This window comes from Carcharodon carcharias, chromosome 14 (genome assembly GCF_017639515.1).
Source record: "Carcharodon carcharias isolate sCarCar2 chromosome 14, sCarCar2.pri, whole genome shotgun sequence".
NCBI classification, from domain to species: Eukaryota; Metazoa; Chordata; class Chondrichthyes; order Lamniformes; family Lamnidae; genus Carcharodon; species Carcharodon carcharias.
This window is the reverse complement of record NC_054480.1, coordinates 44,446,034-44,590,212: the sequence shown is the minus strand read 5'-3', so window position 1 is coordinate 44,590,212 and position 144,179 is coordinate 44,446,034. Positions and strand designations below refer to the sequence as shown.

The 144,179-nt window shown below is 43.2% G+C and overlaps 2 protein-coding genes across 11 annotated transcripts in view; one reads left to right on the top strand and one right to left on the bottom strand.

Moving 5' to 3' along the window:
• Positions 1 to 41,394: 41,394 nt before the first annotated feature.
• On the bottom strand, positions 41,395 to 105,549 carry LOC121287653 (stathmin-3-like). 3 transcript variants are annotated; one of them, XM_041205609.1, is made up of 5 exons: positions 105,429 to 105,549; positions 58,558 to 58,653; positions 49,234 to 49,403; positions 46,674 to 46,865; positions 41,395 to 43,165 (listed from the first exon to the last, which is right to left on the bottom strand). In XM_041205609.1, the coding sequence occupies exons 1-5, from the start codon at positions 105,445 to 105,447 to the stop codon at positions 43,106 to 43,108; spliced, it is 537 nt and encodes a 178-aa protein (XP_041061543.1). In that variant the 5' UTR covers positions 105,448 to 105,549; the 3' UTR covers positions 41,395 to 43,105. The 3 variants fall into 3 exon arrangements, with proteins under 3 accessions (XP_041061543.1, XP_041061545.1, XP_041061544.1); XM_041205611.1 differs by lacking the exon at positions 105,429 to 105,549 and adding an exon at positions 101,477 to 101,541; XM_041205610.1 differs by lacking the exon at positions 105,429 to 105,549 and adding an exon at positions 81,097 to 81,176.
• A 10,237-nt stretch (positions 105,550 to 115,786) lies between these two features.
• Positions 115,787 to 144,179, top strand: part of rtel1 (regulator of telomere elongation helicase 1) — a 149,453-nt gene continuing 121,060 nt past the window's right edge. For 4 of the 8 annotated variants that reach the window (XM_041204952.1, XM_041204953.1, XM_041204950.1 and 1 more), the window contains exons 1-6: positions 116,199 to 116,381; positions 129,913 to 130,022; positions 133,497 to 133,692; positions 137,097 to 137,190; positions 138,340 to 138,421; positions 140,356 to 140,416. In XM_041204952.1, the coding sequence (XP_041060886.1) occupies positions 129,921 to 130,022; positions 133,497 to 133,692; positions 137,097 to 137,190; positions 138,340 to 138,421; positions 140,356 to 140,416 (535 nt within the window). In that variant the 5' untranslated portion in view covers positions 116,199 to 116,381; positions 129,913 to 129,920. Of the gene's footprint in view, positions 115,811 to 116,198; positions 116,382 to 129,912; positions 130,023 to 133,496; positions 133,693 to 137,096; positions 137,191 to 138,339; positions 138,422 to 140,355; positions 140,417 to 144,179 lie in introns of those variants that run through there. The other 4 variants (XM_041204951.1, XM_041204954.1, XM_041204955.1 and 1 more) reach the window with 4 other exon arrangements.

Genomic DNA, 144,179 nt, shown 5'->3' with positions numbered 1-144,179 from the left:
GAAGACCTATGGCTCTCTCTATCACTGCCCTTGTGGAGGCATTGCTCCTATTCTATTGCTGCTCGGCCTCTATTCTTGGATGGCAGAGAGGCGACATGAGCCACCTTTTGAGGGGATAGCCCTCGTCACCCAGCAGCCATCCATCCAGTCGGGCTGGAGCACTGAAGAGCCTTGGCACCAGAGAATGTCTCAGGATGTAAGTGTCATAGGAGCTGCCTGGGTACTTTGCACAGACTCACAGAATCTGCATCCTATGGTCAGATAGGATGCACATTCATGGAGTGGAATCCCTTCCTGTTGACGAAGGCACCCAGCTGAACTGCTGGTGCCTTGATGGCCACATGTGTGCAGTTGATGGCACCCTGGATGCGGGGGAACCCAGCAACCACTGCAAAGCCTCTAGCTCACTCAGCCTGGCCGGCCTCATCAGTATGGAAAAGGAAGTCAAGACCCACCTTCTGTCACAAGCTTGATGGAACTATGGACAGCTGATTGGGAGACTCCAGGCTTGTTAGTCAGTGGGTGTAGATCATGTCGGGTAGAGGGAAAGGTGGTAAGGGGCTGGGCAAAAGCAGAGCCAAGCAGCACCGTAAAGTCCTTCGCGATAATATCCAGGGTATCATGAAGCCGGCCATCCGGCGCCTGGCCTGCCATGGGGGGGGTCAAGCACATCTCCGGTCTCATACACGAAGAGGTTCGCAGAGTCCTGAAGGTTTTCTTGCAAAATATTATCAGGGACTCGGTCACCTACACTGAACACGCCAAGCGCAAGACGGTGATGGCCATGGATGTGGTGTATGCACTAAAGCGCCAGGGGCGGACCCCGTATGGCTTCACTGGTTGAAGATAGTTTCAGAAAAATATAGTGATTGGGAGACTCCACTCAGATCCCCCACCAAGCCCTGGAAAGAACTGGAGGCATTAGAAGTTTAAGGCTGCTTTGACCTTCAGAGCCACTGGTCTGGGATGTCTACCCACACAGTCGGAGCTGATCTCAGGCCCAATCATCTGACAGATGGAGGTCAATGTCACCCTTGAGGCATAGCACCTCAGAAATATGGAGGTAGCTGCAGCACTGCCTGTAAACTCTGGCAGCCGGATAGTAGTGTCTTCTGCAGCCCCTTCTGCCTTGGACTACCTGCTGGCTCTGCATCCCCCATGCCTAAGCCTCTCCTTCCCAGAGGAGGTGACTCCAGCAGAGTCCACAGTCTCCATTACCAGGGCAACAGAAGGCTGCCTGATACCTGAAAGGGTTCACACGGTCATAATTCTCTGGTGTCCTTGGAGACACCATGGAAGTCCTGAAATGATGCCTGGAAATGCTAAGAATGAAGCCCCGAAGAGATGAAGCTGCCAAATAAGTCACCAGCAGCAAACTTATCTACCAAACTCCTCACTACTCATATGCTGCTGACCAGCCTGTAGATGAGATATTTGAAATGGTCAGCTGGCCGCCTGCCCGTTTTGCCTGTGTGATGAGCGTGAAATCACATGGGTAACAGAAATTGGCATCAATTGACTTTTTAATGGCTTTAACTGGCCTCTTAATGGCAGACATGGCTCCAGCACCCATGGCTCTGGCACCCATGTATGCTGACATCAGGATGCTCACCCGACATTATTGTGCTCTATTTTATGCTCGAGTGTGTTGGACACCCACTCGCCAAAAACACTGCCCTAGGAATCCTGCAGTTAGTAACTCACCTCCTGATTCCCCAAAGTCTATCCACCATCTACATGGCAGAAGACAGGAGTGTGATGGAACACTCTCCACTTGCCTGGATGAGTACAGCTTGACACCATCCAGGAGAAAGCTGCCCATTTAATTGGCACCTCATCCACAAAATTTCCTCCCTCCACCACCAATGCATAGTACATAACATAACTAAGAGCAGGAGTAGACAATTCAGCCCCTCAAGCCTGCCCTACCATTCAATACAATCATAGCTGATTTCATTTCGGCCTCAATTCCAATTTCCCACCCTCTCCCCATAACCTTTCAACCCATTATTAATTTAAAATCCTTCTATCTCCTCCTCAAATTTATTCAGTGCCCCAGTATCCACTGCACTCCACAGATTCACAACCCTTTGAGAAAGGTGATTCCTCCTCATCTCCGCTTTAAATCTACCACCCGTTAGCCTAAAACTATGGCCTCTCAGAATCACAGAGTGCAGAAGAGGCCCTTCGGCCCATCAAGTCTGCACTGACATGAGAGAAATACCTGACCTACCTACCTAATCCCATTTACCAGCACTTGGTCCATAGCCTTGAATGTCATGCCAAGTGCTCATCCAGGTACTTTTTAAAGGATGTGAGGCAACCCGCCTCCACCACCCTCCCAGGCAGTGCATTCCAGACCATCACCATCCTCTGGGTAAAAAAGTTTTTCCTCACATCCCCCCTAAACCTCCTCCCCCTCACCTTGAACTTATGTCCGCTCGTGACTTCAACTAAGGGGAACAGCTGCTCCCTATCCACCCCTTCCATGCCCCTCATAATCTTGTACACCTCGATCAGGTCGCCCCGTAGTCTTCTCTGCTCCAACAAAAACAACCCAAATCTATCCAAACTCTCTTCATAACTTAAATGTTTCATCCCAGGCAACATCCTAGTGAATCACCTCTGCACCCCCTCCAGTGCAATCACATCCTTCCTATAATGTGGCAACCAGAACTGCACACTGTACGCCAGCTGTGGCCTCACCAAGGTTCTATACAACTCCAACATGACCTCCCTACTTTTGTAATCTATGCCTCGATTGATAAAGGCAAATGTCCTATTTGCTTTTTCACCACCCCACTAACTTGCCCCTCCGCCTTCAGAGATCTATGGACAGACACGCCAAGGTCCCTTTGCTCCTCAGAACTTCCTAGTGTCATGCCGTTCATTGAATACTTCCTTGTCAAATTACTCCTTCCAAAGTGTATCACCTCACACTTTTCGGGGTTAAATTCCATCTGCTACTTATCTGCCCATTTGACCATCCCGTCTATATCTTCCTGTGGCCCACGAGACTCAACCTCACTGTTAACCACCCGGCCAATCTTTGTGTCATCCACAAACTTACTAATCCTACCCCCAACATAGTTATCTATGTCATTCATTTAAATGACAAATAATAGGGGACCCAGCACAGATCCCTGTGGTACGCCACTGGACACTGGCTTCCAGTCACTAAAGCATCCTTCTGTCATCACCTTCTGCCTCCTACAACTAAGCCAATTTTGACTCCACCTTATCAAATTACCCTGTATCCCATGTGCATCTGCCTTCTTTATAAGTCTCCCATGTGGGACCTTGTCAAAGGCTTTGCTGAAATCCATATAAACTACATCAACTGCACTACCCTCATCTACACACCTGGTCACCACCTCAAAAAATTCAATCAAATTTGTTAGGCATGACCTCCCTCTGACAAAGCCATGCTGACTATTCCTGATCAAGCTTTGCCTCTCCAAGTGGTGATAGGTTCTCTCCTTCAGAATTTTCTCCAATAGTATCCCTACCACTGACATGAGACTCACTGGCCTGTAGCTCCCTGGCTTATCTCTACAACCCTTCTTAAGTAGCAGAACCACATTAGCTGTTTTCTAGTCCTCTGGCACCTCCCCCATGGCCAGAAAGGAATTAAAAATTTGGGCCAGAGCCCCTGCGATCTCCTCCCGTGCCTCCCTCAGCAGTCTGGGACACAAATCATCCAGACCTGGAGATTTGTCCGCTTAAGCCTGCCAACACCTCCAATACCTTGTCACCCCCTAGATCAATTTGCTCAAGAACCTCAGTCTCTCTCCCAGAGTTCGTTACCTTTATTCTCATTCTCTTGGGTGAAGACAGATGTGAAGTATTCGTTCACTACTCTACCAATGTTGTCTGGCTCTTGGTCCCTACTTTTTCCCTGATTATCCTCTTCCCATTGATATACCAATAGAATATCTTGGGATTTTCCCTACTTTTACCAGCCAGAACTTTATCATATCCCCTCTTTGCTATCCTAATTGCATTCTTAAGCTCCACCCTGCACTTTCTGTACTCCACTAATGCGCTTCCCTTATACCTGCTAAAAGCCTCTTTTCCTTCTCATCGTAACCTGAATATCTCAGGTCATCCATGGTTTTCTGGGCTTGTTACTCCTTTCTATCACCTTAGAGGGATCATATTGAGCCTGTCCCCTCCCCATTTCCTTTTTGAACACCCCCCACTGTTCCTCTGTAGATTTTCCCACAAGTAACTGTTCCCAGTCTACCTTGGCCACATCCTGCCTTATTTTACTAAAATCTGCTCTCCCCAGATCCAAAACATTTTTTTGCAACTTGTCTATTTCTTTGTCCATAACAAGCTTAAATTGTACCATGTTGTGGTCGCTATCACTAAAATGCTCCCCCACCACCACTTCAGCCTGGCTTCATTCACCAGAATTAGGTCCAGCAATGTGCCGTTCCTTGTTGGACCCTCTACATATTGACCTAAAAAGTTCTCCTGTACACATTTCAAGAAATCCACTCCATCCAAGCCCTTAACACTGTCTATCCCAATTAATTGGGAAAGTTGAAATCACCTAATATAACTACCCTATTGTTACTGTTTTACACATCTCCACAAATTGTGTGCATATTTGCTCCTCAATTTCCTGCTATCGGGGGGTCTATAATAAACACCTAACAATGTGGCTGCCCCTTTTTTATTCCTAAGCTCTACCCACAAAGCTTCATTTGATGCCCCCTCCAAGATATCATCTCTCCTTACTGCAGTAACTGACTCCTTAACTAATAATGCAATGCCTCCTCCTCTTTTACCCCCTCCCCTGTCTCGCCTGAAGATTCTATATCCCAGAATGTTCAGCTGCCATTCCTGCCCCTCCCTCAACCATGTCTCAGTGATGGCTACTATATCACAATTCCACGTGTCAATCCTCACCCTTGACTCATCTGTTTTACCTGTAATACTCCTGGCATTAAAGTAAAGGCCATCCAGCCTGGTCTTACTCCCTTGAAACTTAATGCAGCTGTACTCCCTGATTTGAATGTTTTACTGGATTATGATGTGTCCTTATTCTGCTTACATTGTGTCCTCTCCCCCTGCCTCTCATTCTAGAATGTCCCACAAGGGGAAACATCCGCTCCACATCTACTTTGTCTATCCCCTTTAGCATTTTATATACCTCGATTAGATCTCCTCTCATCCTTCTAAACTGTAGTGAGTATAGGCCCAGTAGCAGCAGTGTGTACTACCTACAAGATGCACTGCAGGAACTCACCAAAGCTCCTTAGACAGTACCTTCCAAACCCACAACCACTACCACCTAGAAAGACAAGGCCAGCAGATGCATAGGAATACCGCCACCTGGAAGTTCCCCTCCAAGTCACTCACCATCCTGACTTGGAAATACATTGACCCTACACTGAAGGAATGGCAAAATCCTGGAACTCCCTCCCTAACAGCACTGTGGGTGCAGCTACACCACATGGACTGCAACAGTTCAAGACAGCAGCTCACCACAACCTTCAAGGGCAATTAAGGATAGGAAATAAATGCTGGCCTAGCCAGTGACACCCACATCCCATGAATGAATTTTAAAAATCATCCTCTGCCATTTCCCCTATCCTTAGTGCAATGCCATTACCAAAATGCATCTTTCCCTCCCATCAAGAGGGCAGAATCCAGGACTATAGCTCTAACAAACGAGAATGATGAGGAAGATGAGAATCAAAGGAGAAGTCCCCTCTCCAGGCGCATGAATCTGACATGGGGAGAGGGGGGTGGTGGGGGAAAAGGAGGAAGGGCAGCAATGAGACCAGCTGAGAAGCAGGCCCATGTATCTATGTCTGATTCGCCTGCTCCTGTAAACATTATCAGAAGTCTGCGAATCCAGAGGTGGTTCTCCTGGGCACTTGAAAGGTCACAATTATATTAGTCAGTCTCTGCTGAGCAGCTTCCACATAATAAATCTTTAACAAGGAAGCCATAAATCCTCAGTAAAATGTCCATCTCCAACAAGAGGTAAAAAACAGCACATACTGAAAGTCAGTGCCATTAACATGGCTGAAACCATGACCATCATAACCCTTGGCCTCAGTGCACAAATGCACTTCGAGTCCTTCAGATCCTGGACCCTGCACAGACATATTAGAGGCTGTCAATGAGCCAGTGAAATTGTGCTCCCTATGCTGAGAGTTCCAGTAGGAAGAAGGACGTTCCACCACGTATGGTATGATTAAGGTATGATTGTATGTGCTAACCATATTGTAGCTAATGCATATTGTGTAGGATGATGCCACAATTGTGTTACAACAGCTCATTCAATTACCTTCCAAATTGTTCAAACACCACCAGCCTTCAGTATCAGGAGTGTTCAATATCTGCAATATGCAATGCTGCCAGAAACCATAGCCTCTAATACCTGGAAGGCAAAGCTTCCAACATGGTGGGGATACCACAAAAGCCTGTTTCCCTGGAGTATACACGGCATGTTGACATGCAGAAAATCGACTTAAGTAACACTTCAGTACAGATGACTGCCTTTGACAAAGCACTCATGCTTGAAGTGTACCTGAAACTGAATTTTGATCATCAAAGGAGGATCAATGATCATACTCAAGCAAGTGTTGGACAAGAAATGCTGCAAGGAGCATCTCAATCTGCAACTCTTGCTGTACTGCTACTTTATCTGAAGGTCTGGAGAAGGAAACAACCTTCCACTGCTGGACATGCAATTGCACACCCTTGCTCCTGATGGCTTCAACAAGAGATGGACTTCAGCATGCAGTCTTCAGTCCTCCTGGTAAGAATTGCTTTCATTCTGTTAACATTCTCATTGAGGGTATTAGAGTACAAAAGTTGACAAACATTTTTGGCTATAGTAATATTTAAAAAGTGCTTAATTGAGGTATGTACAGTGATATGAACTACAAAGTGACATAAATATTGAGGTGACACAGCGCCCTGCACTCACAAATACTAAGTGTCTCTATGTTGCCTCAGGAGGTGGAAGCAGATTGCTCAATTCATGTAATGTATGGTATTAAGGAGCGTAGTGGTCGGTTTCATCATGCAGGGACCCATTGGGAACCTACTTCAGACTGGCTTTAGCAATTCAATGGATAAATTTAATCATGCTTTTGTAAAAGTATATTTTTTGGATTTTTTTAAATTTTGCTTAAATTCTTATTTCGGGAAATTTAAATTTCAGTTCTGAGGAAATAGCGCATGTTAACATTTTACAGAAGCATTTCCAGCAATTTCACAGAATCTTAACAACACAGAAGGAGGCCATTCAGCCCACCATGTCTGCATTGGCTCTCCAAATGAGCATGATGACCTAGTGACATTGCCCTGCCTTTTCCCCATACTCCTGCACCTTTTTTGTATTCAAATAATCATCTAATGCCCTCTAGAATGCTTCGATTGAAGCAGCCTCTGCCACACTTTCAGGCAGTGCATTCCAGACCCGAACCACTCGTTGTGAGAAAGTTTTTTCTCACGTCATATTTGCTTATTTTGCAAATCACTAAATCTGTGCCCTCTCATTCTTGATCCTTTTACAAGTGGGAACAGCTTGTCCCCATCTACTCTGTCCAGCCCCCTCATGATTTTGAAAACTTATATCAAATCTCCTCTTAGCCTTCTCCTCTCCAAGGAAAATAGTCCCTACTTCTCCAATCTACCCTCATAACTGAAGTTTCTCATCCCTGGGACCATTCTTGTAAACCTCTTCTGCACTCTCTCTAATGTGTTCACATCCTTCCTATAATGTGGCACCCAGAACTGTACTCAATATTCCAGCTGAGGTCTAACAAGGGTCTTATATAAAAATTCAGCACAACCTCCCTGCTTTTATACTCTATGCCCCTTTTAATAAAGCCCAGGATGCTATATGCTTTATTAACGGTGCTCTCCACCTGTCCTGCCACCTTCATGATCTATGTGCATATACACTCAAGTCTTTCTGCTCCTGCACCCCCTTCAAAATTCCATTCCTTATTTTATATTGTCTGTCCATGTTCTTCCTATCAAAATGAATAAACCTCTCTTCTCTGTATTGAAGTTCATCTGCCACCTATCTGCCCACCCCACCAACTTGTCTATGTCCTCTTGAAGTTCCACACCATCCTCCTCAGTTCACAACATTCCCAAACTTTGTATCATCCGTAAACTTTGAAATTGTCCCCTGCACACCAAGATCTAGATCATTAATATATATCAGCAAAAGCAAGGGTCAAATTCCACAACAAACCTTCCTCCAGCCCGAAAAACATCCATTGACAATTACTCTCTGCTTCCTATTTTTCAGCCAATTTTGTATCCATATTGCTAAATTAGTGAAGTGACTCTTGTCAAAGTCGCTAGACATCATCTGTGACTGTTACCATCATAAACGATCACTCCTCATCCTTCTCAACCTATTTGCAGCCTTCAACATAATTGACTACACCATCCTTTCCAATGCTTCCCTTCGTCTAAGTGGGTGGAACTGCCCTTGCTTGGTTCCATCAAATTGGAGTCATTTGCTTCTCCCCCTACTCCAATACTGTTACCTCTTGGGACCCCAAGGATCTATCCTTGGTTCCCTTCCTTTTCTCATCTGCATGCTATCCCTTGAAGATATCATCTGAAAATGCACCCTCAGGTTCCACTTGTAGGCCAACCACACTCAGCTCCATCTCATTGCCACCTCTTTGGATACCTCCACTGGCTCTGATTTATCAAGCCGTTTGCGCAACAGCCAATATTAGATGAGCAGCAACTTGCTCCAACTAACTTTTGGGAAGACTGAAACCTTTGCCTTTGGTCCCCTCCACAACCTCAATTTCCTGAACAAGTTTTCAATCCCTGGCAACTGTCTTTAACAGAACTCACAACCTTGGCATTATGTTTGACTCCAAGATGAGTTTCTGACCACATATCTGCATCATCACCAAGACTTCCTACTTGCACCTGTGTATCATCGCTCGATCCTGACTCTACCACAGCTCATCTGGAGCTGAAACCCTCATCCATGCCTTTGTTATCTCCAGATTTGACTATTCCAACATGCTGCTGGCCAACCCATCTTCCATCCTGCACAAACTTGTGCTTATGCAAAACTCTGCTGCTTGTATCTTAACTCTCAGCAAATTTTAACCCATCGCTCCTGTGCATACTGGGCAGAATCTTCCATTGCGGCGGGGGACAGCGGGTGCAGGCACAGGTGGGCACGGACGTGATTGCTGCCCGTGATCGGTCCTGCGCCGCCATTTTACACAGGCGGGACAACTAAGGCCCGTCAAGCGCATTTGCCAACTCCCATAGGTAGCGGGAGTGTGTGGGCGGTGGCAGGCATGCACAGACCGCCGGGTCCAATGGCGACCTGGCAGTCTGTTTAAAAGAAGGCCTGGCAGCCTTTTGTAGGCTGCTGACAATGGCCAGTTCGAGGGCGCATCACAGGGGGTCGGGTGAGCAGGCCAGGCTGCAGGGTCTGCCACAGGAGCAGGGCAAGCTGCAGGGTAGGCCAGCGGGGGGGCCAATGTGCCCCTCGCTTTTCAGATGACTGCCTTGCTGCTCTCCTCGAGGAGGTGGCAGCATGGCAGGAGGTGTTGGAGCCCAGGATGGGAGGAGGAGGCCCCCCCACATGACCGAACTTGCCTGGGAGGAGGTGGTGGAGGTGGTGAGCTCCTGTGACGTGGTGCAGTGCACCTGGATCCAGTGCCGTAAATGCTTCAACGATCTGCTGCGCTCTGGCAGGGTGAGTACCCTGTTGGCATTGGGCATTTAACCTAGCAGGTAGCCTTAGACTTTGAGGACCCACCCGCCAGGTCTTACTGCCATGACTGCAATGATTTATGTAGGTCATTTTTCCTACACAGGGGAAATGTACACTGGGTTGGCAAGCATATAGTGCCCATGCTTAGATCAGCCTGAGTGGTTAATGAAGAGATGAGTTCTCCCCTGCACCATGTGTTGCTCTTAGTCACACATGACTGGTCTGGGGGCAACCTGCAGGAGATGCAGCCAGGCGCATACTCAGAACTCCAGCACGTGTCCTATTCAGGGTAATGAGATGGTGGAAAGGGAGCCTCAAGGTGTCATGGCCGAGAACCATCTGCTGCCCTCTACGCTGCACATAGTTGCGCATCCTTGCTATGGGAGCAAAGACTGTATAGTTCCTAAAGTTATGTATGCAGCATTTGTCCAGGGAACCGTGTCGGGAGCAGGCGTATTATCTTTGTGTGACTGACCAGCAGTAGTGGGAAGAGGAGGCACTGGAAGCCTGATATGGCCCACTGTGGTTGGGGTGTGTACTGCGTGTGCAGAGTCCATGTGCAATTTGTCGTAATGAATGGTGTTCTCTCTTTCTCAGGAGAAGAATGCTCATATTGTGTCGGAGCGTGCGAGTACTGGAGGCGGCCAGGCACACCTCCTCATCTTAAGCAGATTTGAGCAGGAGGCCCTTGAGCTGGAGAGGCGGCATGCAACCAGGTCAACTGGTGTCGGTGAAGCTGGGGTGGCATGGCCAGGTATTTGAGACCAACAGTGAGATTCGCAATGTCCTCCCAATCATCCATAGATGATTGTTAAATTAGTTATTGTTGCAACATTGCTCAGTCACAGAGTGATGGAGTCAGAGGTGTGGACCATAGAAAAAGGTCCTTCGGCCCATTGAGGGTGTGCAGGTCAAACACATACCTAACTATTCTAATCCCATTTTCCAGCACTAGGCCCATAAACTTGTATGCCATGTGCAAGTGCACATCCAAATATTTATTACATGTTAGGAGGGTTTTCGCGTCCACTACCCTTTCTGGCAGTGAGTTCCAGATTTCCACCACCTTCTGTGTGCAAAAGTTGCTCATCACATCCCCTGTCAACCTTATGCCCCTTACCTTAAATCTATGTCCCATGGTTATTGATCCCTCCGCCAAGGGGAAATGTTCCTTTCTGCCTACCCTATCTATGCCCCCTCATAAGTTTATACACCTCAATCATGTCCCCCCTCAATCTCCTCTGCTGCAGGGGAAATAACCCCAGTCTATCCAATCTCTCCTCATAACTGAAACTCTGCAGCCCAGGCAACATCCTGGTAAACGTCCTCTGCACTCTCTCCACTGAAATCACATCCCTCCCATAATGTGCATTTCAGAACTGCATGCAGTACTGTAGCTGTGGCCTAAACAGCATTTTCTGCAGTTCAAACATTACCTCCCTGCTCCTATATTCTATGCCTCAGCTAATAAAGGCAAGTATGCTATATGTCTTCTTAAACATCTTATGTACCTGCCCAGCTACCTTAAGGGACCAGTCAACAAGCACACCAAGGTCCCCCTGATCCTTGTTACTTCCTGGGGTCCTACCATTCATCGTGTATTGCTGTGCCTTGTTTGTCCTGCCCAGGTGCATGACCTCACACTTATCCACATTGAATTCCATTTGGCACTCATTAGCCCATCTGGCCAGCCCGTCTATATCCGCCTGCAATGTAAGGCTATCCTCCTCACTACTTACCACCCCACCAATGTTCATGTCAATTGGTTCTGGAAGTTTGAGCAGATAATGAGCCAGGGGGACAGGGATGAAGTTTGCCAGTGTGTGCACGTTAACTGATCCACTGTCGATGTTCCTTTCAGCATCATCAGAGCACAACCAGCAAGAGGAGGTGAAGATGTCCCCTCTCACACCTGAGGGCCCTCAAGTCTCATCAGCATCACAACATTTCTGTGAGGCAGGCACCAGCGCAGATACTAGCACCTCGGTGGGCATTGGAACATTGGCTAGCATCCTGGGGCACAGTGGAGAGGGCACTTCACACTCACTGGAGGAGCTGGCAGAGACAGAGAGTGCCCATGGCGCCAGCAGTCAGAGGGCTGCAGGGAACCAGGCACATGCTCAGTCGGTGCCTGATGATGTGCCCCTGGAGTCGTCCTTAATGTAGCAGGTGCAGGAAATGTGGCCTGGTGTGTGGGGGCATCTAGGGGTGATACATGAGGCTATGCTTCGCTTGGTATCTATGGTGGAGGAGTCTACATGGACGGTCGCCAAAGCTATGAGCCACATGTCCAAGTGCCATGCATCCTCCATGGAGAGAGTGGCGACTCTCGTGGAGAGCCTCCTTCAGGAGAACCACCAGGGCTTCCTGGGGATGCGCTCAAACTAGCAAGCCCTCACATCAGCATTGATCTCAGCTGCTCACTGCCAGTGTGGGAGATGGTGTGGGCATCAAGCTTCCCAGCTCGTTGCCATCCGTTGACGGTGAACAGGGAGGTCCGAGGCGACCTCACATCGGTGCAGCAGCTGCCTGTTGTATCTGCGGGCTCCTCTCACAGTGCTCCGGATGAGGCCACCAGCACCTCCGCCCCTCTCCCAGTGACCGTATCAGCCGGTGAGGCTGTGATGACTGGGAACATGGCAGCTGTAGAACTGGCAGCTCCCTCCCAGGCAGGCTCAGCACAAGCTCCATGGGCCAGAGGATGACCGCCAAGGTCATCGAGGCCATCAGGGCAGCGGAGTCATCAGGCTGTCTCAGCCGCCACTCCAAGTGCTGGGGCGGCACCAAGACGTAGCACCCGGAAATGGAAACATAAGGCATATTAGGCACACCATGAGTTTCTCACTCGGGTTTTTATGTTGGCCCGAGATTAGGTCCTTAGGATATATTTTTGCTTGATTACGGTATTGTTTAATAATTGGGAGAACATCTGATTTGAAAATTAAAATTCAAACATGTGACCATGGCTGAGGGTGGCTCATTTATTCTGCAAGTGTATGTTTAAGAAAACTATCATGAGTGTTTGTTTGGACATTCAAATTTATGTACAAGGCCCTTAGTTCCTGTTGATGCCCTGGCAGATTTTGCACTTAGATGTCAAGTATAGATGCACCAGGCAAGGCTGGTCCTGCTGATCCATTTGTGTTGTGCTTGCTGAAGGTTCATTGGATTAAAGCCTCCCGGGTGACCCTGCCTCCTTGGAGTAGTCCTGGGTCAGCGTCTACCCTCTCAGCATTTCCCTGTGCGTGGTCATCCTTGGAATCAGTGCTGAACTCATTGTGTGCAGCCGCAGCCACTGCGTCAGCGTCTTCATCATCCACTGTGTCCCCTCTTTCCAGCACAAGATTGTGGAGAGTGCAGCATGCTACCACTATCACCAAGACACGATTTGGGGTGTACTAGAGTGCGCCGCCTTAGCTGTCCAGGCATCAGAAGCACATCTTGAGAAGACTGATGGTTCTCTCCACCACAGCCCTATTGGATGTGTGGCTCCTATTGTACCACTGCTCAGCTTCTGTTCTTGGGTGGCAGAGAGGCGTCATGAGCCACCTTCTGAGGGGATAGCCCTTGTCACCCAGCAACCATCCATCCAGCCAAGCCAGAGCACTGAAGAGCCCCGGCACCTGGGAGTGTCTGAGGATCTAGGTGTCATGGGAGCTGCCTGGGTACCTTGCACAGACTTGTAGAATCCGCATCCTGTGATCACACAATATCTGCACGTTCATGGAGCGGAAATCCTTCCTGTTGACGAAGGCACCGGGCTCACCTGCTGGTGCCTTGATGGCCACATGTGTGCAGCCTATTGCACCCTGGACACAGGGAAAGCCAGCAATGGCTGCGAAGCCTCTGGGTCACTGTGTCTGGCTTGCCTGGTCCCAGCGGAAGTGGATGAAGATTAATGCACTGAACAGAGCATCTATGACCTGCTTGACACAAGTGTGCACAGCTGATTGGGAGACACAGCAAAGATCACCCACTGATCCCTGGAAGGAGCCAGAGGCATAGAAGTTGAGGGCAGCTTTGACCTTCAGAGCCACTGGCATGGGGTGTCCACCCACACAGTTAGTGGAGATCTCAGGGCCAATCATCAGACAGATGTAGTTGACTGTCTCCCTTGACAGTTGGCGCCTCCTTCGGCACTGCACCTCAGACATATTGAAGGAGCTGCTTCGCCGCCTGTATATCCTAGCAACAAGATAGTGGCATCTTCTTCAGCCTCTTCCACCTTGGTGTACCTCTTGGCCCAGCGCCCATTGTACCTGCACTTGTACTCCCAAACGTGGCTTATCTGGAGGCTGAATGTGCACTCCTGGCCTCCTCCCTCTTCTAGCCCTCCCTTTCTTCTCAGAGGAGCTGCCTCCAGTGGACATGTCAGATCCCATATCCAGGCTGAGGGGAGGCCGCCGGAAAGCTGCAGACCTGATAAAGATTCCTGGCTGCAGAGTGCTGACCTGAAGGTTAAAAGTACACAGAAAGCTGCTGGAATTTGTTCTGAACTGCTACAGATCACACAGGCAAGCTTAAAGTACTTTGTCCAATAAATACTCCACAAAGCAGATTGACAACCCCCACTGAGCCCTCTTATCCCACCAGTGGGATGAGGTTCATAGAAAAGTCTCTTACCCGCCTGCCTGTTGCACCTGTGTGCGGACCCAAAGATCGCACAGGCGCCAAAAAATCAGCATCAGTTGAAGACTAAAGGGCCTTAACCAACCCATTAATTAATGGTGGGCACGGGTCTGACTTTGTTCTGTTGAAGGGTCATGAGGACTCGAAACCGTCAACTTTGTTCTTCTCCGCCGATGCTGCCAGACCTGCTGAGTTTTTCCAGGTAATTCTGTTTTCGTTCATAGCGCACCCGCCCAGCGAAATATCGCGATGGCGCGCAGTGACATCAGGACGCTCACCTGACATCACCGCGCTTCATTTTATGCGCGGACGTGTGGGGCCCGCACCCCCCACATCAAGCTGAAAATTCTGCCCACTGACTTTCACTGGATCCTGGTGTGACAACATCTCAATTTTAAAAATCTCATTCTTGTTTCAGACCCTCTTGGTATTAGCCCTCTCTCTCCCTGCAGCTTCCTCCAATCCTATAGACCTTCAAGATCCCTGAGCTTAATTCTGGCCTCTTGCGCATCCCTGATTTCAATTTCCCCTTCATTGGCTGTGCTTTCAACTGCCTTGATCTTAAGCTGTGGATATCTCGCCCTAAAACCCTCCACCTCCCTACGTCCATCAAGATTTTGGTCATCTGTCCTGATATCTCCTTGTGTGACTCAGTGTTTTTTTATTGGCAACGATCTTGTTAAGAGCCTTGGGGCATTTTACTACATTAAATGTGCTACAGTTGTTTTTGAATGTGAGCTCTGATACTGATATATTGCTGCACTGGTTGAGCACCATTTCCATTGTTTTAGCAGAGGCTGTTTTAAATGGATCTGATTCTCCATTCAAAACAGAAAGGCTTTCTTAGGTGAACCCATTAAACATTTAAACACAATTAAAAAGCAGTGTAATTTCAAGACATTTGTTTTTTTTTACATTTGTTGCGATGCATGTACAGAATATACACACATTATTTTATGCTCTATAAACAAATCAAGGTTAGTATGGTACTTTCTCCTCCACACTTCACTGTGTGCAATATTGTCCCATTAATTGAATGTGATCTGCTCCATTTGGTGCAAAAATAACATTTTCAGGTTTCATTTCAAAAGGAATAATAAATTATCTCTATCGAGTAATAATGTGTGTATAACATGCACCCAATGACCCTTTGACAATCACAATTTTGCTGCATATTAAGCCTCTGATGCAGCAATTCACCTAGAGCCATTCCCTCACCTTTTCCCTGTAGACCTGCACATTTTTTCTTTCCAGATAATGATCCAATTCCCTTTTGAATGCCTCGATTGAACCTGCCTCCAGCACCTAACTTTAGAGGTAGGAAAACAGCTACTATACTCACCAACCAATTAGCGCAGTTTGATTTTCTTTTCTCACTTTTTCAATCTTGAGCAAAGCCAGGTCCGCTCCTGCTCCTGACTCTCGCTCCAGGTAAGTATAGGCACTGAGCCTGGGCTTTATCCTCTCCCTGCTGCTCCACTCAGGTCCACTCCTGCTCCTGACTCTCACTCCAGGTAAGTGATAGCCCCTGAGCCTGGGCTTCAACTTATCCTCTCCCTGCTACTCTCGCTTCCACTCAGGTCTGCTCCAGCTCCAACTCTCGCTCCAGGTATTGGCCAGACTCAGATAGGATTTTCATGATCTTTTTAAGCATTCTATGCTTAACTAGATCTTAACTATGATTAACTGCGCTAATTGGTTGGTGAGTATAGTAGCTGTTTTCCTACCTCTAAAGTTAGGTGCTGGAGGCAGGTTCAATCGAGGCATTCAAAAGGGAATTGGATCATTATCTGGAAAGAAAAAATGTGCAGGTCTACAGGGAAAAGGTGAGGGAATGGCTCTAGGTGAATTGCTGCATCAGAGGCTTAATATGCAGCAAAATTGTGATTGTCAAAGGGTCATTGGGTGCATGTTATACACACATTACTACTTGATTCTGTCGAAGGGTCATGAGGACTCGAAACGTCAACTCTTTTCTTCTCCGCCGATGCTGCCAGACCTGCTGAGTTTTTCCAGGTAATTCTGTTTTTGTTTTGGATTTCCAGCATCCGCAGTTTTTTTGTTTTTATTACTTGATAAAGATAATTTATTATTCCTGTTTATCTTTACATCAGCCTTTTGCCAATCTGTTCTAACATATTAACAACTTTATGTATGAAGACTGTGTAATCCTATTCAGAATTAAGGACCTGTACTGACTTTAATCTTCAAAAATTAATTTTAAAAGTTGATTGGCAAATACCCTGTTCCTATTACAACACCGTCTATGTACTCCAGAGGCACACAGTAACAGATGCAGCATCTGTACCCTGGGATATAATTAAGTTGGAAAAATAATAGATATTGATATTGAGTTGTTATTATTTTCCACAACCACCCTCTCTGATAACTCCATTCCTGTGTGTCTACTTCCAATTTCCTTTTGTCTTATATTTACCTTAAATGTTCAACCTTAAAATTTCTACCCATATATTTTTATACATGCTTTGAATACTCCTCTTGGCAACACCCTGAGGTGTGAAAGGTGCTATATAAATGCAAGAAATTATTTTCTCTTGAATTTCCCTATGCCACTTTGTTGCCCCCTGTCCCAGTTGCCTATAGTGCTTTTCAGTCTTCTTTGCAAACCTGTGATGCATCCATATCATAAAGCTGTTTTCTTTTGCTTTGACTTCTGTTCAACGGGGTTATGATAGTATAATGGTGATGATTCCCTCTGTTCGCTACTGGTGGTAAAGTTGTAAATGCTTTGATAAAAAATACATTTATGAAACTCCAAACAGAGGAACTTTGTTGGAAACTTACATTATATGGCATGGCACACACTATGCTGTTCAGACAAAATCATCTCTCAACTGTGTTTAGTTGGAGGTAGCAGCCTGAACAGCACTTGGGGACCTCTCAATTGCCTCAGTGCCTTTGCAGTAAACCACAGCATAAAAGGTTTTGTTGCCACCTAGAGACTCTACCTCTGAAGTGCATTTGTACATCTGTCATGTTAGAATAAGACAAGGCTTGGCTGTGATATCTTCCATGGTTGGAAAATCCTGCCAATATTCTATTGTTTAGGTTCACAAATGAAGAATGGCAACTTTGGAAAGGAGGGCAGAAAAGTAGGGAAATATATCCAGTGCCTTTCACAACCTCAAGATGTTGTCAGGAGAAGCTTTAGATACATGAGAAAAGTTACGTGGGGCAGAAAAATTAAGTTTGGGAATTGGAGGTGAATGGGAGACAAAATGAAATTGGAAGCAAATGCAAAGAAAGAGAATCATTGGAAGGATAAAGAGGGTTGCTGTGGAAGACAATAATAGCTCAATAGCAACACCTACTATTTTTCCAAGAAGCAGAGAAAATGTTAAAAAAAGACTGTTTACTTCCTGTCTACTGATGGGAACTTTGTCTTATTTTGTGAGTTTTGGATGAGTGGCGGGGAGGACAACTGGAATAGTCACCTAATAAAGGCATTCTAATTTCTAATCTCACAGTTTGGGAGGCTAACAAAAGGAGTCAGTGTTTGGTGTCAACTGAGTTCATCTCCGAGTGTGTACCTAACCCTAAATATCAGGTGCTTGGGTTGCTACGTGATGCATATAATAAGGATGGTTTTCTGAAATTGAGGGGTCTGTCCATGACTAGACTCCAGGCATATGGCAGCCAAGTGGTTACACTAGCAACCTAGAGACTGTAACTGCAAACAAAATTGGTACCTGTGATTGTTACAGGGGACACTGTGACACATTTAAGTCACATATCATATAGTCCACAAATAAATCACATAGAAATCTAGATGGACTTTGTAAGCCTGAACACTCCACATAAAAAGACTTTCATTTATTGTTCAATAATTATTTATATTTTTACTTTTTATTTTCATTGATTGTGTATTTTGTAAATTATGTTGTCTATGTTTTAGTATTTTCCATTTAAAGTGAGGAACAAATTAGCTTCTTTTAGAGTGATGAAAATGCAGTTACTGTATTTTTTCAAGAATTTTCTTTTTCCAAGCATTTGTCTTTTGTGAGAAACACATCTTGGAAACTCTCTTTAAAAATTGTGCAAGATGCCATGTTTGAATTTCATCAAACATGAAAAATGTGTTAAAATATTGATGTAACTAGCCCTGCAGGGACTGTTGTTCATCACTTTTTCCCTATCTTTTTTTTTTCTCATTTCATTTCTGCCCACTCTTGACATTCTCTAGGGTAACTGTTACCATAGCAGGAGCCAGGCAGTCCCAGTTCCTGAATTCTCTAGAAGCTCCTTTGCTGATGCAATTACCTGTGATAATTATTCGGTATTGCAAGAGAAAATTATACCATGCAGAAATTACAGCATCATCTCCCTGCGCATTTTCAGGCGTCAAATGAAATGCTCCCAACAGCTACAAAATGTGGCTAAACAAAACCTTTCCTTCTTTGAGGAAATAGGAAGTGGCTGATAGTACATTATCCTGTTCCTGAAGACAAAAATATATTCATTTTTGAAAAATAGAACGACCATAAAACCAGGCTTGGGAAATACATGTGTCACTTCATTGTATCTCTGATATTCTGATAGTCCTTGAAGAATAATTGTACACTTTAGGAGTGAGTTTCTCCTTTTATGAAACTAAAGGCAGGATTTTCGGGGTGGTGAGTGGGCCCTGGAGCGGCCAGGAAATGGCCCGCCGCCTGCGATTGGCCCCTGACCGCAATTAACGCCATCCAGCGTGAAAGGCTCAGCGCTGCTGGGGTGGGGGCAGGAGGAGGGCAAGCGCTGATGTCAGCATTGGTGCTGGGGAACACATAATGAAGGGTCCCTGAAGTCAGAGAGCTGCCTCAGGGAGCTGAAGAATTTTAAATCCAAAAATAAAGATTATGAAATTCTGAAAAATTGTCCCCACATAGGACTCACTCACCTGAACATAAAGATAATTAAAAACTCCACCCAAACATTTTTATTTTTTAAAAATTAATATCAGAAAGCTCATCCCGCCCTTGGATGAGGTTTCCTCAAAAATGCAATGGCCGCCTGGCCACCAACCATGACATTGGATGGGCAGCGGAAAACCCATGTTAATTGAAACTTTAATGGCCTTAATAGCCCTCTTAATTGTTGGCGGGCACACTGCTGACTCTTGTGCGTGCCTGCTGACCGAAATATGGCGCGAGTGAGAGATGATGTCGGGATGCTCGCCTGACATCATCGCGCACCATTTTATGCCCAATCAAGTCACGCGTATCCCCACCTGCGGGATGTAAAATTCTGCCCTAAGATTTCCTCCAAGTCTTCCATAGGTGAAATTGTAATGTAAATGAAACTAAGATTATAGGGTATATTTCTGGGGTTATTATAGCTGAACAATCAGAAGTTTAGGAAAGTTGAAATACTGGCTCAGATATAAATAGACAAATCTACAGTATCATGCAGCTAGGTTATGTTACAGTCATCCTGTGTGTGAAGCCCTTGAAAATGTGTAAAGGTGCCAGTTGTAAGTTTTAAAGAAGGAAGAAAGAAGGAGGTCCAAATTAAATGCATTGGGCAGAATTTTACGTTCGTCGGTCGGACTCGGCGGCGGGCGGGCGGGCGATTGCCGCTGGTGAAACGGGCCGTGCCGCCATTTTCCGCGGGCGGGCCAATTAAGGCCCAGTCTGCGGCTTTGTGACTCCCATGGAGAATAGGAAAATAGTCGCAGGGGCGGGCGGCCTCAGACTGCCGGTTCCAATGGGGACCCAGCAGCCTGTTTAAAGAGTGGCCAGGCAGCCTGCTTAAAGCAGTGCACCATGGCCAGTCAGAGAGGTAGAAATGCTCCAAGGAGGGCAGAGGAGGAGGTGCAGGAGGAGGGGGGCAGGCTGCAGGAGAGGCCAGCAGGGTTGGGGGGGGCACTGTGCACCCAGATTCTCGGACGCATGATTTGCTGTCCTCCTGGAAGAGGTGGGCCAGCGATGTGATGTTCTGTATCCTGAGGATGGGAGGAGGAGGGCCCCCCATGTTACCAGCCAGGCGTGGGAGGAGGTGGGTGAGGCAGTAAGTGCCCATGATGACGTCAGACGCACTGGCATACAGTGCTGAAAAAGCTTCAATGATTTGCTGCGCTCTGGACGTGTGAGTACCATGTCTGTCTGGGTTATTTGAGGCAGAAGACAGCCTTAGCCTTTGCCCCCCCCCCGCGCCCACCCCACCATGAATGGCTGCCATTACTGCATGGGGCATCTGTCACTCGCTGGGTGGGCAAATGGGTACTGACAATACTTACATCAGCCTTAGTGGTTGAGGAGAAGAAGGACTTTCTGTGCAGCATATGTTGGTTTCTGTGGCATTTGAGTAGTTTGGGGGCAAGCAGCAGGGGAGGCCGCACGACACATAGTCAGAACTCCAACACATGTCATATTGATGGTAATGAGATGGTCCAAGGGGTGCCTCAAGGTCTTTTGGGCAAGTCCCATCTGCTGGTATCGGCTCCGCACCTATTTGCTCCTCCTTGCCATGGGCGCTCGGACCCATGTGCTATTCAAAGTGATGGACGCCAAATGTGTCCAAGGGGACGATTGGGGGAGGGGTTTGGGACCAGCCGTATTATCTTCTGGGGACACATCACCAGTAGTGTGGACGGGAGTCGCTGGAGGCCTCAGATGGCCCACTGTAGTTGGGGTGCGGCATGTGAGTGCAGGGTATGTGAGCGACCTGCCCCAATAAATCCTCTTACGTGTTTTGCAGGCAAAAAGTAACCACAATGCCTGGGAGCGCCTGAGGACTGGTGATGGGCGCGCCCTCCCCCAGCACCTCACCCCATTCTAGGAACAGGCCATGGAGCTGGGCAGGAGGCAGGAGGCCAGGGCAGCTGGGGTAGCGAGCCTGGGGTCCAGCGGGCAGGTATTTGGGGTCCACAGTCCCATCCACTCTGTCTGCCCACCACCCAAACCACTGATGACTGCTGCAATCGTTAATGCTGCAACAATGCTCATTCACAGACTGAGACATTCTGACGTCTGGGTCATACAGGAGGGATCCTCGCCCCCTTGAGGAATAGCGTCTCCACCACCTTCCAAAGTCACCTTATCCCATTTGTGACCACTATCACCATGGTCTAACATGCCATTGGATCGCTCCTGCACAGCGAAAGACATTACGTTTTCGGGGGTTTGGGACCTCCTGCACCCTTTCAGCCAGTGCGCTCCACATTACTTTGTCCAAAAGGTCCTCAGCACCTCGCTGTGAACCTCATGGCACTCAACTTAGATAAATGCCACCACGTTTCTCATCCCTGCACCAAGGAGAAATGTTGCCTTCTGGCCACCCGGTCTATGCCCCTTCTTACAGAATGAAGGGCAATAATATGATCCCTCAATCTCCTGAGTTCAGCGGAAAATGACACAACTGTTTGAGATATTTCCTCAGCCGCGCAATGATCCAGGCAACAATGCATCCACATCAGATACCCCTGCACTCTCCCCTCTCCTCTGGTTCTTTACAAGCCATGTGGCTTTCATGAGGCCATCTGACCAGCCTGTTTGTATGTGCGTTTAATGCTTGGGGCCCTCTTCACTCATTTGGACCTCACCAATGTTCTTCTTCTAAGGGTCTTTAAGACTTATGAGGCTGAGGGGGAAAGGGATGAAAGGTTGAAGTGAATGAACGCTAACTGATGCACTGTCCTTCTTGTTAATTTCAGCATCACCACCAGAGCAACCCACACCTCGACACCACAGCACCTCCTCAACACCTGAGGGCTAATAAGTGCAACTTGCAGCACATCATTTTAGCCAGCTAGGCACCAGCGCAGGCAGACACACACCTCAGTGGGGACTTTACCATCAGCTAGTGTCCCGGGTCACGGTGGAGAGGGCACATCACGATCGCTGGAGGAGATGGTAGGGGCAGAGAGTGCCGATGGCTCCAGCAGCCAGAGGGCTGCAGGGGATGAGGCACATGCTGAGACCGGCACTGATGATGTGCCTCTGGAGTTGTCCCCAATGCAGCAGCTGCAGGAAAGGCAGCAGAAAGTGCGTTTGCATCTGGCAGGGTTGCATGAGGGAATGGTTCAGTTGCTCTCTGCGATGGAGGACTCTAGGCAGAGCGCACGTGAAGATTCCGCCATCAGGGCAGAGCTTCAGGATTCCTTCAATGAGAGATTGGCGACTCTCATAGAGAGGAGCTTCCACCAAATAGATCAAAATATGATTGGGATACGCTCTGACCTGCAAGCCCTCACAGCGGTACTGGCCACAGGTGGTCTTTCCCATTGTGGGAGATGTTGTGGACACCAAGCGCCGGCACTTGGTGCCCATGCGTCTGCGGTGAGCAGGGAGGTAGATTTGGACCTCACGTCAGCGCAGCAGCTGCCTGCCGTCGCTGTGAGCTCCTCTCGGCGCTCTGGATGAGGGAAGCAGCCCCTCTGCCAGTCAACATTTCTTCCATTGAGGCTGCAACAACTGGGGAGGTGCCAGTTCAGGAGCTGGCCACTCCCTCCCAGGCGGAGCCATCACAGGCTCCACGGACCAGAGGACGCCCGCCAAGGTCATCAAGACCAACAGGACAGCAGAGTCAGCACACTGTCTCACGAGCGATGGGGCGGCAATTAGACGTAGCACCTGAAAACGTAAGCATAAGGCACCTTCGGCACTGCACGGGTATGTCACTGTGTTGGCCTTAGAATAGGGACCCCTTTTTGTATTAAGTCCACATTTGTTCCCATGGCTGAGCTTCTTTTCATTGTGATGCTTTTTTCATTTTCACATAATTATAATGAGTATTTGAGTGGACATTGATGTTTCTGTACTAAGGCCTTATGTGCAGCTGAACAGGTGGAAGATGTGGCACCTAAGTGCCACATGTGGAAGCGCCAAGCAATGTTGTTCCTGTTGATCCATGTGTGGGGAGTTAGGTGAAGGTTCTTTGGAATAAATTGTCCCAGGTGTCCCTGCCTCTGTGGTGTAATAGTGGGTGGGTTTGCTGCCCCTCATCATCGCCCTGTGCTTCCTCATCCTCAGAGGCACTGCTGGATTCATCATATGCAGCTTCATCCAGGGCATCAAGGTCTTCGTCATCAACTGCATCCCCCCTTTCCAGCGCAAGATTATGCAGGGCGCAACAGACTACCACAATCAGAGAGACGCGATCTGGGGGGTACTGGAGTGCGCCCCTTCTGCGGTCCAGACAACGGAAGCGCCCTTTGAGAAGACTGATGGCTCTCTCCACCACAGCCCTTGTGGAACCCTGGCTCCTATTGTACCAATGCTCAGATTCTGTTCTTGGATGGCGGAGAGGCGTCATGAGCCACCTTCTGAGGGGATAGCCCTTGTCACCCAGCAGCCATCCATCCAGCCGAGCCGGAGCACCTGGGAGTGTCTGAGGATGTAGGTGTCGTGGGAGCTGCCTTGCACAGACTTGGAGAATCAGCATCCTGTGATCACACACTATCTGCACGTTCATGGAGTGGAAGCCCTTCCTGTTGACAAAGGCACCGGGCTCACCTGCCGGCGCCTTGATGGCCACAAGTTTGCAGCCTATAGCACCCTGGACGTGGGGGAAGCCAGCAATGGCTGCAAGGCCTCTGGTTTGCTGTGCCTGACTTGCCTGGTCGCAGCGGAAATGGATAAAGGTGGATACCCATCTGAACAGAGCGTCTGTAACCTGCTTGACACAAGTGTGGACAGCTGATTGAGAGACACCACAAAGATCACCCACCGAGCCCTGGAAGGAGCCAGAGGCATAGAAGTGAAAGGCATCTGTGAGCTTCAGAGCCACTGGCATGGGGTGTCCTCCCACATAGTTAGGGGAGATCTCAGGGCCAATCATCTGACAGATATAGTTGACTGTCTCCCTTGAGAGTCGGTGCCTCCTTTGGCACTGCACCTCAGTCATATTGAGGTAGCTGTTTCGCCGCCTGTATACCCTGGCAGCAGGATACTGGCGTCGTCTCCGGCCCCTTGCACCTTGGACGACCTCTTGGACCTGCACCCCTTGTGCCTGTGCCCGGACACCCAAAGGTGCCTCTCTTGGAGACCGATTGTACAGTCCTGGCCTCCTGCTGATTCTATCACTCCCTTCCTCCTCAGGGGTGCTGCCTCCACTGGAGAGGTCAGGACCCACAGCCCCAGGCTAAATGGAGTCCTCCAGAAAGCTGCAAGGCTGAAAAAGAATGCTGTCTGCAGAATGCTTGCACTTTACACAAAAATCTCTTGGACATCGATGAGAACTACTAACAATCACACAGGTATGCTTTAAATACTTTCATCAATTATAACTTTGTGTAAAACATGAACAACCCCTCTGAGTCCACATATCCCGACATTGCAAAAGATTTCTTAAATAATGTCCTACCCGCCTTCCCGTTAGGCCCATGCGCCAACCTGAAGTTCACACGGGCCCCTCAAAATCGGACACAATTGGCATGGTAAGGGCCTTAACCAACCCTTCAGTTAATGACGGGTGTACTGATCGCATCCGCCCACCGAAATATTGCGATGCCGCACACTGACGTCAGCACGCATCATTTTACACACTGATGTGCGGGCTCCACCATCCACACGTCAGCTGGAAAATTCTGGCCTTAGTTTCTCAATTGTAACAGCCGACACTGGTGGTTTCACCTCATATACACACAACCATTTTAAATGGACATCGATGATGAGCAGAAACATTGTTCCCAGGAAAGTTGCAATGTAGTCAATGTGTAACATTATCCAGGTCAGTTGGGCCACTCCCATGAGTGTAATGGAGCTGTCACTAGCAACTTTTGAAGTTGCTGACATCGCACACAGTGCTTTAATAAACTCTCTATTTTGCCATCCCAGGCCACCATAGATAGCTGCGAGCTATGGTCTTCATTTGGGAAATTCCTGGATGGGCACTATGTAGTTCAATTAAAAGTGGTTCCCTTCCCTTTGCAGGAACTATCACTCATGCTCCCCACAATAAGATAACATCCTGGCTGGTTATTTTATGTCTTCTGTTGAAGTACGGTTTCATTTAATCAGATACAGGCTCTGTGGCCAACGTTGTAGCACTTGTTCTCATACTTGAGATAGGACTGGATCCGGGCTTGTCTAGTCTCTGACTTGCCCAGCACATACCAGTGAGGAATCTAAGAAATTTAACTATAAAACAAGTTTCTGTGGAACTGGGACATTCTTAGCAATTTCTTGTAAAGGCAAACGATTAAGGGCATCAGCATTTGTGATTCGATTGCCAGGCCTATGTACAAAAGTGTATTCATTCACTGTCAGAATTAAAACCCTATTAGTATTTCTGTATCCTCTTTCTACATCCCTTCTTCTTTCTAGCGCAGACTTTAATCTCGGCCTTCTTTTTGACTCCACTATTGATCAGACTTCTCTCAGATGCAATCTCAACTTGTCTGAGCTCAGTGGCTGAGTCTGCCAAAATTTCAATATCTGTCTGCTTCTTAGAAAATTTTGTGACTTTTGCTTCCAAAGCCTCTTTGGCTTCATTTCTCTTATGTTTCAGCTCTTCCATCTCTTTTTTGTATTTGTTTGCTACCTCCTGGTAAATTGAACATTGTTGTGACTTCTCTGCCAACTCATTCTTTAGTTTGTTCAGAGAAGTGCTGAATTCTTTCCGTTTCTCTTCATATGCTTCCAGAGGTACAAACTCTGACTTCAGGACATCTCATAGTATGTGAAGGTCTTTCAACAGGTTTTCTTTTTCCCTGTGAAGGTTGCTCACCTCATCTTGAACTCTGTCATCAAGCAGGGTCTCTTTGAGTTTCTTCTGCTGTTCTTCCCTCATTTGGCTTAAGACAGCCTGTATTTTTTCAGGTTGTTGAGTCCTTACACATTCCTTTTTCAAAACAGGAACACTTCCAGCTTCTTTTTGGAATCTCAGTGGCCAATCAAGGTTGATTTCCCTTGGCCAATTTCACCTTAGAAGGCTTGGTGCTCTGCTTCTCAATACCAGCACTGGTAGCTTCGCCAATTGGCTTCCATAATGAACAATTACTCTGCTTATGCCTTTTACTTGAATGTCTTCACCCGTATATGTTTCTGGCTTGGCAGCTGTTTCTCCTAAACTTTATTGATGTTCAGATATTGAAGGTATTTTCCCCAATTACTGTAGTGGAAGATCCCACGTCCACTTCCATTCTAACAGGTTTGCTATTTACCTTCACTGTGAAAAATATTGGTTCAATCTTTCCAACTTTCAAATTACACAATGAGTAAATGTCTGAGTTTGTTGTTTTAGTCTCTTCTACATTGTAGGTTTCATTGGGCTTCTTCTTTTGTTTACAAGCCTGTTTGAATCTTTCCGTGCATTGTCTCATTCTGTGTCGATTTCTGTGACAATAGTAGCATTCGAATTTTTTAAACTGCCAATTGCTAACAGACTGCTTGTTTCCACCTCTATTAAAATTCTTCTTCGATTTCGCTGCTAAGTTATTTTTCTTTATTCTTCAGATAGCGGGGGCTGTTTCCCATTTCTCGGCAGAGTCTTGCATATTCGGACTCTTTTTGGCTGATGTGGAGGACAGTGTCATTTTGGGCATCCTGTATTGCTTTTGAACCTCTTACTGCACTTTCCATAGCCAGTGCTATCTCTAGCACCTTCCTGAAATCCAGATTCACTTTGCACAATAATCTTTTCTGAATAGAGTCCTCTTTCACACCACACACTATACGATCTCTAAGCATGTTGTTTAGAGTAATAGTGAACTCCGTTAGCTGATTTAAATTTGCCATGTATCCTGCAATTGTCTCACCCAAGGCTCTATTTTGCAAATTAAACCTAAACAGCTGCATTGTGACTGAGAGCTTTGGTTGAAAATGACCCTTCACAAGGTCCACCAATTCATCCAAATTCTTTGAATCTGGGGCACTGGGTGTCATCAAACGTCGAATCAGACTGTCGGTTTTGCTCCCACAAGTATGCTTGCCTCTTCTCTTCCCCAGAATCTCATTTGCTTGAAAAAAGAACGTGAGGCATTCTATGCAATGAGACCAATCATCTGTGGCTGGTTCAAAAGGATCAATTCTCCAAAATTGCAGCATTTTGAAAGGAGATAACTTTTTCACTTCTAACAGAGCTTGCTACTTACAATCACTGGGTGAGATACAGTGCTGATTTCTTTTTAACTTGATTTCTACTGTTCAATCCTGTTTTATCCTCATCGCTAGTTTGTTGTAAGGGTGGCCGTGTTGCTACTGTTAATGACAGAGTTAATCTGCAGACACTCCTTGGGTGGAAACAATTAAGTTTCTTTACAATATACTCAGTAGCAACTACACATATGCTTTCAACTCCAATTCTATCTCTACACTAACTGTTGAGGTAGCCCCAGCTATTCTCCTATTGGTTACTACAGACCATGGGCAGAATCTATTGCTCGGTGAGCGGAGGTGGGGCCTGCTTGTTGACGCGTAAAAAGACGCGGGGGGCTTCGGGCATGCGTCCTGACGTCACCCCACATCATTTAGATTTTCAGGTCAGTGGGCACGCAGCTATCATCATGACATCCCTCCCTTATTAGACCAAAACATGTCCATGATTTTTCTGTTTGGTGTATGTAGCTTGGATTCCATCCCTTACTAAACATATTGCAATAAATTTTGCAAACAAACATAACTCACTGAATAAATAAATTTCTTCAATTATGAATGTTTGGTAAGTTCAGTGCATCACTGTCCAACATAGTTTCAGTCTATTGTTAAGTTATTCACTTTCTGGAACTTTTATTTCTCTTTCACTATTTAACTATGTCATCCCTTGTGATAATCATTGGTATGTAATTTGATGCGCCTCAATGCTCCACTCCAAATGTTTTCTCGTGAACTTGCAAACCTCACAAACAGAAACCTCTAGATCACAAGAGCAGTGTTTGGTGTACACCCTCTTTGTATTGAACATAATCACAACATAGGGCAGAATCTTCTGTTTGGTGAGTGGAGGCGGGGCCCGTGCGCCAATGCGTAAAATGATGCAGGGTGATGTGACCCGACTTCACCCCGCGTCATTCAGGTTTTCAGGTCGGCGGGCACAGCTGACTCTCTGCACTCCCGCTGACCTGTCAACGGCCTATCAAGGCCTTTAAAATACTAATTGAAACCATTAATAGACCAGCCCGTTCAACCTTAAGGCTGGCGGGCACACAGGGAGCCCTGGCGGGCTTTTGAAAAGCATGAAACCTCATCCACGGGCAGGATGAGGTCTCATAAGTGATTATAAAATCTCAGAATATTTCAAAATAAAAGTTATGGACAAGCCCCAACTCATGTGACAGTGTCACATGAGGGGACATGGCAGCAAAAGTTTTTTCTCATGTTTATTTGAAATTTCCAACCTGAGCCAATCTCCCTGAGGCAGCACTTCGCCACAGGGAGATGAGGGCGCTCTTTCGCATGCATGCACGAAAGAACACACTCCTGGGTCAGGGAATCACCCCTTCGCCCGCACAGGGAGGTGAATAGCATTGACGCACACAAGAGGGAACTAGATAAGTATATGAGAGAGAAAAAATTAGAAGAATATGCTGATGGAATTAGGTGCAATAAAGAATGGGATGCAGCATTAATACTGGCATTGATCTCTTGGGCTGAATGACATTAGCCGTGCTGTTAAATTCTGTGTAATTCTTTGTGAACACGTTGTTCTTTGATTTTGCCACTTTGTGCCCATATTAGATTTTTTCCCCGATGTTGACATTTTAAAGAAGCACTTATAATGTTAATTTACTTGTTTGCTAGCTCTAGTAATTATGGTTTTATTTAGTGTGCAATGTATTTTTAAGAATGATACTTGTTAAGGAAGAGCACATGGGGCAACATTTCCATCTGTTGGGGGGATGTGCGGGAGCGGGCGCGATTGGGCAGGTTCCCCATCAGCGCCCCCCAGTTGGGGGCACGCCGCCATTTTACGTGGGCGGGCATTTATAGCCCACCCGGTGTGACATCCACCAGGAAGCGCCATGCGCTCCCTGTGCAGGCGAAGGAGTGATTCCCTGAGCCAGGAGTGCGTTCTTCCGTGCATGCGTGCGAAAGAGCACCCTCATCTCCCTGTGGTGAAGTGCTGCCTCAGGAAGATTGGCTCATGAGTTGGGGCTTGTCCATAACTTTTATTTTGAAATATTCTGAGATTTTTTTAATCACTTATGAAACCTCATCCCGCCCGTGGATGAGGTTTCATGCTTTTTCAGAAGCACGCCAGGGCTCCCTGTGTGCCTGCCAACCTTAAGGTTGAACGGGCTGGTCAATTAATGGTTTCAATTAGTTTTTTAAGGGCCTTGATAAGCCATTGACAGGTCAGCGGGAGTGCAGAGAGTCAGCTGTGCCCACCAACCTGAAAACCTAAATGACGCCGGGTGATGTCGGGTCACACTTTACGCATTGGTGCACGGGCCCCGCCTCCACTCACCAAACTGAAGATTCTGCCCTATGTTGTGATTATGTTCAATACAAAGAGGGTGTACACCAAATGCTGCTCTTGTGATTTAGAGGTTTCTGTTTGTGAGGTTTGCAAGTTCACGAGAAAACGATTGGAGTGGAGCATTGAGGCGCATCAAATTACATACCAATGATTATCACAAGGGATGACATAGTTAAATAGTGAAAGAGAAATGAAAGTGAAATACTGAACAAAAGACTGAAACTATGTTGGACAGTGATGCACTGAACTTACCGAACATTCGTAATTGAAAAAATTCATTTAGTCAGTGAGTTAAGTTTATTTGCAAAATTTATTGCAATATGTTTATTAAGGGATGGAATCTAAGCTACATACACCAAGCAGAAAAATCATGGACATGTTTTGGTCTAATAAGGGAGGGATGTCATGATGATAGCTGCGTGCCCACTGACCTGAAAATCTAAATGACGTGGGGTGACGTCAGGACGCATGCCCGATGTCCCCCCGCGTCTTTTTACACATCAACAAGCAGGCCCCGCCCCCGCTTACCGAGCAATAGATTCTGCCCATGGTCTGTAGTAACCAATAGGAGAATAGCTGGGGCCACCTCAACAGTTAGTGTAGAGATAGAATTGGAGTTGAAAGCACATGTGTAGTTGCTACTGAGTATATTGTAAAGAAACTTAATTGTTTCCACCCAAGGACTGTCTGCAGATTAACTCTGTCGTTAACAGTAGCAACTCGGCCACCCTTACAACAAACTAGCGATGAGGATAAAACAGGATTGAACAGTAGAAATCAAGTTAAAAAGAAATCAGCACTGTATCTCACCCAGTGATTGTAAGTAGCAAGCTCTGTTAGAAGTGAAAAATTTATCTCCTCTCAAAATGCTGCAATTTTGGAGAATTGATCCTTTTGAACCAGCCACAGTTGATTGGTCTCATTGCATAGAATGCCTCACGTTCTTTTTTCAAGCAAATGAGATTCTGGGGAAGAGAAGAGGCAAGCATACTTGTGGGAGCAAAACCGACAGTCTGATTCGACGTTTGATGACACCCAGCGCCCCAGATTCAAAGAATTTGGATGAATTGGTGAACCTTGTAAAGGGTCATTTTCAACCAAAGCTCTCAGTCACAATGCAGCTGTTTAGGTTTAATTTGCAAAATAGAGCCTTGGGTGAGACAATTGCAGGATACATGGCAAATTTAAATCAGCTAACGGAGTTCATTATTACTCTAAACAACATGCTCAGAGATCACATAGTGTGTGGTGTGAAAGAGAACTCTATTCAGAAAAGATTATTGTGCAAAGTGAATCTGGATTTCAGGAAGGTGCTAGAGATAGCACTGGCTATGGAAAGTGCAGTAAGAGGTTCAAAAGCAATACAGGATGCCCAAAAGGACACTGTCCTCCACATCAGCCAAAAAGAGTGCGAATATGCAAGACTCTGCCGAGAAGTGGGAAACGGCCCCCGCTATCCAAAGAATAAAGAAAAATAACTTAGCAGCGAAATCGAAGAAGAATTTTAATAGAGGTGGAAACAAGCAGTCTGTTACCAATTGGCAGTTTAAAAAAAATGAATGCTACTATTGTCACAGAAATGAACATATAATGAGACAATGCACGGAAAGATTCAAACAGGCTTGTAAACAAAAGAAGAAGCCCAATGAAACCTACAATGTAGAAGAGACTAAAACAACAAATTCAGACATTTACTCATTGTGTAATTTGAAAGTTGGAAAGATTGAACCAATATTTGTCACAATGAAAGTAAATAGCAAACCTGTTAGAATGGAAGTAGACGTGGGATCTTCCACTACAGTAATTGGGGAAAATACCTTCAATATCTGAACATCAATAAAGTTTAGGAGAAACAGCTGCCAAGCCAGAAACATATACGGGTGAAGACATTCAAGTAAAAGGCATAAGCAGAGTAATTGTTCATTATGGAAGCCAATTGGCAAAGCTATCAGTGCTGGTATTGAGAAGCAGAGCACCAAGCCTTCTAAGGTGAAATTGGCCAAGGGAAATCAACCTTGATTGGCCACTGAGATTCCAAAAAGAAGCTGGAAGTGTTCCTGTTTTGAAAAAGGAATGAAGAAATACAGGCTGTCTTAAGCCAAATGATGGAAGAACAGCAGAAGAAACTCAAAGAGACCCTGCTTGATAACAGAGTTCGAGATGAGGTGAGCAACCTTCACAGGGAAAAAGAAAACCTGTTGAAAGACCTTCACGTACTATGAGATGTCCTCAAGTCAGAGTTTGTACCTCTGGAAGCATATGAAGAGAAACGGAAAGAATTCAGCACTTCTCTGAACAAACTAAAGAATGAGTTGGCAGAGAAGTCACAACAATGTTCAATTTACCAGGAGGTAGCAAACAAATACAAAAAAGAGATGGAAGAGCTGAAACATAAGAGAAATGAAGCCAAAGAGGCTTTGGAAGCAAAAGTCACAAAATTTTCTAAGAAGCAGACAGATATTGAAATTTTGGCAGACTCAGCCACTGAGCTCAGACAAGTTGAGATTGCATCTGAGAGAAGTCTGATCAATAGTGGAGTCAGAAAGAAGGCCGAGATTAAAGTCTGCGCTAGAAAGAAGAAGGGATGTAGAAAGAGGATACAGAAATACTAATAGGGTTTTAATTCTGACAGTGAATGAATACACTTTTGCACATAGGCCTGGCAATCGAATCACAAATGCTGATGCCCTTAATCGTTTGCCTTTACAAGAAATTGCTAAGAATGTCCCAGTTCCACAGAAACTTGTTTTATAGTTAAATTTCTTAGATTCCTCACTGGTATGTGCTGGGCAAGTCAGAGACTAGACAAGCCCGGATCCAGTCCTATCTCAAGTATGAGAACAAGTGCTACAACGTTGGCCACAGAGCCTGTATCTGATTAAATGAAACCGTACTTCAACAGAAGACATAAAATAACCAGCCAGGATGTTATCTTATTGTGGGGAGCATGAGTGATAGTTCCTGCAAAGGGAAGGGAACCACTTTTAATTGAACTACATAGTGCCCATCCAGGAATTTCCCAAATGAAGACCATAGCTCACAGCTATCTATGGTGGCCTGGGATGGCAAAATAGAGAGTTTATTAAAGCACTGTGTGCGATGTCAGCAACTTCAAAAGTTGCCAGTGACAGCTCCATTACACTCATGGGAGTGGCCAGACTGACCTGGATGATATTACACATTGACTACATTGCAACTTTCCTGGGAACAATGTTTCTGCTCATCATCGATGTCCATTTAAAATGGTTGGATGTAAATGAGGTGAAGCCACCAGTGTCGGCTGTTACAATTGAGAAACTAAGGCCAGAATTTTCCGGCTGACGTGTGGACGGCGGAGCCCGCACATCAGTGTGTAAAATGATGCGTGCTGACGTCAGTGTGCGGCATCGCGATATTTCGGTGGACGGGCGCGATCAGTACGCCTGTCATTAATTGAAGGGCTGGTTAAGGCCTTTACCTTGCCAATTGTGTCCGATTTTGAGGGGCCCGTGCGAACTTCAGGTCGGCGCATGGGCCCAACAGGTAGTAAATTATTTAAGAAAACTTTTGCAATGTTGGGATATGTGGTTGTTCATGTTTTACACAAAGTTATAATTGATGAAAGTGTTTAAAACATACCTGTGTAATTGTTAGTAGTTCTCATCGATGTCCAAGAGATTTTTGTGTAAAGTGCAAGCATTCTGCAGACAGCATTCTTTTTCAGCCTTGCAGCTTTCTGGAGGACTCCATTTAGACTGGGGCTGTGGGTCCTGACCTCTCCAGTGTAGGCAACTCCCCTGAGGAGGAAGGGAGGGATAGAATCTGCAGGAAGCTGGGACTGGACAATCAGCGTCCAAGGGAGGCACCTTTGGGTGTCCAGGCACAAGCACAAGGGGCGCAGTGCCAAGAGGTTGTTCAAAGTGGAAGGGGCCACAGACGACGCCACTATCCTGCTGCCAGGGTATACAGGCGGCGAAGCAGCTACCTCAATATGACTGAGGTGCAGTGCCGAAGGAGGCTCCGACTCTCAAGGGAGACAGTCAACTATATCTGTCAAATGATTGGCCCTGAGATCTCCCCTAACAGTGTGGGAGGACACCCCATGCCAGCGGCTCTGAAGCTTACAGTTGCCCTCCACTTCTATGCCTCTGGCTCCTTCCAGGGTTCGGTCGGTGATCTTTGCAGTGTCTCGCAATCAGCTGTCCACACTTGTGTCAAGCAGGTTACAGACGTTCTGTTCGGACGGGTATCCACCTTCATCCACTTCCGCTGTGACCAGGCAAGCCAGACACAGTGAACCAGAGGCTTCGCAGCCATTGCTGGCTTCCCCCACGTCCAGGGTGCTATAGGCTGCACACATGTGGCCATCAAGGCGCCAGCAGGTGAGCCCGGTGCCATTGTCAACAGGAAGGGTTTCCAGTCCATGAACGTGCAGATAGTGTGTGATCACAGGATGCAGATTTTACAAGTCTGTGCAAGGTTCCCAGGAAACACCCATGACACCTACATCCTCAGACACTCCCAGGTGCCGGGGCTCTTCAGTGCTCCAGCTCGGCTGGATGGTTGGCTGCTGGGTGACAAGGGCTATCCCCTCAGAAGGTAGCTCATGATGCCTCTCCGCCATCCAAGAACAGAAGCTGAGCATCGGTACAATAGGAGCCAGGGCACCACAAGGGCTGTGGTGAAGAAAGCCATCAGTCTTCTCAAGATGCGCTTCCGTTGCCTGGACCACACAGACATTCCAGTACCCCCCAAAACGCGTCTCTCTGATCATGATAGTCTGCTGCGCTCTGCACAATCTTGCGCTGGAAAGGGGGGATGCAGTTGACGATGAAGACCTTGACGCCCTGGATGAGGCGGCACATGATGAATCCAGCAGTGCATCAGAGGATGAGGAAGCGCAGGGCGATGATGAGGGGCAGATCGATGACCCACATTTACACCAAGGAGCCTTGGACACCCGGAACAATTTAATCCAAAGAACCTTCACGCACATGAATCAGCAGGAGCAGCATTGCCTGGAACTTCCAAATATGGCACTCAGATGCTACATCTTCCACCTGTTCAGCTGCACATAAGGCTTTAGTACAGAAACATCAATGTCCACTCAAGTACTCATGATAATTATGTGAAAATGAAGAAATCACCACAATGAAAAGACACTCAGCCATGGTAACAAAGGTGGACTTTATTCTGTCCACAATTAAAGCCCACATGATTATTCAACAATGTTACAAAAAGGGGTCCCTATTCTAAGGCCAACACAAAATCACCAGTGACATACCCAGGGAGTGCTTAAGGTGCCTTATGTTTTTGTTTCCGGGTGCTCCGTCCAGGTGCTGCCCCATTGCTCGGAGTGGCTTGTGAGACAGCCTGCTGACTCTGCTGTCCTATTGGCCTAGATGAGCTTGGTGGGCGTCCTCTGGCCCGTGGAGCCTGTGATGGCCCTACCTGGCAGGGAGTGGCCAGTTCCTGAACTGGCACCTCCCCAGTTGTCACAGCCTCAATGGAAGAAACATTGAACTGCAGAGGGGGCGGAGGATCTGCTGCCTTCATCCAGAGCGCCCTGAGAGAAGCTCCCAGCAACGGCAGGCAGCTACTGCACCGACGTGAGGTCCAAATCTACCTCCCTGCTCACCGCAGATGCATGGGCACCGAGTGCCGGCGCTTGGTGTCCACAGATCTCCCACAATGGGAAAGACCACCTGTGGCCAGTACTGCTGTGAGGGCTTGCAGGTCAGAGCGTATCCCAATCATATTTTGATCCATTTGGTGGAAGCTCCTCTCTATGAGAGTCGCCAATCTCTCATTGAAGGAATCCTGAAGCTCTGCCCTGATGGAGGATTCTTCACATGCGCTCTGCCTAGACTCCTCCATCGCAGAGAGCAACTGAACCATTCCCTTATGCAACACTGCCAGATGCAAATGCGATTCCTGCCACCTTTCCTGCAGCTGCTGCAATGGGGACAACTCCAGAGGCACGTCATCAGTGCCAGACTCAGCATGTGCCTCATCCCCTGCAGCCCTCTGGCTGCTGGAGCCATCGGCACTCTCTGTCCCTACCATCTCCTCCAGCGATCGTGATGTGCCCTCTCCACTGTGACTCCGGACACTAGCCGACAGTAAAGTACCCACCGAGGTGTGTGTGTCTGCGCTGGTGCCTGGCTGGCTGAAATGATGTGCCGCAAGTTGTACATGTTGGCCCTCAGGTGTGGAGTGGGTGCTGTGGTGTCGAGGTGCGGGTCGCTCCGGTGGGAATACTGAAATTAACAAGAAGGACAGTGCATCAGTTAGCGTTCATTCACTTCAACCTTTCATCCCTTTCCCCCTCAGCCTCATAAGTCGCTCACCCTTAAAGACCCTTAAAAGAAGAACATTGGTGAGGTCCAAATGAGTCAAGAGGGCCCCAAGCATTAAACGCACATACAAACAGGCTGGTCAGATGGCCTCATGAAAGCCACATGGCTTGTAAAGAACCAGAGGAGAGGGGAGAGTGCAGGGGTATCTGATGTGGATGCATTGTTGCCTGGATCATTGCGCGGCTGAGGAAATATCTCAAACAGTTGTGTCATTTTCCGCTGAACTCAGGAGATTGAGGGATCATATTATTGCCCTTCATTCTGTAAGAAGGGGCATAGACCGGTTGGCCAGAAGGCAACATTTCTCCTTGGTGCAGGGATGAGAAACGTGGTGGCATTTATCTAAGTTGAGTGCCATGAAGTTGACAGCTGAGGTGCTGAGGACCTTTTGGACAAAGTAATGTGGAGCGCACTGGCTGAAAGGGTGCAGGAGGTCCCAAACCCCCGAAAACGGAATGTCTTTCGCTGTGCAGGAGCGATCCAATGGCATGTTAGACCATGGTGATAGTGGTCACAAATGGGATAAGGTGACTTTGGAAGGTGGTGGAGACGCTATTCCTCAAGGGGGCGAGGATCCCTCCTGTATGACACAAACATCAGAATGTCTCAGTCTGTGAATGAGCATTGTTGCAGTATTAATGATTGCAGCAACAATTAGTGGTTTGGGTGGTAGGCAGACAGAGTGGATGGGACTGTGGACCTGAAATACCTGCCTGCTGGACCCCAGCCTCGCCACCCCTGGCCGCCCTGGTCTCCTGCCTCCTGCCCAGCTCCATGGCCTGCTCCTGGAATGGAGTGAGGTGCTGGGGGAGGGTGCGCCCATCACCAGTCCTCAGGCGCTCCCAGGCATTGTGGTTACTTTTTGCCTGCAAAACACGTAAGAGGATTTATTGGGGCAGGTCGCTCACATACCCTGCACGCACATGCCGCACCCCAAACACAGTGGGCCATCTGAGGCCTCCAGCGGCTCCCGTCCACACTACTAGTGATGAGTCCCCAGAAGATAGAACGGCTGGTCCCAAAACCCTCCCCCAACGGTCCCCTTGGACACATTCGGTGTCCATCACTTTGAATAGCACATGGATCTGAGCGCCCATGTCAAGGAGGAGCAAATAGGTGCGGAGCCGATATCAGCAGATGGGACTTGCCCAAAAGACCTTGAGGCACCCCTTGGACCATCTCATTACCATCAATATGCCATGTGTTGGAGTTCTGAGTATGTGTCCTGCGGCCTCCCCTGCTGCTTGCCCCCAAACTACTCAAATGCCACAGAAATCAACATATGCTGCACAGAAAGTCCTTCTCCTCAACCACTAAGGCTGATGTAAGTATTGTCAGTACCCATTTGCCCACCCAGCGGGCGACTGATGCCCTATGCAGTAATGGCAGCAAGACATGGTGGGGGGTGGCTCAAAGGCTAAGGCTGTCTTCTGCCTCAAATAGCCCAGACAGACATGGTACTCACACGTCCAGAGCGCAGCAAATCATTGAAGCTTTTTCAGCACTGTGTGCCAGTGCGTCTGACGTCATCATGGGCACTTACTGCCTCACCCACCTCCTCTCATGCCTGGCTGGTAACATGGGGGGCCCTCCTCCTCCCATCCTCAGGATACAGAACATCACATCGCTGGTCCACTTCTTCCAGGAGGACAGCAAGGCATGTGTCCGAGAACCTAGGTGCACAGTGGCCCCCGCTGGCCTCTCCTGCAGCCTGCCCCCCTCCTCCTCCACCTCCTCCTCTGCCCTCCTTGGAGCATTTCTACCTCTCTGAGTGGCCAGGGTGCACTGCTTCAAGCAGGCTGCCTGGCCACTCTTTAAACAGGTGCTGGATCCCCATTGGAACCGGCAGTCTGAGGCCACCGCCCCTGCGAATATTTTACCGTTCACCACAGGAGTCACAAAGCTGCAGTGCGGACATCAATTGGCCCAAGGAAAATGGCGTCATGGCCCGTTTCGCCAGCAGCAATCACCCGCCCACCTACCGCCGAGTCCGACCGATGAACGTAAAATTCTGCCCTTATTCAAAGTTTTGCCATTCATGGACTATCAGAAGTAGTCATTTCCGATAATGGCATGGCATTTTGAGTGCTGAGTTTCAATGGTTTATCAGCCACAACGGTATCACTCATGCGAAAACTGCAACGTGCCACCCTTTCTCCCAAGGTTGGCCGAAAGAGCAGTTCAAACATTCAAGGAAGGCATGAGAAAGCTAACTGCCGATTCTTTGGCAACCAAGCTCGCACACTTTCTTTTTCATTACAGGACCATCCCTCACACAATAACAGGTGTCACACCTGAGGAGTTATTGTTGAAATAACGTCTCCGAATGAGATTGGGCCTAATAATACTGAATTTAGAGGGGAATATGGAAAGAGTTAGGGAAGCCAGAAAACTAGACATGATTGGCATAGTCGCACGAGGAAATTTACCGTGGGAGAGACGGTATACATGAAGAACTACGGGGAAGGACCAAAGTGGTTACCAGGTGAAATAAGTGCGGTGACTGGACCTCTATCTTACCATGTGGAGGTGGAAGGCCGAATGATCCATAAACATGTGGACCATTTAAGGAAGAGAGGGACAAATCACCAAGATTTGGTCCACCAGTGACAATGACCGGGTCTGCGTTTCCTGTTGAGAATACTCAACCCAGGACTGACATGTCTGATGTTCCTATAAGAGTTGAGGATACAGAACTGCAAGTGCCCAATGAAACACCTGATGTTCAGGCAACTTCGGAAAAGGAGGTTCCTGGCAAAGAATCTGAAGTTATGGAGCAGCAACGTTCCACATGTACCAGGAAACCACCTGAAAGATTGAACTTGTAAATTCCTTACCCAGTTTAAATATTATGTCATCTTGAAAAATATGTACCTGTAAATATTATATATATAGCCGAGTTAAAGGGAGAGCAATTTGGTAACTATGGGGCTGAATTTCACCCCCAACGGGGTGGGGGGTGGGGGGGGAGTTGATAGGCAGACGCGGCCCCATTTTACGTGGGTGGGCCCAGCGTGACGTCCGCAGGGAAGCGCTATGTGCTCCCTGTGCGGCGGGTTGGGGGGGCTGGGATCCCTAAAATTGAGAGTGCGCTGTTTCACACATGCGCACAAAAGAGCACACTCATCTCCCTGAGGCTAAGTGCTGCCTCAGGGAGATGGACTCTAAATTTGAAAAAGCTCAAAATAGAAAAATAAAATTTCCTAAACGTGTCCCCTCATGTGACAATGTCACATGAGTTGGGACATGTTCATAATTTCCAAAAAAACTTTATTTAAAACCGTATATGAAACCTTATCCCGCCCGTGGATGAGGTTTCATGTTTTTTCTAGTTCCCACCGGGGCTAAGCCTGCCCGCCAACCTTAAGGTTGGACGGGCAGGTCCACTAATTACTTTAATTGCTCTGTCGATGGCCTCAATTGGCAGGTCGGCGGGCATGCAGCTGATTTTGCTGCGCCCCCGCCTTCCTGAAAATTTAAATGGGGTGCGGTGACGTCAGTAAAATCCAGCCCATGGTTTTATTTAGTATGTAAAATACCTTTTAAGAATTATACTTGTTAAGGATGATCACATGACCTGTTTCACCCAATAGGAGAGTAGCTGCGGCTAGCTCAGCAAGCAATTTGGAGATAGAGTTTGAGTTGAAAACACATGTGTAGTTGCTGCTGAATATATTGTAATTAAAATTAATGTTTCCACCCAAGAAGTTTGTGCATACCAACTCTATCATTAATAGTAGCAAATTGGCCACCCATACAACACTAGCCAAGCACCTTCCACCAATAAAAGCATGAACAATTCATAAACATCACTGAAAATTTGCACAAGTGTTGCAAACAAAATAGTTTGTCAAAGTCAGTGTGGTAGGAAAACAGAGCCGTTAATGATAAGGGGGAGGGGAACTGGCTGCAGGTATGGGGACCTCTGGCCTTTTGCTTGTAAAATGGAACAGGTGGTTAGGGATAAAATGAGTGATAGCAAAGCACAGGGGAGGGAAGAATGCAGGTTTTGAGTTGGTTTAAAGAAAAAGAGGTAGGTTACTACTGGAAGCAAAGGGATGGTAGGATATGGAATGGTGACTGGGAAAGTGAAGGAGAAGTACATGTGATGGGAACAAAGGGGTAGCGGAAGCATGAGTGATAAGGGAATGAGAATAGAGCTGCTGAAGGTACCGTTTACCCCACAACCCCAATCACAAATGTGTCTGAGGCCGTTGATGGGTTCCTTGCCTGTCACACTACAGAATACATCCATCACTTCCTACCAGAAAGGAAAGAAGAAAACAAAAGGTAGAGAAACAAAAGAGGTAATTGAGAGAACCAAAAGGGTTTAATGGAAGAGAAACAGAAGAGAAGGGAAAAAAACAGAGAGGCAGAGGCAGAAGAGAAAAGACAGATTTAGCAACGTGGGGCAGCATTTTCCCATCAGCGAGCGGGGGGGTGGGGCCCACGCGTCATTTAGATTGTCAGTTCGGCAGGTGTGCAGCCGAGTCTGCGTGCCCGCTGAATTGTCAAAGGCCTATTAAGGTCTGTTAAAAACTAATTAACTCAATTTAATGAGCTGCCCTTAAGGGTGTTGGGCAGGCGAAGAGCCCAGGCGGCCTTCACATTTTTCATGAAACCTCATCCATGGGTGGGATTAGGTTTCATGAACTGTTTTAAAATCTAATAAAAACTTATGCATTTATTCTTTAACATGTCCTAGTTCATGTGATAGCGTCAGATGAGGGGACATGTTTTAAAAGTTTAAAAATCCTTTGTTTAAGATTTTTAGACTGAAACAAATCAGTCCCCCCCCCCACCCCTCCACCCACACAGGGAGCGCACAGCGCTTCTGGGCATGCATCACGATGGGCAGGCCTTAGTTAGCCCTCCTACGTGAAATGGTGGCGCGGTGCCGATTGGGTTCACGCTCACCTCTGCACAATCCCCCCAACGGGGGGAAATTTCTGCCCATGAAGACATTTGAGATAGGTGAGGGAGTGACCATTTTCCCCAACTTATCACCTACAACACAATAAGCTAAGAATTGAAAACATAAGATCTTGAAAGAGTTTGCTTAATCTGACAGCTGTACTATACAATATTATCAATGAGATTTTCTATTTATAGGTGGAACTTGCTCCATTTATTAACAAGTTCAATCCACAACATTTTGACTCATCAAAAAATGACACTGCATCATTTTATTGCAAAATCCTTATGCGTGTCCTACCTAGGCTGCCAACTGATTTCTACACCCTGAGAATGGAATACACATAAATTAATCTCAAAGAATTTAGCAATGCAGAAAAAGACAAGAAGAAGAAATAGCAATGTAAGCACTTATGGATTATATTATGTATTTTATTTTGTAACCACATGTAGCACACTACAACAATTTTGAACTGACGTTAAAATGCACATTATGGGACCTAAATGGGTGGGCAAGAATCTTCAGGGCGATCATCTTCCTCTGACTTTTAACCGAGATGGGAGAGATTTGTTAACATCTTCCCATAAAGCCCAAAGAATTCAAATACAAACACATCAATAAATAGCAAGATCTAATCAAGTGATTAAAAACATGCCACCTTCAAGTACACTTAGTAGATGAAAGTATCTAGCACCATTTACGGTCTTACCCTGACTCTAGTTTCAAGTCCGATAGGCAAATATACAAACTGTCAGAGTTCGAGGTGAAATGGCACATAATTAAATGAGATGTTAGCAAAGTACAGTGTTACAGATTAAAGGTTATGTACCAGCTTGCCGAACACAAACCTTTCAAAGAAAATTAGGTATTTACAAAATAATTTTCAAAGTCAGATACTCCACACCAAACAAACAATCTGTAACTTATACAGCTTTAAATTTGGCAAACCATTTCTACTCGGCACAGCTACAGCAGTAATAAGACAAAAATTCAGCTGGATAATTTAGGAATTTCTCACACACACAATTAACCATTTACTTTTTGCAGGGAGACTAATTTCACCAAAATGTTGCTTACTTACATGGAAGGTTCCCCCTCTTTAGTGAGCATAAGATATAGAAAGAGTTTGCTTAATCTGACAGCTGTACTATACAATGTTACCAATGAGGTTTTCTATTTATAGATGGAACTTACTCCATTTATTAACAAGTTCAACCCACAACATCAACTGCCAAATAGATAGGTCTGTTGAAGGCCTAGATATTTTTATGCTCTCTAAAGATACAAAGGCCTAATAGGCAGCAACAGGTCATAATTAAGCAGTGATTTTTCCACAGAATAATAATTGGCATTCACTTAAAATTATATTATTGTTAAATTATTAAATTAATGATAAATTTAAAGACATAACCATAATGAAATGAGAAAACATTTAAACAATAAAATGTATGTTTTAAAATATATCAGCATACTTGTTCAGACGTACAATTGAGAAACAGTCACTTTTATCTATTTGATTTGATGAATTTGGCTTGACTTACATAATTTATTGGCATAAATCATTGCATTGCATCAGAGATGCTCAGTTAGTCTTCAAATGGCTGAGAATTCCAAAAGCAGCAGCATGCTGGGGGACAGATTAAGGAAGTAAATGTGGGGACTAAGAAAGCAGCTGTAATTACTATTCTATAGTATAACCCTTCAAAAACTGGCAATGCTTAGTTATCCATGATAATATCAATAAAAACCCAATGGCTAATTACATATGGGATATAAAACATATTAATTAATTTGTTGGTAAACCTTTTCTAATTGTAGGTTGAATCTGTTAATCAATATAATGCGTCTATATATACACATGTTAAAATACATTGGCAGATTATGATGTCAATAACAATTAATACTCTGTTTTAAATATCATTAGATTATTGATATTTTGCTGATTTTTGCCTGCTTACAACTTTCTGTATTGCACATGAAATAAGAACCAATAATCTGAATGCAAAAAAGCATGAACTATTATATAGAAGTACTGAATTCAGAAACAAAAGTCGTATCTTGATAGCCAGGATATTATTATTAGATTCATTCCAGGGTGTTCTTCACAAAGTGATAGAAAGACGTTTAGCCAGAAAGTTCCTCTCGTAGCACCTTGTTCCTACGGACCTCAGCTGCATGCCTTTCCTATCACACAAAATGCACAAATTATAGAAGACAACATACCTGAACAACTAGTCTTAAAAATGTAACTTTCATTGCCATCAGTTTCTATTCGTTTTAACCACATGCTTCCAGTTTGAGACAATTAGGATGGAAATTAGGATAGAGAATCTTTTTTCATTTGTGTGTAGTTGATAGATTTTCTGAGTTGTTTGACAGTTCAAAGAAAATCTCCTAAAAAAGTAATAAGATAAGCTTCACTCTTCCCAACTCTGTGAAATAAAGCACTTAATTCCTACGAAGTGTCCTACCCTGTAGATTTTTAAAAAGAGCTTTGTGGGTTCCTGGAGTTGCATAAGGTCTTTCAATTTCTGTCTGAGGACAGGCAACACAAGCGCAGGTGTTTTCTGAAAGCTGTATGCAATGATTTTAGATATTGATTGATCCACTTGCGCATTATTTCTGTTTGCAATTTTTAAAAACCTACAATGATAATTTCAGAAATACATTGCTGTCTTTTGACAGTCAGAATAAGGATAACCAGAAACATGTCAATATTTGCAGGTGATCCCCAGGGGAAGAATTTTCCCCCCAATCAGGGGTAGACCCAATCAGCAACCCGGCCCCCCCGATCGGGTCTGCGCTGCCATTTTATGAGGACAGGGCAATTAATGCCCGCCCAGAGTGAAATGCCCCCAGAAGCGCTGAGCGCTCCCTGTACAGGAGGGGGGGGTTCGCTGAGTGCATGCCCGCAAAAGAGCACAGAAATCTCCTTGAGGCACGGAGCTGCCTCCGGGAGATTAGTTTAACTTTTAAAAATCTAAATAAAGAAAAGAAAAAATTTTAAGACGTCCCCTCATGTGACAGTCACATGAGCTGGGACATATCAATTAATTTTTATAAAAAAATTTTTATTCAATTTATAAACACTTCATGAAACCTCATCCCGCCCGTGGATGAGGTTCCATGAAAAATGTGAAGGCCGCCTGGGCTCTTTGCCTGCCCGCCAACCTTAAGGTTGGATAGGCAGCTCAGTTTATTAGTTCAATTAGTTTTTAAATGGCCTTTGACAGGTCGGTGGGCACGTGCAGCCCGCCAAACTGCAAATCTAAATGACCCGCGGTGATGTCAGGATGCATGCCCACGTCACCCTACGTCATTTTATGCCTCAGCAAGTGGGCCCAGGAGCATGTCTGTATATATAGGAAATCCCCAAAAATGGCTCAATATTTGATTGGGACCTCTTCGCAGAAAGCTTTGGAAACTGCCATCAGTGGCAGGGTGAGGGTCATAAAAAAAATTCATCCTACGCGGACCTGTTTATATGAATTGCACATTAAGTTGGGTTTCTATCCCCAAAGGTTTAAACAAACTTATGTATAAAGATCATTTTATTTTCATGTACAATTAATGCAGATATGTATGTTACTCGTCATTAAACAATATTACGTGAGACAAAATTGTTCAGATAAAGTACAAAAATAGCACTTGGATAAAATTAAAGTTTTGATTGTTATTGAAGTACATTTTCCAGTTCAGCACCTTAGCACTCGAGCCACCATACCTAACAGCTTACTATGGTTCTATTTTTAATACAAGTTATGGGTGCTCCTTGTCTGAGCAATATGCCTGATGCACAGTTCCTAATTGTAATAGGTGCTTCAGCACAAACTATAGCAAGCAGAGGAAATCTTCATAAAAAATACATTTACAGTGTTGCTACATATAGCAAGGTGTTCTTCACTTTTCAATCTATTAACTGGGTAACTTAATGACTCAACTCATTCATTAATACAATGTAACAGTGTGATAACTAGAATTAAACACATATATATAAAATCCCTCAGCATTATGTATTAAATTACTGTCATAAGAATATTGCAAAATATAATCTCATCTGAATGTCAATTTTTGCATATTTTTCCCATGAATACATGATTAGTTGGGAGGTCTTGTAGTACCGTGGGTAGCGTCCCTGTCCCTGAGCCAGAAGCTCTGAGTTCAAGTCCCACCCCAGACATGATGGCCAAACAGTTGATTATCGACCTGCTAATCTTTTCAACGCATGCCAATGGCAGGCAGTAAGAGAGCGAAAAATTCCTGGTCAGTCACGTGATGGAAAGAAAGTTGGGGCCTCTACCATGACTATCCATAATGTGAGACTACATGTAAAAGTGAATGTTGCCACAGCAACTCAGACTTCCTGGGTGAACTTTAACATGTCACCACCACATCATAATTAGTTGAAGAAAGTGTAAACTTGTTATCAGCAGATCATGGATTAGAAATTGGACCTCATCACTCAAGTTTTACAGATGGGAAAACAAGTGCCATGAGAACCAATTTTGGGGACCAAGATCCTACGCCCAAAGTACACCTGCCCAAAAGAGATCTCACCTGATAATAGATTGAGCAATTATTCCAGTTTATTATTTATGTAGATGAGAAATTTGCTTTAGGTGCCCTTGCCAGCAAGGCAAGTGGCCTGATATGTTTTTAATAAGCAACCAGCCTCTGGGAGTAGCTGGCTCAATACTATTAGTGAGGCCCTAGGTCCTAATTTGAGCTGTCCTGGGGCCACTTGGTTGAGATTTGCACTCTGTGCTCATCACCAATTTCAAGGCCTAAAGGAAATTAAACTGTTATATGCTTGATGTTTATTTTTAGAACTTTTACGAATAGAACATTTCTGAGTACATAATTCAAATTATTTCCCTTTGCACAGTTAGGATATGTTTTCACTATGCCATTATTTTGTAAAACTCCAGAAGAAGTAAAGAACAATCAAGTTTATTTGATCAATGCATTAATTGGAAGTTACTATAAATAGACCATTAAAGATACTGTAAGGTCATAATGAAATTTGCAAAACTTATTACTACATTTATAAACAGAGGAGGGTACAATAATATATATTATTGCATAATTCATGCTTACTGCTAGAAACCTATATTTTAATAGCAGTGAAGACCGCTATTTTAAATACTAGAGATCCAAGTGTAAGTTGAGAGGAGAATGAAAAGGTTAGGCAGCTCTTCCCGAACTTGATGAGAGTAAGTCATTTGTGAAACTACAAACCTGATTTGGATTCACCAACTAAACACAGGTCCAAACTAAAATCTGCCTATCATATCCCACTAGAAACAACAACATTCTAAAAAGTCTTTCTTTCTAAAGACTACACATCTAAAAAATAACAATGAGAACAGGCAATTTTTTGCTACTTTATTAAGAAGGAATACAATCATTTAGAGTTAACTACTTTTAAAGTTTTAAATATAATTTAAAGGAAGTGAAATACTTGCTGAAGTGTTTTGTCACTTCTTAACAATTAAAAATACACACACAGCTATCTGCTTCTGAATACCAGCTTCTTGTTTAAAAAAACAGAAGATTCCTTATTCCACACCAGAGGGCAATACATCCAGGACTTAGCACACCCTACTGTCAGGTTTTTTATATAACACTTCTTTTTAACTAAAATGTCCTTTTACAAAAAAGCATAAATGTTAAACACAAACATCACACTTGCCTTCTCACGAAGACGATCCTTGAGGGCAGCTATATGAGCTTTGCGATTTTCATTACAAATTTCCATCTTCTGATTTAACTTTCTTTCAGTAGTTCTGCTGAAGTCGCAGTTATCCACAATCGCCCTGTGTAGAACTATACGCCTATGTTGCTGCTTTTCTGCAAGTTGCTGCAAAAGCTGCATCTCTTGGGACTGTAAATCCACAGAATGATAATGGTTATGCTTATGTGAGTGGGAGTTGAGAAAAATATAAAGTAATAAGGTTGGATTTTGTAGACAGCAGCAAAGCAACTTTCCGCTGACCTCAAAGAAAGCTGCCAAAAAAGATTCAATGAATTATATGGCATGGGTTTCCCTTTTCCCAACATCAGTTTATTTCGGGTGTCAGGTCAAGAGGGCCTCCAGGTGTGAAGCAATGGTGATGTCATCAAACTGGGTAAGCAGCCAATCACATTGAAATACCCCGAAAAGACAGCACAGCAGGAAGTAAAAACCACTGAATCCCCTCACTTTTAATTTTGGATTTTTATGATAAATTAAATGATTGGGGCATACAATGAGATTAAGGTAGATTATTAAATATCATTAACAAACTTTTAAAAATGAAAATATGTAGAATTTCTTAACGTATTAGAGATATTTGACATTCAATAAATATAAAATTACTCTTTCAGGGCCAGTGAAGCTGGTTATCAGTAATTGTGAACCTAGTAAACCTTTAAAATAAGTTACACCTTATTCAACAAAGTGTGACTTTTTCAAAGGTATCTTGCAGCAAAACTAAGAGTGTAAGACTGGAAGCTCTCGCCAGTTCAATGGCTTCCGATTGACTGCAGCCTGGGGGAATCTCTACATCGGTGCGCTGAGAAGCGTAAAATCACTGATGGCAACATCCGGATTCCTGTATTTAAGTGTGCATGCTGGCTGGCTTTTGCTACAAATGGATTGGAAAAGTAAAGAAGTCTTACTACAATCAAGCAGGGGGTATTGATGAGGCTACACTGTGTGCAGTTTTGGTTTCTTTACCTAAGGAAGGACATACATGCCCTAGACGGAGTGAACACAGGTTCACAAGGCTGGTCCCTGGAATGATGGGATTGTGCTATGAGGAGAGATTGAGTAGACTAGATCCATATTCCCTCAATTTTAGAAAAAAAATAGTTATCTAACTAAAACATAAAATTCTTGAGGGGCTGGACAGGCTAGATGCTGAGAAAAAGTTTCCCCTGGTTCAGAATAAAGGGGATTGTGATGAGGAGAAATTTCTTCAATCAAATGTTATAAATATTTGTAATTCTCCACTCCAGAGAGCTGCGGATGCTTAGCCATTGAGTACATTCAAGACAGAGGTCAAAAGAATTTTGGGTACTAAGGGAGTTAAGGGGTATGGGCATAATGCGGGATGTTGTTGAGATGGAAGATCAGCCATGAGCTTGTGGGATGGTGGAGCAGGCTCAAAGATGCAAATGATCACTCCTACTCCTATTTTTTGGGAAGAATTTTCCAGTCGGCGAGCGGGGGAGGGGCCCACTCGCCGCACATAAAATGACGTGCAGTGACGTCAGGCAGGCATCCCGACATCACCACACGTCATTTAGATTGTCAGTTCAACGGGCGCGCAGCCGAGTCGGCTGTCAAAGGCCTATTAAGGTTTGTTAAAAACTAATTAAAATAGTTAAATGAGCTGCTTGTTCAGGCGAAGAGCCCAGGCGGCCTTCGCATTTTTCTTGAAACCTCATCCATGGGCAAGATGAGGTTTCATGAAGTGTTTAAAAATTCAATAAAAATTTTCACAAAAATTCATTGACACTGTCACATGAGGGGACGTGTTTTAAAAGATTTTAATTTCTTTATTTTGATGTTTAAAACTTAAACAAATCTCCCTGAGGCACATCTATGCCTCAGGGAGATTTCTGCGCTTTTCTGCGCACATGAGCGCAGGCCCTGACTCAGGGGATTTCCCCCCCACCCAACACCCCACCCCCGGCCCACACAGGGACACTCAGCATTTCCGGTCCTGAATTGGATGTGGGCTTTGCTGGCTGGGCCAGCATTTATTGCCCATCCCTAGTTGCCCGTGAGAAGGTGGTGGTGAGCTGCCTTCTAGAATCGCTACAGTCCATGTGGTGTAGATACACCCTCATTGTTTTAGGAAGGGAATTCCAGGATTTCGACCCAGCAACAGCGAAGGAACAGTGATATATTTCCAAGTCAGGATGGTGAGTGGCTTGGAGGGGAACTTCCAGATGGTGTTGTTCCCATCTGGAGGGAATTGAATATATCCTTATAGGGAAAATTTGAAAGTCCATAGGAAAGAACAGGGGAGCCAGCACAGGTATTTTGGGCAGAATGGTCTCCAGCATTGTATCATTCTATGATCAGTGGTGAAAGGTAACATTTTCTACTAAGCTGTGACTACTGTTGGACAGATTGAATTTCTAATCCATGTGCCTATGGGAAACTGGAGACTTAGGAATAACAGTATCTATGGAAAAACTGAGTGGGGGGAAAAATGTTCATTTTGCCATCTGCACATGAAGCTGAAATCATTGTTGTTTACCTTTCTCCTGTCCTCAGCAGCATCCAGCTGTTGCTGGAGTTCCTCCAAAGAGATCTCTTTCTTCTTTGGTGAGATAGGTTGTTCAGGTGACAAATCAGTCGACTGGGGCTTCAGGATTACTTCAAAAGCTTGTCCAGATGCACGCTTGTTAATTGGTTTCACTTCCATATCTAAAGAAAGAACAGACATTTGAGAACAGGGAACTTGCAAGTGAATTGTAGCATGGAGTGAGAGTTAAACTCAAGTCTCCTATTCCTTCATATAACCTGTGAAATTATCAACAATTCTTATTTCTACAATTTCTACTTAATTTGAAAGCAACTATTATTATCAATAGATAAGAATTCGGAGTTTATTTTTAAAGTGTTAAATGTTTGGTTTGTTCTTTTACTTGGATATCTAAGAAAGAAGCATACAATGTGATTGAATTATCACGAAGGCACTTCTGATTGACAACATACATTTAGTGGAAATGCCCTAGAAACTCTGGAAAAATGATTGTTTATGCAATTTGTTTGATGCTTTTGCAGCTCTTCCACTGACGTTACAGCAGACAAGCAAGTCCCTGTGGGACTGACCCCACTTATATATGTTATAGAATAACAAAAATAAAATTATTACTTAAGATCCTGGAGACTTCCTGGAGACATTGAAAAGTGGCCATGCTGCTTTCCATGCTGTCTCGGAGTCACATTCAATGACAAACATGATTATGATCTACCCCTTCTCTCACTGTACTGTGTACTGTCACATAAATGGTGTCTAGCTTTGGGGGGAGTGGGGGGCGGGGGGGGCGGAAAGTAACATATCCTGCAGTATCTCAGGTGGTGTGTTTAAAAGTGACAAGCCTGAGAGCCAAAGTCAACACTAACAGTTTACATTTTTTTTTAAAGTGATTGGATTTATCAGTTTTTAAATGGATTTTTGTTGTCTAATGACATTGATTGTAGATTTAGTTTACAGCAAAATTCTTTGATGCGTAGAGACATTTCACAACAAGTAAAGCTTCAGCATAGCAGTAAAATAACTTTTTGAGTTCAATTTACCTGAAGTTCTTTGCCCATCGGAAATCTTTTTTCTTTAATTGTTATTGTGAATATCTGATTTTATAATTCATAAGTTTTAGGAAATAACTTAGGAATTGAATTGAAATGTAGATAAATGGAAATACTTAGTTGGGAAACTGATAAAGAGACCTAGAGAGATTACAGTTCAAAGGGCAACCTGCAGTTATTTAATAAAATCTGAGTTGGAAGTGAGAAAACTTAAACAATAGATGACCCAAATCTCAGCTCTTGGTAGGGACAGGAGGTCTACAGTTAATTCAATAAGGGTTGAAATTATTCATGTAGTTCTCAGATCAAAGAAACTAAAAACATCTTTGTGAGCAAGAGGATTTCATGGTGGAATTAGCAAGTCTGGAAAGAGGGCCTTTAACTTCATTTGGGATATAAATTAATCACGTAGGTCACAGAATCAATGGGTTGTTTTGAAGATAAAAGATAAAGGCCGGGATTTTCCATCTCAACGTGGTGGGACCTTCTGCGAGAGATTTGTCCATTGATTTTCGGTGGGACCGGACGATCCCGGCAGTGGGCGGGGCCAGAAAACCCTGCCCAAAGAGTTTACATTTTTGCATTGCCATGGAAATGGACTATGGGATTAGGAAGATTCCTCTCTATGTGTGTTTGCTCATAGAAGCAGGCAATCAGCAGTCAGCTTATCTGGAGAAGGCAAGAGTTTGCCAGGATTTGTAAAGCAACTGTGGGACCGAGAGCTGTACAGGAGCTGTGGGAGCAACCTGGAAGAAGATAATCTGTATCCATCCAAAGCAAGGAAAAGGCGCCTACAGGCCATCAGGAACCAGGGGTGCTCCTGATTGTTAAGTTACTAAGCACAAGTGTAGTGAGGCCCAAGCTTGAGCTAAGATGTCCACAGTCAGGAGACTCCCGACGCTTAACCAAAAGCTAATGGAAGGATCCCCATACTTCAGAGAATAGCTGGAACACTGAGGAGAAGTCAAAGTGAATTACAGAGAGCTGGGCATACTTGGTTTGTTCCCAGAAGAAGAGTATGAACCCTCAAGTTCTCGTAATGTGTAAGGCGACTTGGGTGCAATTAGGAAATGAAAGGGAAACTGCATTTATATTCTTGCCAAACTAGTGTTAAGTGCTTACTTTGTATATTTTTATATATATATATATATATATATACACATTAAAGTTTGTTTTTGTTTAAAAATGTGAAATCTTATGACGTAGTTCCTTCAGTTAATCACTGGGTGCCCAGATTTCTTTCTAAATGTTAACAGTCTCTATGGAGATCATAACATTTTACTCAATGGAGAGTGAATTACAGCTTATGAATAGAAAGTTGGATAAATTTCTTGAGCAAAGCAGTAGCAAATATCCATATTATGGAATGTAGTGGCTCCTCCAGTGGTTCGATGAGTACTGGAGCTAGACAGATCAGAAACAATCCAAATTAAATCACCAGCTTGTGCTGAGTCAACTCATCTCATTCAGAGCAGGAGTAGAGATGCTACAATTGGCATCACTGCCTCTTGGCTAAAAGAATCAATCAGAGTCCCCATCCCTAATGTATTGTTTGGATAGCAGCTGAGAATGGGACTGGATCTGGAATGATACTTCTCTGACACTAATTATGACACGTTATTCTCAAAGATAGTAATTTGGAGGAACTAATGAAGAGCAAATGGCGCAGATGCAACTGCACAATGGCATGAAGTTAAAACCATTGAGAGAGAAATGAGTGAGAGGAAATTGGTGAGAGAAAAATGAATAATGGTTGTGGGTCCGTGCCTGTACACTGTCACATTTTCCCCTTCCAAGCAGTGGGGTGGAACTTTATTTTTTTCTTTCTTGGGATGTGAGCATCACTGGCTAGACCATCATTTGATACCTATCCCTAAATGCCCTTGCGAAGATGATGGTGAGACGCCTTCTTGAACTGCTGCAGTCGATCTGGTGTAGGTAACACAGTGCTGTTAGGAAGGGAGTTCCAGGTTTTTCACTCAATGACAATGATGGAATGGCAATATGGTTTCGTCAGGATGGTGTATACTTTGGAGGGGAACTTGCAGGTGGTGGTGTTCCCAAGCATCTGCTGTTCTTATCCTGCAAGATGTTAGCGGTTGCGGATTTGGAAGGTGCTGCCAAAGGAGGTGTGGTGAGATGTTGCAGTGGATCTTGTAGATGGTACACACTGCTGCCATTGTGAGTCAGTGGTGGAGGGAGTGAATGTTTAAGGCGGTGAATGGGAGGTTGACCAAGTGGACTATTTTGTCCTGGATGCTTCTTGAATGTTGTTGGAGTTGCACTCATCCAGGTAAGTGGACAGTATTCCATCGCACTCCAGACTTGTGCCTTGTAGATGGTAGACAGGCTTTGGAACTGCACCCGGTGGGAAAACGATTACAAAAATACACACATATAGCCCCTGATTGTCCATCCATTAAGGGTAAAATCCACGGCAATAACATGCCTTTGTCTTCGACTCCAATCATATGACATGATGTTTAGTCAGGTCAGTCCTGGAATACCAGGATATGGGTCTGGGTGATTGTGTGTGGTGCTGCCTCCTTGTGTGGGAGGGTGCATCTGGAATCACACTGATTTACTATGTGTGGATGAGGAGAGGCAAGTCCAGAATAATAGGAACATAGGGTGGAAGTTAATGCCACCCCACCCCAGAGATGAGTCCAGAGGTTGGGGGGGGTGGGGGGGGGGGGTGGTCAGTGGGAGCTGTGTGATTAGGAAGGAGGATGCGGAGAGTGGAGATCTCACCCATTTGCCTACTCCCTCCAATTACGTCTGAGGGTGGAAGGCTTCTGGGCCTTCCTGCCAGGAGGCCAATAAAGGCCCTTAAGTAGCCACTTAAAGACATCATCCTAATGTCGTTGGCATTGAACCAATGCGGGCGAGAGACTCACCATCTGGGGAGGCTGCCCAGCAAGCCTATGGCCTTTTAATGGTGGGAGGAAGGGGGTCCATACAATGCAGACATGGCCACTCTACTGGTTAGTTAGGGTATTGCTTCCCTTGGCCTGGACTGTCCCTGTTTCTGAGCTGTTTAATTAACTGGACTATGGGGTTTCCTTTGTACTATGGTTTACTTTTTTCTCTTAAAGTGGGCCTGTGCTGTACAGAGAGTTCAGACTGCCTAACAATCTGGATAACTTTCTCGAGGGTTAAGTCCTCCTTCACTTACAGCATGTCTGAAATGAATGCTTTCCTTTATTAGGCAAGGTATTGAATACAAAAGCAGGGATGTAATGATGGAACTGTATAAAATGCTGGTTAGGCCACAGCTGGAATTTTGTGTACAGTTAAAGGAAGGACATAATTGCCCTGGAGAGAGTGCAGAGCAGACTTACAAGAATGTTGCCAGGGCTTGAAAATTGCTGCTATGAGGAGAGATTGGATAGGCTAGGTTTGTTTTCCTTAGAACAGAGGAGGCTAAGGGGTGACCTAATTGAGGTGTACAAAATTATGAGAGGCCTAGACAGGGTAGACAGGAAAGACTTGTTTCCCCTAACTAAGGGGTCAATTACCAGGGGGCATAGATTTAAGGTGACTGGTAGAAGGATTAGAGGGGACATGAGGGAAAGCTTTTTCACCCAGAGGGTGGTGGGCATCTGGGATTCACTGCCTAAGTTGGTGGTTAAGGCTGAAATGCTCAACTCATTTAAAAGTTATCTGGACCTGCATTTGAAGCACATAATCTGCAAGGTTATGGACCAGGTGCTGGAAAGTGAGATTAAAATGAGTGGCTGGTTTATTTTTTCTCTTTTTGGCCAGCACAGATACGATGGGCTGAATGGCCTCTTTCTTCACTGTAACTTTTCTATTGTTCTATGGTTCTATGGAGAGTGCGTCATCTGCTACTCCTACTCCTAATACGTTCAGATTTTAGGTCTCCATATTTGCACCCTTCAGCCATCCTGTACAGATCACTAATGAACAAGTCGACAGCTTCTCCTGACTGTTGGACCCATTTATTAAATTTGAGGATTTTGAAGATTTTGTTGCTTTTTAGGTTAAAATAAGCATCAAATGATTTTAGTACTTCTTCAAATTTAACAAATGATTCATTGATTCCTTATCTAGCAATAATGTAATCTACTATTGGGCTTACCAAATAAAGCTGTGTGTTAACTTTTTTCTTATTCACTCATGGGATGGGGATGTCGCTGGTTAGTCCAGCATTTATTGCCCATCCCTATTTGCCCTTGAGAACTGAGTGGCTTGCAAGACCATTTCAGAATCAACCACATTGCTATGTGTCTGGAGTCACATGTAGGCCAGACCAGGCAAGGTCAGCAGATTTCCTTCTCTAAAGGACATTAGTGAACCAAATGGGTTTTATTAGCAATTGACAGTGTTTTCATGGTCATCAATGGACTTTCAGTTCTAGATTTTTTATTATTGAATTCAAATTCCACCATCTGCCATGGTGGGATTCATATCCAGGTCCCCAGAGCATTACCCTGGGTCTCTGGATTACTAGTCTGGTGACAATACCATTATGCCACTGCCTTCCTATAACTTGTTGAGCTTCTGTCTTTTTATCCAGATCTAAAGCAATCAATTTCCAGTTCCCTGGCCTCAACCGCTTCCTCTTCACCATGGACGTCCAATCCCTCTACACCTCCATCCCCCACCAGGATGGTCTGAGGGCCCTTAGCTTCTTCCTCGAACAGAGGCCCGAACAATCCCCATCCACCACTACTCTCCTCCGTCTGGCTGAACTTGTTCTCACACTGAACAATTTCTCCTTCAACTCCTCTCACTTCCTCCAAATAAAAGGTGTGGCTATGGGTACCCGCATGGGCCCCAGCTATGCCTGTCTCTTTATGGGGTATGTGGAACATTCCTTGTTGCAGTCCTACTCCGGCCCCCTTCCACAACTCTTTCTCCGGTACATCGATGATTACTTCGGTGCCGCTTCATGCTCTCGTCAGGACTTGGAAAAATTTATTAATTTTGCTTCCAATCTCCACCCCTCCATCATTTTCACGTGGTCCATCTCTGGCACTTCCCTTCCCTTCCTTGACCTCTCTGTCTCAATCTCTGGTGATAGACTGTCCACCAATATCCATTACAAACCCACCGACTCCCACAGCTATCTCGACTACAGCTCCTCACACCCCGCTTCCTGTAAGGACCCCATCCCATTCTCTCAGTTCCTTCGCCTCCGTCGCATCTGTTCCGATGATGCTACATTCAAAAACAGTTCCTCTGACATGTCCTCCTTCTTCCTTAACCGAGGTTTTCCACCCACGGTCGTTGACAGGGCCCTCAACCGTGTCCGGCCCATCTCCCGCACATCCGCCCTCACGCCTTCTCCTCCCTCCCAGAAACATGATAGGGTCCCCCTTGTCCTCACTTATCACCCCACCAGCCTCCGCATTCAAAGGATCATCCTCCGCCATTTCCGCCAACTCCAGCATGATGCCACCACCAAACACATCTTCCCTTCACCCCCTTATCGGCATTCCGTAGGGATCGCTCCCTCCGGGACACCCTGGTCCACTCCTCCATCACCCCCTACTCCTCAACCCCCTCCTATGGCACCACCCCATGCCCACGCAAAAGATGCAACACCTGCCCCTTCACTTCCTCTCTCCTCACCGTCCAAGGACCCAAACACTCCTTTCAAGTGAAGCAGCATTTCACTTGCATTTCCCCCAACTTAGTCTACTGCATTCGTTGCTCCCAATGTGGTCTCCTCTACATTGGAGAGACCAAACGTAAACTGGGCGACCGCTTTGCAGAACACCTGCGGTCTGTCCGCAAGAATGACCCAAACCTCCCTGTCGCTTGCCATTTCAACACTCCACCCTGCTCTCTTGCCCACATGTCTGTCCTTGGCTTGCTGCATTGTTCCAGTGAAGCCCAACGCAAACTGGAGGAACAACACCTCATCTTCCGACTAGGGACTTTACAGCCTTCCGGACTGAATATTGAATTCAACAACTTTAGGTCGTAAGCTCCCTCCCCCATCCCCAGCCCCTTTCTGTTTCCCCCTTCCCTTTTTTTTCCAATAAGTTATAAAGATTTTCCTTTTCCCATCTATTTCCATTATATAAAAAAAAACCCACTAGAGCTATACCTTGAGTGCCCTACCATCCATTCTTAATTAGCACATTCGTTTAGATAATATCACCAACTTTAATTTTAACACCTATGTGTTCTATTGTACTATTGTCGTTGACATCTTTTGATGATCTGTTTCTATCACTGCTTGTTTGTCCCTACAACCACACCCACCCCCCTCCACCTCTTTGTCTCTCTATCTCTCTGCCCCCCACACACCCACCTTAAACCAGCTTATATTTCAACTCTTTCTTGGACTCGAACGCAAGTTCTGTCGAAGGGTCATGAGGACTCGAAACGTCAACTCTTTTCTTCTCCGCCGATGCTGCCAGACCTGCTGAGTTTTTCCAGGTAATTCTGTTTTTGTTTTGGATTTCCAGCATCCGCAGTTTTTTTGTTTTTATTTATGTATCTAAGGAATTCTTTTCTCCTAAGTCCCAAATTACATGATTGATCTGGGCCTTGGATAAGTCCAAATTGATCTGAAAGAGTGGATTTCTAATCCAGGGTTAAAAAATTTTAAAGTGTAGGTTCATTTTTAGGAGGTTACCGAAATTCAAGATGGTGCCACAGTTCGTTTGAAGACAAAGAGCTTTCCATGCTTGCTGGTTTTGTTGGGCTCCCGCTTTAATGCTGTTCGTGCTCAGCCTTGGAAAAAATTTAAACAATGGCTACTTGGATTGAATAGCTGCAGACTTCTCCATTTCAGTACTATGCTTTAGGGTCACAGAGGTGTCAAATTCTGTTCTTGTTCTTTAAAGCTGATTTTTTAGTTGTGATTCTTGGGGATTATTTTTTTCCTTTTCTGAGTGAGCTCAGATGTTACATGTACAGGTGCCAACTCGGAAATTTGTTTTTCTTTATGGTTATTTTTAAATAGCAATTTCTGACCACTAAGCTATTTAAAAGATTCTCACAACTTGTTTTATCTTGGAATTTAAACATTTTAGCTCACCCCTGCTAGGTATGCTGACTCTGCACTCTGGATATTGAAGCTGGACTTCCAAGCAATCCTATAGAGTCTTATGCTGCTGTGAGTGATTTTAAATTTCTGCCTTCAGCTTCCAAGCCTTTCTCTGGAGCTTTTCCCTGGTGATTTTCCTCTTGAGCTTTTCTACAGGTTAGAATGCTTCTTTGAATTTTACTTTAGTCTTACAGAATTTTAGTTTTTTTCTGCATTTTTTGTGAGTTTTTGTGTTTTTCCATTCGCTGCCACCATGTTGTACGATGTTGGATACCTTCTGGTAGGTCTTAATGAAGCCCTCATAATCTTAAGTAGGTTAACTCTACGTATTTATTAACTACAAGAACTATATACATATATACAATAAAGGGTTCAAACTAGAAGCTGTCTCGATGCTTGCTTGTTCACATGGCTTTATCCAACATGAGACTGACCCCTAGGTGCAGATCATATGTTCTCTTATATCATTGTGTGGGCAGTGGTGTATTGAGTCCAATGTTAATCCATTTGTGCCAGACACTTATAGTACACCCGTTGCAGGGCTCCCGGACATCAGGTCTGCGGGGGTGCCACCAGATTTCACTGGGCCCGCCCCAGCCCACGATAAATTCTGCCCATAGGTTGAGGAAAGTAAAGGGTAAGTTTGTGATTATTGTGAATTACTACATTTTTAAATCTTCAATATGCACAAAAATATTTTTCTAGAAGGGTACAAGGGATGGAGAAAGAACTGTAATGCCACAAAATTTCATTTTGCTAGAATGTGTTTTCTAGTTTTTGTACTAATCCTATCAGAAATGACAATACAGTGTTAATTCTGGGACCTGATCTTCACATTCCTGGTATTGTCAAACTAAAGAGACAATAGTCTCTGAGAGCTGATTGATTGATGTCCTGTGATGATTGTTTGCTTTGATTCTGTGACCTGACATGATACATAGCACTTCATATGGGCAATAATTGGATTACTGTGGTAACAATTTACCAAATATTTTATGAGTAACCCTGTATTTTAGAATGATGCTATATTTGTTGTTCACGTCACACATTCACACCTAGTTTAAATTTGAAATGAATAATTATGCAAATTTTAAAACTGTGATTCCACATATATATATAGACAAAACAATAGTTATTACCTATTACATTATCTTGCTGGGTAAATATAATATTTACAGTATAATTACACAATCTACACATATTTAGAGAGCAATCTATAGATTACACAAAGGCATCACTCACCACCAAATTTGCTAATTGTGTTGGGATGTGGTTGAGAGTAGAAACAAGAGCAGATCAACGAGAGCATTGAGAGCTCCTTCATTTTTTCCTTGTAGGCTTTAAAATAGAAAAGATATTTGTGATTAAAAACTACATTTTGATTAACTTTTTAGCAAGAGCATTGTACAACTTTTCCAGTTGGATTTCATATAAATGGGCATCCATTTGATAAGATTTGTTAAAAGTTTAAATAAAAACCCAAAAATCTGTTGGTTCCTTATGTTGCACTGAGCACTAGGGAACTAAGCCTCAATGAAATGCCATGCTTAATATTTCACCAGTTCGCACATTGGTCGTCTTGGTTGGTTCATCAAGTACAGCATTAAGGACAGATGGGGTGCTCAGATGCAGGAATTGCAATAATTATCCTGTAGGAAATTGGAATTAAGGGCATCAGGTTGACTGAAAGATTCAAACAGTGGTCTCATTCTATCGAACTATTCGTTCCAAGTTACATCTTAATAAAGTTTGGGTACCTATTACTTTAATTAATACTATAATAATTATAGAGAAATATTCCAATTGAGTGAAAATGAAACAAACTCCTACATTAAATAGTTGCTTGGCTCAGCCTCAAACCACCTTCTTTTAAGTCAGATTTGTTGTGTTTTGCTAATATAATATAAATGAAGCCACAATGAGGTTGTATCCAAAGTGAAAAGGACTTCCAGTTTAAGTCACCTGTATTGTGTGTTGTTTTTTCCCTATATTTTTGCTTTCCAGGAATTATCACTTGTCCCTGGCCTGTGTCTTTGCTTCAGAAACAACATCAGCTCCCTTAAGTCTGGCGCACTGACCTCTACCTCTCAGAAGCTGAGCGTCAACTCGCAGACACTTCCTCCTATCTCCCCCTGGACCATGACCCCACCACTGAACATCAAGCCATTGTTTCCAAGACTGTTACTGACCTCATCTCCTCTGGAGATCTTCCTTCTACAGCTTCCAACCTGATAGTCTCCCAACCTCGGACGGCCCGCTTCTACCTCCTACCCAAAATCCACAAACCGATCGTGTCAGCCTGTTCCTGCCCCACGGAACTCACTTCTTGCTATCTTTACTCCATTCTCTCTCCCCTTGTCCAGTCCCTTCCCACCTACGTCAATGATTCCTCTGACACCCTACATCATATCAACAATTTCCAATTCCCTTGGCCCAATCGCCTCCTCTTCACCATGGACATCCAATCCCTCTACACCTCCATCCCCCACCGGGATGAACTGATCGCTCTCCGTTTCTTCCTCGAACAGAGGCCTGAACAATCCCCATCCACCACTACTCTCCTCCGTCTGGCTGAACTTGTTCTCACACTGAACAATTTCTCCTTAACCTCCTCTCACTTCCTCCAAATAAAAGGTGTGGCTATGGGTACCCGCATGGGCCCCAGTTATGCCTGTCTCTTTATGGGGTATGTGGAACATTCCTTGTTCCAGTCCTACTCCAGCCCCCTCCCACAACTCTTTCTCCGGTACATCGATGATTACTTCGGTGCTGCTTCCTGCTCTCGTCTGGACCTGGAAAAATTTATTAACTTCCAATTTCCACCCCTCCATCATTTTCACATGGTCCATATCTGACACTCTCCTTCCCTTCCTTGACTTCTCTGTCTCAATTTCTGGTGATAGACTGTCCACCAATATTCATTACAAGCCTACTGACTCCCACAGTTACCTTGACTACAGCTCCTCACACCCTGCTTCCTGTAAGGACTCCATCTCATTCTCTCAGTTCCTTTGCCTCCGTTGCATCTGTTCTGATGATGCCACTTTCAAAAACAGTTCCTCTGACATGTCTTCCTTCTTCCTTGACCAAGGTTTTCCACCCACGGTGGTTGACAGGGCCCTCAACCGTGTCCGGCCCATCTCCCACGCATCCGTCCTCACAACTTCCTCTCCCTCCCAGAACCATGATAGGGTCCCCCTTGTCCTCACTTATCATCCCACCAGCCTCCACATTCGAAGGATCATCCTCTGCCATTTCCGCCAACTCCAGCATGATGCCACCACCAAACACATCTTCCTTTCACCCCCCCGGTGGCATTCCGCAGGGATCGTCCCCTCTGGGACACCCTGGTCCACTCCTCCATCACCTCCTACACCTCAAACCCCACCCACAGCACCTTCCCATGCAACCGCAGAAGGTGCAACACCTGCCCCTTTACTTCCCCTCTCCTCACCGTCCAAGGGCCCAAACACTCCTTTCAAGTGAAGCAGCATTTCACTTGTACTTCCTTCCGTTTAGTCTACTGCATTCGCTGCTCCCAATGCGGTTTCCTCTACATTGGAGAGACCAAACACAGACGGGGTCTGTCCAAAAGCATTACCCAGCCCTCTCTGTCGCTTGCCATTTCAACACTCCACCCTGCTCTCATGCCCACATGTCCATCCTTGGCCTGCTGCAATGTTCCAGTGAAGCTCAACGCAAACTGGAGGAACAGCACCTCATCTTCCAACTAGGCACTTTACAGCCTTCCGGACTGAATATTGAGTTCAACAACTTTAGATCATGTACTCACTCCTCCATCCCCACCCCCTTTCCGATCCCCCTTTTTCCAATAATTTATATAGATTTTTCTTTTCCCACCTACTTCCATAATTTTTAAATGTATTTCCATCCATTGTTTTATCTCTACCTTTTAGCCTATTTCGATCCCTTCCCCCCACCCCACCCCCACCAGGGCTATCTGTACCTTGCTCGTCCTGCTTTCTACCCTTAATGTCACCTGTTAGCACATTTCTTAGCTAATATCACCACCGTCAACACCTTTTTGTCCTTTTGTCTATGACATCTTTCGGCAATCACCACCTATCACTGGCCCTCTATCCAGCAATACTTGTCCCACCCCTCCTTAAACCAGCTTATATTTCACCTCTTTTCTAATTTTACTTAGTTCTGTTGAAGAGTCATATGGACTCGAAACGTTAACTGTATTCCTCACCGCAGATGCTGTCAGACCTGCTGAGTTTTTCCAGGTATTTTTATTTTTGTTTTTGTTTTGGATTTCCAACATCTGCAGTTTTTTGCTTTTATGCCCTATGTAAAGATGTAAAGTTGACCAGGAATCACTTAGAAACATTTAATGTGCTGGATGCCTGTGGATGCCATAAATCGCAAGACTGATGCTGAATGATTTTTGCCTGACTTCAAGAAACCATCATGGTCGTGAATATATATTTTAATTTATATATGTATATATATATATATATATATATAGAATTGAGATGAAAATAAGACTTTGGTTGGAGTTTGTAGCTTCTAACTGTAACTAAAAAAAATCTCAGTGCTGTTAACAGCTGCTAATTATCACCATATTGCACAGGAACATTTTTAAAATAGAAAATGAAGCATAGTCTTGACATATGATAAGAAGAGAGTGATTTAAGGAAAAATACTGTTCTGGTACTAGCTGACTGGCAAACATTTTGAAAGAGTCAGCCATTAACAGAACATTATTTTTCCTTGAATCACTCTCTTATCATGTGTCAAGACAATGCTTCATTTTCTATTTTAAAAATGTTCCTGTGCCATATGGTAATGATTGGCAGCCGTAACAGCACCGAGAATTTTGTTTTGTTATTGTTAGAAGCTACAAGCTCCAAACAAAGTCTGATTTTTAACAGTAGCTAGGAAGCATCAAAAAAAGAAAAAAAAATTACAAAATTTAAACTCGGAAATAAAATATATTTTTAAGGGAAAAAAGGGATCCAGTGGGATTATATCTTTTCCAGCATTGACCAAAATGCCAAATGGAGAAAGGAAGAAGCATCATCAGGAATCAATAAGAAAGACAGATTTGTATTTATATCACGACTTTCACAACCTCAGGATATCTTTTACCGTATTGTTAACCTAGGTATTAACTTAAATAAAATCAACATCTGATTATCATTAGTGCACTGCCACAATTCTACCCTAAAATTATTTTGACATAATTACCGGTGGCTGCTGAAGCATTAACGTATCTACCGCCCACTGGGATTGTAGTATTTACTTTTTCAGCCAATAACAATTCCATTCTGACAATTAAAATCCAGCACAAAACAAAAGTGGCGCCGTTGTGTCTGTGGTGATCTCTCAACAGATGTATAGGTTGCACTCATGGTTTAGTGGAGTGATTTTCATTCTTCTTTATGAGAGGGTCTACAAATATTGACATGCCCCTGAGGAATACTAGACATGTATTAACATGTTCCTGAAGACAACTTGTCCTGATTTCTGGAATACATTGTCAACTTCCCTTTGCAATCATCGAAATAAAAGATTTTCATTTAGGAACAGAGATAAACAAACACATACAGACTATGATCATGTACCTTGGGATCACCCGGTATTCCCCTCAAGCCGTCTCTTGGGCCCTTCGGGACCACTTACATATTCCGGCCTCACTAACATTTTCTCAAGAGAGCTGCAGGCATCAAATGGGCGCCCAGCTGCCTTAGGCCAGTTTTATCTGGTGAAAAATTGACTGTCAATTGCAAAGAGCCAGTCAACAGGTGGGGGAGGGGGAGCAAATGTCAGGTGGTGAGAACAGGTCAGCAGCAGGCTAGAATATTTTTTGAAGGGCCCAGAGGTGTGCCCTGCTGCTCCTGGCTCTACAAAATTCCTATTATAAAATCCTAAATACTTACCTTTTGGAGAGGCCTCCTGTGGTGACTTTCATCAGGTAGATCTCTCAACACCGAGGGAAATGGAAATTGGTATACAGTTCTCCTCAAAGGTTGCAATCAGGGTTCGACAACAGGTGGAGGAGCTTGATTTCCATATTTAAACCTCTCCCATGCGATTTCAATGTGAGTACTGGGTGCCCATTTAAAGGCCTCCCTGCAAGTTGAATCAGGCAGACAAATGGATGCACAAGGTCTCCACCAGATTTTCAATTTCTGGTCACCCATGCATTAGTTGAGAAACAAGGGACCAGTAGTTGAAAGTCTCCCCTAATACCTCCTTAAATATCCAACTATAAACTATCAAGGTATTCACACAGCAGCAATTATTTTTAAATTTTGTTGCTTGACAAACACTCATTGGGATGATGTAACATGTGTCATCTTTTTTTTATTATTTTTATCTTGCTAGAGGTAGATATCATTATGACTGAAACACCATATGATTATTCCAACTCTACTCCCTCTCCATCATTCAATACCAAATAATAAAGCTGTATTATAGAAACATGGAAAAAGTTACATCACAGATGGAAGCCATTCGGCCCATCGTGTCCATGCCAGCCAAAAAAAGAGCTATCCAGTCTAATTCCATCTTCCAGCTCATGATCTGTAGCCCTGTGTAAAGTGGTGTAAAGTTGTCATTGTTGCAGTATAAGTGTTGTAAAAAATAAGGAAAGATTCCAAGTTGTTTTAAGAAGCGGAGGCACAATGTTTTGAGCCACCAGTAATTTTTAGTCAATAAGAGGTTCAGCCTCTAGATAAAACAAGATGGTGCCTTTTACAATCAATTTCATTCTTATCCATTCTTAGACTGTGCACACTGTTGACAAGGCCAGCATTTATTGCCCACACTAATTGCCCTTGAACAGGTGATGATGAGCATAATGATATATCACTAACAGATCTTATAAAACATTTCAGGACATTGTATATTGACAAAATAATTTTCAACATGATGTTCTTCATTTCCTTTTTTCATTCCTTCCTATCTCAGTTATTGGATCTCTCAGCTAAAAGCAAAGGAATATACTTCTCTACAATTCCATCTGCTCTCTCATTTAACCCCTCTGGTAGAACATCCTCTTACTTCATTGCTCTGTTGAAACTCATGTCCATGGGGCAGAATCATCCGTGCCGGCTGGCATCTGGAATGTTTGGTGGCATGAACGGACAATATGCCAAGGAGGCCAAAGTTTCATTTCACGATGTCGTGAAACCATTTTGCGATCGCGCGCTCAGCCCATCGATGGCGGGCCACGTTCCCTGCCATCGGACGTCGGGAACCTCATTGTAATATATCAGCATATCTTTGTAAGTCCAGCCCGCTGGACTCAACCCACCCTCGCTGGATCGTCATCCACATCAGCGGGAAAACCATGTTTTGACAACCGTGACGTGCAGAAGTTGGGACTTACCGCAGGGCCTTGCTCACATCGTGGAAATCCGAGGAGCAGAAGATGATGGAGTCCAACAGCAATGGCACACTGGAGGAATGTCCATGGCATGCTGGGTGGATTCTCATGGACGTGGCTCTGCTGTGAAGCAGCTCACGGAAGTTGGAAAGTGACCATTGATGCTCACACTGATTGATGGTCGAGGGGGTGGGAGAGGAAGGTCTAGGATCGACTGGGAGAGAAAGAGGTGCCAGGGGTGAGGTTGGGAGGGAATGAAGGTGTCGGCGGGAGGTTGAGGGGGGAATGAAGGTTTTGGGGGGTAGGGAGTACGGGGGAGGAGGGGTTGATGGGGGGAGAAGATGGCAACTGGGAAGGTAGGTATAAGGAGGGGGTGGAAGGTGTAAGGGAAGGAGTTCAGAGGGGGGAAAAAGTGTGGAGAGGGGAGGGAGTCTGGGGGGGAGGAAGGAATGCAGAAAGGGGAGGGAATCCAGTGGGAGGAAGAAGTGCAGAGAGGGGAGGGAGTAAGGGTGGAGGAAGAAGCAAGGCTGGAGGAAGAGGTAAGGCTGGAGGAAGGAGTCAGGAGGAGGGGAGGACCAAGGGTGGCGGAAGAAGTATGGTTGTCTAAGGGAGTCAGGAAGGGGGAGGTACTAACTGGGGTGGGGGGGGGGGGGGGGGGGGGGGGGGGGGGGGGGGGGAGTCCGGGGGGGGGGGGGGGGGAGGTTTCCAGGGGTGGAAGGGGTCCGGAGGGGGGAAGGGATTCCCAGGGGGATGGGGTCTGGAGTGGGGGAATGTCCAGGTGAACATGCAAGGGAGGGATCTGACGGATCCATGACTGCCTCCAGGGAAGCGAACTGAGGGTGGGCGTGCTATGAGGGAATGATGAGAATGACCAAGGGCAGCCTGAGGCAATAGGACGGGAGGATGAGGGTTCGACGGTAGAAGGGACGGTGAGGGTGGTTGGTAGAGATTCAGAAGCAGACAGGAACCCTGGGGGTGGGAAGGAGGAGGTCGGGGGCGTGGGATTTTCAGGAAGGAAGGAAACGTGCACTTCACCAGGACATCCCCAAAGGAAAAGGGTCATGGAGGAGAGTTGAAAGGTGATGCCTGGGGGTCAACTGTGATGGGGGAAAGGAAAAGGGTGACTGGGACAGGGTAAACAATGGGGGAACGAAAGTAAACCCGAACTAGCAACATGCTATCCAAATCAAAAGTGAAATGAGAGTCATGGTGAGTAAGATCAGGTGCTACATGGGAGTGTGATCAGTGGGTGGGCAGAGATGCAGGTCAGCTCAGATGGACAACTGAAAGCAAACCCCATAAAGCAGCATTGAAAAGGCTCAGGACATTGAAATGAGTGTTATACGGGAAGGATTCGTGTGCGTGGGAGAGTGCTTGAACGAGGCTCCGAAAGGCTCTGCCACACACACACTCCTCCCTCCAGAATCACTTGTGGACCAGTTGTTCCCTCTGTGGTGACAGAGGATGAGGTTGAGGGGGTCACAGGCAAAGGGGACTCAGAGGGAGAGGCAGCCTCTGACAATCCTGAGTGGATGACCCAGGGGTGTCCAACTGCCGCTCCTCCTCCCTTCGGATGCCTGAGGGCCCCAGCCTGACTCATTGAGATGAAATAGCACCTGAAGGGACATTAAGGTGCCCCATTTCCCTCTCATGTTGCCACTGCAGGAACTCACCCATGGTTCCCGCAATGGAGTGCAGGTTTGCATGCATCTCCGTGTTTTGCTGGACCAGGGTCTCCATGGCATCTGCCATCCACCCCATGAGACCTCCATATGTGCACATGTGGGCACCTCCTCATCAGAGAGCAGCAGATGCACTCCTCCGACTCGCAAGCCACTCTGTTGAAGGCTTCCAACAGCTATGGATGATGTTCCCCCGCCTTCTGCTGACTCTCCAGGATGAGTTGGCAGGACTAACTTAGAGGTTCATCATCTGACGCAGACCTCACAGATACTTCTTCCCTCGCAGTCCTCTAAGTGCCAGGGAGATGACTGAACCTCCCTCTCCCTGCTGCGGACATGTGTCCATGCGGTGACACCAGATTGTGAACCCGAGCCTGCTCGAGATCCAGATCCCACTGAGGTGTGTGTCTCTGCGCTGGTGCAGAGTGTAGGTAAGCGCTGTGACAGGTCTTCCAGGCTGCTTATTCCCTGCTCTTCAGTGGAGGAGGTGTCCTCTTGGCTGGAGGTAAGGATGTGGACGGAGCTGAGGGACTGGCTGGCTGAGGGTGTCGGTCACTGTGAACCAAAGTAGAGATAATTAAAAAAAAAAACCCACTAGAGCTATACCTTGAGTGCCCTACCATCCATTCTTAATTAGCACATTCGTTTAGATAATATCACCAACTTTAACTTTAACACCTATGTGTTCTATTGTACTATTGTCGTTGACATCTTTTGATGATCTGCTTCTATCACTGCTTGTTTGTCCCTACAACCACACCAACCCCCTCCACCTCTCTGTCTCTCTATCTCTCCGCCCCCCACACACACACCTTAAACCAGCTTATATTTCAGCTCTTTCTTGGACTCGAACTCAAGTTCTGTCGAAGGGTCATGAGGACTCGAAACGTCAACTCTTTTCTTCTCTGCCGATGCTGCCAGACCTGCTGAGTTTTTCCAGGTAATTCTGTTTTTGTTTTGGATTTCCAGCATCCGCAGTTTTTTTGTTTTTATCTCTATGTTTAATTGACTGCCACTGCTCTTCAAGAAATGCCTACCTCCTTGAAGAAGTTCTGTTCCTCTCTGCGACAAGATTTCCGGATCTCTCTGTTGCCTTGTTCACCTTCATTGCTTTCCATTTCTCTCCTAGTGTTTGACAAGGTGTTTACTAAAACCCGCTTTCACAGCCATATCTCCTTTCTCAGTGACTGTCTCCGTCTCCGACTTACCCCACGTGGATTTCAACTGAAATTCCACCCCTCATGTTTCGAACCCACCCAGGATTACAGGTATCTCCGGGACATAAAACGTTTCTCGGACTGCTGTTCCCGTCACATTCTGAAATCCACTCTCAGTGCCATGCGCCGCCATATGAACACACTCGACCTCTCCCTCCAGCAGCACCGCCGTACCCTTTTTCAAAGCTGCGCGTGCCCCCAGTTTCATTTTATCCTTCGGCTCATCCGACGCCTCAACAAGAAACTTTTTCTCTTTCTCTCAAGTGCTAAGGAACGCAAGCTCCAACAACTCATCGACACCAACACCCATCTAGGACCCTCCACCCCTGCCTGTCCCTCCGTCCCCATCCTTTCTTCCAGTCCCAACCCCAGCCGTGTATTCACTATACCCCATGACCTTCCCCTCTCCGATGCTGAACGTTCAGTGCTCAGCAAAGGACTTAGTTTCATACCCTTACGCCCTCACCTCAATGAATTTCGGGCTCGGCATGATACTGAACTCTTCTTCCGCCGTCTTCGTCTCCGGGCTCACTTCTTTGGGCAGGAGTCCTCTCCCAGTTCAACGGATCCTTTTACCCATCTCCAATATTCTCCCTCCACCTGGACCCCTCCCTCTGGATTCTTACCTTCTCTCGATCTTTTCATTGAGAACTGTCGGCACGACATTAGTCGTCTCAATTTCTCTGCTCCTCTCACCCATTCTAACCTGTCTCTCTCTGAACTTACTGCACTCCATTCTCTCAGGTCCAACCCTGACATTGTCATCAAACCCGCTGACAAGGGTGGTGCTGTTGTTGTCTGGCGCACTGACCTCTACCTCGCGGAAGCTGAGCGTCAACTCGCAGACACTTCCTCCTACCTCTCCCTGGACCATGACCCCACCACTGAACATCAAGCCACTGTTTCCAGGACTGTCACTGACCTCATCTCCTCTGGGGATCTCCCTCCCACAGCTTCCAACCTGACAGTCGCCCAACCTCGGACGGCCCGCTTCTATCTCCTACCCAAAATCCACAAACAGAACTGCCCCGGTAGACCGATCGTCTCAGCTTGCTCCTGCCCCACAGAACTCATTTCTCGTTATCTTGACTCCCTTCTCTCTCCCCTTGTCCAGTCCCTTCCCACCTACATCCGTGATTCCTCTGACACCTTACGTCACATCAACAATTTCCAGTTCCCTGGCCCCTACCGCTTCCTCTTCACCATGGACGTCCAATCCCTCTACACCTCCAGCCCCCACCAGGATGGTCTGAGGGCCCTTAGCTTCTTCCTCGAACAGAGGCCCGAACAATCCCCATCCACCACTACTCTCCTCCGTCTGGCTGAACTTGTTCTCACGCTGAACAATTTCTCCTTCAACTCCTCTCACTTCCTCCAAATAAAAGGTGTGGCTATGGGTACCCGCATGGGCCCCAGCTATGCCTGTCTCTTTATGGGGTATGTGGAACATTCCTTGTTGCAGTCCTACTCCGGCCCCCTTCCACAACTCTTTCTCCGGTACATCGATGATTATTTCGGTGCCGCTTCATGCTCTCGTCAGGACTTGGAAAAATTTATTAATTTTGCTTCCAATCTCCACCCCTCCATCATTTTCACGTGGTCCATCTCTGACACTTCCCTTCCCTTCCTTGACCTCTCTGTCTCAATCTCTGGTGATAGACTGTCCACCAATATCCATTACAAACCCACCGACTCCCACAGCTATCTCGACTACAGCTCCTCACACCCCACTTCCTGTAAGGACTCCATCCCATTCTCTCAGTTCCTTCGCCTCCGTCGTATCTGGTCCGATGATGCTACATTCAAAAACAGTTCCTCTGACATGTCCTCCTTCTTCCTTAACCGAGGTTTTCCACCCACGGTCGTTGACAGGGCCCTCAACCGTGTCCGGCCCATCTCCCGCGCATCCGCCCTCACTCCCTCTCCTCCCTCCCAGAAACATGATAGGGTCCCCCTTGTCCTCACTTATCACCCCACCAGCCTCCGCATTCAAAGGATCATCCTCCACCATTTCCGCCAACTCCAGCATGATGCCACCACCAAACACATCTTCCCTTCACCCCACTTATCGGCATTCCGTAGGGATCGCTCCCTCCGGGACACCCTGGTCCACTCCTCCATCACCCCCTACTCCTCAACCCCCTCCTATGGCACAACCCCATGCCCACGCAAAAGATGCAACACCTGCCCCTTCACTTCCTCTCTCCTCACCGTCCAAGGACCCAAACACTCCTTTCAAGTGAAGCAGCATTTCACTTGCATTTCCCCCAACTTAGTCTACTGCATTCGTTGCTCCCAATGTGGTCTCCTCTACATTGGAGAGACCAAACGTAAGCTGGGCGACCGCTTTGCAGAACACCTGCGGTCTGTCCGCAAGAATGACCCAAACCTCCCTGTCGCTTGCCATTTTAACACTCCACCCTGCTCTCTTGCCCACATGTCTGTCCTTGGCTTGCTGCATTGTTCCAGTGAAGCCCAACGCAAACTGGAGGAACAACACCTCATCTTCCGACTAGGGACTTTACAGCCTTCCGGACTGAATATTGAATTCAACAACTTTAGGTCGTGAGCTCCCTCCCCCATCCCCACCCCCTTTCTGTTTCCCCCTTCCTTTTTTTTTCCAATAAATTATAAAGATTATCCTTTTCCCACCTATTTCCATTATATAAAAAAAACCCACTAGAGCTATACCTTGAGTGCCCTACCATCCATTCTTAATTAGCACACTCGTTTAGATAATATCACCAACTTTAACTTTAACACCTATGTGTTCTATTGTACTATTGTCGTTGACATCTTTTGATGATCTGCTTCTATCACTGCTTGTTTGTCCCTACAACCACACCAACCCCCTCCACCTCTTTGTCTCTCTATCTCTCCGCCCCCCACACACACACCTTAAACCAGCTTATATTTCAGCTCTTTCCTGGACTCGAACTCAAGTTCTGTCGAAGGGTCATGAGGACTCGAAACGTCAACTCTTTTCTTCTCCGCCGATGCTGCCAGACCTGCTGAGTTTTTCCAGGTAATTCTGTTTTTGTTAGAGATAATTAATGCATGGCAGCAGAGTCAAAAACAGGAGAGAGAGCATTCACAGTGCATTGAGAGAGGGATGATGTGGTGCAGGATCCTCAGGTCCTCACCGCCGACATCACCGTCGCTGCATACAAGGTCCATCTCCTCACCAGCCAGTGCAAGGGCATGCTCCTCAAAGTGAGTGAGGGGGCCTAATGTGGGCCACTTCACCCCCAGTTCTCCTGCATGAAAACAGATGGAGAGAGTGTGAGCAGGATGCATGGCACTGCATGGAATATTTGTGTGGTGAGTGAAGCCAAGGACAGGATGTGGACTTGAGCTCGAGAGGATATGAGCCTGATGGAGATGTGAGGGTGTGTATGAGAGTTAGTGGTGTTGTCCCTTGATGTGTGAGATCCCTGCAGATGTGTGATAGTTTTGTGAGTGTGAGAGCTGAGAGTGATGAGAAGAGTGAGTTACCCTGGTGGAACAGATGAGACCATTCATCCTGTTGCGGCACTGGGTGGCTGTCCCCTTCTGCAGGGCACTGGCGCTGACCACCACTGCGATCGTGTCCCATGCTGGATTCATGGTGCCGCTGCCCCTCCCTGTGGCCAGAGTGGGGGTAGAAACATCACAGCGGGCCTCAGAGTCGTCCAAAAGACGCTCAAGGGACACGTCACTAAACCTGGGGGCTGCAGTCTTTTTGCCTTTTGGAGCCATCCTGTCTTCCCTGCAGCAGTCCATTGAAGCACTGAGAGGTGTGCACGTGGTTGGTCTTGAAATATGGCGCATGTTGAAGCGGCGAGGTGAAACCCCGCCTGCCATGGAAACAGCATGTTTCCCAGGAATGCATAATTAATATCACTGATTTGGGACTATACAGCGTGAAAAGCCTCCATTGCAGCCGGCAGGTAAAACGTTATTTTACTTTCTTGCTACTTAGTGCAAATCTGGGCTGATTCCACCCACAGAGTCTGCCATACCATTCAGGCAATTGTTTGGACATCTTCAATGCTATAGGTTTACATGCAAGTACTAGCAAAAACTCTACCATCATAAATCATAAATGTAGTAAAAATATTTTAATTTGGAATGATAAGTAATGGCACAATAGCACAGGGGAGACGATGATGTAGTGTAATTGTCACTGAACTAGTAATCCAGAAACCCAGGGTAATGCTCTGGGAACCCAGGTTCAAATCCCACCACGGCAGATCTGATTTGAATTCAATAAAAAATCTGGAACATGAAACCATTGTCAACTGTTGTAAAAAAAAAAATCTGATTCACTAATGGTTTGTCCTTACCTATGTGTGACTCCAGACCCATGCAATGTGGTTGACCCTAGCAAGCCACTCAGTTATATCAAAGTCACAAAAAAGGAGGGAAACAGATGGACCAAGGCACTGGAAATGATAGTGACAATCTCAGTCTGCAAAGTCCTCCTTACTAACATCCTGCTGCCTAAAATTGGGAGAGCTGTATTGTAGACTAGTCAAGCAACACGGAATCAAATCTTAGAGACAATGTCCCAGCAGACGTGGCAGTATACAGTTGGAAGGGAGTTGCCCTCAACAGTGACTCTGGAACCCATGAAGTCTCATAGCATCAGGCCAAACATGCCCTCCCTCAGCTGATGAATCAGTACTCCTCCATGTTGAACACCACCAGGGATGGCAAGGGTGCAGAATGTGGGGACTTCAATGTCCGTCACCAAGAGTGGCTCGGTAGCACCTAATGGGACATAGCTGCCAGACTGGGTCTGCGGCAGGTGGTGAGGGAACCAACAAGAGGAAAAAACATACTTGACCTCATTCTCACCAACTTGCTGCAGGTGCATCTGTCTATGACAGTATTGGTAGGAGTGACCACCGCACAGAGTTGAGGTCTCACCTTCACATTGAGGATACCCTCCATCGTGTTGTGTGGTACTACCACTGTGCAAAATGGGATAGATTTTGAACAGATCTAGCAACTCATGAGGCACTGTGAGCCATCAGCAGCAGCAGAATTGCACTCAAACACAATCTGTAACCTCACGGCCCAGGATATACCCCACTCTGCCATTACCATCAAGCCAGGGGATCAACCGTGGTTCAATGAAGAGTGCAGGAGAGCATGCCAGGAGCAGCACCAGGACAACTTAAAAATGAGGTGTCAACCTGGTGAAGCTATAACACAGAACTACTTGCAGGCCAAACATCATAAGCAGCAAGTGATAGACAGAGCTAAGAGATCCCATAACGAACAGATCAGATCTAAGCTCCGCAGTCCTGCCACATCCAGTCATGAACGGTGGTGGACAATTAAACAACTCTCAGGATGGCTCCATAAATATCCACATCCTCAATGATGGGGGAGCCCAGCACATCAGTGCAAAAGATAAGGCTGAAGCATTTGCTACAATCTTCAGCCAGAAGTGCGGAGTGGATGATCCATCTCGGCCTCCTCTGGAGGTCCCCAGCATCACAGACGCCAGTCTTCAGCCAATTCAATTCACTCCATGTGATAAACAGCCGAGAGCACTGGATACTGCGAAGACTATGGGCCCTGACAATATTCCGGCAATAGCACTGAAGACTTATGCTCCAGAACTAGCCAAGCAGTTCCAGTACAGCCAGAACACTGGCATCTACCCAGTTATGTGGGAAATTGCCCGGCTATGACGCGTACACAAAAGGCAGGACAAATCCAAACCGGCCAATTACTGCCCGATCAGTCTACTCTCGACCATCAATATAGTGATGGAAGGGGTCATCAACAGTGCTATCAAGCGGCACTTGATTAGCAATAATTGACATTTTGGGTTCTGCCAGGGCCACTCAGTTCCTGAACTCATTACAGCCTTGGTTTAAACATGGACAAAAGAGCTGAACTCCCGAGGTGAGGTGAGAGTGACTGCGCTTGACATCAAGGCAGTATTTGACCAAGTGTGGCATCAAGGAGCCCTAGCAAAACTGAATCAATGGGAATCAGGGGGAAAGCTCTCCACTGCTTGGGAGTCAAACCTAGCACAAAGGAAGGTTGTGGTTGTTGGAGGTCAATCATCTCAGCTCCAGGGCATCACTGCAAGAGTTCCTCAGGGTGGTGCCCTAGGCCCAACCATTTTCAACTGCTTCATCCATCTTTCCATCATGAGGTCAGAAGTGGGGATATTTGCTGATAATTGCACAATGTTCAGCACCATTAACGACCCCTCAGGTACTGAAGCAGTCCGTGTCCAAATGCAGCAAGACCTGGACAATATCCAGGCTTGGGCTGATAAGTGGCAAGTAACATTCATGCCACACAAGTGTCAGGCAATGATCAACTCCAACAAGTCCCTTGATGTTCAATAGCACACCATCACTGAATCCCCCACTATCAACATCCTGGGTGTTACCATTGACCAGAAACTGAACTGGACTAGCCTTTTAATACTGTGGCTACAAGAGCAGGTCAGAGGTTAGGAATAGTACAACGAGTAACTCACCTCCTAACTCCTCCAAGCTTGTCCAACATCTACAAGGTGCAAGTCAGGAGTGTGATGGAATACTCCCCACTTGCCTGAATGCCTGTAACTTCCACAACATTTAAGAAACTTGACATTGTCCAGGACAAAGCTGCCCGCTTGATTGGCACCACATCCACAAACATTCACTCCCACCACCGACGCACAGTGGTAGCAGTATGTATCAGTAGAAGATGCACTGCAGGAATTCACCAAGGCTTCTTCAACAGCACCTTCCAAACCCACGGGCCACTGCCATGTAGTAGAACAAGGACATTAGATAGATGGAACACCACCACCTGGAAGTTTCCCACCAAGCCACTCACCATCCTGACTTGGAAATATATCGCTGTTCCTTCACTGCTGCTGGATCAAAATCCTGGAACTCCTTTCCTAACTACACCACATGGACTGCAGCAGCTCAAGAAGGCAGCTCACTGCCACCATCTCAAGGGCAACTAGGGATGGGCAACAAATGCTTGCCCAGCCAGTGAAGCCCATATCCTGTGAATGAATATAAAAATATATATATATTTTTTGATTTTGTCTTACATGTTACATTTTTTTACTCTACTGCAATACGCTGTGTTCATTCAAGTACGAAGGCCAATACAGACATTTATATTGCTGAGACCACAGAATCAAGGAGCAATTTGTCCCATGATGGCTGTGCCAGATTTTTGTAAGAGCTATCCAATTAACCCCACTCCCCTACACATGTTTTGTTTTCTAGTAGATATATAATTCACTTTTGCATGTTATTACTATTGAATCTGCTTCCACCATTCTTTCAGGCAATGCATTCCAGATCATAACAGAAGGTAGTGTTGTTTGCTGGCTTCATTCAAAGGTCAGAAGCTAGTATTAATCCCATATAGTGTGAAGTAACAGCAAAAGACACAATTGTAGTTACCATTGTATATTCAATTATATGGCACAAAACTGTAATTCTCGTAATCAACTCCTATGATTCTCTTAAAACTGAGGAATAAGGTGCTGTACTGTTAGTTGGTTCACATGACAACCTGTAGTAATGATGTTGATTCCAATCACACAACTCTCCAGTAAGTAAGAGCCTGAATAGAGCTGGGATGCCTAGTAATGCATCAAATGGAGGTAAAGAGTTATACTGAGGAATGGAGAAATGGGATCTATAAACATATCCCTGACAGATAAAGGGATCAAAAATTGAGAAAGTTTTAAAAATTGGTTCCTGAGGCAGGAAAGGATGGGAAATCAGGTGCAAAAGTAAACTTGGGCTGCTTTTTTGTGATCTCCATTGAGTTAACTCAGAAGCAGAATGGGTTCATGTGTGAGAATAAATTTCTACACTTGTTTTCTGGCTGGAGGCAAACATTAGACAATGGGAGAAAATGTATGTCGCAATATCATACAGTCAGGTAGCAGCACTTAAAAGGTACATGACATTGGATGATTTTGTCAAATGTGCATTACCTTTCTTCAACAGAATAGAGAATTAAATATTAATACTTCAGTGAGATTAAAGGGCAAGTATCACCCTGCCTGTTTGGCAGAAATCGAACAGTTAAAAATGCCTGTGGGACTCATCTGCCAATATCCAGGCTCTGACCTTAATATGCTGTTCTGAGTAGGCAAGAGGAACTGAAGCTGGAGGGGTCCTTCTTTAAATGTGCTATTTTAACAGTGGGCCTGAGCATGGAAGCAGATGTAGTTTTCTCACCAGGTTTGGCAAAAGTTAACGTCTGGGCTTTAATGGGAACAAAAGAAATGCAGTTTCTTGTTGCGGTTCAATTATAAATATGACCCCAGAACTACATTTATTTGATAGCTTTGAGAAATATAGCAATGTTAAAAATTAAAATAATTAAAATTGCATTAATACTGATGTATTCCTATTTCTGATACTGAACATTCCTCTAATACTGTCCAGCATCTGCAGTATTTTGCTTTTATTATATTACTGTTATTTTTCTGTTTGTTGACAAATACACCAGAAAGCAAGAGGTTATGACAAGACAGCTACTTTTATATCTTGATGTTGGAAATCTTCTTTTGATTGTATACATGAGGTTGTGTAAGGCAATTGGTGACATAGGGCAGCAGTATAGTAAAAGACTAGCACAGCAAACATTTAAAAACAATTGTTTTTTGTTAATTGATTGAGCATTGTGACTGTAAATTCCACACCATTTAGGAACACTCCATTGAATCCCATAATTATGAAGAGGACCAAATTTATTCTGTTAAATAAAAGAGAAACACTGAATTCTGAAAAGCATGCAAAACAGAAAATGCAGTTAATGCACAGGCATGTAGTCTGTATCTCTCTTTCAGATGAACCCACTGGATATTTTCTGCATTTTACACTAGTTAATTTACCCCATATGTATGAAATTCAAGAGAACCATAGAGTCATAGAAATTTATAGCACAGAAGAAGGCCATTAGGCACATCATTTCTGTGCCAACCATATAAGAGCGATCCATCCTAATCCCACTTTCCAGCTGTTTGTCCATAGGACTATAGTTTATGACACTTCCCATGTATATCCAAGCATTTTTTAAATGTGTTGAGGGTTTCTGTCTCTACCACTCTTTCAGGCAGTGAGCTCTGGACCACCCCATCCTCCCCCCACCCCAACAAGAATTTCTCCTTAACTCCCCTCCAAGCATGCTACCAATTATTTTAAATCTATGCCCCCTTGTTATTGACCTTTCTGCGAGGAGAAATAGGTCTTTCCTTTCAAACCTATATAAGCCCCTCATAATTTCATACACCTCAATTATGTGTCCCCTCAGACTTCTCTGTTTCAAAGAAAACAAACTCTGCCTCTCCAACCTTCCCTCATAGCTCACGTTTTCCAGTCCTGGCAACATTTTCGTAAATCTTCTCTGTACCCTCTCTGTTGAAATTGCATCCTTCCTGTAATGTGATGGCCAGATCTGTGCACAATACTCTAGCTGTGGCCTAACTACTGTTTTGTACAGGACTGGTATAACTTGCTTGATCTTATATTCTGTCTCAGCTACTTAACCACCTTATCTATCTGTCGTCCTACTCTGGGGATTTTGTGGACATGCAGACCAAGGTCTCTCTGTTCCTTTACACTTCTCAGTATCCTATTACTTACTGCATATTCCCTTGCCTTGTTTGCCTTCCCTAAATGCATTACCACACACTTCTCGGGATTGAATTCTATTTGCCACTTTTCTGTGCATCTGACCAGTTCTTTGATATTGTCCTAGTAACTACAGCTTTCTTCCTCACCATTAACCACATGGTCAATTTTTGTATCATCTGCAAACTTCTTAATCATGCCTCCTTTATTTAAGTCTAAATTATTGATATATATCATGGAGTCTAAGGGGCTAAGTTATGAGTCCTGTGGAACCTCACTAGCAACAGTCTTCCAGTCACAGAAACACCCATCAAATATTACCCTTTGCTTCCTGCCCTAAGCCAATTTGGGATTCAACTTGCCATTTTCCCCTGGATCCCATGGGGTTTTATTTTTCTGAACAGTCGACCATGTGTGAACCTTGTCAAAAGTCTTGCTAAAATCCAGGCATCAAAACATGCTATCTTCATCAACCCTCCTTGTTACCTCTTCAAAAAATTTAATCAAATGAGGCAGACATGACCTTCCCTTAACAAATCCATGCTGACTTTCCATTATTAATCCATACTTTTCTCTATGACAATTAATACTGTCCCTCAGTATGTTTTTGAATAATTGGTCCACCATTGAGGTTAGAATGACTAGCCTGTGAACTATTCTGACAAGCAAATCCTGCACTCCAGATCCCACTACCCCATGGAATGTCCTGCCCCATGTGCCCATTGATCTGTGGGTCGGGAATTGGCCTATTCAGTCACATGAAGACCCATGGTAGAAACTCACGACCCTGAGTAGACATCATCCTCAAATCAAGTGACAGCCAACAACAACTCAGTCTATCCCTTTCCCTTTTTTTAAACAATGGTGCAATGTTAGCAGTCCTCCAGTACCATGCTACAGTCAAAGAGAATTGGAAAATGATATTCAGAGCTTCTGGTATTTCCTCTTGCTGCTTTTAACAGGCTATGATACATTTCATCCCGGCTTGGCGATTTATCTACATTCAAAGATAATAAATCCCTTAATATTTTATTTTTCACAATCTTTATCTCATCCTATATTTCATACTCCTCCTCCTTAACTTAATTGTCTGCATCGTCCCCCTCTTTTGTGAAGACAGAAGCAAAGTATTCATTATGAGCCATGCCCATGTTTTTCACCTTCATACACAGGTTACCTTTCCGGTCTCTGATAGGTCCTAGCTTTTTCTTAGTTATCCATTTGCTCTTGATGTATTTCTAAAACATCTTTGGGTTTCCTTGCTTTTACTTGCCACTAGTTTTTCATGCTCTCTCTTTGCTCATCTAGGTTTTCTGCAGTATGAAGCTCTCAGTATCTGGATTAAGCATCCATTTTCACCTTATCCTATGCTATCATTGACATCAAGGAGGCTGTAGATTTGGGAGTCCGACCCTTTTTCCTTGTGAGGACATATTTGCTCTGAATCCTCTCTATCTCCTCCTTGGAAAGCAGAAGTTTGTCTGACTTCTTGGTATCTCCATTTACAATCTGAATTGAGCTGGTGATTCTCGGAACAAATCACCACTATATTTTGGCCAGTTTTCTCTCCTCATCTGAGTATGTTGGCTCTTGCTTTAACTTACTACAGCCATGAGTCACCTACAATTAACCCCCTCTTGTCCCACCCTCAAATTTCTGTTCATGTGCGAGAAGACAATGTTTGCTTTAGGAGGCGATTCAATATGGGGACATCACCAGCCCCATCCTTATTTAATGTTCACACATTCATGCTTTCCAGCGAATCACTTGATAATGATCAGAAGCAAGAAACTTGGTGGATTTTCTGTTTTCTAACCAAGAGGTGCTGAGGCTAATTATGGCACCAACCAGTGGAGATCAGCTAGCCTGCTACGTCTGATCTGTATAGTTTTGTTATACACTACCATTACCATCAGCAAGCATGGCATTCTCATTGGGGAACTAATTAATAATCTCACTTCTCCAATTCACACATCATTTTCTTTAGAAGTGTCTACTCAATCAAAACCTTTGGAACATGAAATCCCTCTTAAAACAGGTTCCATTTAACTCTTTATTTTACATTTTGTAAAACTGTGGTAAAGTGAGATGCCTTGTCCCTTTAAGAGAATGCAAGTGTACTGATCATGTGACAGCACTGATGAATCACTGTACAGCGGGGCAACTGGGAATTGGAAGTCTAGTTCTGGAGATTTCTGAGTGAGCATGTATGATCTGGTGCTCTGCCCTATGTCTCAATAACGATCACTGTTTATTATTATATCAGTCTCTCCCTGTTATTGATCGCAAAGAGCAATTGATGAGAACATAGGAAGGCGTGCAGTTAGAGTTCAGTTAACAAGCGAACTCACCGACCCAAGCCTTAAAAATCCATAAATGTATACTGACAGCATTGGCATTTTGCACAGAGTGCACATATCTTATTTCAAATATGTATAACAAGTACACAGGTACATTTGAATACTGATTAATCTTAAAATTAATATGGTTCCATGGAAACATGAAACTACCATGCTAACCAAGGTTTAAGTTTAATTGATTTTCATGCTAGCCTGTTCTTGCTAGTGGCTAAAATTGTCCCTTATGAAATCTGCTTTGTACTGGTGAAATCAACTGGAGCTGAAGTTGTCCGATGGTGACCACAGTGCATCTAATTAACTGAGTAATTTGAAAAGATGAACGCACAGAATTTTAAATTGTCTGTATTAAACTTGATGTCTCACGGATTTGAATAATTAGCTATATCTTTCTGTATTTTTTCTCCTTTCCCTAAAAGATAGTCTTCAGCACCTCCATTTTGACACAATATTCTCCTTTGACCTTGGTAGGACAAACAGGAATTGTCAATTTGCAGACATATTCCCTTTGTTCAGCTCAGCTGAAAACTCACAAGCTACATTTTTTATTTCATGAACAAATCAGGATACACAGGAGCTAATCCTGCTAGCAATATTTTGTATGTATTTAGAAATTTGACAAGTACAAAATTTCATAGGCATTTTTTGGTATAAAAATTTATATTAATTTCAAATCCTGTATGATATTTTTACTTTAAATTTTGTTTAAAATGTTATAAAATTTGTTATGCCATAAAAATTGAGTTTTTGACTTGGCTAATTTTTTGTTTTTTTTCTATGGCATTATTCAATAAATAATGTAAGAATTATTGATGTAGCCATTCAATGCTTAGATTTGCTTTTTTACGGTGAAAAAGCGTAAGATGCTTCCAGTATTCAAAATGAAGACACTTCCTACAAAACTGGTTTATTGGGTCTTTATTCTGCATAGAACTGTGATAGTGTTTGTTTGTGTTAAGTAAACTGGCCAAACAGAAATCTAACTTCAAATATGTCTTCTGCTGCCACTTTCAGAAATTGGTCCCATAATGACGGAGCTGCAAAATTGAATGAAAGCCAAGATCGAATGAGAATTTATTAGCTATGCACTAACCTTCATCGACAGTGTTTTGTGCTTGAAGGTTCCCAGCTATGTAATTCCACAAAACTTTAAAATTAAACTTCAAACATATATTTTGCTACAAATATTGTGTTTACTTTATCCTCCTGCTGAACATATTACAACATATGTAGGACGCAGATTTCAATTCTAACATGAATACTTATCCAATTCCATATTCACAATGCTTTCCATGCCCTTCAACTAACCTTTCTTTAGTCCAAATACAAAGTGTGAGATGCTGCATTAATTTGCCCTTAAAATTTGACTGAAGTCCAGACTTAATTAAATTTGATATAATTACAAAAAGCAAGGCTGAGAAAAGTAAGAACACTGGAAGCTACAACAATCTGCTTGCTGCTGATAATTTCTAGTATTAGCATGTTGCATTCTCAACAAAAAGTGTTATTTCTAATATGACTAATCCTTTCACTGCAAAGTATTTCTTCAGTGGTGCATACCTTTTTATTGACTTGTAATTTATCATCAGGGCAAATATGCTGACAGCTTTAGTTGGCATTACTTTTGAAATAAACTAAATTCTGGCCTGAATTTTGCACTCGTCGGATGCGCGTGAATGGCTGGCCCGGGAGCAGACGGGAAACTGTCCCCCGACCACGATCGGCCTCCGGCCACAATTTCACTCTGGCTGGCCTATTAACGGTCAGCCAGCATGAAACATGTCCCGAGAAAGGCTCAGCCCTGCCGGTGGGGGTGGGAAGAGGGCGGGTGACAACGTCACCATGGGTGCTGGTGAGCGCTTCCAGAGAGCTCCCTGAAGGCAAACAGCTGCCTCAGGGAGCTGCAGTCCTCCAAATAATTAAAGAAAGCACAAAAATGCTGCAAAAAATGTCCATGCAGCACAATCAAGCACCTCATGAAAAGAAGTCCCCAGATATTTCTTTTTATTTTAAATTCAAACGGATGTTTCATTCCACCCTTGGGTGAGGTTTCATCGAAAATGTAAAGCCTGGCTGGCCAATTGGCCTGTCTGCCAACCCAACATTGGACGGGCTACGAAAAATCGCTTACAATTGGGCCATTAATGAGCTTAATTGTCAGCGGGCGCTCTTCTGACTTTTTCGCTTGCGTGCCAAGCAAAATATCACGCGAGTGTGCAACAACGTTGGGATGCTTGCCCGAAGTCATCTTGCACGATTTTATACCTGCTCAGGTCGGGCGCATGCCTGCCCATGGGACATAAAATTCTGGCCTCTGTTTTTGTATTATTTTCAAATAATGTGCATCGTAGCTTAGTAAGTTTAACTTTGGCTCATGTTCATCTGGCACTTTATTTTCCCTCTAAATGTAAATCTCTTCTCCGGAGAAGTGCGATCCTCTGGTGCCAGAGATGGATGTAAATCATCTTTATCGATCCTGTACATTCCTATTCATGTTGAAATATATTTCCACAATAGCTGGCAGTCCTCAGGTAACTCATCCAAGAATCCATTTTTGGTGTGTAAGCTTCTTCACCAAATGTCAACAAGCTTATTGTCTACAGAGTTTTCAAATCTTGTTTTATCCTTATTTGCTTGTTATGTCAGTTAGAGGTTTTGAGTATACCTTAAATATTCTCTCAAGTACAGTGGTGCTGGTCACTCCCCTATCTGCTCTGAGTGTTCGGGATGTGACTGTACTTCCCAATTTCATACTTCACATGATGAACTGGCTTGGATGCTGGGTGAAGGACTCCGGAGATTCGGTGGGGGGTGGGGGGGGGGGGGGGGGGGGGGGGGGGGGGCGGTGGGGGTGGCAGTGGGGGGGTGATGGTTGGGGGATGGGGGAGGCAATCAAAGGGAAGGGTGAGCAGTGGTGGAATCCAGTCCATGATTTTAATATGGAGCTGGGAGGAGCCCTCCAGCTTAATCTGGCTTCACAATATATTCAATCAAAAAATGTTCAAAACAAACCCAGCAAACTTACCTTTTAGATGACAACCTCCAGCAGTTCTTTTAAAGATTGCAGATTTAGGTGCTAAGTCCTTGAGAAAACTGTAGTAATGACTGTGTATACTGTTACCAGTTGCAGTCCAATTTTTCGAAGGGTCTACAACAGGTGCATATGCATTAGGCCTATCAACAGTTTAAACAGATGCACTTCATGACAATTGACCATCCAATCCAATAAGGCATGCAATGCACTTCTGGCATGGAGAAATGCATGTATTCTACCGTCATATTATACCCAGGCAAAAACATCTGATGTTGATGTCAAATAAAGTACTCTCCAAGGGATCGACATCTAGGTGCCAGATTTTCATGCCTCCATCCATGTCAGAACTCAGGCGGGAGGATTTTAAAATGGCATACAGAACCCTGATTCTGGAATTCACACCCCTATTCCCATTTTGTGGGATTTTTATTATGGCGCTGGGATATGTGTGGGTAGGGAGCCTGCACTCAGCACTCCTGCCCTTGCTTACTCATTGTGGAAGCGTTCATTTTAGCCCCTGTTATTTCAATGGAGTCTGGCCCATTTTGTTAGGAGACATGGTTCACGGCACCTCAGTGGAATCATGGGGCTGAATTTTACCCCTGGTTGGGGGGGAAGTTGAAGGGTGGGCGCGCGTAGGCATGTTTCCGATCGGCGCCTCTAATTAGAAGCGTGGCGCCATTTTATGTGGGCGGGCCAATTAAGGCCAGCCCAGCATGGCATCCACACAGAAGTGCTATGTGCTCCCTGTGCAGCCAGGGGCAGGGAAATCCCAAAATCGAGAGTGCGCTCTTTCACACATGCACATGAAAGAGCGCACTCATCTCCCTGAGGCTAAGTGCTGCCTCAGGGAGATTGGTTCAGAATGTTAAAAACCTAAAAATAGAAATGTAAAATTTCCCTAATATGTCCCCTCATGTGACAATGTCACATGAGTTGGGACATGTCCATAATTTTCCCAAAAACTTTAATAAACTTTTTTAAAAGCTACATGAAACCTCATCCCACCCGTGGATGAGATTTCATGCTTTTTCTAGTTTGCGCTGGGGCTCCTGGCCTGCTCACCAACCTTAAGGTTGGACAGGCAGGTCCTTTAATTACATAATTGACTCTGTCAATGGCCTCAATTGGCCGTTGACAGGTTGGCGGGCCCCACCTTCCTGAAAATTTAAATGGGGTGCGGTGACATTGGGAGTTCCACCCCATCACCATGAGTCATTTTACGCGTCGGAGAGCGGGCCCCACCCCCGCTCGCCAACGCGTAAAATCCTGCCCATGAACCTTGAGGGAAGTCTGTTGTGCAGTTGGGAAACTTTTGAAGTTTAAAAGGTCTTGCCAACTTCAACTTAGATGCTCTGTGATAATTTAACTATGTTTTAATGCTGTGATTGATCATAGGACTCTGTCTTTAAAAGTTAAGAGACCATTTAATTAACCATGTTTTGTTTAAGTGTTCACATGCAAGTGGATAAAGTCCTCTGCTGCATTAAGCAGTATTGATAATCTGACTAAACTGTGTCATCTTGATATTGTGCTTTCATCCTTCTATTGATTTAAGTTTAGCAATCTGCTGATCCTTTGAAGCGCTATTTCAATGTCCACTAAAGACAGACTTATAAGCCCTATAATAACACTGGGAAGTCTTTGAAATGTTCATGAAACTGTCAAAATAAACAGACAGCCATCCAAACTCCTGCTGAAAAATGCTTACTCCCATTAAATACTCAGAGAACTATCAAGATAAACAAACAGGCATCGAAAACCACTTCAAAGAAACATAATTCTCTCAGCAGTTCATAAAACTATCAAAGATCAATGCCTTCTTCACAGCTGTGTAAACAACCCGTGCAAAGTTGAATACATTTGTCGATTTTGGAACACAGCCAAGCATTCATAATGTGATTCTATTGCACAACTGTGTCAACAAAGACTCTAATTCTGAATATATTGAAACCTTTGAAGCGGGCTGAATAGATGGCTGACATGTCAATCAAAGAAGTCAGTCAGCTGATGAGCAGATGGCCACCTGTTCAGCCTGCTTCAAAGGTTTCAATGAATTAGATTTAGAGCCTTTGTTTATACAACTGTGAGATAGAATCCTATTCTGAATGCTTGGGTGCGATCCAAAACCCGCTAACTGATTCAGCTGTGTGGGGGTTGCTTACACAGCTGTGAAGAGGACTGGGCTTTGTTTAATTGGCAGTTTTATGAGCTGTTAAGATAATTATGTATCTTGCAATAGTTTTTGAATGCCTGTTTCTTTAATTTGGTTGTTTTGTGAGTAATTAACAGGATTAGGCTTTTTTTCAGGGGGAGTCTAAGCATAGACATGGGTCAAGGCATAGTCTCCAAGGAATCATTTATAGAAATCAAAAAATATCAAGTATGTTTTATTCCTTATGTTCTTCAAATTAGTCTTCTGCAACCACAATATTTCAATAACAGGAGAATAGAAAAGTCTCTTTCATCAATACATTCAAGGGTATCATCAACAAAGTTTGATTCAGGTGGCTAAAATAGCTTGAGTAACCTGGGAGGATCTGTCTTATGATTTTTCTTCTCAGTGGTGTACAATGAACAACACTGGCTCACTCATGTCAGCCAGATGATATGCCCCGAGGGGGTGGCACAGCAGTTTGCTCTCAACTTTGAATGGTACTGTCAAGCTGTATTGTTTGACGATATTGTGACTCAAGAAAAAAGATATTTTTTAAAAATATACACTTTAAAACACTGAAATTCTAAATGGCTCCAAGTTACTAATTCTTTTGATCCAAGAGGACAATGACAAACTTTAATTTGATATTGACTCAATGTTTGTCAGACCAGTAGATAAACAAAATTCCATCAACTTTCGTTGCAAGAATGTTAATTTAGCCTTGGCAAGAACAAAGGATTTAGCCAGTTAAAAGAACTGTAGGTGAGAGAAGGATTCAGACTGTAATTAAAATTACCACAATACCTTATTTGGGACACTAATGTGAGGTCACATGTTACAGCGGCCATCTTGTTTCTCAACTAAAGATATAGCAGAGAAAATTCAAACTGCTTTTCAGAGAGATGCATCCTCAGAGACAGACTGCTTTCCATCAGGGAGAGAGAGGAAAAAATAAAAAACAAAAAACTGCAGAAGAAAAGAGTTGACGTTTCGAGTCGTCATGACCCTTCAGCAATTTTCCTCTCTTCTTTTCTTTTCTTCTCCGCCGATGCTGCCAGACCTGCTGAGTTTTTCCAGGTAATTCTGTTTTTGTTTTGGATTTCCAGCATCCACAGTTTTTTGTTTTTAGGCTATTGTAGTCAATTGGGCAGCCAAAGTGCCTCACCACAGCACCTTGAGATAGAGAAACAATCTTCTCTCTCCTCTAGCTCATTCCAATCTGCAAGCCTACCTGAGAAACCCACTTCTGGCAGATCAATTTTAGGAGCCATCACAGTTGCTGAAAGATTTGTGCAATTTCAAAGTTTTCACTCCAGACAATGTAACAACTAGACTATAAAACAACCACAGGCCTGAAATGAACAGAGACTTGAGTTAAAATCATTTTTTTACATTTGCTGTTTTTACCTTCACCTATAAGGAATTTTGTGTGTGAAAGAGTGTGAGTGAAAGAGTGAATGAGGTGTCATTTTCTTTATTTAATGTTCAGGGCAAGGTTGTGAAAAATAAATTAATCTTTTCCTTTCTAAACATAAAAAACTTGCTGGGTTATTTAAAATTGACTTACTCACTCCAAGGGTAAGAAACACGCACATCTACAGACAAATATAAATGGTCACGGACAACAAATGATAACAACTTACAATTGTCCGTGACAGTACTAATATACTTAGTGTACATATACATGATGGTACACCTGATTGCATAAAAGACTTCATATTTGCCATGGTGCTCCTGTTACAGGGTATTTGATACATTTTATTGACAAGAAATGAATATACCATATTACAGAATGAACCAGGGAAGCAAACCCCAGAATATGCTAATATGACCCAACTCACCATGCACAAACTTATAAATACTAACGGTTCAAAAATACTAGTCTCAGGGAAGCATATAAATTCTGTGTAAAACATATCTTTTCAATCACACTTTCAGTCAGCCTTCCTAATCTCTTCGTCCATGATTCGGTGTCTGTTCCTCTATTTTGCACTGGGATGATTTCCTACAATTAGGGTGCTAAGTAAATGTTAGTTCTTGTTCTCATTGTTGTTCTTGCTGACACTCACCTTGAAGCAGATTAGTTTCTGGGGTATTTTGTCAGCTTGACCTTTTATAATAGAGTCAGCATTGTACTTTTTCAGCATCAGCACAATTATTTGACTGTCTATTGCCAGAAATGGAGCAGCTGAACCCATATTAAATCAATTAGTTCCCTGGAAAACCAGAGATAATATTCTTACACAGTGAAAAAAATATATACTTGCATTTATGGAGTGCCTTTCATGACTTCAGCATGTTCCAATGCATTTTACAGCAAACTAAGTACTTTTGAAGTGTTGTCACCATCGTATTGCAATGAATCCAGCAGCCAATTTGCACACAGCAATCTCCCACATGCAGCGTAATGACAACATATTCCAGTTTAATCATGTTGGCTGAGGGATAAGTATTGGCTAACAGAACAGGGGGAACTTCCCTGCTCTTCTTCGAATTGTGCCATAAGCACCAGCAGCAGCAGCACCAGTTTCCTTTCCCTTCAGGTTAGTCATGATGGATATGGAGGTTCAGGAGGCAAGACGACGAAAACAGAGGCCGGATGTTGACATCAAGTGTCATGGCGGACGAAGAAGGGGCAATATGGCGTCATGAAACCAGTTTGCAATTGTCAGCTCCAGCAGTCAATGCCTGGCCGCATTTCCCGCCACTGCACATCGGGAACCTAATTTCAATACTTTAGCACCTTATTATAAACTCCATGGGCCGGAATCATCCCCCTATGCTGGATCATTTGGGCACGATCACGCCAACGTGTTTCCCAACTGTACATAAGTGACATGTGCTTGGTGAGCTGCACTTCGCTCAGGATTTCGAAGTTTGTTTGCCTACCTTGCTTTGGGAAGCACTCGCAGTCATCAGCACCAGGCTTCGCATGCAGCAGCACATCACTTTAGGGGGCTCCCAGGCAAGTCTCTTCCTACCAGACTGCCGTAAGGCAGGGGTGGCTTTTCAACGGCTGCAGGGCTTGCTTGGGGAAGGGGGAGAAGTGGCCTTAGGCAAGGGAAGAGGCTGCAGGGCGAGGGCTATATTGGGGAAGGGGGGGTATACCAGGATGTGGGGGCACAAGTTGAGCTGTGCAAGTGGGAGGCCTCAAGATGGTGAGGGATGAAGAGGCAGTCTCCAGAGGAGGTGAAGCTAGATGGAGATGTGAGGGTGTGATTGAGGGAGTGAGTGGTGATGTCCCTTGAGCTGGAAGTGAGTGAGACGCCAGTAAATGTGTGATGGCCTTTTAAGTGTGTGAGTTTAGAGTGATGAGATGGTTGCTTTACCCATGATGGTACAGATGCGATCATTCATCTGTTTTCTGTACTGGGTGGCTGACTTCTTGTGTGCATCAAAGGCACTGACCACCTCTGCCACCACTTCCCAAGCTGGAATGGTGAGACTGATGGGTCTCCTGCAGCCAGAACGGAGGTAGAGGTCAACGTGTCAGGCCTCTATGGCAGTAAGAAAGCGTCCCAGGGATGTGTCACTGAATCGGGGGGGGCTGCACTCTTCTTGGCTTTCGGGAGCCATGTCTTCACCAGAGCAAGCATTGAGAACTGTGTGCGTGGCTACAGTTTAAATATGGTGCCCTGCGTGAGGAAGCGGTGAGGTAATGGCTTGGCAGGCAAATTGGAAGCTGCCTGCCAGCAAGACGGTGTGTTTCCTGGGTGGGATTGGGATGATACAGCGCCAAAACCCGCCATTGCAGCCAGTGGGTAAAACATCTTTTTTCCCGCCCGCTTCTGCACTTTGTGCAAATCTGGGACAATTTCACCCAGAGTTTGGAGGCAGAGGGTCATCTCCCTTGACATGCCCGAGCACCAGTGACTCAGGAAGCTCAGGTGCTCACAGATGTCTGCTGACATCTGCATCCTCCTGGAACAAGACCTCCATCTCAATGGGAGTGCATTTCCAATGGCTGATAAGGTTTCTGTCACTTGAAGACCACCCTACCCCTCCTCCACATCAGGTCTTTGCCTCTTGGCAAGTTGTGTGCTCTCCCCTGAAAGGTGAGAAAGCAGTGAGGTTTGAGTGTTCATAATATCTTGAGTGGAGAGGAGGGAAGGACACATTCATGGAGGGAGACTGTGAGACATGGGTTTGGGAGGACAATAGCATGAGGGCGAGGGTGAGTGTTGTCCGTTCAGATGGGGTTGTGAGGTGCCTGCACAGAGAGAGATGAATGGAGGTGAGAGGTGCGTTGTTCTGAAGAAAATGCTGTGAAAGTTAGGGTGTGATGGTTGACATCTGAAAGTATTCTGCCACTCACCTGTCATGCTGTCCTGAGATCTTGGACATTCTTGGTTTACTGACACCAGGCTGAAGGGACTATACTCATGCTGCTCACTTCCTCAGTCACTTCCATCTATGCCTGTTTGGTTGGAGAGTTTGTCCTCTTCCTCCTGTCCTCAGGAGAGTGTACCTCACTACAGTCCATCAGATCCCGCAGCAGGAACTCCAGCTAATAGTGACAGATCTTGAGTATTGCTGAAAAATGACATTTTGTCGAAGCTTTTTGTCTTGCACTCATCAGGACAATCGCAAGAACACCAGTGTCAGGGGAAGCAATAACTTTATACTGTATGAGAAAAGAGTGCTGATTGGTTGGCAAGTGGACTCTGGCTGGTAGAGGCGTTGCCATGGAGAATGTCACTTATATTTTACTGTACAGTTAAGGGTGACTGACAGTTAACTGCCAAGCATTGTTTGAAATTTTAAACCAGGCAGCTTGACTGTGATTGGTCAGCTGCCTGGTTTAACATTTTGGATTAATTAAGGTCACCAATAATGCAATATTGTAATAATATGCCATCAACAATCACTCAATAAAGACTTATTAATAATTCATTTTCATGTTTCTTAGGCCCAGTTATTAATGCCTTTAGCTAAAATTACACTTCTAATTTCATTTTAAGTTTAATTAAAACCTATATTAACTGAAGAGGAAAGGTTCTAAAAGAGTCCTGAGACTGGATTTTAAACTTTTTGGCAAGATAGAGCTTTCATCTGCTTCTCTGTCCCTGCTATAACCCTGACCCATTTTTCTGGTTTGGATCTCACCAGGCAGTTAGTGTAGGCTCCTACTGGGATCTTCAACACAGCAAGGAATGCAATCACTGTCTAGTAATTGTGGATCTCCCACAATGTTGCTGGTGAAGAAGGAATCAATGGTGTGTCCCCAACATTGATAGCAGGGGCCATGGTTGTATGAACATTTGTTAATGAAGTGCATTATTGAGTTAAATGAGTAGATTCAACTGATATATCAGATCCTCATGAACTGCATTTTACTTCTCTCCAGAAATGTAAGCCAGTGGACAAACTGAGGGTACGCATTTAAAGAAGGGTGAAAGGTTGCATGGACATGGGTTGTTTGGGAGGCCCAAAAGGCAGCAAAGGAAATATTATGGCATCGGGGAGGTCATTAAGGACACAGAGTTTGAATTGTGGTTAGAACCAAGAAGAACAGCAACTCCTGAACATAGAAAACAAGAGACTAGGGAAAGCCAATGGAGGTGAAAGTTGGTGACTGTACAGTAAAATATAAATAGGTAACTCCATTAATAGGTTTCATTTTTCTATTTTGGATTTTTTGAATTTTGCAGATGTTAATTATGCGTTAAATGTTATTTGTAGATGTGTACAGTAAGACAGGTAGGAGAGCAACTTGGCCATTGTATCCTGCATGTTTATGCCTGAGCAAATTAAATGGCTACTTCAGCTGATAAGGAAAATGTGACATATTTCTGTGTTACAGATCCATTTAATGTGTAATGCGTGCTGTACAGAGAATCTTTAATTGTTAAGTTTGCAAATGTCTTTAAACAAGGGTGTGGGGAGGAAGAATATTTCAAGGCCAATGATTTGGTAGCAGGAATGAGAACTTTCAGAACAAACCCCACAGCAGCACAATAAAATTATTCATGTATTAATTCTATTCGCCCTGCTGTTGTACCTCCAAAACTGCATTATTCCAATGTATTGGCATTCACAGTTCAACATGGTGAGGAATATTTGACAACCAATTTTTTTTGCCTACAATTTTCACAGTTCTAAATACATTTATTAAAGTATTACAAAGATTTATAGTCATTTCCCTCCACTCCTCCCATGCCTCCCCACTAGGCCTTGCCTCCCACTTTGTTCAAACGAATAACTGAATGTTCTTAACATAATGCAGTAATGCGAACACTTTGACAGTAGAAAATTCCTTAAACAAACATAGATAAAGAGCAATACACTATCGCTCAGTAGATCTTTTTTAATGCTGATCTTTCCCAGCCAGCTGTAATAACTAATGATTACACAGTGATTTTCAATAGCTGTTCAATGGTTATGGATAGATTTTGCAATTACTCTTTTTCTTAATGTTCTTGCACATAATGGACTGGCATCCTGTCCTGGCTGTACCCCGCCTAACACCCACTGTCAGGGTAGGCTCCAACTCCCACAACTCTGAATTGGATAAAGCAGTTCTAGAAAAGTGAGTGAGTGACCGAGTTATTGCATATATCTCTCCATCTCATCCCTTGCCTACATTATTAATTAATTTTCATCAACCCAAAATCTTGAAAAATCAGGGCTATTGGCTATGACTAAAGAGTTACCAAAATGTTCTGATCATTCTCTGTATTTAATGATGAGGCAAATTATTGGTCTATTCATTAAAATTTGACCATCGGTTTGAATCAATCCGTCCATCTTCAACTACCTGCTATAGTGCTAATCTTCATCCAGGAATAATAAATATTTGCCTATTAACTGAGGAAGATACAGTAGATTTCCATTAATGCTACTTTCAATTTGCAAGACAAAATGATAAGCAAAGGTAATAGTTTCACTTCAAAACCACAGTTTAACCAGAGAAATATTCACCTTGAGGCATTTTGTAACCAAATTTCAGTAGCTGCTCCTGCAGTTTAATGGAAATTTTGATTTTATTGGCTCACTTGAATCTGACCAATGCTCTCAAGGAAATATACAGGGATAACAATGTATCATTTCTGTTTACCTATCTATATCTGAGACAAGAACATACTTGTGGGCATGATCCTTATGTTCAGGCGAAGTGATCATTTTTTTTAACTGTTATTAAGTGACACACTGATTTTGTATTAGTGAATTTGGGATTTATCCAGAATAAGATTAGCAGCTTAGAATTTAAAGAGCTCTGCTTTGCCAAATGAAATGGCTGAGGGATGAGGGAGAGACCTTTGCATCTTTTAAGGAAAAAAATTGAAAAATATTTGAAACAAAAGAAGAAATAAGGCCACAGGGAAAAAGAAAAGCAGTAAGATTCATTTATCAAAAAGTTGTGGCAGACAGGCTGAATGGCCTCCTCCTTTGTTGTTTTCTTTTATGGTTCTACAGGATTATGCTTTCTAGGCAAACATTTTATTTGGACATATACTAGATTTTCAAGGAACAAGACTTGATGTGGCAGACAAATTAAGCCCGAATGAGAACTCGATGGATATAAGCATTTCACAATGTGTATACATCACAAGCTGACTACATATTCTAACCAGACAATTCTTTCATCTCGGAATCACTCCCTGGCCAAAATAAACAATTATTTGGGTCTCAGAATCACTGGACAAGAAATTGGACTTGTTGATGCCTGTTCTCTGGGCGCTACGAGTGTCCTACGAGCTCCAAATTAACAATCACGACAGTCACATTATGCCCATAAAGAGACAGGGGGGAGGGGGCAGAGCTTCAGCCTGTTTTGAGTACAACACTCTTGTTTTCAGAACTGGTAATTGCATTTTGATGTCTCATCTTAGAAACTTCTGAAAAGATTCAGGATAGTGTAAGCCAAAAGGAGATGGGGGCTTTCAAAGGGGTTTGCAAGGGGGTTTGAGTGTCTATTCCGTTTCATCCCGCTTGATGGTCGTCCTCCATTGGCTTAATAGAATTTCGGTTGAATTTTTTTAAAAATCCAGCCAGAAATAAAAAAGAATTAGAAATTGTATTTTCTTCGTAACAATACAGTTATCTGAAATTCCTAATTCCATTTACTGGAAACATAATTTATTCTAAAGAGGTTCAGATCTTCATAAAAATATCAAAGCGATAAATTTGTTAAATTTAATAAGCTCTACTGCAGACCAGTTTTGATTTTTGGAACCAAATGTGCATTAGCTTTATAAGAAAGCTATTCTGGCTTTGCAGATTCTACATTTGATATAACGGACAACCAGGCAACAAAGATCAATAGTCTGGCCAGACAGTCTGATTACAGTCTCATTTGTGTCATAAAGGAAAACTAGAATCCATTTTAAAACTGCACATACTTTTATAAACATGTCGATGGATATTTGGAAATAATAAATAAAATGCTTATTTTAATTTAATCTTTTAACAAATTTTGAAAACTCTGCAATTTATTTCCAATTTGTGTATTGTAAAAGCCTCTATGGGTCAGTTACAGCAGCTGGCCATGCCATTAACTTACTGGTGTTAATTTATTCACAGAAGGGTAATGCAAATTGTACTGTATATTTTTCCATGCAATTGATTAACTGTTTCTCCTTTCCTGATGCATCTACCCTGTACTTTATTTTAGATATTCCGGATTATTTGAAGTCCCAGTTAACATTGCAAAAAGAGGTTTGCTACAACCTCTTAGGAAAAGAACACATTACATATTTTTAAAATCATGGGTACTGCTGGGTATTAAACCGAACACTAATACATAGAACAGCAAAATTTGTTACTATCCTGCAACTCATGCATGACAGCATGACAGCAACCATCCTTTGCAATGGATTGGAAACCAAGCCTGTTCGTATCTGGACTGGAGTCAAACAAGGCTGTGTGATTGTGTCAACTCTTTTCATTACCTACTACAGCCTGGTCATGGAACTTAGTTGTGACTAACTTTTACAAGGAGTCATGATTGAGTTTCAACTTGACAGGAAGCTTTTCAATCTCAATAGGCTGAGAGCCAAGGCTGAGGTGACCCACTAGCATATCCATGACTTACAATATGCCAACAAGTGTTCAGACCACCCTCAGCCTCGAAGGGCTGAATGTCCTACCCATGCTCCAAAGACCTATGTTCCTCAATTCTGCAGACAATAGGGTTGGTCTCTCATTCAACATCAACCAGACCAAAATCCTTCACCAGCCCTGCTCTGTGCAGCAGAGAAGGTGAGTGGCACCCCAGTGCCCAACTTCTGTGGTTGTGTGGGGCCAGATGCCAGGGCATTCTTTGCAGGGCACTGGATCCCTTTGAAAATATGAGTATGGTTAAAGGGCCAAGAAGGTCATGCGGAACAAATGTTGGATATCATCTCAACAATTACCATTTGCCCAGATCAGTAATGCATGAAGAAAATGCTGCCACCAATGTGGATTTGAATATGCTATCCATTATACCTCAATTGAACCTGCCGATCATGCAATTGTTGAGTAAACAGTCACAACCTATATGGACAGACACTGGGACAGCAACTCTCAAGCAGGGAAGCATGTAGCGGGGTGAGGGGTGGGGGGTGGTTTTGGTGGTGGTGGTGGTGAGCAGGACCTTAGTGTCCCAATTTCCAATATTTGCATGGGGCTGGATAATGGGCCCCGCCCACTGCGAGGCATCTCGTCTGCTAGGGAGGATGCCAGGCAGCAAACTCAATCAGCCCTGTCGGCCCCCCTTGGGACAAGAAGTGATACCCTAAGCAGGTTGGGGGATGAAGTCTGAAGCCTGGAGCGCAGGCTGAAGAAGGGGCGGAGCCAGAAGCCTTGTGGAGGGAGAGAGGGCGAGAGCAGCAGCAAGGAGCAGGAGCAGAAGTCCTGTGTTAAGGAGCACAAGCTCCAACAATGTATTGACACCAACGCCCATCCAGGACCCTCCACCTTGTCCCAACCCTCTGACCCCATCCCTTCTTCTAATCCCAGCTCTTGCCATGTATTTTCTATACTCTATGACCTTCCCCTTTCTGATGCTGAACATTCTGTGCTCTGCAAAAGGACTAAGTTTCATCCCCTTACACCCTCACCTCAATGAATTTCAGGCTTGGCAGAATGCTGAACTCTTCTTTTGTCACCTTCATCTCCATGCTCACTTCTTTGAGCAGGAATCCTCCCCCTGTTCAACAGATCCTTTCACCTGCCACCAGTATTCTCCCTCTATCTGGACCCCTCCCTCTAGCCTTTTACCTGCTCTTGATCTTTTCATTGAGAACTGCTGGCATGACATCAGCCATCTTAAATTCTCTTCTCCTGTCAGCCATTCCAACCTGTCTCCCTCTGAACTTGCTCCATTCCATTCTCTCAGGTTCAACCCTAACTTTATTACCAAACCTGCTGATAAGGGTGGTGCTGACCTCTATCTTGCAGAGGCTGAGCACCAACTCTCAGACACTTCTTCCTACCGCCCCCTGGACCATGACCCCACCACTGAACATCAAGCCATTGTTTCCAGGACTGTCACTGACCTCAACACCTCTGGAGATCTTTCCTTCACAGCTTCCAACCTCATATTCTCCTAACGCCACACAGCAGCTTCTACCTCCCTCCCAAAATCCACAAACGGGACTGTCCTGGTAGACCCATCATTTCAACCTGTTCCTGCCCCACTGAACTCATTTCTTCCTATCTTGACTCTGTTCTCTCTCCCCTTGTCCAGTCTCTTCCCACCTACATTCATGATTCCTCTGACACCTTATGTGATATCAACGATTTCCAGTTTCCTGGCCCTAACCATCTCCTCTTCACTATGGACGTACAATCCTTGTACATCCCCACTCCCCACCAAGATGGTCTGAGGGCTCTCCATTTCTTCCTTTAACAGAGGCCTGAACAATCCCCAATTGCCACTACTCTCCTCCACTTCGTTGAACTTATTCTCTCACTGAACAATTTCTCCTTTAACTTGTCTCACTTTCTCTAAATAAAAGGTGTGGCAATGGGTACTCGCATGGGCCCCAGTTATGCCTGTCTTTTTGTGGGGTATGTGGAATATTCTTTGTTCCAGTCCCACTCAGGCACCCTCCCGCAACTCTTTTTCTGGAACGTCAATGACTATATCGGTGCCGCTTCATGCTCTTGTCTGGACCTGGAAAAATTTATCTATTTTGCTTCCAATTTCCACGCCTCTATCACCTTCACATGGTCCATCTCTAATACTTCCCTTCCCTAACTTGAGTTCTCTGCCTCCATTTCTGGTGATAGACTGTCTACCAATATTCATTACAAGCCCATCGACTCCCACAGCTACCTTGACTACAGCATCTCACACCCTGCTTCCTGTAAGGACTCCATCCCATTTTCTCAGTTCCTCCATCTCCGTTGCATTTGTTCCGATGTTGCGACCTTCTAAAACAGTGCTCCTGACATGTCTTCCCTTTTTCCAGAACCGGGATTTCCCCTCTACTGTCTGACCCATCTAACCCATCTCCCGCCCCTCTGCCCTCACCCCTTCCTCTCCCTCCCAGAACCATGGAAGGGACCCCCTTGTCCTCACTTTTCACCCCACCAGCCTCTGCATTCAAAGGATCATCCCCCACCCCCACCCACTCTTCAACAGCATAAAATCCACACATTTCTACCTCTCTTCAGCTCCGAGGGAGAGTCATATGGACTCAAAACGTTAATTCTGGTTCTCCCTCCACAGATGCTGCCAGACCTGCTGAATTTCTTCAGCATTTTCTGTTTTTACTGCAGAAGTTTGGGACCGTTCAGTTGCAGTGTTGAGGAGCCAAGGCCAAGGAAAGGGCAGCCCAAAGACATTAATGGTGGCTAGAAAACTGGGAAGTGAAATTGGGCAGGCATATAGCTGCTGGGGATCTATGCAGACCACCTGAATAGCACCCCTGTTGTCCAAGAAGCCAGGAGGGAGAAGAAGATACCCTTCGTGTCTGGGAGACAAGGTAATCTGGTTCACGTGTTTACAGGAAATTAGCAATAGGAACTCCACCAACTGAATTATCCTACATAGCTGATTAAAGAGCAGGAGTTAAGCTTCAATGGTATCCTGGTGGATTTGGAGTGTTGGCCGTGAATGCACATTGTAAGTAATTCATTTCTCAGAGTTAAATATTTCCATTAACGTTTATAAAGATTTGATGCCGGTGGAACAAAGAATCCCTGTTTTAGAACCTCCATGCAGACTGTGTGCTTAAATCTCGGACATTTACCTACACCTCCAGCTAGAGTTACCTCAGTCAAAGGGCAATTACCATGACCATCAAGCCAGGGGATCAACCCTGGTTCAATGAAGAGTGCAGGAGGGCATGCCAGGAGCAGCACCAGGAATACCTAAAAATGGGGTGTCAACTTGGTGAAGCTATAATACAGGACTACTTGCATGCCAAGAAGCTAGACACTGAAGACACTGTCCAGGACAAAGCAGCTCACTTGATTGGCACCACATCCACAAACATTCATTCCCTCCACCACCGACACACAGCAGCAGCAGTGTGTACCATCTACAAGATGCACTGCAGGAATTCACCAAGGCTCCTTCAACGGCACCTTCCAAACCCATGCCCACTACCATCGAGAAGGTCAAGGGCAGCAGATAGATGGGAACACCACCATCTGGAAAGATCCCCTCCAAGTCACTCACTATCCTGGCTTGGAAATATATCACCGTTCCTTCACTGTCGCTGGGTCAAAATCCTGGAAGTCCCTTCCTAAAAGCACTGTGGGTGTACCTACACCACATGGACTGCAGCGGTTCAACAAGGCAGCTCACTACCACCTTCTCAAGGGCAACTAGGAATGGGCAATAAATGCTGGCCCAGCCAGCGAAGCCCACATCCCATGATGAATTTTTAAAAATTAAGGATGTGCAACAAATGCTGGCCTTGCAACTGACACCCACATCCCATGAAAAAATAAATAAAAACAAGGGGATAAATTGACATCGGTGCTTGGGAGGAACTTGCAAAAAACTGTACCATGCAATGGTGGCTCATTCAACAAGACACATCACATTCAGAAACTGACCACACAAACTCTGCTGTGGAGAAGCGAGGAAAGCAGAAAGAGAGAGTAAAACACTAGCTTGAGAAGCCCTTCCTCAGGGCATCTCGTGTCCTCTTTGCCCAAAGATCTGTGGCCCCAGGGTTTGCTTGTTGAGTCACCTGAGGACACACAAATCATGAAATCTGGCAAATATCCTTATTTCAAGGGACTGTTGACGACGACAAATACATAGATTAAGCAAACTTACTAACATGAGGTTTTATTTAAAGAATTTCAATGACTATAATCATAATTTATTATTTAGTGACAAATTAAAAGTAAAAATTGGAAAAATTATTTATTGTCATCTTAACTGTCATCAAATAAAATTGTTGAAATTTGAGACTGAGCATTTTCCTCAGGATCATTGTAAAAACTCAATCATTGTAGAACCTGGATAGTGTAATAATATGCAATAATATGGTTTTATCTGTATGCTGTATGCATTTTATGCTGGTGCAAATGAATCTTGTAAAGTTTACAAACATGGCCTAACAGCCCCTCTTATGTCTTGTGTGGTTCCCAGAAGTTTTAAATTGTCACACTTTTAGATTCAAATATTGGAGGTTCATGAAGTGTGGCTCGCCATCTGACTTTTGGACTGATACATTGTTGCTCTGTACCCTGAAAGTAGTGCAGTCGGGAGTGATGTGTATACATGTGCGTAACAATATAGTTCCTAAATCATTTTGAATGATATAACAATATAACAGCCCCACAGCAGCAAATTCATAATTTTATTTCATTACACCCAGCCCAAAACAAAGAAATATAAGTTAAATAATAACATGCTATGATTACACAGTCTGTGGAAATAGTAAGCATGATGGGCTACCAAAGATGCCACTGTCAGCCATGAATTTTGAACAAATCAATGCATACAATACTGATGAATTATTGAACTGGTAGATCAATCACTTATATTACCTTCTGCATTTATTTATCTAATTACTACAATGAACAGATTACTGTCATGTATCAATTTTCTCTTTTAAACCAGAATATCCTTGCATCTTTCTTTTGGTGACTGCAGAAATCATATATCTTAATCTAATAACATCTATCACAAAAACTCCAACATAATAGATTTTTTTAAAATGGACAACACGTATAATGAGCTCATTAGACAGAATGATATAACACCAAGGTCATCATAGGACATTTGACTTCCAAAATTAATTCAGCTTCATTCCTTACTCCATAGAAATACAAGGGTGGCAATTGTTTTAGATGTACCCAACATCAGTGCTTTTTTTTTTTGCTATATTGTAAACAAGACAAGGATTAAAATAGTACCTCCCTGTAAAAAAAATCACTGCTCTAAAATTTATGAACATGTTATCACTGTAATCTATGTGAACTCCTGTCTGTATGTGCAGATTATTTTCCTGTATTTTTGGAATCTTCCACGTCATATAACCATTACATTTTTGCCACTTTGATGTGACTGTGCATGTGAAAATGTGACTTGTCATTAACTGCACGTCATCACAAACTGCCTTTTTTAAATGTGCCGTTACCTCATCCTAATGCAGTTACTGTTCACTGATGAACACATCAAAGAGGGAGTTGTGCATATTGTACAGAAAATGGATGGTCTTTCCACAGATTAGATCATCTGGAAGGGAGTTTCTTAATAGCTTTGAGCTCTGATATCAAAGAGCGGCACTAGCTTTAAAGGTATTATAAAGGTTTACAGAAGCCTAATTTTCCTTTGAGCATTTGATGTTCCATACAGCATAAAGCTGTTACCTGTCTCATGTATTACATTCCAATATATTACAATACTTGTGATGTGCACTCAGTGACATTACCACACCAGACAGCTTTGAATATGACTAAGTTAACAACAATAAATGATCACCATAAATGTGTACATGAGTAAAACGATTAAATGCAGAAGAAATTAAGGGAAACTTAGAGAATCCTGGTGAGTTCTTTCAACTGTTTTCAATTCAAAACCATGTGTCCTTAATCACCAAATTGCATTATTTTGAAAATCTACACAAGAATTGATACTATTAGTATTTTTTACAAAACACCTTTGTAAGGAACCTCCCAAATTAGTACCTTTCACACTTTGCTGATTTACCTATTCTAAACCCAAGATAAACAAAGGAATTCTTCATTTAGATTCAATGGATGTGAAGAGAATCCAAATGATAGTGTGTCACTTGAAATGCCTTTATCTTATATTAGATCAGAATCACATTCTAGAACTTTACATTTGAGCCCTATAGTTTGGTTCCATCATGTTTTATGCCTCTGCTATTTTAGGATTTTTGTAATGGATTTATATCTGTAGCAGTAAAAATCCTGCAAAAAGAACCATCCAAATGAGTAGTTAAATGCTGGATTAGCACACCACCAACTCCAGTACTTATCCCTATCTACCTATCAGTGCAAATCATCCTCCCTCAGCCTTATATATATGTGGTTCTCATATGCCTGTTCATACATGATGACCTCCATTTATGGATGAAACAGGTACCTAAACTGATTATGTTACTTACCAGGATAATTAGGTGGTATTGGTTAATGCATCCTACTCTCCTTATAATCCAGGGTTAACAGGCCATTAGGTAGGATACATAGAGAAAATTGTCTCAAAATGGTAAGACGCTCCTAGTGAAGCTTATGCTTAAAGTAATGGCTGGCTGATATAAATCCTGTATTTGAATCAATGACTCTCCTTCCCATCTACTTATTTCAATGTAAAAAATACAATGCATGATGAGACCATGTCGTAGGGAAGATATTTTATATGCTTTCCTTCCACAGGAGGGCATCAAATAGATTCAATTTTCTATCAGAAAATCTGATACACTGTACAATTGAAAATTTAATAGTGAAGATGATGTAGAGATGAAATAACAAATAAAACAAAAATATCCTCTCCATAACACGATGAAGCAGGATTATTAGAAGTTCACCCACTCAATAACTTAACAGCTAAGAATTATGAAGTCTTGAGCAAATTACATAGCTTGGGATTGCACGTGCCTTTAACTGATTATTGTATTGCCCATCAGTGTACTTCTGTTCACTAATTGATGTTATAAGACACTGCCAGAGATAAAGCAACAATAACATATAAATTACTAATCTGAAGCTGATAATGGTTGGGACTATAGAAATACAGAAAATTGCAGATGGATACTAGATTTCTCTCTTCCATGCTTTTGCAATTTGATTTAGCACTTGAAATATTTTTAAGGGAACAAATTTAAAGATCAATTAAAACAAATTTCCAATTCACTAAGACATGGGAGGCTTTTATACATCATGTAGAAGGTGACATCACCCAGCAGTCATATTTCAACAGTTGAAAGCAGCTTGGAACTGACATATATTGGGTTGCATTAAGTGTATTTGCTTAAAGGAGAGATATATTGTGACCTCATTGTAATATTTCAACAAAGACTGTAGCCATAGTCATTATTTCTAAAATCCATGCTAAGAAAATACTTCATTGTGTCTACAAGTGGCTTTAACAACAGTAATAAAACAGTTAATGGTATTTTCTGGATGGCTATCAGGTGTCTACATTATAATGATTTATTCCTAGCAACAAACTAAAAGCAAGGTTTAGCACATTAAACACATTGCAAAATACAGATTCTACAAAAACAGAACATGCTGGAGAAACTAAGCAGCTCAAGCAGCATTTGTGTAGCAAATAGAAAAGTTTTTGTTTTGTCTATAGACAAAATTCTATGTTCTGATGAAATTACCTGACCTGCTAAATGTTTCCACCAATTCCAGTTTTTGTTATAATGCATTAAATTTTGCCTTTCCTATACAAACCTGCAGAGCAAAGAATTATATAGAATTTTAGGGCAATTAACAATATCTTCTCGTTAAAAAAAATAAAAGGGTATAATAATGTTTTGAGATTTTGATCACATAAATGTTGAAAGCAAAGCTGGAGTGAATTATTGTCATTTGAAGCCAATGAGGAGTTTGTTTTCATTCTATAGAATGTTAGAGATTATAGTATTAAAAGCCATTTAATCCATTGCATTTGCAAGAATAAAGTTTTCACATTGGACGCAATTTTTTTTTACATTTCTCCAAATGTATGTGAGTAAATACCATAACTGGAAATATAAAGAAAATGTTGAGCTCTGATATGAAAAAAATTGCATCCTGTAAGCTGAAAATGTTGCATAAGTGAGAGGCATTCCCATGGGGCTTTGATGAATCTTTATTTCAATTTTCCTCTGATGCTCTGTCTCTCTTATGAATAAAAATGTATATCTGGACTTATGTAGTGAATTTGGGTAAATGGGATCTCTCACATAGAGGAGCATGATGCATTGAAAATCATCAGTATGATTAGTAAACCGATATATCAGACTTTGTTAAAGGTCATACAAAACTAGCATTAAAGTAAAAAGCTACATTGTGATCTCAAATTATAACTCCAATAAACATTTAAAAATATTTCATTATGTGTGGATTGTATTTCATATAACATTGTATTTGTGTTAAGTTGAAACTAATTGCAAATTGCCCTCAGTTAATATAAATGTCCCTGTGTGTTATGGTCCTATGAGATATTAGATACAATAGACTTAAAATGCTGGTGGCACAGGAGACAACTGATCACATTGTCCAAAGACTGGTAGCTTATAGGTTTGTGATGGAAAGCCCAAACGTTTGCTAAAAAGGCAATTACACTTTCTGGCGTATGGAAAGGTTTAATGCAACATTGCTGCCAACAGACATGAAAAGATCAGACTTTTAACAATACTCAAAGATTTTAGATTGTTAGATTTGTGGAGTTTAATGCTTGTCAAATAGATTAAGTTTTGTCATGTACTTATGTAGCAAATCAATATTTCCTGTTTGAAATGCTGATATGCATTTGATAGGATAAGCATACATAAAAAATAAAATTGAACAAAGGAAAGAAAGAAATTGAATTAAATTGTTGGTAAAAGATCTGTTTTATGAATTTTTAGGAAATTATCTGAATGTAAGGCCAATAATCTTGGCAATATTCACATTAGCCGCTGAGTACAGAATGCCATTTATAGATCGGCAACATGGAATATTATTGAGTAAAAATTGCAAGAAGGTAACAAATTATAAGCATGCCTTGCCCATAAACCCTAATGATGTTTCTTATTTTTGATCAAATTAAAGCATACAAGGAAAATACTGTAAAACTTAATAGTTACTGTATAGCTATGTTTTCTGCTGTTACACTGACAAGTCTTAAACCATGCAGTGCAGTAACAGTATCTTAAGACACCTTAGAAAAATAATCATTGGAATAAGGTAGAATTTCATAAATGGAGAAAATTACAGGCTGAATCTACCAGTTATCTTAAAAATCTAAATGGGCGATCAACTACTGCACAAAGAATAAACAGATAAATTATGATGCCTTGCTTAAAATATGAAACACACATTAGTCCACCAGGCACTTTATTAGGACCCCCCCCCCTCTCGTGTTGCAGCACAGACTGCAGTGCAAGTGATTTGACACTTACAGACACTGCCTCGGCTTGGTGCAGGTTTCAGCTGTGACGACACAGCCTGCAAATCTGTTCAGACACTGCAGATACCGCAAACCTTCTTTGTCATTAATGACAGCAACTAACAGTTTCTTTACAATAAATAGTCTTTATAGTTTATTTTCTTCCCAGCATTGCCAGTTTCTGCCATGTCATACAAGTGTGATGACTTCCATATCATTAACTCAAATCAAATAAATGCTTCACATAAATGCCTCTTAGCCTATCATTATTTTCATGCATCCAGAATGCTATAAAATAGATCAGTGATTTGTCTAAAATTGATCAAATTAGTGAAATATTTGAAAGTCACTTTCCATTTCCTTTATTAATTTACTAGCATAGAATTACAAAGATAATTATTCCATTTTAAGTATTTTAGCATTTTCATTTGCTTATTAGCATCCCCTCCTTCAACACAGTACATGTATTCTTCACCTCAACAAATTGCTTACATTTACCATATTTCTACCAATTTTGTGCACACAAAATTTTTGCCAAGAGATAATTAGTAATCCATTTTGTCAATTGTTTATTGTTCTATGTCTAAAATAAGGAAACGGTTGCAAATAAATATAATTTGGCCTTTATTTTGGCTGTGTGTTTTGTGAAGCAAATTATATTGTTTCCAAAGACTCAACTTAATAACTAAAGGTCCAACAATGTAAGGTCACAATATGCATTCTGGAGCACCTAATGCATAATACTTGATTAATGCGAAGTATTTTGTAGTCTTGCAAAATGTGCACACATTATACACCTGAGAATTTGCTTCGAGATTTTGCAGATCAGGTGCCAGGTTCTATGCAAGATCTCCATTACACAACATTGTTTTCTTCATAGTTTACTAATCAATAATGCCACTGAGTAGCTATTCTGCTATCGTGCCCTCTATATCATTCATGATGTTGTTGGACTTGTTGCTGCTTACCCAGAATGCCATTCTCTCGCTAATAAATCTAATATTCTTTAAAATAACCTCTCTAAACAAGAGTTTTTTTGGTGCTCCTGAAACTTAAGTGCATCTTTATTGCAATAAAAGCCTGGTGCAGCCACAAATTATTAATCTCTACTTATTTATACTGCACTGGAGATAGACTTCATTTTGGAAGAATAAAGGCCTGCCCATCCCTTAGCAACACTGCAAAAACACCATTGTTTCAGATTTCCTCTGGAGACAGTCTGTTTCTCTGTAGCTGTTATTTATTTGTACCACCAAGCATCTTAAGAAGCCCCGGCCAGCACTACAGGCAAATTATCTTTGTCTAGCAGTTTCCATAGATATTAATTCTCTATAACATAGATCAATAAAGCAGGTTAAATGATTCTGGGACTGAGCTGCTATGGGTAAATGGTGTCAGCAAAAGAAATACCAAATAGTTCCTCATAAAATAACTTTGCTCATTCAAAGCTTATTTAAATGGAAATTAAAATTTCTCACATCTGAAGGGAATATACAGAAATACAACAAGAGACCTGGCGAAGTGGCAGACTTTAATTCAGATATAATTTCCTGGTTCCTTAAAATGAAGGGCTGTTGATTACAGTTTTTTGTCATTTAAAGAATTTATTGACCTAGTTTCTGTGATATTCCATGGTCTAATTCCATTGCAAATTGTTAATTACATACATTTCTAGCTCCCACTGGGCTTGCTGTCAATGTTATTTCTGATCAATTTATTCGAAAGGCAATTTCCTCCCATGCACTGCCTCAGGCTACAGAGACACATAGTACCTTTAGAATTTACAGTCCACCCAGGAAAGTAATATGGCTGCTGGGTGGAACCTTCTGCATTAAGCCATATTTTCCTCACACAGCTTGTAGAATACTGAGAAAAATTGCTGAAGATTACCCTTCTGTTTTCCTTTGCTTTAAACAATACTATATCGGTTTATTAGCAATCACATACCTTTCCATACGTTATGATTTTAAACTACAACATGTACTTATATTGAAATTAAAATATTGGGTTTTTAAATAATCACTTAAAACAATCAAAGAACTAAAATTCAATATATGTATTTCATACTGCATTCAGATCTACTCGTGACAAATGAAATACTGACAGATTTTGCAGCAACACTGCATTTTGTTCTAATCAGAAATAAAGTACATTTTTTATAAAGTAATATATATATTTTTTAAATTTTCTTTACATACCGGCTACAGTGCTGGACATGGTGGCGCAGGATGTAGAGGCTCAAGCAGCAGGAATGAGATGGGTCTGTGCTGCAGTGGTGTGGAGACAGATGTCTGAATAAGGCACTGACTCAGTGGTGTGTAAACTGCAGAAAGAGAATAGGAGAGGTAACCTGTTAGAAGCAGTAAATCTGAGTGGCTCTGATAGTCATTTGATGTCACTGCTGCACTGCCTCTTTCTCTACACAATGAATATTAATTTGCTAAATGATCCAAAAACTCCCAGTCTTAAAATGCATTTTTTAAAGTATTTGAATTAGGCATGAAACCTCAAAACTCCCCTACCAATTGCACATTCCAAGTAACAGCTTTTTTAGCCTGTTTGACGTTACAAATGATCATTTTAAGACATTGGACTATTTTATGAAATATTTCATCTTCACAGAATATTTGCTTTGAGTGCTAAAAATGAAAATTGTTGACTATCGGATTAAACTTTATATTTTATATACATACAAAACCACTCAAGTGCAATAGCTCACCCAGACTCCTGCTGTTAAAGTATTTATGATGGATAATATAATTCCTTTAACCTATTCAGTACTGTGTACTGCATAACATTTTACTGTGCTAAATAACTCTCCCAGCCTCCTTAGTCAGCACCTTCCAAACCCACGACCACTACCATCTAGAAGAACAAGGGCAGCAGACATATGGGAACAGCACCACCTGGAAGTTCCCCTCCAAGCCACTCACCATCCTGACTTGGAAATATTTCGCTGTTCCTTCACTGTTGCTGGGTCAAAATCCTGGAACTCCCTCCTTAACATCACTGTGGGTGTACCTACACTACATGGACTGCAGCGGTTCAAGAAGGCAGCTCACCACCACCATCTCAAGGGCAATTAGGGATGGACAATAAATGCTGGCCTAGCCAGTGATGCCCACATCTCATGAATATTTTTAAAAAATATATAAATATATATTTCCTCTATTATCTTCATGGCAACTAACTCACTTACTAAAAAAACTGCCAAAAAAATTTGACCTTGACATTGTACATTGCCATGTTTAGATGAAAATTTTCAACACGCTAGGTTAATTCACTGCACAAGGCTATTTCTCACATTTTCCTACAAGAATTATATGCTGACAATGTGCTAGAAAAATATAATTGGCCATTCTTTTTTCTACTCTCAGATTCAAGGGGAAACAATGTCGTGCTTGGTATAAATCGAGGAACAAAAGATAAACAAACAAATCTACTGAACTCTGTCAGCTGACAAATGGAAGTTCCCAAATGAGGACTGAAATCCACATCCACATAACCAGTAAATTACTTAACTAAAATAATTAACATGTCCACACATATGAGTTGATAACAAAAAATTACTAAAATGGAATGAATCTCCTCCAACACTAAATACTTAACAAAGTTAAAGAAAGATCTTTACTCATTTACAAAAAAGTTCTCTTTTGAAAATATCATATACCATGTAGCACTATACATGACATTGTGGGGGGGGGGGGGTGTAATTTTGACGTGGAGTTTACATCAGATGGCTGGTAGTATGAGCATGCCAAAAACTACCCAAAGTAGATTATCAGATGCCCAAAACATTTTTGTGGTGGAGCGCTGATAGATAGCTCACCAATCACCTTTAATAGGGGCTGTTACAACAAAAGATTTAGGGCCCACAATTCTTGTTCAGGCCAGACTGCAGCTGGGGCTGATAACTATTCCAGGGAGCAGAAAATGGTCCAGAATCATGTTATGCCAGATTCTGCAATTATTTTTAACGTCAGCCATTTTCCAGTAAAGAGTTGGGTGGGCCTTCCGTCCACTCGCCTTTTTGACTTGGGGACATGACAGGCAAATTCATGCATTGCTCAAGGAATTCTGATCTTAAAAGGCCTCAGTCGAATTCCAGCTGAAAGCTCTTGTGACTCCCATTTGAGGCCCCATCCCTGACAGAAATAATGAGTCATTTTGGAGTTAGTTTCTGTAGGAATTTTCTTTTTTTAAGGTTTCACCAACATGGATCCATCCACTTTCCCCATTTCCTTGGTTTCTGGCATTGCTATTTCCCAACCATACCAGCTCTGCCTCTGATTTTACCTCCAATCCCCAAAGGTTCATTCTTGAGGTTCATTGATAGCATGGACGTGGACCCTTCTGTGACCTGTGGTAACTTTCCTATGAAGTATAATATTATTTATTTGCATTCAATGATTGCATCACTTAAATAAATTATCAGAAAATCTTGTTCTTACCTTTCAAAATCCACATGTCTTTCTTGAACAAAAACAGATCAGGCAGTATTATTGGAGAGAGAAACATAGGGTTATCGTTTCAGGTCAGTGGTCCCAGATTTGTACGAAGTGAGGTAGCGCTCAAGTAAAAGGATGTTTTACCCACTGGCCGCAATGGCAGCTTTTTGTGCCACATTGTACCATTCCTGCTGCAATGGCGGCTTTTCACGCCATATTATCCCATTCCCAGCAGGAAGCGGATGAATGGCTCATCCATTCTACCAGGGTAAGTCAAACACATCATCATTCTCAACTCATACACTCACAAACCCATTGCACATCCACAGGGATCTCACACCTCAAGGGACAACACCACTAATTCTCACACGCACCCTCACATCTCCATCAGGCTCATATCTGCTCGAGCTCATGCCTTCATCCAGTCCATGGCTCCACTCACCACACAAACATTTCATGTAGTGCCATGCATCTTGCTCACACTCTCTCCATCTGTTTTCATGCAGGAGAAGAATGCTCACAACAGCCCTCACATTGGGCCCCTCACTCACTTTGAGGAGCATGCTATCGCACTGACTGTTGAGGATGTTGACTGTGCCTGCGGCGATGGAGAGGTCAGTGGCGAACACCCACATGAGGATCCTGCACCACATCATCCCTCTCGCATCGCAACTGTGAGAACTCTTTCTCCTGCTTTGGATTCTGGTAATTGTCTCTACTTTGGTTCACAGGGAGCTCTGCCAAGTGACCGACACCCTCAGCCAGCCTGTCCCTCAGCTCCATCCAGATCCTCACCTGCAGCCAAGAAGAGACCTCCTCCATTGAAGAGCTGCAAATAAGCAGCCTGGAAGACCTGTCAAGGCACTTACCCACACCCTCCATCAGCGCAGAGACACATAGCTTGGTGGGACCTAGATCTAGGGCAGGCTCGGTTCACAATCTGATGGTCACTGCATGGACACATGTCAGCAGCAGGAGGCAGGTTCAGCCTGGATTCAGCCTTGCAACTCATCATGGAGAGTCAGCAGAAGGCAGGGAAATATCATGCAGAGCTGTTGGAAGCCCTCAACAGATTGGCATGCGAGTCAGGGGAGTGCATCTGCCTGCTCTCTGATGAAGTGGTGCCCACATGTGCACATATGAAGGGCTCCATGGGAAGAATGGCAGACGCCATGGAGACCCTGGTCCAGCAGAATGCGGAGATGCGCGCAGACCTGCACTCCACCGTGTTAGCCGTGGGTGAGTTCATGCAGTAGCATTGCGAGAGGGAAACAGGGCACCCCGTCGTCAGTCCAGGTGCTCCTTCCGCTCAAGGAGTCAGGCTCGGGCCCTCGGGCACATGAAGGGAGGAGGAGCAACAGCTGGACACTCCTAGGTCATCTATTCAGGAATCTCAGAGGCTTCCTTTCCCTCCGAGTGCCCTTTGCCTGTGACCTCCTCAACCTTGTCCTCTGTCACCGCAGGCAGAGCAGCTGGCCCACAGGAGGACAGCCAAAGCAAGCCGGGGCCCTCAAGGCCTTGGCTCTCCAGAGGCTGCATGCCAAAATCATCAGAGGCAACAGGGCCAACCATTGCACAGGTTGTTTCCACCCCAGCTGCGAATGTCAGGTCAGCACCTAGAAGAAGTGGTAGGCTGAGAAAATTTAAGAAATTCTGATTATAAGTGGTTGCACGGGTGAACACATTTTGTCATTCTATGATCTGAAAATACATTAACTTTCACTGAATAATGCGTAATGTTGTCTTTCAGCTTCATTTACAAGCTTAGTGAGTCCTTCCCCTGCATCTCTCCCAACATTGTTCAGCTGAATACAGCTAGACCACAAATGCTTCTGGAGGGAGAAGTGTGAAAAGGCAGGGCCTTCTGGAGCCTCGTGCAAGCGCTATCCCATGCACGCCCATCACACTCATCTCACTGTCCCGAGCATTTTTAATGGTGCTTGCTGGGGCTCTCTTTCAGTTGGGCCATCTAAGCTGACTTGTATCTCCGCCCACCAACTGCAGCAACTGTGCCCATGGTAGTCGTCACATTTCTGATCAGCTCCCCAATCCTTTCCCCTCCACCCATGTCCTTTCCTCCATCACTGTTGACCCCCTGGCATCACCTTCCACCTCCCCACCGCCACCTACCAACCCAAATCCTTGCCTTTTCAGGATGTCCAGGATGTCCTCCCCCAGACTCCTTCACCCTGTGAACTCCTTCCTGCCTCTGGACTCCTTCCTTCTCCTGGACTCCTTTCCCCACCACCAAACTCCTTCCTCCCCTGAACTCCTTCCTCCTGCCAGACGCCTTCCTCCCCATGGACTTCTTCCCCCTTCTGAACTCCTCCCCACCTCCAAACTCCTTCCCCCAACCAAACATTTTCCCTTACTCCTTCCTTCCCCCTTACATCTACCTCCGCACTTGCCGCATTCTCCCCTGTTACACTGTCCTTCCGTGTACTCCCTCCTACACCTTCCCACCTCACTCCCAACACCCCCCAACCTCAGCCCCCCGACACCTTCCTTCCCCCCCACCAACCTCACCCCTCCCTGCCGACACCTTCGATCCCCACCCCAACCTCACCTCCCCAGTACACCTTTCTCTCCTAGTCAAACCTTGACCTTCCTCTCCCACCCCACCCCCGATACACCTTCCTTTCCCACTCACAGCTGGTCCTTTCTCTCTCCACATCCGTAGCTGCCAATGGCCAAGACCGATGTTCTGAACTGGACCCGAATCATCAACAGAGAGCTCCCACCTTCCGTGAGCTGCTTTGTGGTGGTGCCACATCCATGAGTAAACACCCAGCATGTGATGCATGTGTTCTTCCTGGGTCCAGTAGCTGTGAAGCTCCAGCAACTTGCTGCTCAGTTGTCCACAATCTGAGCAAGGCCCTAACAGTAATCACCGACTTCTGCACATCACACTTGTCCAGACGTGTTATGGGTTTAAGTGTTTTCCTGCGGCCCTTACGGAAAATTTGGCATGAGGGGACCATTCCAGTTGGGCCTTACTTTGCATCTCATTAGTGGGATGTGGGCATCACTGGCTAGGCCAGCACTTATTGCCCTTAAGAAGGTGGCGGCGAGCTGCAGTCCATGTGGTGTAGATACACCCACAGTGCTGTTAGAGAGAGAATTCCAGGATTTTAACCCAGCGACAGTGAAGGAACGGCGATATAATTCCAAGTCATGATGGTGTGTAGAGGGGAACTTCCGGGTGGTGGTGTTCCCATGCACCTGCTGCCTTTGTCCTTCTAGATGGTAGTAGTTAGGGTTTGGAAGGTGCTGCCTAAGAAATTTCGATAAGTTCCTGCAGTGCATCTTGTAAGTAGTGCACACTGCTGCTACTGTGTGTCGGTGGTGGAGTGAGTGAATGTTTGTGGATGGGGTGCCAATTAAGCAGGTTGCTTTGTCCTGGATGGGGTCGAATTTTTGAGTGTTGTTGGAGCTGCACTCATCCAGGCAACTGGAGAGTATTCCATCACACTCCTGACTTATGCCTTGTAGATGGTGGACATGCTTTGTGGAATCAGGAGGTCATAAAGTCAGAGTCATAGAGGTCTACAGCACAGAAAGAAGGCCCTTCGGCCCATTGAATCTGCACTGGTCAAACAATTACCTAGCTATTCTAATCCCATTTTCCAGCACTTGGCCCATAGCCTTGTGCGCCATGGCATCGCAAGTGCACATCCAAAAACTTCTTAATAGAGGTGAGTTACTCGCCACAGGATTCCTAACCTCTCACTTGCTCTTGTAGCCACAGTATTTATATGACTTGTCCAGTTTGGTTGCTGATCAATGATAACCCCCAGGGTGTTGATAGAGGGAGATTCGGTAATGATGCCATTGATTGTCAAGGGGTGACAGTTCGATTCTTTCTTGTTGAAATGGTCAGTGCCTGGCACTCGTGTGGCATGAATGTTACTTGCCACTTATCAGCCCAAACCTGGATATTATCCAGGTCTTGCTGCATTTGGACATGGACTGCTTCATTGTCTGAGTAGTTGCGAATGGTGAACATTATGCAATCGTCAGCAAACATCCCCACTTTTGACCTTATAATGGAAGGAAGATCATTGATGAAGCAGCTGAGGAGGGTTGGGCCTGCTCTTCTCTGCAACAAGATTTTCTTTTGTCCAGTTCTAATGAATGGTCATTGTCTTGAAATATGAACGCTTTTTTCCACAGGTGATACCTGGCCTAATGAGCATTTCCAGTGTTTTCTGTTTTATTTCAGCTTTTCACAGTTGCAACATTCTACTTTTTATTCTTCATTTTCACATCATTTAGGTAATCTATTAATTTCCCCCTCCACCACTTTGTAAATATCTCACATTAAGTGCACCTCCACCTCCAACTTACTTTCACTTGTCTTGGGTTTCTCAATGAATCACACTCATCTTGTTCACTCCCTTTTTTGTTTTGCTTGTACATGTTCCCAGTACTTCTTTGTTTCTTTGGTTTATCATCTTGTTGGTTAACATTCAGTCAGATTCACTCACTGTGAATTTACTCCAATATTTTATTCTCTGTAATCACTTAATGCATCTCCCTCTCAGTATACTGCTTCTGTTTAATCTACTGCAACCACTATTTTCCTTGGCTGTGATTTTTTGCTGGTATTTTGCTTTTAACTTTGCTTCTACATTTTTGTCTGATAATGCTTCTGTGAAGGATATTGGAATGTTTTACAACAATGACAATGTTCTATAAAGGAAAGATTTTGTTGCTTAGGATCCTCTTTAAGACATAGTTATCCAAGTAATTTCTTCACCCCTCTATTATTTTAGCTAGTCTGCTGATTTTATGCTGCTTGGCTGGCTTGGAATAATGGACCTCTCCCAGTGGCTAAAGCTTCCTTGATTAGTTAATAACTGATGGAGTCTATCCTTTACTGTACTTAATGCATTGCTGGTAATCGATGTGTCTCCGCCCACCTCGATGTTTATGGATTTTGTTCAATTACACATTTGGATTTTAGGAACCCTAGGAAGTTTTAATGAAATTATCCCTGTTTAGTTTCTGTTGTTGGTTTCTTGCCATTGTATCATTACTTGTTTCTTTGGGTTGGGTGTTTATTTATTTATTTTTATGTTTAATTTATATTTTACTGGACTCTACTATTCACTTTGACTCACCTATTATTCTGCTGGACTCTGCTGCATCTTTGTGCCGTATAACATAAATAATTTCAAATTATGTCAGCAACAAAAAGCTCAGATATCACACCATCACCCTGGGGGGAAGTGATGGCATAATGGTATTGTTGTTGGACTAATAATCCCAGAAATAATTCTCTAGGGACCTGGGTTTGAATCCTGCCACAGCAGATGGTAGAATTTGAATTCAATAAAAATCTGGAATGAAAGTCTAATGATGACCACAGAACGATTGTTGATTTTTGTAAAAACCCATCTGGTTCACTGCCCTTTAGGGAAGGAAATCTGTCGTCTTGGTGACACATGACTCTTAAATACCCTCTGAAATGGCCTAGTAAGCCACTTCAGTGTAACAAACTGGATGGTCCACCTGACATCGACCTTCACTGTCGCTGGGTAAAAATCCTGGGACTCCTTGCTAACAGTACCGTGGGTGTACATACACCACATGGTTTGCAACGGTTGAAAAGGCAGCTTCTCAAGGGTGTGAATTCACATCCCATGAATGAATTTTTAAAAAGCAGCACATTTCTGCTCTGGTTCCCAAAATCCTAATCTCTGCATTTCCTGTGTGCGGCATAAATTATGCTGGGAGAGCATGAGCCCAATTGAAATGACAGAAAGCCTAAGGAAGGCCTTTCTGTGTCCCAGCAGCACAGATACACTTGACAAAATGCACCAATGGTCTCATTGTCTCTCCATTCCACCCCTGAAGCTGCTTGACTCTGAATTGGAATACATGGGTGCCAATTGTCCTTCAGTCTCTCACCTACACAGCCCGGCATGAGTCTTTCCAGTGAATGCTTGCTAGCTAGTCAGCTGTTGAACCACCTCAAGGAAAAGTTTGCTACCTAAAGAATTGAAACCCCACTGTTTGAATTGTTCCCTTTTTGGATCTCTGAGTTGAACAGTATTGCAACAACATAAATCGCATTGTAAATGAGTGCATGTCATGAAATCATAGAATGATTACAGCGCATTGCCTTGCCAATTTTTTTCTCTTTAGATATTTCAAAACAGCCCAAGTTTCTCCTATCCATGCAACTGAAATTCCATAGCACCAGTGCCACCCCACCCCAGAACCACACCACATCTCCCCCACCGCCGGAACCGTTCTTGTGAATCTTCTCCGTACCCTCCAAATAGCCTTCATATCTTTCCTAGAGTGTGGTGTCCAGTTGAGGCTGAACCAGTGTTTTATACCAGTGGTGAGCTTAATTCTCATCCACAGCACAAATCCAGCAATTTCTTGAAACTCATGGAGAAATTGCAGCAGGATCCTGTTTTTGCAAGGCTAACAAAGGAACGGCTCAAAATGGTGAACTATTTGTGCTCTGAATCACATCACAAAAACTTATTTAAAGGAAATTAATTTTACTCCATCATTGTAAAGCATCAATATCTACATTTTATGTCATTTCTGCTCCTGGAGTGGATCAAAATAATTAATTTGCAATGGTTAAAAGCAGATCCTTTCTGGTTACATCTATTGGAGCTATTTTGCTTGTTGAGCTAACTCAGTGCTTCTCAAATTGGGATCCGCAGACCCTGAGGGTCGTAGAGACTTTCTAGGGAGTCCTCAAGTACTTACTGGGCAGCCAAAGATGGGCTTTGTGTGAGACTTGTGGCAGGAGTGGAGGGGCTGCCAGATGTGCAGTGCAGAATGGCTTGCTGTATAGCCTAGGAGGGGACTACACATAGAAGAGCACTGAGAGCAGCATGAAGATTGCTATCTATGTAAACTGTACTAGCTGGGCCAGTGCAGTACCACTCAGCTGGACAACAGTAGAGAGGCATTGGAGGAGGATGTTGTGGTCAACTGAGTCAAAGCAGATGGGTCGAGAAGGACAAGGAGAGATAGTTTACAATTGTCATAGTCACATAGAGTGTCAGTTGTGACTTTAATAAGAGCCATTTCAGTACTGTGACAGGGCGGAAACTGACTGGAGGGATTCAAACGTACAAGAGATGGGTTTGGGAGGCGATGACATATTCAAGGACTTAGGAGAAGCAAGGGAGTTTGGGAATGGGGTGGTAGTTGGGGTCAAGCATTGGTATTTTGAGGAGAGGATGAAGACAGCAGATTTAAAGGAGTGACAGACAACACCTGAAGTGAGAACTGTTAATAATGTCAGTTAACATGGGGACAGGAAGGGGAGCTGGGTGGTCAGCAATTAAGTGGGAATAGGCAATAGGGTCAAGGGAGCAGGAGGTGGATCTCATGGACAAGGTGAGCTTGGACATGAGGGGAGATAAGAGTCAAACTAGAGGAAGATGTGAGTTCAGAGTTATAGCAAAGGGAAGTTTTAGAAGAAGTCTGGACCCGTGAGAACATTGTTATTTGGTTCATTTTGGTTTACAGTTTCCCCGCGAGGTTTGTAACAAAGTTCTGTTCCCCAGCTAAAAAATTCCATCCCTTTCCCTGGTAACTTTCGTAGGTTGAAACTTTGCATCATATTTGACCCTGAGATGAGCTTCCAACCACATATCCATGCTATTACCAAGAACACCTATTTCCATCTCTGTAACATTGTCAAACTTTGCCCCCGCTTAGCTCATCTGCTGCTGAAACCTTCATCCATGCCTTTGTTACCTCTAGACTTAACTATCCCAATGCACTCCTGGCTGGCTGGCCTCCTACATTCTGCACTGCATAAACTTGAGAGCGTCCAAAACTCTTACTTGCAACAAGACATGTTCACTTATCATTCCTGTGCTCTGTGACCTACAAGGGCTTCCAGACAAGCAGTGCCTTGATTTTAAAATTCTCATCCTTGTTTACAAGTCCCTTCATGGCCTTGCCTCTCCCTATTTCTGTAATTTCTTGCAGCCCCACAATCCGGTGATGTATCTGCATTCCTCTTATGCTGTCCTCTTGAGTATCCCTGCTCTACTGGAGTCGTGCCATCAGCGAGGCCCTAAGCTCTGGAAAACCTTCCCAGTCCATTCTCTTACCTCCTTTAAGATGCTATTTAAAACATGACCAAGGTTTTGATCATCTGTCTAATATCAGTTTATGTAGCTCGGTGTCAAATTTTGCTTTACATTGGGACGTTTTATCACATTAAAGGGGCTATAATAAGTTATATAAGTTGTTATTATACGTCTCCAAGGATATACCTGTTTTCTTAAAAGCATTATTAACACTATATGCAGCACTTTAGTACTATATGATATGAGACTTTAGATTTTAAGTGGGGGGGGAGGGTGATATTCTATGAATATAAATCCATTTGAATATGTGCTCCTCAATCTGAAGAGTTTGGGAATCACTAACTCACTGAACACAATGGGTAAAGCTCGCCCCGCCCCCCAGCTCAGTGACTGAGGGGCGAGTGGCGCCAAATGCGAAGCGGTGGTGAGCCGGTTGGGGGGCGGGACAGCAGAGGAAGCCCAGGCTGATCCGATAGAGGCGGCTGAAGCCTGGAGCAGCGGCCCCGGGGAGTCTGGAAGTCGGCCTCCGTATTGAGCCGCGCAGCCTGGGAATCGGTTGCGGCTCGGCTTTCGCTGGGCCTGGCGCTGACTCGGGCTGCAAGTGGCGGCTCCACCGTTGGGGCCTGTGAGTACTTTCAAGCAGAGTTTTGCTCGGCCTATGAACTGCAAATCCTGTAACTGGGTGAATGTACTAATCGGTTTCAAACTAATATAAGGAAATCATCCCTGTTCACCATAATTCATCAAATCCTCACTGTGTCTACCAATTAACTGATTACTGAAAATCACAAATTCCAGTTTCATGGTTATTTATGCTGTTTGATTCAAACGATTGATTCATTTAATATTTATAATGCATAAACGAGTATTTTTTTTAAGATTAGACTGTACTTGAACCAATATATTTTTTGCCATCTATCTTCCCTGCTGCATTTTGTTGGAGGGCGAATGAATCTCAGGGCTTGTGCGTTCTATAAGGAGAGAAACCTAGTGCAATTCTGCTGCTGAAGTGTGTATGTGTCACTCCAAAATACAGAATGCAGTTGGTGAATGGGAACTGAAGGCCAATTTTAATCTGACAATGGCATTTGGTCATTTAATGCCCTGTTTACGCTGGTCCTGGGGTTACAAATTCTCACTGGAGGCATTTCTGGGGTGATTTGAAATTGCGATGTTATGACCATGCGAAACCTACAAATGTTGCATTTAACCTGATGGGTTTTTGCTGTTTGTATTTTGCAAGCATCTGTTGGGAGCAATTATATATAGATCTTCAGTGAGTTATCGTATTAGTCCTGGTTGAGGGAAATGTGTGTGTTACCATTATTGCTGTTATCAGAGTAATTTCAGTGAGTTACTGTCAGTTGCTGTTAGATTCAAAGCTCCTCGCCCTCAAATCCCAACCCTGCTTTGTTTCCTCTTTCACATGCTTGCAGTGGCCTCCTGGTTCTTGGAGCAAAAGACAATGTCCAGAACCTCAATTCTGTATAATTTTGACATTAGGATTTTGAGCTAAGTGCTGTAATTTAGTAAAGTTTACTGTATCTGGTTTTCCTTCTGTTTAATGTTACTTCTTAATGGGCTTGATTTGTAATTTCTAGCCTGAGACTGGAAATATGTCAACACAACTTATTCATCAGTCAGAGATCAGGATCTTGCACTGACCATCCCTAACATTTCCTGTGTACCTAATCAATAGAAAGATTTTTAAAAAACTTTGCTCAGTTAATGATTATACATAATGCTGAGTTTTGGTTCCTGGAGGGTGGGTAAACTTGTATATTAAAGCAAGCCTTTGCATTTCCCATGGATGCATTGGTTGTCATCTTCCAAAATTCTGTAGATTCTGTAACAGTCCCGGCAGATTGGAGGGTGGCAAATGTAACCCCGCTATTTAAAAAAGAAGGGAGGGAGAAAACAGTGAATTACAGACTGGTTAGCCTAATATCAATAGTAGGGAAAATGCAAGAGTCTGTTATAAAGGATGTGATAACAGGACACTTAGAAAATACCAATGGGAATAGACAAAGTCACCATGGATTTATGAAAGAGAAATCGTGTTTGACAAATCTACTGGAGTTTTTGAGGATGTAACTAGCAGAATAGATAAGGGAGCATCAGTGGATGTGGTGTATTTGGTTTTTCAGAAAGCTTTTGATAAAGTCCCACATAAGAGGTTGTGTAAAATTAAAGCACTTGGGTTTGTGGGTAATATATTGGCAAGGATTGAGAATTGGTTAGCAGACAGGAAACAGTAGGAATAAACAGCTCTTTTTCGGAGTGGCAGGCGGTGACTAGTGGAGTACCACAGGGATCAGTGCTTGGGGCCCCAGCTATTCACAATATATATCAATGATTTGGATGAGGGAACCAAATGTAATATTTTCAAGTTTGCTGATGACACAAAAATTGGTGGGAATGTGAGTGATGAGGAGGGTATTAAGAGGCTTCAAGGTGATTTAAACAGGTTGAGTGAGTGGGCAAATACATGGCAGATGCAGTGTAACATGGATAAGTGTGAAGTTATCCACTTCAATAGGAAAAACAGAACAGCAAAGTATTATTTAAATGGTGATAGATTTGGAAATGTTGATGCACAAAAGTACCCGGGTGTCCTTGTATGCCAATCACTAAAAGCAAGCATTCGGGTGCAGCAAGCAGTTAAGAAGGCAAATGGTATGTTGGCCTTCATTGCGAGAGGACTTGAGTACAGCAGCAAGGATGTCTTACTGCAGCTGTACAGGGCCTTGGTGAGACCACACCTGGAGTATTGTGTACAGTTTTGGTCTCCTTACCTAAGAAAGAGTATATTTGCTTTAGAGGGAGTGCAATGAAGGTTCAGCAGACTGATTCCTGGGATGGTAGGATTGTCGTATGAGGAGAGATTGGGCCAACTAGGCTTGTATTCACTGGAGTTTAGAAGAATGAGAGGGGATTTCATTGAAATGTATAAGATCCTGACAGGGATGGACAGACTGGATGCAGGGATGATATTTCCTCTGGCTGGGGAGTCTAGAACAAGGGGTCAAAGTCTCAGGATAGGGGGTAGACCATTTAGTTACTGAGATGAAAAGAAACATTCAGAGGGTGGTGAACCTATGGAATTCTCTACCACAGAAGGCTGTGGAGGCCAAATCTCTGAATATATTTAAGAAGGAAATAGATAGATTTCTGCACGCGAAAGGTGGCAAAGGGTATGGGGAGAGTGCAGGAGTATGGCATTGAGATAGAGGATCAGCCACGATCATATTAAATGGTGGAGCAGGCTCAAAGGCCCTAAAGACCAACTCCTATTTTCAATGTTTCTATGTTTCTAAACAGGTATTCAGAATGTTCCCAGATTGTAATGCCAGTGAATTAGAAATATATGTGCAATAAATAGGGAGTAATGGTCACAATATAATATGATTTAAGATAATGATTGAGAAAAAGATATATAGATAATACAAAAAACAAAGGAATAGATTAGTGAGAAAGCCAACTATGAGAGAATGAGTTTGGAGCTCTCCTGGCATACGATATTATGTAAACAAGAAAGGGAATGACAAAGGAGAATATGCTGAGTTTAGGAAAGGTTAAAATAGACAATTAGAAAGGTAATGAAGAAACATAAGACTATAAAACATAGGAGCAGAAGTAGGTCATTCGGCCATCGAGTCTGCTCTGCCATTCAGTAAGATCATGGCTGATCTGATAATCCTTGACTCCACTTTCCTGCCTTTTCCCCATAACCCTTGATTCTCTTACTGATTAAAAATCTGTCTATCTCAGCCTCGAATATACTTATTGACTCAGCCTCTACAGCCCTCTGCAGTAAAGAATTCCACGGATTCACTACACTCTGAGGGAAGAAATTCCTCCTTATCTCTGTCTTAAATGGGTGACCCCTTACTCTGAGATTATGCCCTCTAACCCTAGACTCTCCCACAAGGGGAAACAACCTCTCAGCATCTACCCTGTCAAGCCCCCTATGAATCTTATGTTTCAATAAGGTCGTCTCTCATTCTTCTAATCTCCAGTGAGTACAGGCCCAACCTACTCAACCTCTCCTCATCCCCAGGATCAACCTAGTGAATCTTTTCTGGACTGCCTTCAATGCCGGTATATATTTCCTTAGATAAGGGGACCAAAACTGTTCACAGTATTCTAGGTGTGGTCTAATTAGTGCCTTGTATAGTTTTAGCAAGATTTCCCTATTTTTATACTCCATTCCCTTTGAAATAAAGGCCAACATTCCATTTGCCTTCGCTATTACCTGCTGAACTTGTATGTTAGCTTTTTGTGATTCATGCTTGAGGACCACCAAATCCCTCTGTGCTGCAGCTTTCTCTATTTTAAATAATATTCAGCTCCTCTATTCTTCCTGCTAAAGTGCATAACCTCACATTTTCTGACATTATATTCCATCTGCCAAGTTTTGCCTTTCCACCTATTTTTGTGTCATCCGCAAACTTGACAATAGTACATTCACTTCCCTCATCCAAGTCATTAATATTTTTGTAAATAACTGAGGCCCCAGCACTGATCCCTGTGGCACTGTACTAGTTCCACATTGCCATCCTGAAAATGCCCCCCTTATCACAACTCTCTGTCTTCTATTAGTTAGCCAATTCTCTATCCATGCTCATATCCTACCCCAACACCATGGGCTCTTATCTTATTAAATAGCCTTATGTGTGGTGCCTTATTGAATGTCTTTTGGAAATCCAAATTTATTACATCTATTGGTTCCCCTTTATCTATCCTTCTTGTTACCTCCTCAAAGAATTCTAATAAATTTGTCGGGCATGATTTCCCCTTCATGAAGCCATGCTGACTTTGCTTGGTTATATTATGCATTTCTAAATTCTCTGCTGTTACATCCTTTATAATAGACTCTAATATTTTCCCAATGATGGATGTTAAGTTAACTGGCCTATAGTTACCTGTTTTTTGCCTCCCTCCCTTTTTGAAGAATGATGTTACATTGGCAGTTTTCCAACCCTCTGGGACTTTTCCAGAATCTAAGGGTTCTTGGAAGATTACTACCAGTGCATCCACTATCTCTGCAACTATTTCCTTTAATTTCCTAGGATGCAACCCATCAGGTCCAGGTGACTTATCAGCCTTTGGCCCCATTAGTTTCCCTAGTACTTTTTCTCTCGTGATAGTTATTGTATTTATTTCCTCCCCCACTTGTCCCCTTGATTATTTAGTATTTTTGGAATTCTGTTAGTGTCTTCTATCGTGAAGACTGATGCAAAGTATTTATTCAACTCCTCTGCCATTTCCTGGTTCCCCATTATTATTTCCCCAGCGTCATTCTCTAAGGGGCCTATGTTCACTTTGGCCTCTCTCTTCCTTTTTATATATTTAAAGAAGCTCTTATTGTCTATCTTTATATTACTTGCTAGTTTACCCTCAAAGTTTATTTTCTCCCTCTTTATTTTTTTGGTCATCTTTTGTTGGCTTTTAAAACTTTGCCAACCCTCTGGCTTACCACTAATCATTGCCACATTGTATGTTTTTTCTTTCAATTTGATACTATCCTTAACTTCCTTGGTTAACTTCTTCCTTTCTCCTCACTGGGACATATCTTTGTTGTGAACTGTGAACTGTTTTCTTAAACGTCTGCCATTGTTCATCAATCATCTCTTCTGCTAAGCTCCTTTCCCAGTCCACTCCTGCCACCTCTGCCCTCATTCCTTTGTAATTACCCTTGTTTAAGGACACAGTTGTTTCTGACCCAAGTTTCTCACTCTCAAACCGAATGCTAAATTCTACCATGTTATGGTCACTGTTTCCCTAGAGGATCTTTTACTCTTTTAAATTTATTAAACCTGCCTCATTACACATTTCCAGATCTAAAATAGGCTGACCCCTGGTTGGATTCACAACATATTGTTCTAGAAAACTGTCCCAAATACACTCTATGAATTCCTGCTTGTGGCTGCCTCTGCCAATTTGATTTTCCCAATCTACATGAAGATTAAAGTTACCCACAATAATGTACTGCCTTTCTTACGTGCCCTCATTATCTTCTGATTTATTGTCTGTCCTACAGTATAGCTATTGTTAGGGGGCCTATACACTACTCCCACCAGTGTCTTCTTCCTCTTGTTATTTCTTACCTCCATTATATGGATTCTACATCTTCCAATCCAAGATCATTTCTTGCTATCGCACTTACTCCATCTCATACTAACAAAGTTATCCCACCACCCTTTGCTTCCTGCCTGTCCTTTCGAAAAGCCACATACCCCTAGATATTTAATTCCCAGCTTTGATCTCATGTAACCATGTTTCCATAATGGCTATAAGATCATACCCATTAACCTCTATTTAGGCTGTTAATTCATTTATTTTCTTCCAAATATTACGTGCATTTAAGTAAAGATCCATTAATTTTGCCTTTTTACCATTTTTTCCCCCTTTGACCCTATTTGCTGCAGTTGTCTTATGTTTGTTGACTCTGTCCGTTCATGTCACACTCTGGGTATCGTTACCTAAATAGCTGCTTTATCCTTTTGCTTTGTAAGCCTACATATCCCCTCTCCAGAATCCTGCCCCTGCTCCCAGCCTATTTAGTTTAAGGCCCTCTCTACAGCCCTAGTTATTCAATTCGCCAGGACACTGGTCCCAGTTCAAGTGAAGCCTGTCCCACCGGACCAGCTCCCTTCTACCCCAGTACTGGTGCCAGTTCCCCATGAACTGAAACCCATTCCTCCCACACCAATCTTTGAGGCATGCATTTAACTCCTTGACTTTATTTACCCTATGCCAGTCTGCCCGTGGCTCAGGTAGTAATCCCAAGATTATTACCTTGGAGGTTCTGCTTTTTAATTTAGCTCCTAACTTTTCATATTCTTTCAGCAGAACCTTCTTTCTAGTCCTATCAATGTCATTGGTACGAACATGGATGACGACAGCTGGATCTCTTCCCTCCCGTTCCAAGTTCCTCGCCAGCCCTGAGGAAATGTCCTGAACCCTGGCACCGGGCAAGCAACACAGCCTTCGAGACTCACGCTAATGGCTGCAGAGAACAGTATATATCCCCCTAATTATACTGTCCCCTACCACTACTACTTTCCTATTTCATCCCTGCACTTGAATGGCTTCCTGTACCATGATGCCGTGGTCAGTTCGCTCATCCTCCCTGCAGTCCCCGCTCTTGTCCACACAATTTGCAAGAACCTCATAATTGTTGAACAGTTGCAGAGGCCGAGGCTCCTCAAACGCTATCCCTGGGTGCCCATACCTGCTTCACTTGTATCCCTGTTCACAGACCAAATTTGAATTACCTAATCTGAGGTGTGTGACAGCCTCCTGGAACAAATTGTCCAGGTAACTTTCCTCCTCTCTGATATGGCGTAATGTCTGCAGTATGAAATAAAAATATATAACAAAAATAAACAACATATCCCATAGGCATATAATTAACAAAAAGAGAATTAAGATGGTGATAGAGCCACTAATAGATGAGCAAGTAAACTTGCAGATGATACTGAAATGACAGGTGCAGAATAGATTCTTTGTCACAGTTTAATTGAAAAGGCTAACAAAGAGGGAATGCTAATTGTAGAAAAAGGCAACAGGGATATTAAAAACAGTGAAAAAAGAAAAGTGATCAACTAGCCAAGCTTTAAAGAAGGCAAAACCCTGTAGCTGGATTGTGGATACTTAAAGAAGCTAGGGAAGTGATGACTGAGGCAAAAGAAAATATAAAATTTCAGTAAAAGAATCATGCCAGAGAACAAATGTAGTTCCTATCTTCAAAAAGGAAGTTAAAATTAATCCAGAGAGCAGTGGGCCAGTTAGATGAGTGTCTGTTGCAGAAAGATACTCAAATCTTAACTGAGATAACAAAATATCTAACAATTGAGAATATAATGAAACATTGTTTTTCACAATTGATTTTCTAAAGGAATATTGTATTTAGACAACCTTACTGAATTCTTTGCAGAAGTAACAGTAAGTAAGAGGAATGCAGTGGATGAGGTATTTGTTGGTTTTCAGAAGGCTGTTCTGAAGCATTTCTGACAGTTCTGAGCATCTGGAGTCAAGGACCTGGTAGCAGAATGGATTGCTAGATGACTACAAAGCAGAAACCAGGATAGGAGCTAAAGCATATTTCTCAGACTGGCAGAAAGAACAAAGTGGTGTCCTATGTGGATCTGTGTTGGAATAACTATTAGATAAAAACAAAAAACTGTGGATGCTGGAAATCCAAAACAAAAACAGAATTACCTGGAAAAACTCAGAACTGCCAGACCTGCTGAGTTTTTCCAGGTAATTCTCTTTTTGTTTTGGAATAACTATTGTTTACCATATTTGGAATTATGGCGTCAATTTGCAGATGATAAATTGGAGTGGACGTAGTGGGGGAGGGGTATAGCTAGTAATTAGGAAGACTACTTTAAATGCAGAAAGGAAAAACAATGCTTGCAGAGTGGGTAGATAAATGGCATATAAAATTCGAATTAGGAAATAGTGGGGTGTAGGACAGGGTGGGAAGAGACAATTAGAATAAAAGGAGGCTGTGTAAAATATAAACACTAACATAGATGAGTTCAGATCATTGTCTCCTTGTGGCTAAAAATTAAGTTGAAACTGAAAATAGCAAAAGAGAAAAGGTGTGTGACCAGCTAGACCTTGATATGTTGAAGGATGAGAACATCAGAGAGGCATTCACTCTTCAAGTAAAAAACCAGTATGAATTTCTCAGGATTGAGGAATCAGAACAAACAGAGGTCTCAGAACAAGAAGTAGAGAGCAAGTAGGAAAAAAATGAGTGAGTATACAGTACACTGCAAAGGAAATATTACCAAAACAGAAAAGAAAAAGGGACAAAGAGTGGATGACAGATGAGATACTAACAATGATGTTAGAAAGGGGAAAGAAAAGAAACACACCTGAATATTATCATGACTCACTGGGGATAGTGCACTGTAATATCAAACCCCACTGTTCCCCGAGCTGTGACAGTTATGAAAAGTTTGATTAGACCACCAAATTGCCCAATTCTACCTAACTGTTTAATTTAGATTAACAGAATACAAGCACCAGGTTTGTAAACTTAACAAGTAAATAAATGTTTATTAAACAAATTGTCTTTAACCAGTGGCAAAAGAAAGAAATGTGAACGGCTAATTTCCAACTCCATAACTTAAACTCTACCCCTTCTTAAACCCCTATACATACACACACACACCCCATGGATTTTAAGGGTGAGATAAAACAGTTCAATAGCTCCAATCCGGAGTACAGGATTAGATGGGTTGATTTTGATTAATGTCTTCCAAATTCCTTGCAGTTCGTTGTTAATAACACAAGATGTTCTTCCAGCACTTTCAGTCTGTAGTTCACTGGTTGAAAACTTGCTTTTCAATGTCTCTACTGGTGAGTTTCCCCTTTTCCTCTTGACATAAAGTTTTTCAAAGAGACCAGGCTACAGAGATATGAAGAAAAAGCCAGCCAACTGGCCTTGTAGATTTACTGGAAACTTACACACACAGGAGAGAGAGTTTTAGGTATGTACTCTTTGCAGGCTAGGATCTCTGCTCACCACTAGCACACAAAATCTTGGTCAGCTGATCAGGAGCCAATTTAAATGTTGTTGATAGGCAGTTCCCCTTAGTTCAGGATCCTTTCCAGCACCATTTTGTCCAACCTGACATACTCTATCTCAGGGGATATTTCTCATCCATTGTATATTCCTCATCCTGTTCCAGTGAACATTCTTTCAACTGCAGCCATGGTAGTTTTTCAAGCCACAGTTCCATTTTTAAAACCACAGTCCCACAGAAATAAAGAAAAATAAAAAGGTGTGTTCCTTACAATATGATGAAATTGAAAAGAAAATAAAGTGCATGCAGGCATGCCAAAGAGAAATGGTATCATGAGATGTATGATGAAATATTGGAGCTGGAAAGAAATCACAAAATGAGAGTTATGCACCAGAAGGTGAAATCTTTGACAGTAAGAAAGAAAGGGGTAATAACAGATAGTGGATGCGTAAAAGACAAAGATGATAAAATATTGCAGAAACTTAGCAAGGTTCCTTAAGCAGCACCTTCCAAACCCACGACTGCTACCATCTAGAAGGACAACGGCAGCAGATACCTGGGAACACCACCACCTGGAAGTTCCCCTCCAAGCCACTCACCATACTGACTTGGAAATATATCACCGTTCCTTCACTGTCACTGGGTCAAAATCCTGGAACTCCCTCCCTAACAGCACTGTGGGTGTACATACACCACAGGGACTGCAGCAGTTCAAGAAGGCAGTTCACCACACCTTCTCAAGGACAATAAATGCTGGCCTAACCAGCGACACCCAGATTCCATAAATGAATAAAAGAAAGGGGTGCAGTAGCAAAGGTTGGGCAGAAAATAAGTGATTTGTACGATGGTCCAAATCGAGGAAGTCCTCGAGAGGCAAACAATGGACCAAACCTTATAATACCAGAGATAAAGGATGCTCTGAAATTGATGAGAACAAGAAAAGTTCCAGGCATAGGTGAAGTAACAACAGAACATTTAAAAGCCCTTGGAGAAACAGGAGTAGAAGTGATAACAGAAATTTTGTGATCAAATATATACCAAAGGATATATCCCGAGTGACTTGAGACATTCATTTTTTGTTAATTTACCTAAGAAACCTAAAGAAATTGCGTACAATCATTTTAGAACTCTCAGCTTAATGAGTCATCTCATTAACTTGATTTTGAAAATACTAATTTAAAAAAAAAACCCATATGAAGTAAAAACTGGTGAAATACAGCCTGGATTTAGGCCTTGAGTAGGAACGAGAGAGGGAATATTTAACCTAAGAACAATCTCTGATAAGTATATCGGCTTCATAGATTATGAAAAAAAAAGTTTGATTGTTTTTATCACCAAAAGTTGATAGACCTGTTGCTGAAAAATGACATTGACAGTAAAGATGTGAGATTTATCCATATTCTATATTGTGACTAAATAGTGAGTATCAGGCTAGAAGATGGACAATCAGACATGCTTCAAGTGAAGAGAGGGGTACAACAAGGCTTGTACTGACTGCAAAATTATTCAATCTGTACACAAATATTCCGAGAATTAGATGTACTTCCAAGAGTAAAAATGGCAGGCAAGAACATAACAAACTTGTGGTATGCTGACAACGCAGAGGTACGCTGATAATGCAGCACTACGTGCAGCATCAGAAGAGGCCCTACAAAATATCATAGATCATGTAAAATCTAGAAGTTTAAAATATGGATTGAGTATGAGCACCAAAAAGACAAAAACATTGGTAGTTAGAAGGAACACATTAGAAGATGAAGTGGATGGTGTCACACTGCAACAAGTAGATAAGTTTGTCTAATTAGGACTAATGATAACAGAAGGTGGCAGATATGGTACATAAGTTGAAGAAGGATAGATAGCCAGGAGTAATTTTGTGAAGATGAAGGATGTGTTAGTAACAAGGAAAAAAACTCGTAAGATACTACATTCTATCCACTTTCCTGTATGCCTCAGAAACCTGGACAATAAGTAAAGATCTGTGGAAGAAAATAAAGGTCTTTGAAATGTGGATGCTAAGACGTATGCTGAAAATTCCATCTGCAGAGCATAATGCAAATGAAGAGGTGCTTGAAATTGCAAGGGCAAAAACAACTCTTAGAAAGTGACATCCAGAAAAAAAAAGTCAGTATTTCGGCCATTTGATAGAGAGCAAAGTGGAGGGCAGCAGAAAGAGGAGTCCACCTTGGCACAGTTGGAGACGGACATCACAGAGCAGTTGCAGACGAGCTACAGTGGATGTGTGAGGATGTTGCAAGACAGACAAGCATGGCATACAAATACAGCAGATCACATGCTAGGAGTAGCTACAAGCAGCAGCAGACTAGTTGAGATGAATGGCCTCTTTCTCTGTAGAATTTTATAATGTCAGTATTGTCATACATTTCATGGACTCTGGGCTGCAGTCCAAATTGAGGAATGCAATTTTGGCGATTGGATTGAATGTAGGTTTTGAAGCATAGCTCAAGATATAGCAAGATTGTCTACCTCAGGCTCACCCTTGGGGCTGAATTTAATGGCTCTAGCACTGGCTGGAAAGCTGGTAGCAACTCCTCCACGGCCATCTCTGGCACCCCTGAAGGGATTAAATACCTCTCAGGCAGTTAAGGGGTTCCCGAGCCTTTGAAGGCAAAGATTCCGTCTTCCCAGAGACGCTGGCCAGTCAAAGGGCCCGCAGATCTTCAAAACAAGGGCCACCTGGAATGTTGGTCACTGCTGCTCCAGGCCATCTGTAGTCCCAACAATCATGAAGGTGACACCAGAAGACAGTGAGTGGGGCAGGTTTGCCAGGTCAGTCAGACTGCAGGGGAAATGAAGATTTGTGTTAGTGAGGGATGGGGCTCAGCTGTTTGAGTGGCGGTGGTGAAGAGGCGACACTCCATGGCATATGACCCCCCAAACAGTGGTGGTGCATTGAGGTCCTAATTGGCCACTTAAGGGATTCAGTTGGCCTCCAGGTGGACAGGCCATTGTCAACCCACCCTGTTCCTGACTTAATTGGGATGAGTTGGGTGGGTGGCAGGCTCTCCACTGTGCATCCTCCCACCCGATTAAACGGCAGCCCTTGTCTCCCAGCCCAGTTTCAGAGGGGTGGGGTGAAGAAATTAAATTCCATCCTAAGTGAGAAGTCAGGTAGGTGAACAGAAATGTGCCAGAGGGGGATGCTAAACACGGTGACTTGATGTTGGGTAGTCAGACAGAACATTAGCAGTTATCATGACAGTCATTAGAATTGTAACTTAAGAATTGACTTATGATGTATATAGAATATTGTGATCTAATTCCTGCAACTTCTATGTGAATATAAATAAATAGTTAATTTTAAAAAGAAGGGAATGAGTGACTCACATTGCTTAGAATTTTGTCAGGTCCTCCTGTCCAACGGAGCTCTTTTTGAGGATGCTGCTGTTGGACTGCCTTCACTGGATTTAGAGGATCTTGCAAAGGTACCACTAGTGATACTTTTTCAGTGCTTTGAGGTGCCTGCTGTAGGTTTTCAAAGTCTCCAAAGTGTACAGCAGTGTGGGGAATCATTGCTGCCCAGTAAGCCATGATCTTAGTCTTGGGTTTGAGACATGTCGTTCATATGCCTGATATTAGATTCCCAAAGCGACTGCTCTGAACTTGGTTGTGGCAAAAGACTCCCAGAAGAGCAGCGGAAACGAGAGTCGAGAGACTTCGTGGGGCATACACAGAGGCGAAGTTGAGGCGTCAGACGGAACACATAAACCTCCAAATAACCTGTCTACCCAAACCTTCAAGCACCATGTGCCCTATGTGGCAGAGTCTGCAGATCGCACATTAGACTTATCGGCCATCTCAGAACCCATTGGACCAGAGTGGAAGCAAGTCATCCCCATTTTCGAAGGATTGCCTAAGAAGAAGTATAATTCTCAAAATATTAACTTGAATTCTGTACTATTGTGCATTTGAATGCTCTTAGCAGCTTCTCATTGATGTTTCCCTGCTTGCAGTGTATTGTACAGTATATTGCTGTGTTTATATATTTTACAGTAGTCTGAAATATTGTACACTTTTGTACGGTTGAGATTGTATTAAATGTTCAAGAAGTTTTCAATAAAAAGCATATTTAATCACATATAAAATGAACGAGTGAAGATGTTATGAATGAATTGTAGTTGAGTTTAGTAGAATTGAAGAGGATCAGCATTCAGTATCGTATTTTATTCATGTGCTGCTTTTTTGTTGGGCTTCAAGTCTTTTTAACATTTTACTTTCTTTTAATTCATGAGCCAGAAGGGCAAATGGGCAGTATTTTGTTTATGAAACAGGAAAGACTTTCATGCGAACTGTAAATTTTGGAATAAAAACAGAAAATGCTGCAAATACTCAGGTCAGGCAACATCTGTGGAAAGAGAAACAGAGTTAATCAATTTGAGTTCTAATGAAAGGCCACAAATGCTGCCTGACCTGCTGAGTATTTGCAGTAATTTCTGTTTTAATTTCAGGTTTTGAGTATCTGCAGTATTTTGCTTTTGTATTAGTAAATTTAGAAAATTGATAAATATTATCTCATTTATGTATTTTCTTTTAACTGGATTACTTTTAATTTCTGTGGGGTGTTTTTTGTTTTATTTTGTTCCCTTTCAGATACCAAGATGCCCAAAATACAGTTTGATGGAATTATGATAGATTTTCCTTACACACCTTATAAATGCCAAGAGGATTATATGTCTAAGGTGATAGAATGTCTACAAAAGGTAATGTGCTATGAATAATGCGTAACATTATAATGCAACTTTATTTTGACTGTTTTTCCTCCAGGCATTTAACAAAAAAATGCATCCAATTTTGCAGCAAACCAAGCTGTTATTCATTCATTCAATGAAACCAAGCATCTTCTGCAGTATTATTGGTTCTGCAGCAATCCATAAACATGATGAATTGAATGAATTTCTAGTTCTGGTTAATAGTGTTGTTACAATAGTATAGTCAGTGCACAGCAAATTGCACTGTTCCTAAATTCATGTTATAGCAAGGAACTGCATTGTAAAATAATTTTATTGTTTTTCTTGCAACATTTAGTGCCTGACCCTTTTAATTCTTTGTACAAAGGTTGTGTTCAGTGAGGTGTTATGCAAAAACCATCCAGCTTGCTTGCAGTAGCATTAGAGTTACCATTCCTTTTGTGAGTCTAGTTGGCTTTGCAACTGTAGAGGCATTTAATGGCCTTGATCTTACCTCCTGTGGACACAGTTAAGAATATCATTGAAGGTAATCAGGGCAAATACACAGACACTTCATCTCCACCCAATTGCATTGATGCCAATTGTATTATCCAGCTTTCTCCATTGCTACGATCAGCTAACTCGCAAGAACCTTGGGATTGAGCCTGGATCGTATTGAGCTGTATGGCTTGATACTGCAGACGGTTGAGCCATCAAAGAAGTGTATAATAATGAGAATTTCAAGTTGTGCCATAAACCATGCAAACGAAACTGGATTAGTTACTAAATCTCGAGCTCCAGCTGTGTTGGCTGAAATGTGATGTTCCTGTTTATAAAATCTAATCCCTAGTGGGTAAAAGTCCAAAATAGAGAACTATCCTTCATTAGTACAATGTAACCACAGCCTGCTTGATCAATAGCTCCAAGGCAGCCAAAGACTGCTTGTTTACTCCTTAATATCTGGACGGCTGGTAGCATTGGTATTCAAAGTCAGAACAAAGTCTGCAACCTTTTGCATCGAATGGTGGTAGGTATTTTTCAAGTAAATATCTAGGTTAGATACTGTGAGGGGACTAAGACCTCACGCTGTATATTTTTATAAAATGTACATAGATTTCCTCATGGCTATTTCTAAAATTTAAAAAAACTGGACAAAGACCTTTAGAATAGCTGAGCCTATGTCTGTCTGTGACCCATGAATAAAAAGAGTTATCTGGCAGTATCAAAGAACATTGCACCTTGTTATCTCTGAAGAGACACTAACAACCCTCCTGTGGGCTGCACAGATCAAATTCGAAGAGAACTAAACAAAGTTCATCTGCATTTCATAACCCGGGTTGACCAACTGGAGCCTACTCATCTGCTAGGACAAAGGGCTGTGCAATCTTTCTTTCCATTCTTATTGGTTGAGACATTTAACCATCTCAGGGACCCAGATGAGGGATACATATCCCTTGTCAAAGCCAGTAGAGAGGTAGGAGTCATGCGACATGGACTTCTTGCTTGTGTGACCAGTAATATTGCCTTGCTGTATGACAAAATTTCAGTCTGCTGTTTACCGTTATACAAGCAGCCTCACAGAAAAGGGGCTCGGCCCAGATTGGATACCTGGCCCCTTCAACACTGTTTCTGATGGAACTTCTGTACCACCGCCTACAAGACTGATCCATCTCTGTTTGCCTATCTCACTGGGTGAAGTCAACACCTCCAGAAAAGTGAATTGTCCAGCATCGGTTTCAGCCTGCCGACCTCTGTGAAGGAATACCTAATTAGACTTTGATTCTGGACTCTGGAACCCATGTGAAATATCATTTTTTTTCCCTCTGTGGTCTCTGCACTGTAAATCTTTCTTTTCTCTATCCCTCTTTTACTGTATGACTGCAAAGGGAGCAGCATTGTAACACCCCTGTCCCCAACTCCCCACCACACACATTTTACTGTGTGCAAATAAAGTAGCCCTATGAGTTCATCTTATCTCAAGTTTGCTGTGGAGTTTTCAATCAGAATTGGATCACACCAAAACTGAAGGGTTGGGAAATATGCATCTGCTTATAAAGCGGGAATTGAACCAAGACACCTTTCTGTTTACGGATATACGAATTAGGAGCTGAAGTAGGCCTCTTGGCCTCTTGAGCCTGCTCAGCCATTCAATAAGATCATGGCTGATCTGATTGTAACCTTTCACCCCCTTGTTTATCAATAATCTATCTACCTATGCCTTAAACTCTGCTTCTACCACCTTTTGAAGAAGAGAATTCCAATGACTCACTACCCTCTGAGAGAAAAAGTTTCTCCTCATTTCTGTCTTAAATGGGCGATCCCTTATTTATGATACCTAGTCCTAGATTCTCCCACAAGAGGAAACATCCTCTCCACATCCACTCTCTCAATACCCCTCAAGATTTTAAAGAATTCAGTCAAGTCGCCGCTTACTTTTCTAAATTCCAGTGGATAGAAGCCTAGCCTGTCTAACCTTTCCTCATAAGACAACCTGCCCATTCCTGGTATTAGTCTAGTAAACCTTCTCTGAACTGCTTTTAACGTATTTACATCTTTCCTTAAATAAGGAAACCAATACTGTACACAGTACTCCAGATGTGGTCTCACCAATGTCCTGTATAACTGAAGCATAACCTTCCTACTTACATATTCAATTCCCCTCACAATAAACAATAACATCCCATTAGCTTTCCTAATTACTTGCTATACCTGCATGTTAGCCTTTTGTGCATTAGGACAACCAGATCCCTCTGAATCTGAGCTCTACAATCTCTCACCATTACGATAATATGTTTCTTTTTTATTCTTCCTGCCAAAATGGACAATTTCACATTTGCTCACATTATACTCCATTTGTCTGATCTTTACCCACTCACTTAACCTTACTATGTCCCTTTGCAGCCTCCTTATGTCCTCGTCACAACTTACTTTTCTCCCTACCGGACGGGTGGTGAGAGGAGAAATTAGTGCTGTTTAAACAAACCCCCTTCCTGTCCATAACAGTACATTTAATTGTTTTGTGTGTAAGGCGTTTTCGATGAAAATTAGCGCATGAGGCTAAATGAAAATTAATGCATGTGACTGAACCAGGCTTCCAGTATTAATACCTGTGGCTAATCAGTGATTTCTACAGGGCTGTACTGTACCAATTGATACTGTTGTTTGCATATTATCAAGCAATAGGTCTTGGCCAGTTGTGATATGAGTTATGAGACATTTTTGTTAAATATAGTGAAATTATAAATGTTCTTTATACAAGGGTTTCGATTTAGCTTTAAATGGTAAACAGCAGAAATTTTCCCCTATATTTCATTCACAAAACTGACTACTGTGCATGAAGATTTATTGGTCCACCCATTTTCCAAACCTTTCCCCTCTATGAATTTTTCTAGTACAGAAATTAGTGTTTCCCTTTTTGCATCTACTGGCTTGTGATACTTCTGTTAGTGAATAGTATGCTACAAGAGGATAGTTTATTTTCTGGTGCATTCTGTTCTTGTTTTGCAGAAAGTAAATGGGGTTCTGGAAAGCCCTACTGGCACAGGAAAAACGCTTTGTCTGTTGTGTGCTTCTTTGGCCTGGAGAGAACATTTAAGAGACAGTATTTCAGCAAATAAAATATCCCGTAAATTGAATGGGGAAGAGCTTTTTGATGGCCGGTCTTTGTCTTCATGGGGCAGTGCATCTATAGATGCTGACTCCGGTAAGATCAGCTTTCATCTTGTTTTCCTTATCCCATTAGTTGTCTGTTTTCCTGACAGCAGTGATTTACGCTAAGGCTCTAGCACCCCTCTGGCTTCTACCACAAACCAGTGACAGTTTTGGCAGTAAGATGACAGCGGGATGTGACACAGGTGATCCTCTTCTGTCCTAACCTGACACCCATAAATGTGTACTTTTCTCCCATGGGCTGTCTGAGGTAGAGCTGAGATTGGAATCCTAACTGTTTTTTCCCTTTCCTAGCGCTGGTGCATTGATACCAATTGTAGTGCTGCCACCGCTGCTTCTGCTTTGGCCTTGTTTTAGGGCAAACCTGGAAAACTCATATATTGTAATTAAAACCCCACCTTGATGAATTCATTAAGTAACAACTGTGCGATACTTATTCAGCAAAAGCATTACTGACCCTGGTACCACATCTGAGCAGGTGTCTGGAGGTAACACCAAGTAGAGTTGGGAGTTTTTATAAGTCCTTTTGCTGGTGAGGTTTTGAAAATAGAGACATTTTGTGCATGAATTGTGAGCATTAGTAATAAGCATTGCCAAAGCCAATGTTCCTGAGCTTGAAAAGAGAAAAGTGGACCAGTTTTTTGTTGGCTAACTATTAGATTTATCCAAGTGTAGAAGCTAGGCAGGCTCAACTCTCCTGACGATTAAATACTGCACTTCATCCAGCATACGCACAGTAATTTTGGTGAGGTATACAAGGGCCACTGCTACCTTTAGAACTCTTCTTTAATATGTATTGACACTTCAGAGATAAAAGGTGTTTATATATTTAAAAAGTTGCATATTTTGACCATAAATTATTCAGAGCTTTAACACTGCCTGATTTCCTCAAGTACTATAAGGAAACAAAATCCAAACATCACTGGCTTTAATCCCCTGCATTGAATTTGTGTTGGAGCATGTGACATTCCCGCATGGTATGTCCTTTTAATTGAGTAACTTTTTTGGGCTCGGATGGTCTAAAATGACTTTTGCTCATTCATTAGGAACGTGTGAACAGAGACAAGGAATAAGCCCAAACTGAAACAGTTGGGTTTAGTTAGGCAGCACAGTGGAGGAATCAAACCTACATTGTGCCATTCAGTAACACTGTGTGGTGTTCAAAGTGTTGTGCCATTATGTTATATACATTAGAAATTTAACCACAATTCTGGTTTGAATGTATTTCAAAAATATAAATACTCATGTTTATGATAATGAGTGAATTATTTTAAAAAAACACAATTTTCACTAAGTTCAAATGTCTAGTCTATGATAAATTAACAAAGGTGACTGACCAAAGGCTTTGCCATACCTTTGATTAAGCCAAAAGCAAAAAACTGCAGATGCTGGAAATCCAAAACAAAAACAAAAATAAAAATACCTGGAAAAACTCAGGTCTGACAGCATCTGCGGAGAGGAACACAGTTAACGTTTCGAGTCCGCATGACTCTTGAAGTGATGGAGCATTAAAAATCGGGGATGGGGATGGACAAGAGGTCAGAATTGGAGGAGTGCATGTTGATACTTGCCACTCGGTTCTGCTTCGGTGACTTTTTCATTGATGCTTTGCCTTTGTCAGCTGTTCAACGTGCATGCTAATTTCCTATTTTGGGGCATATACCACTGGTTTTAGACAAAGGAAGAATAAACGATCAGTTAAATGTCTCTCAATTTTGAAGAAAGCCTCTAGGTGGCTTGATAACCATTCCTTTCATGTCTGCATGTCCGTCCATGGCCTGCTGCATTGTTGCAACGCAAACTGGAGGAACAGCACCTCACCTTCTGACTAGGCACATTACAGCCTTCCGGACTGATTATTGAGTTCAACAATTTTAGATCATGAACTCTCTCCTCCATCCCCATCCCCTTTCCGACCACCCTCCCCAGCCTTTTTCCAATAATTTATATAGATTTTTCTTTTCCCACCTGTTTCCATAATATTTAATGTATTTCTATCCATTGTTTTATCTCTACCTTTAAGCCTATTTTGATCCCTTCCCCCAACCCCACCCCCACTAGGGCTATCTGTACCTTGCTCGTCCTGCTTTCTACCCTTAATGTCACCTATTATCACATTCCTTAGATAATATCACCACCATCAACACCTCCTTTGTCCTTTTGTCTATGACATCTTTTGGTTATCTCCACCCATCACTGGCCCTCTATCTAGCTCTACCTGTGTCCCCCCCCCACCCACCCACCCAACCAGCTTATATTTCACCTCTTTTCTATTTTTCCTTAGTTCCGTTGAAGAGTCATACGGACTCGAAACATTAACTGTGTTCCTCTCCACAGATGCTTATCAGACCTGCTGAGTTTTTCCAGGTATTTTTGTTTTTGTTTTGGATTTCCAGCATCCGCAGTTTTTTGCTTTTATCTTACTGTTATAATTTTCCCCACTTTAACATAGCTTTAGTAATTATATGCTTCTACTATTTAAGCGACATTGATGCTATGCAAAACCAAGCTTTTAAATTAGGTAAATGGGCCTTATGTGAGACCACATCTCGAATACTGTGTACAATATTGGTCCCCTTATTTAAGGAAAGGTGTAAATGCATTGGAAACAGTTCAGAGAAGATTTACTGGATTAATACCTGGAATGGGCAGGTTGCCTTATGAGGAAAGGCTGGCCAGGTTAGGCTTGTATCCACTGGAGTTTAGAAGAGTAAGAGGTGACTTGATTGAAACATATGAGATCCTGAGGGGTCTTGACAGGGTGGATGTGGAAAGGTTGTTTCTTCTTGTGAGAGAATCTGGAACTAGGGGGTCGCTGTTTCAAAATAAGGGGTCACCCATTTAGGACAGAGATGAGAATTTTTTTTTTCTGAGGGTTGTGAGACTTTGGAATTCTTTTCCTCAAAAGGTGGTTGAGGCAGAATCCTTGAATATCTTTTAAGGCAGAGGTAGATAGATTCTTCTTGAGCAAAGGGGAAAGGTTATCACGGGTAGGCAGGAATGTGAAGTTGAGGTTAAAATCAGATCAGCCATGATCTTATTGAATGGCGAAGCATGCTTGAAGGGCCGTGTGGCCTACTCCTGCTTCTAATTCGTATGTTTGTATAATCACTCCAAAGGAATTTCTCAATCCTTAATATCTATATTAGAATTACAGTTGACAGCCCCTTTGTGTCTTCATTGCAAATCTGAAAACCGTTCTTGTGCTGTCCAGTGAACATGCTCATACAGTGATTTTGTTAATAGGAAGACAGGACAAAATACCTGATTGATCTGGCTGCCACATGTTGCCAATACTGTCCTGATATGTTTAGAAAGTTACTTAGTTATTGCTTTACTAGTGTTTAAACTTGAATCCAATTTTGCATTTTACATGTCTAGTGTCTCACTTTTACCTTTTTGTTGATGTGTTAATATTATCTGAATTTCTCTACTCAGCAAGTTACAGTGATATCCCAAAGATCATTTATGCCTCAAGGACACATTCACAACTCACTCAAGTTATTAATGAGCTAAGGAGCACAGCATACAGGTGAGATATTTATTTTGGAGCAGCTCTGTTAAACTTTTTTTCGAACTTCAGTGACAGGTTTAATGGGCACGAAGATAGTGAACTATTATTAGCTAGTTTTTGGCAACATACTTCAGTGTACTTCAATCTTAACACTGTTAATAGTGGGTGTTACTTAATTGGCAATTATGTTGATTTTTTAAAAATTTAGCACCTTTACCTGCACTGCAGAGATCTATGGGTCAGGTTTTGGGTCAGGACCCCCATTTGACCCTGTCGTTGGGTCCTGACCCAGCATTGTGAGAGAAACAGTCACGAAGCAGTAATTTTCTCTGATTTGGCAAATTAGTGGCCAGAGGATGGGCTCATTGTCCAATTAAAGATGGTGGGCGGGCTCTCTTAACTTGAGGGTCAACAGGAAAGGCCGGGGCTGGACCGCAGGCCAACTGGAAAATTCCTTCAGGAAAATGGCCTGGGGGTGGAGATGGTGCCGGCATGCTGGGCTGTAGCGTGAATTTCCGTTCCCACCCACCTCCAAAAATTCTGCCCTATAATTGTGAGCTTTCAAAAGCTTGCCTTTTCAGAATTCCCTGCATTACATGTTTGTATTTCCTTTATTGAAAACTAAGAGTTCTCTGGAGCTGAAAATTTCAGTGATCTGATGTTCTGAACCTCCGGTTTAACCAGCTACAAGTAACAAAGGACCAATGTGAACTGGTTCGGATTATGTTGTAGAATAATTTCTACTGAAGCAAGTTATTGTAAATTATTCTACGTGACAGTTTAAGAAAAAAATGATTTTACATCCCTTGTTTCTTTTTAAGTAAATGGGGTCCTTGGCACATACTAAGTTGAAGAGATTGCAGTTTATGCTACAATTGGCTTTAAATGACTGTTTCTTTTGGTTGATTTTCATGTTACGATTTGTGTGATAGGCTAAGATTATGTTGGGTATCATCTGGCATTGTTGAGCAATTGAATCTGTGTTATTTCACCTTGTGGAACTGTAAATTCATGCTCTGCAGTTTATATTCATGTTTATTGTATTCAAAATTATAGTTTATGAATGTTTGCATATACTACGTGATGGAAAATACAGATTCAGTAGTTCAAATTAATGTCAAAATCACTGCATTGTAACTACTTCTTTCACTCCTATTACCTATGTAGACCAAAGGTGTGTGTTCTTGGGTCAAGAGAACAGCTGTGCATCCATCCTGAAGTAATGAAACAGGAAAGCAATCATGTAAAGGTAAAAATGTTTCTGAATTGTATTCAAATTATTTTTCTTGGGTCACTTTCTCTAGTTGCATTTTTGTTGTTTGCCAGCTTTTATCCTCCAAATCGTGAAGGGAACCCAACTGATTTGTGATATTATCTTGAGACACCATAAAAAATACAAGAGATGAGAAAGAAAGTGAAATAATTTTGAAGTACTATTTAAGAAAATTGGAATAAATTAACTTATTAAATGTGTTGATGTGAATCAGAAATAATTGCTGGTTGCCAACAATTACTAGAATGCAAAATTCATAAGCGATTACATGAAGTATCAATCATTTTCTGTCTAGTGCATGTTGACTGGATATCTTTCTTTGAAGCCAACTAGCTAATTGAAAAGGAAACTGCCATAAACTTTATTCTTGTTGGAAAAATTCAGGGACCATAAATTAGAGGAATAAAGTTCCTAGTGATTGTAGATATGTAACATCATGCATAAAATATTGTATTTTGAGTTTTGCATATCATTGTTGTAAAAATTGGACAAAATTTCATTAGGATTTGAGGGTCAGTATTTGTTCTCTGGAAGTGTTGTTTGTGGTGTAGCTGTTTATGTTGGGTTGCCTAAATTGCCTCTGCAGATATCTATGAAACTGACTACATTTCCTTGCTGTGTTTCTTTATTGGCAACCTTGTACTTATAGAGGTCTAGTGGCACAGCATCCTGCCTCTGAGCCAGAAGCTCAGGGTTTGAGTCCCACCCCTAGATTTGATGGCCAAGGAAGCTGTGTTCATAACACGGCCAAACTGGTTGAATATTAACCTGCAAATCCTTCCAACATGCACTATTGGCAGGCAGCAAGAGTGGGAGAGATTCCTGGTACTTGTGATCTCCTTGTGATAGAAAGTAAGTTGGAGCCTCTACTGTCACTATCCATAGCTTCAGACTACTAATGCATGTAAAAGTGCATGTTGCCACAGCAACTCGGACTCCACGAGTGAACTGTATCATACCACACCATCACTTCTTATAGCTAACTCTGGTTGTCATGAATTGTTAAATATGTAAGTTATTATAAACTAAAATTTAAATTATTGTTTGTCTTTATCAAAGTTTGCAATATTGGTGTTTGAGGTACAATGGAACCCCTATTTGATAAGAGCATTCCTTCCTGCAGAGTTCAACATTTGTTTATCACACTGCCCACTTAAAATTTCTTCGTAAGATTTTCAGTTCAAGAATAATTTTGCTTTGTGCAGCTGTGCCCACTAAGATCCAGCAAACTCGTTTCATGCAGGTCTCTTAAGCCAGCAGAGAGAAGACATTAATTCAGGATGAATTCAAAACTGATAAAATTGTGTGCTAATTTCCTGTGCTGCTGAATCCCCCAGATGCAGACTTTTTAACCTTTTATTGCCAGTAGGGATGTCTTTTTAAGCAAATTCAGTTTCAGAAAAACCTGTTCTGCAAAGCATTGTTGTACTTTGAGGCTTTCAAGGAGAATCAGGTTTGCAATGATTCTTTCATTCTGCCTGCCATTTTCCTAATTTCAGAATTAATTCACTAGTGCTTCCGTAGAGAAAAGCTAGTAGTAAATATCAGCCAGAACTGGGATTCAAGTTCAAGTTCCCCAGTGAGGATTCTAGCAGTTAGATTTATCTAATGGGTTCCCCATTCCTGTTCTACTTAAAATTGGTGATACATTAAAAGGCATGCCTTATGTATCCCCTGATGGTTCAATGAATATTTGATCTGTTCTGATCAAGAAGTTCACCAATTTGTGTCCTGCTGTGTGCTAATTTAGCTGCTTTTAACCAGCACAGCTTAGAACCCTGGGTTAGGGAGACCACATTCATGGAAATTTAATGGAATTTTCAAATGCTAATTCCCGTAGCTCAAGTAAATGATCAGACAGTATTTTTGTGCGCAGGATATATTAACTTGAGACTTGACTTTTCCTTTAGGTCCACATGTGTCGAGCAAAAATATCCACCCGCACTTGCCATTTCTATAACAATGTGGAGGGTAAGTGCTGAATACATGAATTCTAATATTGAGATTATATATTCTCTGTCACAAAAAGCACTTGTATTTGGTTTAACACTCAATTGCTACCTCTGGAGCAGCAATCTCAGCTGCTGTTCAGCTTTGAGCTGAGCTTCATTTCCTATGCGGTATTGATTCTGTTACAGGATCGGATTCTCCCAACTCCATAATATTCCACCTTTGCCCCATCTTGCTCCAGTGACCTAGATGCTGAAACACAAACCTATGATATTATCATCCAGGAGCTCAATTTCTTTATCACTTGCTTACTCATCCCCACAGCCCATAAGTTACAATGTATCTGCATGTCCTCTCCTGTACTCATTGTCCCTGTGCTTGCAAATCTCCACAGCTCCCTATGTCACAATCAATTGGCCTCCTCCCTTTCAAATCCTTCTGTGGCCTCCTTCATTTTCTGCTCATGCACGAGGTTACCTCTGTTCCCCATTCCATCTGTCACTGCTCATTCAGCTACTATACTCCTGCCCTCTGGACTATCCTTCCTCCAGCCCTCTGCATTGCTAATTTCTTTACTTATTTCAGATTCCTTGGGCTGAATTTTGCTGCTCCTGGGGGAGGTGGGTTAGGAGGCCGGACTGTGAGCAAAGTTGCAAACCGGGTCAGCTACCCGCATGTTCCCCGCTCCCAGCAATCTTGCCGGTGGCGGGGTCAACACAACAGGGGCTACCTGCCTGGCAGTGGTGGGTAGTCAGTTAGGCCCGTTAATGGATTCCCCTTCCACAATGATGGCCTGACACCTATAGTCAGGAAGAATTTTTAATTTTTCCCAATGCTACAGAACTCACCTCCATTTTGAAGCCCCCTCATGGTCTCCTAACTGCCAAAGCAGAGCCAGCCTCTTCCAACCACTGCCAGCCGACTATTGCTGTGGCCATCCTATTGCATTTCCAACCTCCTTGGTCCTCCCGCCATCCTTAATTGGACTCTTGGAGGTGGCTTCCCAATTGTCAATCTCTGGGAAGATCACAAATGATGTATTGCCATGTCCACTGAAAGCTGGCCAACGTTGGGCTCGTGATCCAACCAGGAAATTTCATCCCCTTATCTTTGAATTTTTTCCACCTCTGATATTTACATATTTCCTTCTTCCTTTCCTCTCACTGATCACTCTTATTTCTTCCTTGTAGGCTGCTTTGAGAGATCTTTATCTGCTCTATGTGAGGAGTAATACAGAAGTGGGAGTTGTTGATAAAACATAATCTAACGTATGGCAAAAAAACCTTTCATGCCAAATTATCTTTGTTTTTCTTTAAAACTAGCAGGATAAGTGAACTTGAAGCTTTGTCTATAACAGCAAAGCAGGCTGTAAGACGATTAAATATATATACATGACTTCCAGGGATAAGTTATGGTCTGCCCTTTGCTAGGGGTAGATTAAACTATAGATTTTCATCATTAATTCAATCTGGATGTGACCCTGCCAGTTCTGGTCACCTAAAATTTGATGCCTAGCTGTTTCTACAGTTGAATTTGAAAATTGCCACAGGCAGGCTATTAGTGAAGTTCTTTTTTTAATTAGTTTCCTTTTCCAAAGAGTTCATACCATAATATTATTTTGTTAATAATTCCACTATGACAGAAGCAGGAGATATTTATTTTTACCACCTTAAACTTGGTCTTTTCTACCCTTTTCAGTTTTTTAAAAAATCAGAATAAGTCTTGACTTTATATTTAGCAGGAAATTTTCAGACAGACAGTATCTCTGCTGCATGATGAATGCAGCTGATAATTAAATGCAAAATGTCAGCAGCATTTTCCATGACACTGATTTAACAAATGTAATTATGTGGGAAAACCAACTCAAATCGTTTTTCCTTAATTTACATGTAAAATGCAGCTCAAGAATTAAAAATGTAATGAAACACAGCAAGGTTTAACAACCAAGAAGCCTCAGAAGGGAAAAAGCATACAAGCTTTTGAAATATTCTCCTTTTATTCTCAGACCTAGAATTCCCTTCAACTGTGATAGGATCCATAACCCCGTTTGCCCCATTTCCCATGACCTTGCTCTCAGCCCATCCCTTTCTTTACCCCTCCCTAATGGCCCTCCCCCCCAACTACTATGATAGGGCCCCCTCTTTGTCTTCACCTTATACCCTACCAGTGTAGATATTTGACAGATAATCTAATTTGCAACATCTCTGATGTAATTCCACCATTTTACGCATCATCTCCTCTACTTTCCAAAGGCACTGATCCAGCAGTGATTCCCTGATTCAGTCTTCAATCTCCCCTACAACCTGCTCTTCATTTCCTGGCAAATTCTTATGCAAGTGCCGGAGATACTACAATTGCACATTAACTTCCTTCCACACTACTGTCCAGGACCCCAAATACTCCTGGGTGAGAGAACAGTTTATATTCTCCAGTTACTATAATGTATATTCTGCTGCACACTTATGAGAGCAAATACATATGAGATGACCATTTTGCTGAACACCTACCTTCCATCTACAGGGGTGACCGCAATCCTTCTGTCACTTGCCACTTTTAAAAATATTTCACTGCATTCTGGCCTCGTTGTCTTTGGTCTTTCTCTTGAAATTCTTGGAACAGCACTGCACCTTTCTGTTAAATGTTCTGTAAACCTCTGGTCTTAATATTGATTTTATTAACTTGTTATGGACAGGGGAGAAAGGCAAACCAGAACTCCTTTATTTTCTCGCCATCTGTCTGTAAGCAGAGGTTTTTTAATTTTTGAAATAGGCTGTGGAGTGTTTCCCAAACCTTGTTTGTGATGCCAATTTTAGAATCATAGTAAGTTTACGGCACAGAAAGATTCCACTTGGCCCATTGTGCCTTGGCCGGTCAAAAAATTGAGCCATCCAGCCTAATCCTACTTTCCAGCATTTGGTCTGTAACCCTGCAGGTTACTGGATTTGAGGTGCATAAAGCGACTTGCAGCAAACTCTCTTTAGGGTTAAATTAGAAGCATCATTTATTCACACATTCAACCCCGGGGAGCGGGGGGTCACAATTTCATATACACACACAAGTACACAATAAGAGCAGTTTTTACAACTATGAATAAGAATTAGAGAAAGAAAGTCCACTTGTATGGATATCAGTTCATGTGATTGCCAGAGTCCATGGAGAGTTCCTTCACGGAGGGGTTATGGATCTGGCGGGTTCAGCTAGCTGAAGCAGGAGTTACAGAATTCCTTTAAAGCTGATGGTGACGCAGCGAGATGAGGTTGGTATACAGAGCCTTGGTGTGGTTAGCACTCAATGGTCAGAGTCTTCCAGAGAAACAGGCTTTGAGGAGGCTTAGACTTAGTGCAGGCTGTTGGTCAGCCTGGAATCCTGCTGTGGTGCTTGCAGACCGGAGGTTAAACAGCAGACTTTTGTGAATTTAGAAATGAAATGTTAACTTTCTAAAGGTCGGAAGCTTAGGTCATGTGATGTTGCCCATTAATGAGCCAGTTGCCGGCCAACAAGCAGTTTTTATTCCTCTGGTGAAAATCCAGTAGTTCACCTTAGATGGTGGCTATTAATACCTCTACAGACATAACAAGTTTTGATGACTCTCCCTTTGTTATTGAACCAGGCTGGAGAGACAAATTGTCTGTTGGCCCCTGGTTTCGTTGATTGTAATGTATCTCAAAATGAGAGGTGTGGGTTGAGCTTTTGTCCTGTAACTGCTGTTGGAAATTTCCAGATACTGTCGCCAACTTGTGAATCGTGACATAGCAGCCATCTTGTGTTTCAATAAAGTCTACTT

Excerpts from the sequence above, each read along its gene's own strand:
- LOC121287653 (XM_041205609.1), bottom strand. Across the intron at positions 46,866-49,233 it reads CTGCTGAGGACAGGAGAAAG|TCCCAAGAGATGCAGCTTTT; the intron begins GTAAACAACAAT and ends GTGGATTTACAG. Across the intron at positions 43,166-46,673 it reads AGGATCGTCTTCGTGAGAAG|GAAAGGCATGCAGCTGAGGT; the intron begins GCAAGTGTGATG and ends TTTGTGTGATAG.